General features: G+C 47.2%; 3 protein-coding genes and 1 pseudogene across 3 annotated transcripts in view; all 4 read right to left on the reverse strand.

The window, feature by feature from the left end:
* Positions 1–9,073: 9,073 nt before the first annotated feature.
* Positions 9,074–78,350, reverse strand: LOC147116968 (nuclease EXOG, mitochondrial-like). Its single transcript, XM_085987474.1, has 6 exons — positions 78,148–78,350; positions 51,063–51,212; positions 44,420–44,559; positions 37,529–37,605; positions 31,795–31,909; positions 9,074–9,897 (listed from the first exon to the last, which is right to left on the reverse strand). Exons 1-6 carry the CDS (start codon positions 78,329–78,331, stop codon positions 9,436–9,438), a joined length of 1,128 nt encoding a protein of 375 aa, XP_085843600.1. The 5' UTR covers positions 78,332–78,350; the 3' UTR covers positions 9,074–9,435.
* An 18,061-nt stretch (positions 78,351–96,411) lies between these two features.
* On the reverse strand, positions 96,412–107,859 carry LOC147116969 (activin receptor type-2B-like). Its single transcript, XM_085987111.1, has 3 exons — positions 107,724–107,859; positions 105,538–105,668; positions 96,412–97,116 (listed from the first exon to the last, which is right to left on the reverse strand). Exons 1-3 carry the CDS (start codon positions 107,842–107,844, stop codon positions 96,922–96,924), a joined length of 447 nt encoding a protein of 148 aa, XP_085843237.1. The 5' UTR covers positions 107,845–107,859; the 3' UTR covers positions 96,412–96,921.
* A 21,529-nt stretch (positions 107,860–129,388) lies between these two features.
* Positions 129,389–135,083, reverse strand: LOC147116970 (nuclease EXOG, mitochondrial pseudogene; annotated as a pseudogene).
* Positions 135,084–139,955: 4,872 nt separating this feature from the next.
* The window catches only part of LOC147116971 (nuclease EXOG, mitochondrial-like), a 58,397-nt gene continuing 54,173 nt past the window's right edge, over positions 139,956–144,179 (reverse strand). Inside the window, exon 6 of the mRNA XM_085987472.1 lies at positions 139,956–140,779. Within this exon, the coding sequence (XP_085843598.1) occupies positions 140,318–140,779 (462 nt within the window). The 3' untranslated portion in view covers positions 139,956–140,317. The remainder of the gene's footprint in view (positions 140,780–144,179) is intronic.

Raw genomic sequence — 144,179 nt, forward strand, 5'->3', positions numbered from 1 at the left:
GGTTCTGTTCCCATCACTGTCTTTGGTAGTGCATTCCACGCACTGACAACTGGCGGCTTGAACAAATTTCCCCTAACCTCTCCCCTCGTTCTTTTGGTGACGATCTTAAATTTATTGACCTCTCCAATATCTTAGTCACTTGGGGCATTCTTCATGAGTGAGCCGAGACAGTGGAAATTGGAGGCTATTTGACCTGCGAGGGCATCACCAGCAAGCCTGTTTCTGGCCCCCGAGGGAACTCTCGGCACATACGTTTTACGACAGGTACCACTGGATAACGATGAGAAGCAGAGTCCCTAGCTGATGTTTCTCCTCTAGCTCAGAGTGCTAATGCCAAATCCTCAGCTAAGATCAGCGAACTGAGCATGAACCAGGGATGGAGACTTTTTTAAAGAAAAAATCATTGTCGGGACATGGGCGTTGCTGGAAAGGCCGGTATTTATTGCCCATTCCTGGTTGCCCTGATACAACTGAGTGGCTCGCTAGGGGACATCACAGGGCAGTTAAAAGTCAACCACGTTGGTGTGGGTCTGGAGTCACATATAGGCCAGGTTGGGTAAGAACAGCAGGTTTCCTTCCCTAAAGGACATCAGTGAACCAGTTGTTTTTTTTTATGACAATCCGACAGCTTCATGCTCACTTTTTTTTTACTGATACCAACTTTATTAATTCCAGATATTTTTAAACTGAATTCAAATTCTCAAACTGCCGTTGTGGGATTTGAACTCATATTCTCTGGATTATTAGTCCAGTAACATAACCCACAACACTACTGTACTGGAACCTGGGATAGTCCTAGCCTTTATGGCTCAGTTCCGCACCAGGCAATGAGTAGGGCCCAAAGCTCGGTCTATTTATAACCATTGTCTGAACCCTGAGAGCAGATTAAAGCCTCGTAAAGTTCACAGAGGTGATTTGAGTCCATTTTTGGAACTGTATGGTGTTTGCAGATAGCAGCTGCCATGGAGGAAGCTGACAGCCAGTGTGCTCCACATTACTGATGCGCAGCGACAGGTTGTACGCACTCCAGGATCAACCTTCCTGCTGTATTTACCAAGTGATCAGCAACAGTTGATTACTAGTAAACAACATGCACCGTATTAACGGACATTACTCCGCACAAAGGAATGCACACAGGTCCTCTTCCGTCTACCATCTGTTGTGCGATGTGGACGTACTCTTGGTTTTAACGCAGGACAGCCCAAAGATACCAGATTTCTGGAGCCGGGGGATTAAAAATTAAGCCTGATTACTTGTATCCAGTGTCGTAAGGAATCCAACATTGGCAATTTTAGATCCTTCTTTCCTTGGAGGCCCAAGTCAGTGAAAAAAAAGAAATTCATAAGCCAGGGGCTTATCACAGCAAATGATGTATTTCTCAAAGAACATATCAACAAAAGGCCCATTCTTCTACTGGCTGAACAACTGGATTAAATGCTTAACCCTAGAAAGAGATCCTTTTGCATTGAAAGGCAGCTTTATACATAGATTGAGCGTACGCTTGATATAATTTTCACATTCCCAAAAGCCATGTAAAGATAGTTTTTTGTTTTCGATCTGTGAGCATTTAATGTGGAAACAATTTTATACCAGCTATACAGCAAGGGACTTCTGCATTGCAGAAGTAGGGGGCATAGTCTCAGGATAAGGGGTCGGCCATTTAAGACTGAGATGAGGAGGAATTTCTTCTCTGAGGGTTGTGAATCTTTGGAATTCTCTGCCCCAGAGGGCTGTGGATGCTGAGTCATTGAGTATATACAAGGCTGAGATCGATAGATTTTTGGACTCTAGGGGAATCAAAGGATCGGGCAGGAAAGTGGAGTTGAGGTGGATGATCAGCCATGATCTTATTGAAAGGCGGAGCAGGCTCGAGGGGCCATATGGCCGACTCCTGCTCCTAATTCTTTTGTACATATCTGCATGCACCTTATGTCAGTACATAACGGCACATACTATACATGATGTGCCTTCAATAACCACAAAACTATAAGTTATAGACTTTAACAAGTTGGCTTTTAATCACTAAGATCAGAGCTAACATCTCAACACACTGACTGGCTTGCAGGAATAAGTCATACAGATCCTGGGATCTTTATGTAAGAGAAGTCAGGGGCGGAGCCAAGAGCCAAGACCTGGAACATTCCAGGTTAGTCAGGAAAGAGGAAGTGAAACTATACACCGGGGAGGGTAATATACACGAGTGCAAAAAGAATACAGGCAAGCCAAGCACATTTCATTACATTCACCCCTTCTTTAGATTTAGTCCATTGGGGTGATGTTTCTTAAAAGTTGGTATAAGTGAGTCTGTCAGGAGGTTTTGCGGTTCTCAGTGATCGGCGCAAAGCCAGTTGGGGTGCCTCTAGGGGAGTGGATTCTGGTTCCTCCGCTGTCCGGGCCTCTGCAGTGTCTTCCAGGTTATCTGCAGTGTCCTCCAGGTTAAAGTTGGGTATTGATACCTCTGGGCGTCCTGTCTCTTTTTGGTGTAGGTCTTCCTCGGGTAGTCTCTCATTGCTCCCCGAGGGAGCGAGGTCTTTTATGGAAACAGTGTCCTCTCGCCCGTCAGAGTATTCGATATAGGCGTAGACAGTTTGCATGGAGGAGCTGTACCTTTTCCACAAGGGGGTCCGTTTTATGGCCTCTCACGTGCTTCCGCAATAGTACCGTCCCCGGAGACGTCAGCCACGCGGGTAGAGATATGCCCAAGGTAGATTTCCGGGGGAAAATGAACATCTTTTTGTGAGGGGTAGCGTTAGTGGCTGTACATAACAGAGACCTTATGGAGTGGAGCACGTCTTGGAGGACTTCCTGCCAGCGGGAGGGCGGTTCGGGAGGATTTAAACTAATTTGGCAGGGGGATGGGAACCTAGATAGTGGAAAAGAGGGAAGTCATATGAAGTCAGAAATAGATGGTAGAAAGGTGAGAAGCAATAAGCAAAGGAGAGAAACACAAAGGGCCAAACTAATTCATAATGAGAGTGTGAAAAAAGCAAGCCTGAAGGCTTTGTATCTTAATGCTAGAAGCATTAGGAACAAGGTGGATGAATTAGTTGTGGAAATAGAGGTAAACAAGTATGATTTGATTGGAATTACAGAAACGTGGCTGCAGGGTGGGCAAGGCTGGGAACTTAACATCCAGGGATATACAATATTTAGGAAGGATCGGCAAAAAGGTAGGGGAGGTGGGGTAGCATTGCTGGTAAAGGAGGGGATTAATGCAATGGAAAGGAAGGATATTAACTCGGATGAAACGGAATCTGTATGGGTAGAAATGAGAAATAGCAAGGGGAGGAAAACGTTAGTGGGTGTGATATATAGGCCTCCAAATAGTAATATGGAGGTGAGGGAAGGCATAAAAAGGGAAATTAGAGAAGCGTGCGATAAGAGCACAGCTGTCATCATGGGTGACTTTAATTTACATATTGATTGGACTACCCAAATTAGTAAAAATTCTGAGGAGGAGGAATTCCTGGAATGTTTTCGGGACGGTTATCTGGACCAATATGTCGAGGAGCCGACTCGAGATCAGGCCATTTTAGACTGGGTATTGTGCAATGAGAAGGGACTTATCAACAATCTTCTTGTACGAGGCCCCTTGGGTCAGAGCGATCATAATATGATCGAGCTCTCAGTCGAGATGGAGAGTGAGGAAATTGAATCAGAGACTAAAGTCCAGAACTTAAATAAAGGGAATTACGAGGGTATGAGACGGGAATTGGGTAAGATTGATTGGGTGGTGTTTCTGGGGGGATTGACAGTGGATAGACAATGGCAAGCATTCAAAGATAGAATGGAAGAATTCCAGAACATGTTTATACCGGTTTGGCATAAAAATAAACCTAAAAAGGTGGCTCAACCGTGGATAACGAGGGAAATTAGGGACAGCATAAAATCAAAAAAAAGGGCATATCAACTGGCAAAAAAAAGCACCAGACCGGATGATTGGGGGCAGTACAGGATACAGCAAAAGAGGACAAAGGGATTAATCAGGAAGGGGAAAATAGAATACGAAAGTAAACTTGCAGCAAACATAAAGACAGACTGCAAAAGCTTTTATCGGTATATCAGGAGGAAAAGACTGGTAAAATCCCAAGTCGGTCCCTTGCAGTCCGATTCGGGAGAATATATAATGGAGAATAAGGAAATGGCAGACCAATTAAACTCATACTTTGGTTCTGTATTCACAAAGGAGGACACAAATAACCTCCCAGGAATATCGGCAAACATAGGGACTAATGAGAGGGAGGAGCTGACAGAAATTAGTATCTCTAGGGATATGGTGTTGGGTAAGTTGAGGGGACTGAAGGCCGACAAATCCCCGGGGCCTGATAAACTACATCCTAGGGTACTTAAGGAGGTGGCCCTGGAGATAGCAGATGCTCTAAGGATCATCTTCCGGAACTCCATTGACTCGGGAACAGTACCCGTGGATTGGAGGGTAGCTAATGTTACCCCAATATTTAAAAAGGGGGGTAGAGAGAAAGCAGGGAATTATAGACCAGTAAGCCTTACATCGGTTGTGGGCAAAATGCTAGAGTCCATTATTAAGGATAAAATAGCGGAGCACTTGACAAATGGGGAAAGGATCGGACAGAGTCAACATGGATTTACAAAGGGTAAATCGTGTTTGACTAATCTGCTGGAATTTTTTGAGGAAGTAACTGGTAAAATAGATGGGGGAGAGCCAGTGGATGTGGTGTACCTTGACTTCCAGAAAGCCTTCGATAAGGTTCCACACAAAAGATTATCATGCAAAATTAAGGCTCATGGGATTGGGGGCAAAGTATTAACGTGGATAGAGAACTGGCTGGCGGATAGAAAACAGAGAGTTGGAATAAACGGCTCGTTTTCGGAGTGGCAGGCAGTGACCAGCGGGGTGCCGCAAGGATCTGTCCTGGGACCCCAGCTGTTCACAATATATATAAATGATCTGGATCAGGGAATTGGATGCAATATTTCCAAATTCGCTGACGACACTAAACTAGGAGGAGGGGTGGGCTCTGATGAGGATGTCAGGAGGCTACAGTGCGATTTGGACAGGTTGGGGGAATGGGCGGATACGTGGCAGATGCACTATAATGTGGATAAATGCGAGGTTATCCACTTTGGGGGTACAAACAGGAGGGTAGATTATTATCTAAATGGCAATAGATTGGGAGATGGGGAAGTGCAGAGGGACCTGGGTGTTCTTGTGCACCAGTCACTGAAGGAGAGCATGCAGGTGCAACAGGCGATTAAGAAGGCAAATGGTATGTTGGCCTTCATATCAAGGGGGTTCGAGTATAGGAATAGGGATACCTTACTACAGCTGTACAAGGTGCTGGTGAGACCGCATCTGGAGTATTGTGTACAGTTTTGGTCGCCCCATCTGCGGAAGGATGTTCTTGCCATGGAAAGAGTGCAGCGGCGATTCACCAGGCTGATACCTGGAATGGCGGGAAAGACCTACGAGGAGAGATTGAATAGTTTGGGCTTGTACTCACTGGAGTTTAGAAGATTGAGAGGGGATCTCATCGAAACATATAAAATTATGGCAGGCCTGGACAGGCTGAATTCAGAGAGAATGTTTCCAATGGCAGGGGAGCACAGAACCAGGGGCCACAGTCTAAAAATAGCGGGCAAATCATTTAAAACAGAGATGAGGAAGAATTTCTTCACTCAAAGAGTGGTGAGCCTGTGGAATTCCCTGCCACAGAGGGCTGTGAAGGCTAATTCAATAAATATTTTCAAGAGAGAATTGGATATATTTCTGAAGGCTAAGGGGATTAAGGGTTACGGAGAAAAGGCGGGGACGGGGTACTGAACTGGTAAGATCAGCTAAGATCTCAGACGAAGATCAGCCATGATCTCATTGAATGGCGGAGCAGGCTCGAAGGGCCGAATGGCCTACTCCTGTTCCTATCTCTATGTTTCTATGACTTTAAGGCTAACGTGACAGCCTTCCAAACAGTAGCATTCTCCCTTTCCACTTGCCCATTACCCCGGGGGTTGTAGCTAGTGGTTCTGCTAGTGGCTATCCCCTTTGAAAGCAAGAACTGGCGCAGTTCGTCACTCATAAATGACGTCCCCCTATCGCTGTGTATGTAGTTCGGCATGCCAAACATGCAGAATAGATTACCGAGACACTTGATGACCGTGGCACTGGTCATGTCTGGGCAGGGAATGGCGAAGGGGAAGCGGGAATATTCATCGATGATATTGAGGAAGTATACGTTACGGTCGGCAGAGGGAAGGGGTCCCTTGAAGTCCAGACTTAGGCGCTCGAATGGCCGTGTGGCTTTGATAAGGTGTGCACGGTCAGGCCTGTAGAAACGAGGCTTGCATTCCGCACAGATGCGGCAGGCTCTGGTCATTGCCCTGACCTCCTCGATGGAGTGGGGCAGATTGCGGGACTTTATAAAATGGTATAGTCGGGTGACCCCTGGGTGACAGAGTTCGTTGTGGAGACCCTGTAATTTGTCCGTATGAATGCTGGCACACATTCCCCGCGATAGGGCGTCTGGGGGTTCATTAAGGGCTCCCGGCCTGTACATAATATCATAGTCGAACGTGGATAGTTCGATCCTCCACCTGAGTATTTTGTCATTCTTGATTTTCCCCCTTTGTTTGTTATTAAACATGAAAGCCACCGACCGCTGGTCGGTGAGCAGGGTGAAACGTTTGCCGGCTAGGTAGTGTCTCCAGTGCCGCACTGCCTCCACTATAGCCTGTGCCTCCTTCTCGACAGAAGAGTGCCTGATTTCAGGTCCCTGAAGGGTTCGGGAGAAGAAGGCCACAGGTCTCCCAGCCTGATTGAGGGTCGCAGCTAAAGCAAAGTCTGACGCATCGCTTTCGACTTGAAAGGGAATGCTTTCGTCCACTGCACACAGTGCAGCCCTTTCAATGTCCTGTTTGATACTGGTGAAAGCCTCCCGAGCTTCAGCTGATAGTGGGAAGGACGTCGATTTAATGAGGGGTCGGGCCTTATCAGAGTAATTGGGCACCCATTGGGCATAATACGAAAAAAATCCCAGGCACCTTTTTAAAGCTTTGGGATTGTGTGGCAGGGGCAGTTCCTTTAGGGGGCGTAATCGGTCAGGGTCCGGTCCAATTACCCCATCTTCCACCACACAGCCGAGGATACAGAGACGGGTTGTGTTGAAGACACATTTGTCTTCGTTGTAGGTTAGATTCAGCTTTAGGGCATTTTTAAAAATCTCGCAAGATTTAGATCGTGGTCTTGCTGGTTGTGCCCGCAGATAGTGACATTGCCCAGATAGGGGTAGGTAGCTTGTAGTTTATTCTCGTCAACCATGCAGTCCATCTCACGTTGGAAGACCGAGACCCCATTTGTTACCCCGAAGGGCACTCTGAGAAAATGGTAGAGGCGTCCGTTCGCCTCAAAGGCGGTGTATGGGCGGTCCTCCGTTCTAATGGGGAGCTGGTGATACGCGGATTTGAGGTCGATAGTCGAGAAGACTCGGTATTGCGCGATCTGGTTGACCATTTCTGATATGCGGGGTAAAGGGTAGGCGTCCAGCTGGGTATAAATATTAACAGTCTGGCTGTAGTCAATTACCATCCGTTTCTTTTCGCTATTTTTAACTATGACTACTTGGGCACGCCACGGACTGGTACTGCATTCAATAATGCCTTCCCGCAGGAGTCTGTCCACTTCCGCCTTGATAAAGTGTCTGTCTTCCAGACTGTACCGTCTACTTTTGGTCGCTATGGGCCTACAGTTCGGAGCGAGATTAGCGAATAAAGAGGGCGGGCTGATTTTTAAGGTTGATAGGCCACAGACTGTGAGTGGCGGCTGGGACCCGCCCTATGCTAGCGTGACACTTTCGTGGTGGCACTGGAAGTCCAGGCCCAAGATTACATTAACACAGAGTTCTGGCATCACGAGGAGTTTAAAATCCTTGTAGTCCGTGCCTTTTACAGTCAGTGTTACCACACAGTAGCCCAAAATGTCCGAAGTGTGGGGCTTAGCAGCCATAGCAATTCTGCTCCGTGTAGGGGTTACCGTTAATGAGTGCCGCCGTACCAGGCTAGGGTGGATAAAACTCTCGGTACTCCCACAGTCAATTAAACATTTCGTTAAATTCCCGTTTACCTGTATGTCCATCATGGATTTTGTCAACGGGTGTGGCCTGGATTGATCCACCGTGATCGAAGCCACTGTTGGGCCCTGGGCGGCCGTTGAGTCGGGAAAAGATGGCGGATCCCAAGATGGCGGCCCGCACGAGGCGGTGACGCAGTTGGAAATCGGATTCCCCCTGCAGACTTTGCTAAAATGCCCCTTTTTCTTACATTTGAGGCATGTAGCGTCCTTCGCTGGGCATCGTTGTCTGGGGTGCTTGGCCTGGCCGCAGAAGTAGCATTTCGGGCCTCGAGGCATTGCCGCTGTAGTAGGACTCCTGGGTGAACTTGTGTGTGGGGACTCCGGCGGTGTAGAGCTGGTCTGAGACCTGGATGGGGAAGATGGCTGATTCCAAGATGGCGGCCCGCTCGGCGCGCACGAGGCGGTGAGGGCCGCATGGCCGGAAGAATAAGAGTCAGAGTTTTTCTGGGCCACGTCCAGGACCTCCTTCTCCAGCAGTCTCTGCCGGATATAATTCGATTTGAGGCCCGTGATGAAGGAATCGCGGACCAATTCGTCAGAGTACGCGTTGGCCATCACGGCCTTGCAGTTACAGTCCCGGACCAAGTCCTTTAGGCCCTGTAAGAAATCGTCCATTGATTCCTCAGGTCGCTGCCTGCGTGTAGCCAGCAGATGTCTGGCGTACACTTCGTTTACTGGCCTCTGGTATTGGGCCTTCAGGATAGTGATGGCCTCCGTGTAAGAGGTGGCGTCCCGGATGAACGAATAAATCCGATGATTAACGCGAGTAGTCAGTAGACTCAGTTTATCTACCTCGCTAGCGGATGAGGCCCTCGCGAAGAGTTCGAAGCATTCGAGCCAGTGTCCAAATTGATTTGATGCTTCAGCAGAATGTGGATCCAAGTCCAGACGCTTTGGTTTTAGGAGTCGATCCATCCTAGTATTCTTTAGTGATTAAAATTGATGTGCCTTCAATAACCACAAAACTAGAAGTTATAGACTTTAACAAGTTGGCTTTTAATCACTAAGATCAGAGCTAACATCTCAACACACTGACTGGCTCGCAGGAATAAGTCATACAGATCCTGGGATCTTTATGTAAGAGAAGTCAGGGGTGGAGCCAAGAGCCAAGACCTGGAACATTCCAGGTTAGTCAGGAAAGAGGAAGTGAAACTATACACCGTGTGGGGGAGGGTAATATACATGAGTGCAAAACGAATACAGGCAAGCCAAACACATTTCATTACATTAGTATGTAAGCGGATACAACATATCTCTGTATAACCACATATACTGTGTGTCAGTGCATAACCGCATACAGATGATGTCAGCATATAATAAGGATTTCTACATGTTTAACCACCCTTGGCTGCTCTGCTTTCCCTTGGTTCCTTCAATTCCACTTCCTGTTTTTTCTGCTGGTACAGGTTCTGCAGGTACTCATCTGGCTCAATCCCACTTTCCCGGAGCTCAGCCATGACCTTCTCCAACCTGTGCAAAGTTCCGGCCTGTCGCACTTTGCGCCCGGCGATGTACAGAGTAAACTCCGCAGAGTTCAGCAGCTTGCAGGTGTCCGTCTCGCAGAGATCGCGGCACCGTTTGGCTTTGTCCACGGCTGGGAAGAAAGTGAGGCCGGACATCTTCTCCAGCTCCTGTGGGGCCACTTGATACTCAGACAGCTGGTGGTCAAAGCCAATCGGTTCATTGGGCACGACAAAGGCTCCCAGAGACAACAGCTCGGATGATGCATTTCCCTTCTGTGCGAGAATGACTTTGTACAGATGTGTTGGTACGGCAATGTCATTCTTCCCTATCACCTGAATGTAGAAAGAGACAGAGATACAATGACAAGACTGAGCGAAGGACTGAAAATTGGACACAGCAGATAAAAGGATAACCAGAGGCCGGAAAACTGAAACGAAACAGAAAAGGGCTGGAAATCACAGCAGGCCGATCGGCAGCTGACAGGGAAAGACAGGTTAGGTAGAATCCTTCAAAAGCAAGTACGGCAGTTAAACCACTTCTTTCTCTTTCATCTGCTGAGCGAACTGCTCTATTTTTTTTATTACTTTGCACCAAGTAATTTGTTACTTTTATTTTTCCCCATTGTCACAGGGTCTTGGCCACACCTCGGAGCCAAAATGTGACCTGGGAAATCCTCAAGAGCTTTAAGTATAGCAAGTTGTGGCTTTTGCTTTGGTTGAGGTGCAGGGTGTCAGCTTTCGCTCCCTGTAACTCAAACTACAGCAATGTCCCATTTGGGAACCAACTAAATGGGGTCAACTGTGGCTCAGTTGGTAGCACTCTCACTTCTGTGTCAGAAGACTGTGGGTTCAAGTCCTGCTCCAGAGACTTGAGCACAATGAGCTAACACTCCCAGTGCAGTGCTGAGGGAGTGTTGCACTGCCAGAGGTGCTGTCTTTCGGATGAGACGTTAAACCGAGGCCCCGTCTGCTCTCACGTAAACGATCCCACGGCACTATTTCGAAGACGAGCAGAGGAGTTTTCCCTGGTGTCCTGGCCAATATTTATCCCTCAATCAACATAATTTAAACAGTTTATCTAGTAATTATTGCATTGAGTTTCATAGAATCATAGAATGGTTACAGCACGGAAGAAGGTCATTCGGCCCGTCGAACCCGTTCCAACTCTCAGCTAGTCCCACTCCCCCGCCCTTTCCTTGTAGCCCTGCAATTTTTTTACTTTCAGATACTTATCCAACTCCCTTTTGAAAGATAAGATTGGGTCTGCCTCCACCACCCTTTCAGCCACTGCATTCCAGATCATAACCACTCTGTGTAAAAAAAAAAAAAAAAAAAAAAAAGTTTTTTCTTATGTTCCCTTTGGTTCTTTTGCCAATCACCTTAAATCTGTGTCCTCTGGTTCTCGACCCTTCTGCCAATGGGAACAGTTTCTCTCTATCTACTCTGTCCAGATCCCTCATGATTTTGAACACCAGTCCTAGTGCGAGCAAGCACTGAGTGCGAGTCATCAAAGCGTGCTGTGAGTTTGGGGAAGTGTGAGTTAGGGTAAGTGGGGTGTTAGGTGCTCTTTTCAAACTTTAACTCTGTGGGTTGCAGTTAATAAGGCCTTTCTGGTGCAGAGTGACTGTTGGTAAACCATTTAACTGGTGTAACTAGAGGGATTGATTTAATTTAAATCCAATTAATTAAAGGGGATACTAGCATCTAAAATCGGGCAGAGGGTGTCCATAACTAACAATAAAAAATTTAATTAATTACATAGAATGGAGCAGGTGATGTGTTACTGTTGCGAGATGTGGGAGCCGGTGAACCCCATTGAGGCTCACGGTGATTACGTCTGTGACAAGTGTCTGCTGCTACAGGAACTCCAGCTCCATGTTGATGAGCTGGAGTCTGAGCTTCAGACACTGCGACACATCAGGGAGGGGGAGAAGTATCTGGACTCTGTGTATCAGGAGGTGGTCACACCTATGAAGTTAATTAATTCAGATGTAGCCCATGGTCAGGGACAGGACGGTGTGACTACGAGTGAGGCAGGTACGGGGATCCAGGAGGTAGAGCTGGAGGAGCCGCAGCCCTTGCTCTTGTCCAACAGGTTCGAGGTTCTTACGCCCTGTGGGGACAGGAGCAGGGACTGCAGGGAGGATGAGCAACCTGGCCACAGCACCGTGGAACGGGGGGCCATTCAAGAGGGGGGAGTAAATAGAAATGTTGTAGTGGTAGGGGATAGTATTATTAGGGGGATAGATAAGAGTTCTCTTCAGCCGAGAGCGAGAGTCCCGAAGGCTGTGTTGCCTACCCGGTGCCAGGGTTAAGGACATCTCCTCTGGGCTGGAAAGAAACTTGCAGTGGGAGGGGGTGGATCCAGTTGTCGTGGTCCATGTTGGTACAAATGACGTAGATAGGACTAGGAAGCCGGTTCTGTTAAAGGAGTGTGAGCAGCTAGGGATCAAATTAAAAAACAGAACCTCAAGGGTAATAATCTCTGGATTATTACCTGAGCCACGAGCGAATTTGGCTAGGACAAATAAAATTAGAGAGTTAAATGCGTGGCTCAAAGACTGGTGTGGGAGAAATGGGTTTTGCTTCCTGGGACACTGGCACCAGTACTGGGGCAGGAGGGAGCTGTTCCGTTGGGATGGGCTTCACTTGGCCAGTGCTGGGACTAGAGTCCTGGTGGATCATATAACTAGGGCTGTAGAGAGGGCTTTAAACTAACTAGTGGGGGGGAGGTTCCTAGGGAGCAAATAATAAAAATGACAACAGAGAAGGTCATAGACTTAGGTAGCAGTGGGGAAATTAAAAACCAGAGCGTGTCAGGAAGGGGCAGAAGGTATGGAGTAAAAGGTAAAGTAATAAAAAGGGCAAAAGCAGGAACTAAGTGTCACAAAACATCTTTGAAAGTTCTCTATCTGAATGCACGTAGCATTCGTAACAAAATAGACGAGTTAATGGCACAAATAACTACATATGGGTATGATCTTGTGGCCATTACAAAAACATGGCTGCAGGGTGACAATGCCTGGGAATTAAACATACCAGGTTATTTACCGATCAGGAAGGACAGGCAGGAAGGAAGGGGAGGTGGGGTGGCTATGTTAATAAAGGAAGGAATCACTGTAATACAGAGAAATGATATTGGGTCAAAAGATCAGGATAATGAAACAGTTTGGGTGGAAGTAAGGAATAATAAGGGGAAAAAAACACTAGTGGGCGTAGTCTATAGGCCTCCGAACAGTTGCAACTCTGTTGGACGGAGTATCAATCAGGAAATAGTTGAGGCTTGTAATAAGGGAACATCTATAATTATGGGGGATTTTAACTATCATATTAATTGGACAAATCAAATTGGGCAGGGCTGCCTTGAGGATGAGTTCATTGAGTGTATTAGGGATGGGTTTCTTGAGCAGTATGTAACTGAACCGACCAGGGGGCAAGCAACCTTAGATCTGGTCCTGTGTAACGAGACAGGATTAATTAAAAATGTCCTAGTAAAGGATCCCCTTGGAATGAGTGACCATAACATGGTTGAATTCCATATTCAATTAGAGGGTGAGAAGGTTGGATCTCAAACAAGCGTGCTAAGCTTGAATAAAGGAGACTATGAAGGTATGAGAGCGGAATTGAGCAGAGTGGATTGGGAAAATAGATTAAAGGGTAAGACGATACATGATCAGTGGTGTACATTTAAGGAGTTATTTTACAACTTCCAAAAAATATATATTCCACTGAGAAGAAAAGGGTGTAAAAGAAAAGACAGCCATCCGTGGTTAAGTAAAGAAATTAAGGATAGTATTCGACTAAAAACAAGGGCATATAAGGTAGCCAAATCTAGTGGGAGGATAGAGGATTAGGAAAACTTTAAAAGACAGCAAAAAATAACAAAGATTGATTAAGAAAGGGAAGGTAGATTATGAAAGTAAATTAGCAAAAAATATAAAAACAGATAGTAAGAGTTTTATAGTTATATAAAAAGAAAAAGGGTGGCTAAAGTTAATGTTGGTCCCTTAGAGGATGGGACTGGGAAATTAATGGTGGGAAATATGGAGATGGCAAAAACACTGAATGAATATTTTGTATCAGTCTTTACAGTAGAGGACACTAAGAATATCCCAACACTGGACAAACAGGGGGCTAAAGGGGGGGAGGAGCTAAACACGATCAAAATCACTAAGGAAGTGGTACTCGGTAAAATAATGGGACTCAAGGTGGATAAATCACCTGGACCTGATGGCTTACATCCTAGGGTCTTGAGGGAAGTGGCGGTAGGGATTGTGGATGCATTGGTAATAATTTTCCAAAACTCCCTGGACTCAGCAAAGGTCTCGGCAGACTGGAAAACTGTTAATGTAACACCCTTATTTAAAAAGGGCAGTAGACAGAAGGCTGGAAACTATAGACCGGTTAGCCTAACATCTGTGGTAGGTAAAATTTTGGAGTCCATTATTAAGGAGACAGTAACAGGACATTTGGATAATCATAATTTAATAGGACAAAGTCAGCATGGTTTTATGAAGGGGAAGTCATATTTGACAAATTTGCTGGAGTTCTTTGAGGAAGTGACATATAGGGTGGATAAAGGGGAACCAGTGGACGTAGTGTATTTAGACTTCCAAAAGGCATTTGACAAGGTGCCACACAAAAGATTATTGCTTAAGATAAAAAATCACGGGATTGGGGGTAATATTCTGGCATGGATAGAGGATTGGCTATCTAACAGAAGGCAGAGAGTTGGGATAAATGGTTCATTCTCAGACTGGCAATCAGTAACCAGTGGTGTTCCGCAGGGGTCAGTGCTGGGTCCCCAACTCTTTACAATCTATATTAACGATTTGGAGGAGGGGACCGAGTGTAACATATCAAAGTTTGCAGATGATACTAAGATGGGAGGGAAAGTAGTGAGTGAAGAGGACATAAAAAACCTGCAAGGGGACATAGACAGGCTAAGTAAGTGGGCAGAGATTTGGCAGATGGAATACAATACTGGAAAGTGTGAGGTTATGCACTTCGGCAGGAAAAATCGTAGAGCAAGTTATTATCTTAATGGCAAGAAACTGGAAAGTACTGAAGTACAAAGGGATCTGGGGGTCCTGGTGCACGAAACTCAAAAGGTTAGTATGCAGGTGCAGCAAGTGATTAAGAAGGCCAATGGAATGTTGGCTTTCATTGCTAGGGGGATAGAATATAAAAATAGGGAGGTATTGCTTCAGTTGTACAAGGTATTGGTGAGACCGCACCTGGAATACTGCATACAGTTTTGGTGTCCATACTTAAGAAAAGACATACTTGCTCTCGAGTCAGTACAAAGAAGGTTCACTCGGTTAATCCCGGGGATGAGGGGATGGACATATGAGGAGAGGTTGAGTAGATTGGGACTCTACTCATTGGAGTTCAGAAGAATGAGAGGCGATCTTATTGAAACATATAAGATTGTGAAGGGGTTGGATCGGGTGGATGCGGGGAGGATGTTCCCGATGATGGGTGAAACTAGAACTAGGGGGCATAGTCTTAGAATAAGGGGCTGCTCTTTCAAAACTGAGATGAGGAGGAACTACTTCACTCAGAGGGTGGTAGGTCCATGGAATATGCTGCCCCAAAAAGCTGTAGAAGCTACATCATTACATAAATTTAAAACAGAAATAGACAGTTTCCTAGAAGTAAAGGGAATTAAGGGTTACGGGGAGCGGGCAGGAATTTGGACATGAGTCCAGGTTCGGATCGGACATGGCCCTGTGGGTAGCGGAGTGGGCCCAGGGGCCGTGTAGCCTGATCCTGCTGCTATTTCGTGTGTCTAATTCTGTTAGATTCAGGAGATGGTTCTGTGATAGTAGATTGGCGGTTAGGATCAGATCAGCCATGATCTTATTGAATGGCGGAGCAGGCTCGAGGGGCCGATTGGCCTACTCCTGCTTCTTATGTTCTTATCTGGTTCTGGGAAATGAGGTGGGTCAAGTGGAGCAAGTGTCAGTAGGGAAAGAGTTAGGGAACAGTGATCACAGTATCATAAGGTTCATATTAGCTGTGGACAAGGACAGGGAGCAATCTAGAGTAAAAATACTTAATTGGAGGAAGGCCAATTTCAGTGGGTTGAGAACGGATCTGGCCCGGGTAAACTGGAATCAAAGATTGGCAGGCAAAACTGTAATGAAACAATGGGCTGCCTTTAAAGAGGTGATGGTTTGGGTACAGTTGAGGTACATTTCCACAAGGGGGAAAGGTAGGGCAACCAAAGTCAGAACTCTCTGGATGACAAACGAGATAGAGAGTAAGATGAAGCAGAAAAAGGGGGCGTATGACAGATGTCAGGTTGAGAATACAAGTGAGAGCCAAGCTGAATATAGAAAGTTCAGAGGGGAAGTGAAAAAGGAAATGAGGGGCAAAGAGAGAGTATGAGAATAGAAATAAAAACAGAAAATGCTGGCAATACTCAGCAGGTCAGGCAGCATCTGTAGAGAGAGAAACAGAGTTAACGTTTCAGGTCGATGACCCTTCGTCAGATTAGATTGGCAGCTAACATAAAAGGGAATTCAAAAGTCTTCTATAGGCATATCTATATATATAAATCGGTCGATCTGTCTGTCCGTCTGTCTGTCATCGCGTGTGCGTCTGTCGGGCTATGCGCTCGAAAGTTACAGGGCGTACCTACGCGCGCGTTACCTCCAAAGAAAGCTTACACTTCCGAGACGGTTTTAAGCGTATTTACGTTTCGGCCGGGCTAAAATCGCGCCCGCGGTATCTGAAAAACCTTAACATTCCGCTCATTAGCATCTCATTATCCGCTCATTAGCGACAGAGTGACCTCGAGCTCGACCAATCGTACGCCGGGTTGCTGGCGTGTGCCGCCGGGTCAATCGGTGTGTGTGTGGGCGGGCCTTATCGTTCTGAACCGAGGTGAGTAGCCGCCATCTTGCTTCCATTCTTTTTCCTGCTTTCTGCGTCTTTCTTTTCAAATATACATTTCCAGCAAAATAAAATTGAATTTATTAAATTGTTTTAAAATAAATCACTCATTTGTAAATATTTTATCTAACCTGAAGATTCTTTTTCCTACCTTTCCCTGTTTTTTTCTTAGGCCTGAAAGCCTGGGCCTTTCTTGCCCAGCCAGGCCCGAGCTAGGTAATTGGGCTGCTGCTAAGCTCCTCACGCCCGCCCGCCCGCCCCCCCCCCCGGTGTCACGTTACCCGGGGCAACGGCGTCAGCCACAAGCGTCAGGGTGCGCGCGCAGCAGGAGCAGGTGAGACTCTGTTCCGCGCTCGGCTCGGGCGGGGGGGGGCGGGGCTCTCGAGAGTGCGGATCTCGGCCTTGGTGAGCGGGAAGGGTTACCCCGGCAACGGGAGTGCGGGGCGGCTGGGGCTTGGAGAGCGGGGCTCTCGGGAGTGCGAGGCGGGCTCGGAGAGCGGGGCGGCTGGGGCTTCGAGAGCGGGGCTCTCGAGAGTGCGGGGCGGCGCGGTGCGGTTACCCCGGCAACCGGGCGTGGCCGTCTCTCAGCCTCAAGCCCTCCCTTCCTCCCTCCCCCCCTCCCTCTCCCCCCTCCCCTCCCCTCCCCCCCACCCCCTCTCCCCCCCGCTGCCCCCCTCCCCCTCCCTTCCCCCTCCCCCCGCCCCCCCCTCCCCGCCCTTCCCCCGCCCCCCCCTTCCCCCTCCCCCCTACACATGGAGGCAGAGGGCATGGCTCAGGTACTAAATGAGTACTTTTCATCTGTCTTCACCAAGGAAGGTGATGTTGCCAAAGTCATAGAGAAGGAGGACGTAGTTGAGATACTGGATGGGATAAAAATTGATAAAAGAGGTACTAGAAAGGCTGGCTGTACTTAAACATAGAAACATAGAAGATAGGAGCAGGAGTAGGCCATTCGGCCCCTCGAGCCTGCTCCGCCATTCAATAAGATCATGGCTGATCATCCAAATTCAGTACCCTGTCCCTGCCTTCTCCCCATATCCCTTGATCCCTTTAGCCTTAAGAAATATATCTAACTCCTTCTTGAATATATTTAATGAATTGGCCTCCACTGCCTTCTGTGGTAGAGAATTCCACAGGGTCACCACTCTCTGGGTGAAGTAATTCCTCCTCATCTCTGTCCTAAATGGCCTACCCCTTATCCTTACACTGTGACCCCTGGTTCTGGACTCCCCGACCATCGGGAACATCCTTCCTGCATCTAGTCTGTCTAGTCCTGTTAGAATTTTATAAGTTTCAATGAGATCCCTTCTCATTCTTCTAAACTCCAGCGAGTATAAGCCCAATCGACCCAATCTCTCCTCATACGTCATTCCTGCCATCCCAGGTATCAGTCTGGTGAATCTTCACTGCACTCCCTCCATGGCAAGAACATCTTTCCTCAGATGAGGCGACCAAAACTGCACACAATACTCAAGATGTGGTCTCACCAAGGCCCTGTACAACTGCAGCAAGACATCCTTGCTCCTGTACTCGAACCCTCTCGCTACGAAGGCCAACATACCATTTGCCTTCTTAACCGCCTGCTGCACCTGCATGCTTACCTTCAGCGACTGGTGCACAAGAACACCCAGGTCTCGTTGCACTTCCCCTTCTCCTAATCTATTGCCGTTCAGATAATAATCTGCCTTCCTGTTTTTGCCACCAAAGTGGATAACCTCGCATTTATCCACATTATACTGCATCTGCCATGCTTCTGCCCAATCACCCAACCTGTCCAAATCATACTGGAGTTTCTCGGCATCCTCCTCACAGCACACCGCCCACCCAGCTTTGTGTCTTCTGCAAACTTGGAAATATTACATCTAGTTCCCTCGTCTAGATCATTTATATATATTGTGAATAGCTGGGGTCCTAGGACCGATCCCTGCGGTACCCCACTAGTCACTGCCTGCCACTCGGAAAAAGACCCGTTTATTCCAACTCTTTGCTTCCTGTCTGCCAACCAGTTCTCTATCCAAGTCAGTACCTTGCCCCCAATCCCATGTGCCTTAACTTTACACACTAATCTCTTATGCGGGACCTTATCGAAAGCCTTCTGAAAGTCCAAATACACCACATCCACTGGTTCTCCCTTATCTATTTTACCAGTTACATCCTCAAAAAATTCCAGTAGATTGGTCAAGCACGATTTACCTTTTGTAAATCCACGTTGACTTTGTCCGATCCTGTCACTGTTTTCCAAGTGCTCTGCTATTACATCTTTGATAATGCACTCTAGCATTTTCCCCACTTCCGATGTCAGGCTTACCGGTCTATAATTCCCCGGTTTCTCTCTACCACCTTTTTTGAATAGTGGGGTAACATTAGCTACCCTCCAATAAAGTAGATACGTCACCAGGACCGGATGGGATGCATCCTAGGATGCTGAGGGAAGTAAAGGTGGAAATTGCGGAAGTACTGGCCATAATCTTCCAATCCTTCTTAAGATACTGGGGTGGTGCCAGAGGACTGAGAATTGCAAATGTTACACCCTTGATCAAAAAAGGGTGCAAGGATAAACAACAAATGTACATATACACACACACACACATATACATATTGTAAAGAGAAACCCAGCAACTACAGGCCAATCAGTTTGACCTCAGTAGTGGGGAAGCTTTTAGAAACAGTAATCAGGGACAAAATTAACAGTCACTTGGACAAGTGTGGCTTAATTAAGGAAAGCCAGCACGGATTTGTTAAAGGCAAATCGTGTTTAACTAAATTGATTGAGTTTTTTGGTGAGGTAACAGAGAGGGTTGATGAGGGCAATGCTGTTGATATGGTGTACATGGACTTCCAAAAAGCGTTTGATAAAGTTACATAATAGACTTGCCAGCACAGTTGAAGCCCATGGAATAAAAGGGACAGTGGCAGCATGGATATGAAATTGGCTAAGTAACAGGAAACAAAGAGTAGTGGTGAACGGTTGTTTATCGGACTGGAGGAAGGTATACAGTGGTGTTCCCCAGGGGTCAGTACGAGGACCACTGCTTTTCTTGATATATATTAAAGACTTGGGTGTACACGGCACAATTTCAAAATTTGCAGATGACACAAATCTTGTAAGTATAGTGAACAGTGAGGAGGATAGTGATGGACTTCAAGAGGACATAGACAGGCTGGCGGAATGGGGGGACATGTGGCAGATAAAATTTAACGCAGAAAACTGCAAAGTGATACATTTTGGTAGGAAGAACGAGGAGCGACAATATATAAACTGAAGGGTACAGTCCTAAAGGGGGTGCATGAACATACATCTTTGGGGAAGTCTGGTAATCAATTAGGATTCATTCATTTTTTTCCCCTTTCAATTGGTTGTTTTGAACACCATCGTTTAAACAGCACCAGCTGGTAACATCAACTTGGAAAACATACTGAGCCAGACAGTGTGAGGATTACAGTTGGCATGACACAGCCTGAGTGTATATGCCCTGTCAGCCTCTCCCACCAGCCTAGGCAGCCAGTTTCAGTGATGAGGTCATTAGCGCTCCCTGTTCAAACAATTGGAGAGAAACACAAGGATATTCATGGTATTCATCTGTAACTGGTACCTTTAGAAGGGGCCTTGACACTGACTTGGGAGCAGGAGTAGGCCATTTGGCCCCTCGAGCCTGTTTCACCGTTCAATTAGATCGTGGCTGATCTGGATGTTGACTCCATTTACCCGCCTTGGTTTCGTATCCCTTAATACCCTTACCTAATAAAAAAAACGATCAATTACAGTTTTGGAATTACCCGCCCTTCCCCCAGCCTCAACAGCTTTTTGTAGGAGAGAGTTCCAGATTTCCACTACCCTTTGTGTGAAGAAGTGCTTCCTGACATCACCCCCTGAACGGCCTGGCTCTAATGTTAAGGTTATGTCCTTAATGTTAATTTTTAATTAAAAATTTAATCTTAATGTTATGAATTGCTCTTTAAAGATGAACTGGATAGCTGTGGAGTGGCAGTGTGCTCAATGAAGAAATTCAACTGCACAATAGGAAAACAGAACTCAAGCTCCCAATTACTAAAATGGAACAGACTTTACAGATATCTCTTGAAGCATCCTGGGCACAGTATCAGTTACACTACTACAACGTAATTAATTTATAACCTCTTTAGTCATCACTAATATAATGTTGATTTTCAAATAATGGTCTATGACACACTGATGACTGTACTTTGTGTTTGTTATATATGAATGTAAAATATCATGGTTGTATATATGGCATTGTTTGCTTTACCAATGGTTTTATATCTATCTATGATGTTCCCATGAAACAAATATTGACCAGATATATCAGGTTGTAATTATACCTCATCAACCTCCTTCAGTGTCAACAGCAACTATCATATTAAATAGAAGCAGCGCAGGATTCACAAGTACAGCGTATTAATCACCTTCAACACCAGATATTTGTTCTAACACACATAAGCTACTGCATTTTCATTAGAACTTGCAAAAATTCAGTAAGTTTTCAAAACTGCAGAAGAGAACAGCACGGGAGGTGGCAGGGAGACTGACAGGCAGGCCTGGGACAGCAAACAACAGGCCCAATGGTGGACCAGTATGGTATGACGGCAGATGAGCAGGGATGAAGGCTGGCAGGCCAGGTTGGCATATAAGAGACAGCATGCCCTGGCAGAGCACGTTGCGACCAGGTACGGAAGCAGGAGTCCTGGCAAAAGGCAGTGATCGAAAGTATTTAAAAATTTTTTAAATATCTGCCGGCAAACTGTAAAAATTGAAGTAAAGACAGAAAATGCTGGAAACACTCAGCGGGTCAGGCAGCATCTGTGGAGAGAGAAACAGAGTCAACGTTTCAGTTCTGACGAAGGGTCGTCGACTTGAAACGTTACCTCGGTTTCCCTCTCCACAGATGCTGCCTGACCTGCTGAGTGTTTCCAGCATTTTCTGTTTTATTTCAGATTTCCAGCATCCAAAGTATTTTGCTTTTGTTAAAATTGAAGGCCAGGCAAGTTGTAAACATTTTTTAAATGGCAGGAGGAGCGGGGCGACTCTCCCGCCACAGCGCCATCAATGGTGGGAAGCCTGCAACAACAGTGTGATGGGAAGACAGGCTTTTCCCATTATGAAAATGTTGGTATAGATCTTCCATTATAAAATGTTAACATAGAAATATGACGCAAAATATATTCCAGTGAGAAGGAAAGACTTTGAGAAGGGAGAACCATCTGTGGCTAACTAAGGAAGTAAAGGATGGTATCAAATTGAAAACAAAGGCATACAATGTTGCCAAGATTAGTGGAAGGCCAGAGGATTGAGAAATTTTTAAAAACCAGCAAAGGACGACTAAAAAAATAATGAGAGGGAAAATGGATTATGAGCGTAATCTAGCAAGAAATATAAAAACAGATAGTAAGAGCTTCTACAGGTATATAAAAAGGAAGAGAGTAGCTAAAGTAAATGTTGGTCCCTTAGAGGATGAGACTGGGGACTTAATAATGGGGAACAGGGAAATGGCAGAGACTTTGAACAAATATTTTGTATCAGTCTTCATGGTAGAAGACACTAAAACCATCCCAATAATACATAATCAAGGGGCTATAGGGAGGGGGGAACTTAAAACAATCACTAAAGAAAAAGTACTCGGTAAAATAATGGGGCTAAAGGTGGACAAGTCCCCTGGACCTGATGGCCTGCATCCTAGGGTCTTAAAAGAAGTGGCTGCAGAGATAGTGGATGCATTGGTTGCAATCTATCAAAATTCCCTGGATTCTGGAGAGGTCCCAGAGGATTGGAAAACTGCAAATGTCACGCCCTTATTTAAGAAGGGAGGGAGACAAAAAGCAGGAAACTATAGACCAGTTAGCCTAAAATCTGTCATCGGGAAAATGCTGGAGTCCATTATTAAGGAAGCAGTAGCAGGACATTTAGAAAATCATAATACAGTCAAGCAGAGTCAGCATGGTTTTATCAAAGGGAAATCATGTTTGACAAATTTGCTGGCGTTCTTTGAGGATGTAACGAGCAGGGTGGATAAAGGTGAACCAGTGGATGTGGTGTATTTGGATTTCCAGAAGGCATTCGATAAGGTGCCACATAAAAGGTTACTGCACAAGATAAGAGCTCACGGGGTTGGGGGTAATGGCTCAGAAATTCGGGTCTCCACGGGTGAGTATGCACGGGGTACTTATGCGTAGGCCCAACAAAAGTGCCGGTTTCGTGCATGCACTGCGCATGCGCGGGAAACCGGCACTTCCGTTCCCCTGAAAGAAGGGGTCGACAGGTGGAACGTGTGCGCCGGAGAGGCAGCGCGTGCACATCGAACTTACGTTTTTTTTGCAGGTCTCTCCGGGAGGGTAAGTCTCAGCAGTTACACTTTTAAAAAGCAGGCGCAAGGCCTGCTTTTAACAAGGTAAGTGGTGAATTAATTAATATTAAAACATTTTTTCCACAGGTTTATTATTTTTAAATACTTTAAAGAAAGGTAAGTTTATTTTTAGCCCCGTTAGAAAATGGAATTAATTTTTTCAAAAATTTAAATTATTGTTTAAAATAGTTATTTCATGTAATTTATAGTTATTTTAAAAATGTGATTTAAAAAAAAAATTTCTTTGAAGTTTTAGTGATGTTTTGGGGCTTATAGTATTTATAGGTTTGACAGCTCTTCCTGTCAAACTTATGAATGAAGCATACCATTGCTACCATTGGCTCTCTATGAACCACGTGATCCCAGGGGACGCTTCGAACTAACTGCGCCCCTGGGATACGCAAGCACTGCGCGCCGGCAGTTGGAGGAGGCCCAGGATCAGAATCCCACGCGGGCTCACAGCTCAACAGCTGGCGCGCAAGGTAAGTGCAGGTCGGGAGCTTGCACCCGCGGGAAGCCCCCAACCCGAATTTCTGGGCCATTATATTAGCATGGATAGAGGATTGGCTAACTAACAGAAAACAGAGAGTCAGGATAAATGGGTCATTTTCCGGTTGGCAAACAGTAACTAGTGGGGTGCCACAGTGCTGGGGCCTCAACTATTTACAACTATATTAATGACTTGGATGAAGGGACCGAGTGTAATGTAGCCAAATTTGCTGATGATACAAAGATAGGTGGGAAAGCAAGTTGTGAAGAGGACACAAAGAATCTGCAAAGGGATACAGACAGGCTAAGTGAGTGGGCAAACATTTGGTAGATGGAGTATAATGCGGGAAAGTGTGAGGTTATCCACTTTGGTAAGAAAAATAAAAAAGCAAATTATTATTTAAAGAGAGAGAGATTACAAAATGCTGCAGTACAGAGGGACCTGGGGGTCCTTGTGCATGAAACACAAACAGTTAGCATGCAGGTACAGCAAGTAATCAGGAAGGCAAATGGAATGCTGGCCTTTATTGCAATGGGGTTGGAGTATAAAAGCAGGGAAGTCCTGCTACAACTGTACAGGGTATTGGTGAGACCACACCTTGTGTACTGCGTACAGTTTTGGTCTCCTTATTTAAGGAAGGATATACTTGCATTGGAGGCAGTTCAGAGAAGGTTCACGAAGTTGATTCCTGAGATGAAGGGGTTGACTTATGAGGAAAGGTTGAGCAGGTTGGACCTATAATCATTGGAGTTTAGAAGAATGAGAGGGGATCTTATTGAAACATATAAGATACTTATATCTTAATAGATAGACAAGGTAGCTGCAGTGAAGATGTTTCCCCTCATGGGGGAATCTAGAACTAGGGGGCATAGTTTCAGGATAAGGGTTTGCCTATTTAAAACTGAGATGGAGGAAGAATTTCTTCTCAGAGGGTCGTAAATCTGTGAAATTCTCTGCCCCAGAGAGCTGTGGAGGCTGGGTCGTTGAATACATTTAAGGTGGAGATGGACAGATTTTTGAAAGGTAAGGGAGTGATGGGTTATGGGGAGTGGGCAGGGAAATAGAGTTGAGGCCAAGATCAGATCAGCCATGATCTCATTAAATGGCGGAGCAGGCTCGTGGCAAAATTTGGATCCTTTAGTGGAGAAGTAAAATATTCATGGTTCACAACCTTAAAAAGAGACTCGTATTCTTAAAGTTCAAACAAATCAGCATTCTGGCAGTAAACAGAAAGAGCACGTCAATAAAATTCCACTGACAAAAACAACCCAACAATTACTTGTTCATCCAACCATCACATTGAGTAATGCAAAAATTAACAAGAATTGTTTGATTTACCGCAACGCTCGGCATTTCTGTTTTCTAACCACAGGAAATGGAAATTTTTAAAAAGCACGAGTTGTTCTTTAAACGCGTGTTGGGTTTCACAGAAAATGTTGAATTATTTAACATTTCCGTGTTGGCACGTGAAACCCTCAATTAGCAGCTAAGAGGTTCACAGCCGAGTTTAAGTTGGCAGGTGGCAGAGAGGCACAATGTGTAGACGCTGAAAAGTAAGCCTGGTGTGATGTGTTCTTGGCAGTCTGCGCTCTGCTGTGTTAATCTGGACTGTGATCACTCACTCAGCCTGCTGGACAATTCTTGTCAACTTTAGCTCACTCACCTCAGGCAGGCTAGAAGCCAGATTTTAAACACCACTAATGGGTCTGTTGGACAACACTCTTCAGAGAACTTCACAATAAGGGAGCTTTGAAGGGGTGGGGTTTTGTACCTTATGGGCAGGGTTTTCATTGGGCCGTGGAGGCGGGATTGGAGGCGTGGGGGGGGGGGGGGGGGGGGTTAAAATCCCAAAATCGGGGGTCCCGACACCATCCCGCCCCCCAACCCACCTTCATGCCAGTTTCAAAGGAGGCGGGTACCCGCCCCGCACTGGGACCCGCCCCCCCAAGGCGGGAAGGGGATCAGTGCCAGTTAACTGCCTGTTAACAGGTAGTTAACAGGCAGTTTTTAGCCTAATCCCTATTTTTAAGGTTGAAGTGTGGGATTCCCGACGGCTCCAAACCACGGCAAGTTAGAGGAGGCGGGCCGTCGGGTTGAAGGAACTGGAGGATTCAAGATGTCGGTGTTCAGGTGAGTGATGTGTGCATGAGTGCAAAAGTAAGTGTGTTTGGTGTGTCTAAAGAAGTTTAAATGACCTTTTCCTACCTTTACAGCCTTCCTTCCTTTAGGTCTCGGGAGTCCCTCATCTCACCGGCACAGAAAGCAGAATGGCTGCGAACTGTCAAAAGTGACAGCCTTCAGCTTTCTGTGCAGGAGAGATTTCTAACTGAGTCTGTGGAGAAGGACTCGTGTTAGAAATAAGACTATCAGTATTTGACAGCTTCAAAGAGCTTTCAAACACTGATATTTCATCTGTCAAAACCTCTTGACAGATGAAATTTCAGTCTGTGACGTCACCTGTTGCCGGGTGGCCCTTAATTGGCCTGCTGAGCCCGCTGGACGGGTTCAACAAGGTCAATCAAGTTAAAATCACGTGGATTGGCCACATCTCGATGGAGGCGGGACAACAACCCCGAAAGTTGTAGTCCCGCCTCCATCACGTCCCCTGAATGAAAATCCAGCCCTATACGTCCAACCACGTTTTCCTTCCATCTGTGCTTCTGCACCTTCCCTTCATCCTTGTCCAGCTGAGCAGCCTAATAAGGATGAGCAGCTCACCCCATCTACCTTTCCTCTTTGAATTCACTGGCTCTTGCTGGGCAATCCTCCATTACCTCACCAAAGTGACCATTCTTGGATCTAGATATTAAGTATCAGCAGGTCATTCACCTGTGGCGGGCATCACAGCCGAGCTCAATGCTTAGGGCCGCACTTTCTTAGTCCTTAGATGATGATTAGAAGCAAGAATCTCCTTGATGTTCTACCTAGTCCAAAGGAGCTGATGCAAATTGCAGTAAACATCTTCAGTTGCTTTATCAAATACTTACCCTCTGTCATATGGTCTGTATTCCTGACCCCTCAAAGGCTCCTCAACTTCTGCAAGGCTCTAGTCAGGAGTGCGATGGGATTCGCACCACTCACCTGGACAGGTGACGCCGCAACAACGCTCATGAAGCTTAGCATCATCCAGGACAGAACCATCCGTTTGATCAGAGCCTTGGCAATGGACTCAACATTCACCCACTCCAGCACAGTGTTCAGATCCATTCACAACTCTTCCGATAATGAAACAGCCCATACCAGCCGACAGCAGGACCTGGATAACATCCAGTTTTCGACTGACAAACAGCAGGTAACTTTGCGCCAAATAGGTACCAGGTAACGACCATCTTGAACAAGAGGAAACCCAGCCAACTCCCCTTGACCTTCAACGTCACCACCATCACCATCTTGGGGTCACCATTGATCAGAAGCTTAATTTATCAACACCGTGCTTACAAGAGCAGGTACTCTGAGAAGAATGGCTCACCTCCTGACCCCTCAAAGCCTCTCAACCCCCTACGAGGCTCAAGTCAGGAGTGTGACAGAATACGCACCCACTCACCTGGATGGCTGAAGTTGCAACAACACTCAAGAAGCTCAGCACCATCCAGGTTAGAATCATCCGTTTGATGGACTCAACATTCACCCGCTCCACCACCAGCGCGCTGTGGAAGCAGTGTGTACTATCTGCAGGATGCACTGCAGTAACTCACCAAGGTTACTTCGACAGCAGCTCCCTCCCTTGCAATCTCTACTACCAAGAAGGAGACCAGCAGCAATGTCGTGGAAACACCATCAGCTCCAGGTCCCATACTGTCATGGGCTTGGACATACAGCTTTGTTGTTTCATCATCGCTGGGTCAGTAGCCTGGGATTTCCTACCTAACACCTCTGTAGGAGCACCATTTCCATAAGGACTGCTGCAGTTCAAGGAGAAGGTCCACCGCCACCTTCTCGGGGCAGCTAGAGATGGGCAATAAATGCAACCCTGCCAGCAGCACCCACACCCTGAGAACAAATAAAGAAAAGTTGCTGCCCCAGCTACAATCAGCTGATTCAGTACAGACCAGGAACTAAACCTAGGTTCTTTTGCTCCACAACAACATTATAGAAACATAGAAAAATAGGAGCAGGAGTCGGCCATTCGGCCCTTCGAGCCTGCTCCGCCATTCAATATGATCATGGCTGATCCTCTATCTCAATACCATATTCCCACTCTCTCCCCATACCCCTTGATGCCTTTTGTGACTAGAAATCTACCTATCTCCTTCTTAAATATATTCAGCGCCACTAACATGGAAAAACATTTCTATCGATCTCTGTCTTGCCTGTACTCAACGACTGAGCATCCACGGCCCTCTGGGGTAGAGAATTCCAAAGATTCACACCCTCCGAGTGAGAAATTTCTCCTCATCTCAGTTCTAAATGGCCGACCCCTTATCCTGAGATTATGGCCCCTGGTTCTAGACTCTCCAGCCAGGGGAAACAGTCTCTCAGCATCTACCCTATCAAGCCTTCTAAAAAATGTAGATGCTTCAATGCGATCACCTCTCACTCTTCTAAACTCCAGGGAGTATCGGCCCATTCTACTCAACCTCTCCTCATAAGACAGCCCTCTCATCCCAGGAATCAATGTAGTGAACCTTCGTTGCAACCCCTCTAAGGCAAATATAGTCTTCCTTAGATAAGGAGACCAAAACTGTGCTCCAGGTGTGATCTCACAAAAGTCCTACTGTATATAATTGCAGCAAGACTTCCTTAATCTTGTACTCCAACCCCCTTTATTGAAAACATTTAAATGAGTAGGCAGCACGAAGTTTGTGTGCTGCCTGCATCGGAAGCAACGGACGCGGGTTAATCATGAATCGCGATCCCTGCGCCCATTTTCGGGGTTATTGAATTTAGCCCCTTGTACTCCAACCTCTTTGCAATAAAGGCTAGCATACCATCTGCCTTCCTAATTGCTTGCTGTACCTGCATGTTAACTTTCTGTGATTTGTGTACAAGGACACCCGAACCCCTCTGAATACCAACATTTCCCAATCTCTCACCTTTTAAAAAAATATTCTGCTTTTCTATTCTTCCTACCAAAGTGGATAATTTCACATTTTCCCACATTATATTCCATCTGCCACCTTCTTGCCCACTCACTTAACCTGTCTATATCCTTCTGCAGCCGCTTTGTGTCCTCCTCATAGCTTACTTTCCCACCTAGCTTTGTATCGTCAGCAAACTTGGACCTATTACACTCGGTCCCCTCATCGAAGTCATTGATATAGATTGTGAATAGCTGAGGCCTAAGCACTGATCCTTGAGGCACTCCGCTAGTTACAACCTGCCACCCCGAAAAGGACCCGTTTATTCCTACTCTCTGTTTTCTGTCCTTTAACCAAACCTCAATCCATGCTAATAGGGAGGGAATTCTACAGCTCAGAGCCTGGGCGGCTGGAAGCATGGCCGCCAATGGTGGGGCGAAGGGAGTGGGGGGATGCACAAAAGGCCAGAGTTAGAAGTACGCCGAGTTCTCAGAGGGTTGTAGGGTTGGAGAAGGTTAAAGAAATAGGGAGGGGCGATGAAGTGATGAGAATGTTTCAGTACCACACGGGTGGTGCATTAACCCACTAAGTTTTCAGGGTAGCATGCTGTTCCACTTCTGCTGTCAGGTGCCCGTTTGGGAGAATTATATTTAAGAAATTACAGGTAGACTATCCTTTATCCGCACTTCCGAAAACCGAAAACCTCTAAAAACCGAAAGTTTTTTCGTGGAGCGTAAGTCGTGCGCACGACATGACCCGAGTGCCGCCAAACATGGCAGGAGTGGTCCGGGAGCTCTGCCTTTCCCTGTGAGCAGGGCAGAGGGTCACAGAGTTCCCTCCTGGGTAGGAGATTGCAGGCCGAGCCGGGCAGTGTGAAGGAGGTACCGGGAGAGTGAACCCAACAATACAGCGGCCCGTCCGATAGCTGCAGCGGCCCGTCCGATAGTCTTTTCTTCCCCCCCCCCACCCCCCGACCTGATTTGCGGGCCAGCTTAGTGTAGGAGTCAGCCGATATCCGGCTTTCCCACAACTGGCGGTGGCAGTCGAGCCCCAGACCCCCGCTAAGCCAAGGAATTCAGATACGGAGCAGGGGGGGCCGGAAACCTCGATCTAACGGCAGAAATCAGCAGCCGTTTTGTTAGGTTTTTTTTCTTCCCCTAGGTTTTTTTTCTTCCCCTAGCATTTTTTTAAACAGTCAGGCTGTGGAAAGAGTCTCTGCAGCTTAGCAACAGCTTCAGAGACGCTTCCAAGGCAGGGCCTGAGTGTTTACAAGCTGTTGCTAAGCAACAGTGTTTGTTGTCAGATACGGAGATGAAAACCTTCTGAAATCCGAAAAATTCCAAAAACCGAAACACAGCTGGTCCCAAGGTTTTCGGATAAAGGATAGTCTACCTGTATTAAGCTTGTTGCATTAGTCGGAGCGTATTAGAGATCACCAAATGGTGAGAAAGTAACAAATGGGAAAATCTGCAGTAAGATTAATGTGATCAGCAGGAATAACAAAATTACTGTTCTGGGAGATTTTATCTATCCGCTGATCAACTGGGAGAGAGGTGGGGGGAGGGGAAGCAAAGGAGAACAGGGAATGGAATTCCTAAAATGTGTACAGGGCTCCTTCCTCAGGCTGTGTGTTGGTAGGCGTACAAGGGCAGAGGAGTTGCTAGATCTGCTTATGTGCAATGAAATCGATCAGATAGATGAACTAAATGTGGGTGAGCACCTTGGGAGCAGTGATCAAAATAGAAGGTTTACGATCCAACTAGAAAGGGGAAAAGTCCGTACTAAAACTAGGACAGCAGATTGGATTAGGGCAGATTGCAGGAAGGTGAGGAGCAAGTGAGCTGGGGTGAGGCGGGAGGTGAAATTGTCTCAGAACTGTCGAACAGCAGTGGGATGTTTCTTTAACAGATTGAAAACATACAGAATATTCCATTACAAAAGGGAACCACTGGCAGTTCAGGATGCCGTGGATAAATAGAGGTTAGAAAAGAAAGAAAGACAGACTTGAATTTCTATAGCGCCTTTCGTGACCTCAGGACGTCCCAAAGCGCTTTACAGCCAATGAAGTACTTTTGAAGCGTGGTCACTGTTGGAAGGTAGGAAACGCAGCAGCCAATTTGCGCACAGCAAGCTCCCACAAACAGCAATATGATAGTGACCAGGTAATCTGTATTAGTGATGTTGATCGAGAGATAAATATTGGCTAGGCCCCCGGGGATAATTCCCCTGCTCTTCTTTGAAATAGTGCCATAAGATCTTTTACGTCCACCTGCGAGGGCAGACGGGGCCTCGGTTTAACGTCTTATCCAAAAGATCTGATATGCAGCACTCCACTGGAGCATCAACCTAGATTTTGTGCACAAGTCTCTGGAGTGGGACTTGAACCCACAACCTTCTGACTCCGAGGCGAGAGTGCTACCCACTGAGCCACTGGCTGACATGGCCTGTGAGGATAATTAGGATAATGAAGAAAACTAAAGAATATGAGAAGATAATAAGTTAAGAGCAAGATAAAGAAGCGAAGTGGGAGTATGAGGGGAAAAAAAATCAAAAAACATCAAAAGGAACAGTAAAGTAATTTCTAAGTATAACAGTAAATAGAAAATTGCTAAAAGTGATGTGGGACACTCGAGTGGAAAGCACTGCCAATTTGTAGATAATGATTTTTTTTTAAATGACAGAGGTATTTAATAAGTACTTTGCGGTCTTTACCAAAAAGAAGGATATCAGAGGTGGTGGATCATGAAGTAGTTGAGAGTGAGGCGAGCAAAAATTATTAATGGTTAAAAAGGAAAATTATAGATAATTTAGTTAAGCTAACGAAGACAAAATGCCAGGGCCCAACGAGATACATTCTAGGATCCTGAGGGCAGAAATTGCTGAGGCCTTTGAAATAATATTTCAGGGCTCTATTGAGTGTGCACGTGTGTCAGATGACTGGAGAGTGGCCACTGCAGAACCCATTTGTCAAAAAAGACACAGCTAATCCGGATAATTACAGGCTAGTTAGCTTAACATCTGCAGCAGGGAAACTTTTAGAATATTCAATTAAGAATGAAATGACCACGCATCTGGATAAAGGGAAAACAGTTAAACGTAGCCGGCACAGATTTCAGAAGGGATTATCTTGCTTGGCAAGCTTCGTAGAATTCTTTGAGGTGGTAGCAGACCAGCAAAAGCAACAAAAAAAAATCATTTTCTAAATAGTCTGAGTTAATAGATATCTGGCAGTGATTTTAATGTAGTATTTTAATTCAATAGCTTTGACGATGTCAAGCTGATTATATCAGTGCTCAAGGCTCTGCTAGCCTCTTGTGCTTTGCATTTCTCTCTTCCTGTAACGGTGTCTCTCCAACTCTGATGCTTTGTCTCCCTCTCTCTCTGTTCTCCCATTTGCCAGTGGCAGTAAGGCAAATATTCATGAGCCTGCTATACACGGACATCCAATATCCGCATCTTATCTCACCTGGTAGGTAATGGTTTTCTTCCCATCAGTTCCTACTGCTGGTAGAGTCAAAGGTCCTGAAATGATCCAAACATGTTCATAACGCTGGGTCAGCTCACGGCAGTACATTTCCAACCTGCCAAAAACAATACAAATGCCTTGTTTGAGTTAATGGTTTTACTTATTTCCTTCGCTCCCCCATTGTCGGCCGTGGCATCAGCTGCCTAGGCCCTAAGCTCTGGAATTCCCGCGCTAAACCTCTCCGTCTCTCTCGCCAGCTTTAAATCACGCCTTAACATCTACCTCTTTGACAAAGCTTTTGGTCACCTGTCCTAATATTTCCTTATGTGGCTCGGTGCCAGATTTTTTTTGACAACACTCCTGCGAAGTGCCTTAGGACATTTTTATTACATTAAAGCTGCTATATAAATGCAAGTTGTTGTTTCTACTTCTGCAGATTATGTTTTTTTTTCCCCTCCAATTTTCTCTCCTGCTCCATTGAAGCCATCAGCCCTGACTGGTGGGAGCAGCCCTCTGCTACCTCAACTAAGTGCCCATCCTTCATGGGTGAGCCCATGTGACCTTACTGTGTGCAAAATGCCTAACTCATTTGCCTACCTAACAAGCAGGTGCCCTTCACAGTATCAGAAGCACTTTGGAACGTCATGCGAAACCCGATAAGATGCTTTCTGAAGTCCATTTTAAATAGACTATCATGGGCCTAGATAGAAATTCATATGAAAGGACATTTTATATGATGCAGAATGGAGCCCACATCTGCCACAGAAGCGACAACTGCATCACCTGGAGGCCACCTGAAATTGCGCACCCATATAGAGCCCTGATCTGGTGAGCACCGTGAATGGGCTGCAGAGGGGAAAATAGCTACTGCTAAAGCTCCACACCTCCAAACGGGGGAACTAATTTTCAACAGGCTATCGTGTGGGTCCTGGCTGTCGTCATGGGAATGTTGGCAATGCACTGAGACATTTTGTGGTGAGTTTTGATGAGTTGCGGTGAGCTGCTTCTGAGGAGCTCCTGGAACCTTCTGTCCAGCTAGCAAGGGCCCCAACTTACATTTATTAGTTTTTTGATAATTATTCATTCTCAGGTGTGGGTGTCGCCAGCATTTACTGCCCATTCCTAGTTGCCCTGAGAGTTTGATACAATTGAGTGACTTGCTGGGCCACGTCAGAGGGTGGTTAAGAGTCAACCATATTGGTGGGGAACTGGAGTCACGTACAGACCAGACCGGGTAAGGACGGCAGGTTTCCTTCCTTAAAGGACATTATTCAACCAGTTGGATTTTGATGACAATCCGACACCTTCATGTTTTTGTTTTTACTGATACCAGCTTTTTATTACAAGATTTAGAGAGAAGGACGACGCTACCTGTAGAGACGGATTTATGCTAGCCAAATGCGCTTAACGTCTCTCTGCTACGCTGGTGTTGAAGAGTGGTCCATGCTGACAAAAGCCTAACGCTCTTCTTTGCTAGTAAGACAACTGCCGGACCAGATTAAAGAAACAACGGAGACACCGCACGCTACGCAGTCCAGTAATCGAATTTGGTAACTGTGAATTACTGTCCCTTAATATTAGTCTGTGGCGGCTGTATTAACTTGTATTATATATACCAATAAAACATCTACCGCGTCAATATGGAGTCACGTCTGAATCATTAAGTTTGAGCTGTAAAGCCTCTTGCAACTGGAACAAAAGTCATCAGCACTATGGGTTTGATTCAGATTTGCAGAAGAAGGGCCAGATCTTAAGTTTCAGGACTACAGAAAAGCAAACACAACCGGGGTGTAGCAGCAAGCATACCCAATATTTCTGTCATAAGTGAATGTTGTCTTTTGCTTGCTGTAAACGCTGGACCACATTTAAACTCCGTCACCTGCTGAAGGAAATGTTCCCCTGCTGCACAAGTAGCAGTACAACAACAACAACAGCTTGCATTCCATGTAATAAAAGGTCCCAAGGTGCTTCACAGGAACGTAATCAGACTAAACTTGACACCTTGCTCTGTCTCGCTCCTGGTTGGCTGCAGATGTTCCTGCTGACAGTTCCCTCTCCTGCTCCTGGCTGTTCCTCTCACTTCCAATCCCTCTCCTGCTGCCTTTCCTGCACACGATTCCGTCACTGCCTTTCCTGCTCCTTCTGGCTCTCCTGGTGATTCTTTTGCCCCCTGTTTCCCATAACCTGGGAAACCCGAGCCTGCCTTGCACTTAGGCTGGTGCTGGCTGGCCTTCCTGATCGGTGTGGCTTAGCTATTCAATGGATAAACTTACTGTCCCGTGATGAAAGCCTTGAGTATGTTTTGATTGTATGGCATTTTTGCACAGCATGGAATAGCATATACGCCCTTAAATATTTACGCATATATATATATATGTAGACAGTCTACTCCACAATGCTGGAAAATGAACTAAATAAATTGTGAAGAATCAACGTTTTCTGGAGGGGTCAGGGGGGGAGCGCAGACCCCCATTTACTCCATAATGAATACATCTGCCTGATCTACAGTATATCTACTGCTAAAACTGCCACTACACCATTGTTCCAGTAACGTTTCCTGTGACTTTGCACCACACCCAAATGCCTACCTGTGCCGTATACAGATTCTGTTAAAGACTTTCCAGCATTCAGTGACCTGCACAAATACATCAGGGTTGACAGAAACGATACAGCACAGGAGGCCACTCGGCCCATCGTGCCTGTGCTGGCCCCATGGTAGAGCTGGCAAATTCATCCCACTCCCCTGCTCTTTCCCCACAGCCCTGCCATTTATTTCCCTTCCAAGTATATATCCAATTCCCTTTTGAATGTTACTATTCAATCTCCTGCCACCGCCTTTTCAGGCAGCGCATTCCAGATCGCAACAACTCGCTGTGTAAAAAATGGTTTCCTCATCTCACCTCTGGTTCTTTTGCCAATTACCTTAAATCTGTGTCCTCTGGTTACCGACCCTTCTGCCACTGCAAACCATTTCTTTTTATTTACTTTATCAAAACCCTTCATGATTTTGAACACTTCTATCAAATCTCCTCTTGATCTTCTCTGCTCTAAGGAGAACGATCCCAGCTTCTCCACATAACTGAAGTCCCTCATCCCTGGTACCATTCTAGTAAATCTCTGCTGCATCCTCTCCAGGGCCTCGACATCCTTCCTAAAGTGTGGTGCCCAGAATTGAACATAATACTCTAGCTGAGACCTAACCAGTGTTTTATAAAGGTTTAGCATAATTTCCCTGCTTTTGTACTCTATTCCTCTATTAACAAAGCCAAGGATCCCGTTAGCTTTTTTAACAACCTTCTCAACTTGTAATAGCAGCGCATTTGGAAAACAGTGACCGGATCGGACAAAGTCAACATGGATTTACAAAAGGTAAATCATGCTTGACTAATCTACTGGAATTTTTTGAGGATGTAACTGGTAGAATAGATAAGGGAGAACCAGTGGATGTGGTGTATTTGGACTTTCAGAAGGCTTTCGATAAGGTCCCGCATAAGAGATTAGCGTGTAAAGTTAAGGCACATGGGATTGGGGGTAAGGTACTGTCTTGGATAGAGAACTGGTTGGCAGACAGGAAGCAAAGAGTTGGAATAAACGGGTCTTTTTCCGAGTGGCAGGCAGTGACTAGTGGGGTACCGCAGGGATTGGTGCTAGGACTCCAGCTATTCACAATATATATAAATGATCTAGACACGGGAACTGGATGTAATATCGCCAAGTTTGCAGATGACACAAAGCTGGCTGGGCGTGTGTGCTGTGAGGAGGATGCAGAGAAACTCCAGTACGATTTGGACAGGTTGGGTGATTGGGCAGATGCATGGCAAATACAGTATAATTTGGATAAATGCGAGGTTATCCACTTTGGTGGCAAAAACAGGAAGGCAGATTATTATCTGAACAGCAATAGATTGGGAAAAGGGGAAGTGCAACGAGACCTGGGTGTCCTTGTGCACCAGTCGCTGAAGGTAAGCATGCAGATGCAGCAGGCGGTTAAGAAGGCAAACGGTATGTTGGCCTTCATAGCGAGAGGATTTGAGTACAGGAGCAAGGAAGTCTTGCTGCAGTTGTACAGGGCCTTGGTGAGACCACACCTTAAGTATTGTGTGCAGTTTTGGTCGCCTTATCTGAGGAAGGATGTTCTTGCCATGGAGAGAGTACAGCGAAGATTCACCAGACTGATACCTGGGATGGCAGGAATGACGTATGAGGAGAGATTGGGTCGATTAGGCTTATATTCGCTAGAGTTTAGAAGAATGAGAGGGGATCTCATTGAAACTTATAAAATTCTAACAGGACTAGACAGACTAGATGCAGGAAGGATGTTCCCAATGGCGGGGGAGTCCAGAACCAGGGGTCACAGTCTAAGGATAAGGGGTAAGCCATTTAGGACTGAGATGAGGAGGAATTTCTTCACCCAGAGAGTGGTGAACCTGTGGAATTCTCTGCCACACAAGGCAGTTGAGGCCAATTCATTAAATATATTGAAGAAGGAGTTGGATATATTTCTTAAGGCTAAAGGGATCAAGGGATATGGGGAGAAGGCAGGGACAGGGTACTGAATTTGGACGATCAGCCATGATCTCATTAAATGGCGGAACAGGCTCGAGGGGCCGAATGGCCTACTCCTGCTCCTATCTTCTATGTTTCTATGTTTGTCCTGCCACCTTCAAAGATTTGTGTACGTACACCCCCCATGCCAGCACCCCCTTTAAAATTGTACCATTTACTTCATATTGCTTCTCTGCATTCTTCCTACCAAAATGCATCACTTCACACTTCTCTGCGTTAAATTTATTTGCCATGTGTCAGCCCATTTCACCAGTCTGTCTATGCCCTTCTGAAGTCTGTTACTATCCTCCTCATTGTTTACTACATTTCTGAGTTTCGTATCATCTGCAAGCTTTGAAATTATGCCCTGTATATATTAAAGTCGAAGTCATTAATATATATATCAAAAAGAGCGTGGTCCTAATACCGACCCCTGGGGAACACCACTGTATACTTCCCTCCAGTCTAAAAAAACATTCACCACTGCTCCCTGCTACTTGTCCTTTGGCCAATTTTGTATCCATGCTGCCAACATCACTTTAATCCCATCGTCTTTTATTTTGCTAACAAGTCAATAACCATTCAACGGTTTACATGGGCCATTCATATTGATCATGGAAATTTGAGGCTATTAACTAGCACATTATACTGCCAATTAAAAGATTGGGGTTTTACACTCTGCCAACAACTGTGCTGGGAAAACAAAGCCCAATATGCCCTGAGCCAGACTGACCAGGAAGGTCCCAAGTTCGGTCACTGGTCTGTGCCAAGTTATTGACTACAACCTGCACTGAAGCTGGGATTCCACAACTGGCATTCGTGACCCAAGGCTAGACAGGGGATAATGGGCAGGGTTTCCGCTTCTGATTGACTACTCACTTGACTCCTGCGGAAGTGCCTGTATGTGGACCTTGGGGTGGGCAGAGCCAGGCTTGGCTGAGCTGCTCTCCCAGGTCAACGGGGCTGCTGACAGTCAAAGCCTCGGCCTAACTGAGCCAAGGCACTGAAACAGGGTGGGGGGGGGGGGGGGGGGTGGCCAACGCCTGCGAGGCCGCAGCCATCACGAGCTCGCACGTGTAGGACAGCGCAGAGAGGGGAAAAGCTGGCAGCTTAGAAACTAGCAGCCATTTGCTCCGGCATTTATTAGGCACCCGCATCGGGTTTAGATTCAGAGGATTTCAGCTCTCACCTGTTCCAGAAGCCAGCATTGTTTTCATAATTCTGAGGCACAATGTTGGATAGATAGAATGTTTCAGTCATGGCTTGCTGCAAAGGAAACAAAAGCACGGCATAGGATCACATAACAGAAATAAGTTAGGGAACGGTAGCATAGTGGTTATGTTACTGGACGAGTAATCCAGAGGCCTGGGCTAATGATCCGGAGACGTGAGTTCAAATCCCACCACGGTTAAATTCAGTTAATTAAATAAATCTGGAATAAAAAAGCTAGTATCCATGACCATGAAACTACCGGATTGTTGTAAAAACCCATCTGGTTCACTAATGTCCTTTAGGGAAGGAAATCTGCTGTCCTTACCTGGTCTGGCCTAGATGTGACTCCAGACCCACAGCAATGTGGTTGGCTCTTAACTGCCCCTCTGAAGTCGCCTAGCAAGTCACTCAGTTGTCTCACCACCACCACCTTCTCAAGGGCATTTCTGGATGACCAATAAATGCTGGCCTTGCCAGCGACACCCACATCCCATGAACGAATTAAAAAAAATAAACTTTGAATTTACATTTAAAGGGCAAAGCCTTTGCAAATGTGTTTGAGAGGTTAATCAGACTAATTTGACGCATAAGACTATGAATGATTATTCCTTAAAGAAAATACAGCGCCTTTCACGACCTCAGGACGTCCTAAAGCGCTTTACAGCCAATGAAGTACTTTTGAAGTGTAGTCACTGTTGTAATGTAGGAAATGTGGCAGCCAATTTGCGCACAGCAAGCTCCCACAAACAACACTGCGATGATGACCAGATAATCTGTTTTTATTTAGTGATGTTAATTGAGGGATAAAAATTGGCCAGGACACCGGGGAGAACTCCCCTGCTCTTCGAAATAGAGCCGTGGGATGCTTTACATCCACCTGAGAGAGCAGATGGGGCCTCGGTGTAACATCTCATCCGAAGGACGGCGTTAATGTGCATAGGTCCCTGAAGGTGGCGGGACATATTGAGAGAGTAGTTAGCAAAGCATGTGGGATCTTGGGCTTCATAAATAGAGGTATTGAGTACAAAAGTAGAGAAGTTATGTGGAACCTTTATAAAGCGCTGGTTAGGCCACAACTGGAGTATTGTGTCCAGTTCTGGTTACCACACTTTAGGAAGGAGATGAAGGCCCTTGAGAGGGTGCAGAGGAGATTTACCAGAATGGTTCTGGGGATGGGGGATCTTAGCTACAAGGACAGGTTGGAGAAGCTGGATTTGTTTTCATTAGAGCAAAGGAGGTTGAGGGGTGATTTGATAGAGGTGTACAAGATTATGATGGGTTTGGATAGGCTAGACGGGGAAAGGCTGTTCCCACTGGTTGATGGTACAAGGACTAGGGGACACAGATTTAAGGTTTTGGGCAAGAGATACAGGGGGGATGTGAGAAAAAACTTTTTTACACAGCGAGTGGTGAGGACCTGGAACTCGCTGCCAACGGAGGTGGTGGAAGCGGAGACACTCAACTCAATGCTGTCAAGGGGAGACTGGATAGGCACTTGAGGGAAATAAACTTGCAGGGCTACGGGGATAGAGCGGGGGAATGGGACTGACTGGATTGCTCTACAGAGAGCCAGCATGGACTCGATGGGCCGAATGGCCTCCTTCTGTGCCGTTATGACTCTATGACCTCCGACAGTGCAGCACTCCCTCAGTACTGCCCTAGTTTATATGCTCAAGTCTCTGGAGTGGGACTTGAACCCACAACCTTTAGGGAAGGAAATCTGCTGTCCTTACCTGGTCTGGCCTATATGTGACTCCAGACCCACAGCAATGTGCTCGACTCTTAACTGCCCTCTGAAATGGCCTAGCCAGCCACTCAGTTGTAACAAACTGCTATGAAATACAATAATAAGAATGAAACCGGGCGGACCACCCGGCATCGACCTCAGCACCGGCTACAGACATGGCAACGGCACACCCAGCCCAGTCGACCCTGCAAAATCCTCTTCACCAACATCTGGGGACGTGTGCCAAAATTGGGAGAGCTGTCCCACAGACTAGTCAAGCAACAGCCTGACAGTCATACTCACAGAATCATACCTTTCAGCCAATGTCCCAAACTCCTCCATCACCATCCCTGGGTATGTCCTGTCCCACCGGCAGGACACACCCACCACGGGTGGCGCCATAGTGGTATACAGTCGGGAAGGAGTGGCCCTGGGAGTCCTTAACATTGACTCCAAACCCCATGAAATCTCATAGCTTCAGGTCAAGCATGGGCAAGGAAACCTCCTGCTGATTACCACCTACCACCCTCCCTCAGCTGATGAATCAGTACTCCTCCATGTTGAACACCACTTGAAAGAAGCACTGAGAGTAGCAAGGGCACAGAATGTACTCTGGGTGGGGGACTTCAATGTCCATCACCAAGAGTGGCTCGGTAGCACCACTACTGCCGAGCTCGCAGAGTCCTGAAGGACATAGCTGCCAGTCTGGGCCTGCGACAGGTGGTGAGAGAACCAACACGAGGGAAAACGTACTTGACCTCATCCTCACCAATCTACCTGTCGCAGATGCATCTGTCCATGACAGTATTGGTAGCAGTGACCACCACACAGTCATTGTGGAGATGAAGTCCCGTCTTCACACTGAGGACACCCTCCATTGCGTTGTGTGGCACTACCACCGTGCTAAATGGGATAATTCAGAACAGATCTAGCAGCTCAAAACTGGGCATCCATGAGGTGCTGTGGGCCATCAGCAGCAGCAGAATTGTATTCCACCGCAATCTGTAATCTCATGGCCCGGCATATCCCTCACTCTACCATTACCACCAAGCCAGGGGACCAACCCTGGTTCAATAAGGAGTGTAGAAGAGCATGCCAGGAGCAGCACCAGGCATACCTAAAAATGAGGTGCCAACCTGGGGAAGCTGCAACACAGGACTACATGCATGCTAAAAAGTGGAAACAGCATAGACAGGGCTAAGCGATCCCACAATCAACAGATCAGATCAAAGCTCTGCAGTCCTGCCACATCCAGTCGTGAATGGTGATGGGCCATTAAACAACTAACGGGAGGAGGAGGCTCCATGAATATTCCCATCCTCAATGATGGTGGAGCCCAGCACGTGAGTGCAAAAGACAAGGCTGAAGCGTTTGCAACCATCTTCAGCCAGAAGTGCCGAGTGGATGATCCATATCGGCCTACTCCCGAGGTCCCCACCATCATAGAAGCCAGTCTTCAGCCAATTTGACTCACTCCACGTGATATCAAGAAACGGCTGAGCATACTGGATACAGCAAAGGCTATGGGCCTTGACAATATCCCGGCTATCGTGCTGAAGATTTGTGCTCCAGTACAAGCCGCGCCTCTAGCCAAGCTGTTCCAGGACAGCTACAACACTGGCATCTATCCAACAATGTGGAAAACTGCCCAGGTATGTCCTGTCCACAAAAAGCAAGACAAATCCAATCCGGCCAATTACCGACCCATCAGTCTACTCTCAATCATCAGCAAAGTGATGGAAAGTGTCATCGACAGTGCTATGAAGTGGCACTTACTCAGCAATAACCTGCTCACTGATGCCCAGTTTCGGTTCCGCCAAGACCACTCGGCTCCCGACCTCATTACAGCCTTGGTCCAAACATGGACAAAGGAGCTGAAGTCCAGAGGTGAGGTGAAAGTGGCTGCCCTCGACATCAAGGCAGCATTTGACCGAGTGTGGCATCAAGGAGCTCTAGTAAAACGGGAAATCGAGGGGGACAACGCTCCACTGGCTGGAGTCATACCTAGCACAAAGGATGATGTTTGTGGTGGTTGAAGGCCAATCATCACAGCCCCAGGATATCGCTACAGGAGTTCCTCAGGGCAGTGTCCTAGGCCCGACCATCTTCAGCTGCTTCAGCAATGACCTTCCCTCCAACATAAGGTCAGAAATGGGGATGTTCGCTGATGACTTCAGATAGTGAAGCAGTCCATGCCCGCATGCAACAAGACCTGGATGATGTTCAGGCTTGGACTGATAAGTGGCAGGTAACATTCGCGCCACACAAGTGCCAGGCAATGACTATCTCCAATAAGCGAGAGTCTAACCACCTCCCCTTGACATTCAACAGCATTACCATCGCCGAATCCCCCACCATCAACATCCTGGGGGTCACCATTGACCAGAAACTTAACTGAACCAGCCATATAATTACTGTGGCAACAAGAGCAGGTCAGAGGCTAGGTATTCTGCGGCGAGTGTCTCACCTCCTGACTCACCAAAGCCTTTCTACCATCTACAAGGCACAAGTCAGGAGTGTGAAAGACTGAAGGATGTTGGAGTTCTACAGTTTTGAGGTCCATGGAATCAAGGGATATGGGGATAGTGCAGGAAAGTGGAGTTGAGGTTGAAGATCAGCCATGATCTTACTGAATGGCAGAGCAGGCTCGAAGGGCCGAATGGCCTACTCCTGCTCCTAATTCTTATGTTCTGTGATGGAATACTCTCCACTTGCCTGGATGAATGCAGCTCCAACACTCAAGAAGCTCGACAGCATCCAGGACAAAGCAGCCTGTTTGATTGGTACCCCATCCACCACCTTAAACATTCACTCCCTCCACCACCGGCGTTCCGTGGCTGCAGTGTGTACCATCTACAAGATGCACTGCAGCAACTAGCCAAGGCTTCTTCGGCAGCACCTCCCAAACCCGCGACCTCTACCACCTAGAAGGACAAGGGCAGCAGGCACATGGGAACACCACCATCTCCAAGTTCCCCTCGAAGTCACACACCAACCTGACTTGGAAGTATATCGCCGTTCCTTCATCGTCGCTGGATCAAAATCCTGGAACTCCCTTCCTAACAGCACTGTGGGAGTACCTTCACCACACGGACTGCAGCGGTTCAAGGCGGCGGCTCACCACCACCTTCTCAAGGGCAACTAGGGATGGGCAATAAATGCTGGCCTTGCCAGCGACGCCCACATCCCACAAACGAATAAAACAAATTTTTTAAAACACCTTCTGACTCAGAGGCGAGAGCGCTGCCTACTGAGCCACGGCTGACACTTTAGTTGTAGTAATGTTAGCTTTTAGCCTTTGTTAATTAAGGAAGGATAATACCACTTTAAAGTAGTAAGCACTGAATGTCTTAACCGAGACTGACCCTACAGCACTGGCTAGTTTTAATATGAATTAATCACCTGCTTAATGAAGGAACTTAATTAAAGGCGTGCCATTGCATACTGGCTCCTACGTTTCAGGGAGCTGTGATCAGTTTCCCATCCCTGGCAACTTCTTGGTGAATCTATGCCATACGCTCTCTGCGCCTTTAATGTCCAGGTGTGAAATCTTGACAGATCTGTGGTTCCCTCTCCTTTTATACCTCTTCAGCAAGAGAAAATAAAGGAGGATAACATCCACAGAACAACTGAAAAGGCAACACTGAACCCATGGGCCCATGTCCCATCACTCTGTGGCGCAGTGCTTCACTGAGAGAAACCTGCGAGACATGCCTGGGGACTGTGGCCTTTGACAAAGTTAGTGCTAGTGTTCGAATCACAGTTACTCACTGTGCAACATCCCCATCTTCTGGCAGAGAATTGGAATGACAGCATCAACAACAACAACTTGTATTTATAAAGCACCTTTAACGTAGTAAAACGTCCCAAGGTGCTTCGCGGGAGCGTTATCAAACAAAATTTGACACCGAGCCACATAAGGAGATATTAGGGCAGGTGACCAAAAGCTTGGTCAAAGAGGTAGGTTTTAAGGAGCGTCTTAAAGGAGGAGAGGTAGCGAGGCGGGGAGGTTTAGGCAGGGAATTCCAGAGCTTAGGGCCTCGGCAGCTGAAGGCACGGCCACCAATGGTTGAGCGATTATAATCAGGGATGCTCAAGAGGCCAGAATTAGAGGAGCGCAGATATCTTACGGGTTCCGAGGCTGGAGATTACAGAGATAGGGAAGGGCAAGGCCATGGAGGGATTTGAAAACAAGGATGAGAATTTTAAAATCAAAGCGTTGCTTCATATAGTCCCCATTTCATTCTAAGTCAATAGCAAGGAAGGCTTGCACTTATATAGCACCTTTCACGACCTTGTGACGTCCTAAAGCGCTTCACAGCCAATGAAGTACTTTTTGAAGCTCAGTCACTATTGTAATGTAGAAAACACAGCAACCAATTTGCGCACAGCAAGGTCCCCCAAACACAGTGCAATAATAATCTAGTTTTTTTTTTTTTTTTTTTGTGATTTTGGTTGAAGGATAAATATTGGCCAGGACACCGAAAAGAACTCCCCTGCTCTTCTTCATAATACTGTAGTACCATGGGATCTTTTGCATTCACCCGAGATGGCAAACGGGGGCCTCAATTTAATGTCTGATCCAAAAGAGGGCACCTCTGGCAGTGCAGCACTCCCTCAGCACTGCACTGGAGTGTCAGCCTGGATTATGGGCTCAAGTCTCTGGAGTGGGATTTGAACCCACCATCTGCTGACTCAGAGGCGAGAGTGCTGCCCACCGAGCCACGGCTGACACTAAAATCAAAAGTTCTGTTTTTACCACCTTAGTCCTCATTTCCAGATTTTGTTTCAGCTTCCTTTAGGTAAATATCCCCCTTTTTCCCCGTGCCAGGCTGCCAGATAACCCCCCCCCCCCCCCCCATAGCTAGCTGCAAGGTGGCACCATGGACTGACCAGGTGTGAGTGCCCCCCACACTACCCCCAAAAGGCTGAGCATCCATTGCCAGCGTAAGTCCTACAGAGCAGAGAGTTTAGGGTTTGCTTGGCGCTGGTAAATAGGTACCTGGATTCAAACTGCTGACTACAACCACCTGTGGATTCGTGAGCTCTGCAGCTGAACCAGGCCTTTTCTTCACTTTCTCTGTTACCTTTCTCACACACACACACGAATCAAGACAGCGCCGTGGACACTGTGTTCTTTACCAGCGAGAACTTGTTGTCTCCTGCTGGAGCCATGTGCCCTCGGCTCCAGCCGCTGTGGAGGTAGTCTTCATTTGTAGCCGTGAACGGCGGCGGAACGCTGGGATCCGGCTTAAACTTGCAGTGCTTCCGATCGGCTGCTCCTGTTTAAAAACATATCGCAATGTGAACGCACTTTTACTGGCAGAACTTGGCCTTTCAGTTGCTGTCTGGCTTTCTCCTTCGACCTTTCATATTCAAAGAATTAAACACAAAAAAGGTTCGGCTGTTGAAGGTTCCGTCCATTTTGACTCCTGTAGTTCTACAAACACAAGGTGAAGATCGCTGCTGTGCTTTTGATAAGCAGAGGGCACAGATTTAAGGTGACTGGCAAAAGAACCAGAGGCGACATGAGGGGAAACATTTTTTACACAAGGAGTGGTTAGGATTTGGAACGCACTGCCCGATAGGGTGGTGGATACAGATTCAATAGTAGCCTTCAAAAGGGAATGAGATAAATACTTGAAGGAGAAAAAGTTGAAGGGATATGGGGAAAGAGCGGGGGAGTGGGACTAACTAGATTGCTCTACAAAAGAAATAACAACAGAAAACGCTGGAAAATCTCAGCAGGCCAGGGCAACACCCGTGGAGAGAGAAACAGGGTCAACGCTTCGGGTCGAAACCCTTCGTCAGAACTGAGAGAAAAGGGCAGGAAATGAAGCAGATTAAAAGGCAGTTTGGGGGCTGGGAAATGGGGGAGGGGATGAAAGAAGAGACATTAAGAGATATTCAAGGTGAGACGAGATAGTAATAGGACAGGTAACGAAACAAACAATGGCTCTGGATGAAGTGTGAAATGCGCTGGCAGAGTGAGAGACAGCTGCCATGTGGGAGAGAGAAAAAAAAGGAAAAGGCACAAACCAAAAGTGTGGATAAAAAATATAATATAATAGGGGCCGAGGTTATGATCTGAAATTGTTGCTCTACAAAAGAGCCGTGCAGACTCGATGGGCCCACTGGCCTCCTTCCGTGCTGTACTGATTTTATGATTCCAGGGGCGGCGGGGAGGATTTTGTGGTACGTGGAGTCAAGACTCTTTCCCCGCAAGGAAGGAGAGTTGGAGAGTTAACCTAGAGCATTTCTATGCACCCTTAGCACGATGGAGTAGAAGCCTAGAAGGAGCTGTCCTCTCCTTGCATGCAGGTGCAGCAGGCGGTTAAGAAGGCAAATGCTATGTTGGCCTTCGTAGCGAGAGGATTTGAGTACAGGAACGAGGATGTCTTGCTGTAGTTGTACAGGGCCTTGGTGAGACCACACCTTGAGTATTGTGTGCAGTTTTGGTCGCCTTATCTGAGGAAGGATGTTCTTGCCATGGAGGGAGTGCAGCGAAGATTCACCAGACTGATACCTGGGATGGCAGGAATGACGTATGAGGAGAGATTGGGTCGATTGGGCTTGTACTCGCTGGAGTTTAGAAGAATGAGAGGGGATCTCATCGAAACTTATAAAATTCTAACAGGACTAGACAGACTAGATGCAGGAAGGATGTTCCCGATGGTCAGGGAGTCCAGAACCAGGGGTCACAGTCTAAGGATAAGGGGTAAGCCATTTAGGACAGAGATGAAGAGGAATTTCTTCACCCAGAGAGTGGTGAATCTGTGGAATTCACTACCACAGAAAGCAGTAGAGGCCAATTCATTAAATATATTCAAGAAGGAGTTGGATACATTTCTTGGGGCTAAAGGGATCAAGGGCTATGGGGAGAAAGCAGGGACAGGGTACTGAATTTGGATGATCAGCCATGATCGCATTGAATGGCGGAGCAGGCTCGAGGGGCCAAATGGCCTACTCCTGCTCCTATCTTCTATGTTTCTGCTCTTTCGACCCTACCCGAATATGGTCTGTCCCCTTGGATTTTGTGCAAAGCTGCCCCCAGCTCAGGCCATGCATCAAGTGCTGGTGCACTGAAGTGATTTGATTTACAGATTAATAATTCAGCAGCAGATTTCCATTAATACCAATCAGGATATCAATCTCCAGTTTGTCAGCCAGGGTTCAATATGTTCGAGGTGGTTTAAATCTGGAGTAAATCACTCTTTACACTGCCGCATTTCCTGAGGTGTAAATTGTGAGTTTGCATCGCGTATATAAAGAGAGAGTATAAATAATGCAGCATCACTACCTTTCCCCAGTCTGTGAGCACTTGATGGGGTCTGCCAAGTGTCCATTCACTTTTCTCATTCTCTTCTATTGAATGTTTTAGTGTTTTTTTGACCTTTTAGGGAAAGCGATTCTGCAATTCCCGGGAGCTTGCAGCACATGTAAAGATGGATTACGTCCATCGGTTAGGAAATCAAAAACCAGACAATTACATAAAGAATAGAAAATGGGATTATAAAATCAGCCTGCGAGGGGCCTAATTCAGCCCAGCCAAGGGCCAAATGGCCTCCTCCTGTGTTAAAATGTCTGTGTACTTGGTTACGTCAGATGCAAAAAGGTTCCTCGGGTACTTAACTCCCTAGAGCTAGGTGCAAGGTGGCCTCATGGACTGCCCAGGTGTAACTCTGTCTGCAAATCCTCAACTGAAGATCCGATGAATATGGCTCAGTTTCATTCAATAGGCTTCCGTTGTGTTGTATTGACTTTAAGCTGGACAATATCGTATTAAAGGTGAACCTCGTATCGTATAAGGATATAGGGCGATGGCTTCTCCCTGCTCTATTCACTGGCACTGAAGTCGGCCCAGTTACATATAGCACCTCACCGCATCTCTCAGAATGTCCTAAAGTGCTTCACATCCAATGAGTTACTCTTGGGGGAAAAAAAATACTTCCGTTTATACGGCGCCTTTCACTGCCTCAGAATGTCCCAATGAAGTGCAGTCACTGTTGTGATGCAGGAAACACGGCAGCCAATTTGTGCACAGCAAGCTCCCACAAACAGCAATGTGATAATGGCCAGATAATCTGTTTTAGTGATGTTGGTTGAGGGATAAATATTAACCAGGACACCCGGGAGAACTCCCCTGCTCTTCTTCAAAATACAGGAAACTCTCGTTTAAATGGCACCTAATTATCCGGAATTCTCTAATAACCGGCAAAATTCAGGAGTAGGTTCAGGAACCCAAAGGTAAGTTTTACTGTATATTTGTAGCTGTGTAACCTGGGTTCTCGTACCTTTTGCCGTGTAACCATGGCTCCTGCACCTCTGGTTGTGTAACCGGGGCTCCAGTACCTGTGGCCGTGTAACCGGGGCTCCTGCACCTCTGGTTGTGTATCCGGGGCTCCAGTACCTGTGGCCGTGTAACCGGGGTTCCTGTACCTGTGGCAGTGTAACCGGGGCTTCTGCACCTGTGGCCGTGTAACCGGGACTCCTGTACCTGTGGCCGTGTAACCGGGGCTCCTGTACCTGTGGCCGTGTAACCGGGGCTCCTGCACCTGTGGCCGTGTAACCGGGGCTCCTGCACCTGTGGCCGTGTAACCGGGGCTCCTGCACCTGTGGCCGTGTAACCGGGGCTCCTGCACCTGTGGCCGTGTAACCGGGGCTCCTGCACCTGTGGCCGTGTAACCGGGGCTCCTGCACCTGTGGCCGTGTAACCGGGGCTCCTGTACCTGTGGCCATGTAACCGGGGTTCCTGTACCTGTGGCCGTGTAACCGGGGCTCCTGCACCTGTGGCCGTGTAACCGGGTCCCCTGTACCTGTGGCCGTGTAACCGGGACTCCTGTACCTGTGGCCATGTAACCGGGGCTCCTGTACCTGTGGCCGTGTAACCGGGGCTCCAGTACCTGTGGCCGTGTAACCGGGGCTCCAGTACCTGTGGCCGTGTAACCGGGGCTCCTGCACCTGTGGCCATGTAACCGGGACTCCTGTACCTGTGGCCGTGTAACCGGGGCTCCTGTACCTGTGGCCATGTAACCGGGGTTCCAGTACCTGTGGCTGTGTAACCGGGGCTCCTGTACCTGTGGCCGTGTAACCGGGACTCCTGTACCTGTGGCCGTGTAACTGGGGCTCCTGCACCTGTGGCCGTGTAACCGGGGCTCCTGCACCTGTGGCCGTGTAACCGGGGCTCCTGCACCTGTGGCCGTGTAACCGGGGCTCCTGTACCTGTGGCCGTGTAACCGGGGCTCCTGTACCTGTGGTCGTGTAACCGGGACTCCAGTACCTGTGGCCGTGTAACCGGGGCTCCTGTACCTGTGGCCGTGTAACCGGGGCTCCAGTACCTGTGGCCGTGTAACCGGGACTCCTGTACCTGTGGCCATGTAACCGGGGCTCCTGTACCTGTGGCCGTGTAACCGGGGCTCCAGTACCTGTGGCCGTGTAACCGGGGCTCCAGTACCTGTGGCCGTGTAACCGGGGCTCCAGTACCTGTGGCCGTGTAACCGGGGCTCCTGTACCTGTGGCCGTGTAACCGGGGCTCTAGTACCTGTGGCCGTGTAACCGGGGCTCCAGTACCTGTGGCCGTGTAACCGGGGCTCCAGTACCTGTGGCCGTGTAACCGGGGCTCCAGTACCTGTGGCCGTGTAACCGGGGCTCCTGTACCTGTGGCCGTGCAACCGGGGCTCCAGTACCTGTGGCCGTGTAACCGCGGCTCCTGTACCTGTGGCCGTGTAACTGGGACTCCTGGATCTGTGGCCGTGTAACCGGGGCTCCAGTACCTGTGGCCGTGTAACCGGGGCTCCTGTACCTGTGGCCGTGTAACCGGGGCTCCAGTACCTGTGGCCGTGTAACCGCGGCTCCTGTACCTGTGGCCGTGTAACCGGGACTCCTGGATCTGTGGCCGTGTAACCGGGGCTCCAGTACCTGTGGCCGTGTAACCGGGGCTCCAGTACCTGTGGCCGTGTAACCGCGGCTCCAGTACCTGTGGCCGTGTAACCGCGGCTCCTGTACCTGTGGCCGTGTAACTGGGACTCCTGGATCTGTGGCCGTGTAACCGGGGCTCTCGTACCTTGGTAGGTATACCTCTCTCTTATCTGGAATTTTTAATCAACCGGCACCATCCCGGTCCTGTAGGTGTCGGATACGAAAGATTTTCCTGTAGTGCCATGGGATCTTTGACATCCACCCGAGGGGGCCTCGGTTTAACATCTCATCCGAAAAACTGCACCTCCGACAGTGCAGCACTCCCTCAGCACCGCACTGGAGTGTCAGTCCAGTTTTTTTGTGCTCAAGTCTCTGGAGTGGGACTTGAACCCACAACCTTCTGACTCAGAGACAAGGGTGCTACCAACTGAGCCATCGCTGACACAGTCAGTCACTGAGGTGCAGTCATTGACCAATAGCAGTGTGTGCAGTGTAGTGTCACCACCATCACTGAATCTCCATCATCTCTAATGAAGGACCATTTTTAGATAATCAAAAGGGAGGGTAAATGTTTGTTCCAGTGAAGATGAGGGATGGAACACCCCCATTCTGTGCACCCACCTATCCGATCTCCCAGGTCAGGCACAGCATGGATTAGATACAAAGTAAAATTCTCTCTGCACCAAAGAGCCTTAACCCCAATCTCAGAGGAACCACTCGCCCTGGTCAGAGTGAATCGAAATGACATTTTGATTTCCCACACCAGCTGTCCCTGTGGCTACACTGAGTGACATTGCCTACTTAATGTTGATTTATGCATAGGTTGAAGCTGCAACCCCAGCCCATTACCTTCAAATCATGATCGCAGAAGTAAAGGAGAGTGTCAACTCGCGACCATCCAGACCCTGGCCACATGCACGCACACATGGAAGGCCATTTTCCTATAGAATGCAGTGAAACAAAACCACAAATCACTCCCCACCCCCATCGCTCCTGAAAGGAAGTACATTTTCGAAATTTGAGGATGACACCAAATTGGGGGCTGTAGTTGATAGAGGAGGATTGCGACAAAATACAGGAAGACATTAATAAACTTGCAGAATGGGCAAATGAACTTCAATATAGGTAAGTGTGAGGTAGCACATTTTGGTAGGAAGAATAAGGAGGCCACATACTGCTTGGAAAGTAAGTGGCTACATTACAACAGTGACTACACTTCAAAAAGTACTTCATTGGCTGTAACGTGCTTTGGGACATCCTTTTTAAAATTTGTTCCTGGGATGTGGGCGTCGCTGGCAAGGCCAGCATTTATTGCCCATCCCTACTTGCCCTCGAGAAGGTGGTGGTGAGCCTCCTTCTTGAACCGCTGCAGTCCGTGTGGTGAAGGTACTCCCACAGTGCTGCTAGGGAGGGAGCGCCAGGATTTTGATCCAGCGACAATGAAGGATCAGCAATGTATTTCCAAGTCACAATGGTGTGTGACTTGGAGGGGAACGTGGAGGTGGTGGTGTTCCCATGCGCCTGCTGATCTTGTCCTTCTAGGTGGAAGAGGCCGCGGGTTTGGAAGGTCGAGAAAGGCGCTGTATAAATACAAGTCTTTCTTTTCAACCACTCTCTGGGTAAAGAAGTTTCTCCTGAACTCCTTATTGGATTTCTTAGTAACTATCTTATATTGTAAGTTTTAAAACTGGAAGCAGCAAAGGGCTTGGAACATCTGTCCCATCTTTCAATTTGCCCACTTTGTCAAATGGTGTTTAGAACAATCTTTGAAAGGAACTTACAGTACAGGAGTAGGAGAACCATTACTTCCTGGTTTACAATGATACAAGGCAAAGAATGTCAAGAGGTCTGATTTTACAACATGTACCTTGCACTTTTTCTTTTGTAATATGCTCAAGAACCCATCTGGGAGTCCTCTTAGCCTGATCATACGATGAGACATGATTGGTGCAATAGCGAACCTTTGCGCCAATCACAGGCAAGCCGTACTTTTCCAGCTGGCTGTCCTTTACAGGTTCTACAGAGAAGAAGGAAAACAAAATCAGTCGTGAGCATCGGTCGCAGAAACAAGACAGGCAAAAAAATAACATATTTTAAACAATGGGTCAATCAGTGAGCCTTCGATAACTAGAGCAGCTTCAGCATTGCTCAGACACCAGTGGAATATAAACAAGGTAGTGGACTTCATAATAAGAGTAATGACACTAAACAGTTTGCACTGATAGCGCAGCCTCTTTAATTATGTATCAACACACACGTAGTGCAGTGTGATTTGAGTGCAAAGATGCCTGCATTTGTCAAGTGGTAGGAGACCGCCTCTAGGAAGCTGCCCCACATTGGCGGCAGTTAAGTTTCAGCCCGGTGCCAAACCGAGCCGGGGGCTGAGCTCTCCAAGGCCAGACAATGAAAAGGGGACAGGCTGCGGAAATCAGGTCTATCAATCCCACATCACCATCAACCATGGCAGATGGAATACAATACTGGAAAGTGTGAGGTTATGCACTTTGGCAGGAAAAATCGTAGAGCAAGTTATTATCTTAATGGCAAGAAACTGGAAAGTACTGACGTACAAAGGGATCTGGGGGTCCTGGTGCACGAAACTCAAAAGGTTAGTATGCAGGTGCAGTAAGTGATTAAGAAGGCCAATGGAATGTTGGCTTTCATTGCTAGGGGGATAGAATATAAAAATAGGGAGGTATTGCTTCAGTTGTACAAGGTATTGGTGAGACCGCACCTGGAATACTGCGTACAGTTTTGGTGTCCATACCTAAGAAAGGACATACTTGCTCTCGAGTCAGTACAAAGAAGGTTCACTCGGTTAATCCCGGGGATGAGGGGATGGACATATGAGGAGAGGTTGAGTAGATTGGGACTCTGCTCATTGGAGTTCAGAAGAATGAGAGGCGATCTTATTGAAACATATAAGATTGTGAAGGGGTTGGATCGGGTGGATGCGGGGAAGATGTTCCCGATGATGGGTGAAACTAGAACTAGGGGGCATAGTCTTAGAATAAGGGGCTGCTCTTTCAAAACTGAGATGAGGAGGAACTACTTCACTCAGAGGGTGGTAGGTGATATACCTATCAATTCGTCCAATAAAAAGCGACGAGTTAGGAACGTAACTAAAGGTTTTTATTGACTAAATAACAGAGCCCACCCTCGTGGGTGATCGGGTCCAACAAGGAGGGATACCAGCCAGTCGACTACCTTTATACCTGGGCAGGTAGGTGGAGCCATGGGCGGAGTCGGAGGTGGTCAGCCCAGGTATAACAGCGCGACAAGAGGCGACCTCGTATAGTGATACAACAGTGAGAACAGTGAGAACTATAGTGTAACGATAGTGAACGATAAAAGTGGTTTACCACATTCACCCCTTGTTTAGATTTGAGTCCGGCGGGGTGAAGTGTACTACCAGTTCTGGTATGTCAGTCTGTCCAGAGGCCTCGTAAGCCTCTCCGATCGTCGCAGCGGCGGTGCTGCATTATCCGGTGTTAATGCTGGTGTCTGCGTGGTCGGCGAAGGCTCGTGGGGTTCTGGCATGCCGTCTACCTGGGCTGGAATTGGGGGGGTGGGTAAAGGTGGTGTCTCCGGAGTGCCCGAGGGTGCGAGGTCTCGTAAGGAGACAGTGTCCTCCCGCCCGTCTGGGTAAGCCACACGATAAAAGTGGTTTACCACAGTAGGTCCATGGAATATGCTGCCCCAAAAAGCTGTAGAAGCTACATCATTACATAAATTTAAAACAGAAATAGACAGTTTCCTAGAAGGGAATTAAGGGTTACGGGGAGCGGGCAGGAATTTGGACATGAGTCTAGGTTCGGATCGGTCATGGCCCTGTGGGTAGCGGAGCGGGCCCAGGGGCCGTGTAGCCTGATCCTGCTCCTATTCCGTGTGTCTAACTCTGTTAGATTCAGGAGATGGTTCTGTGATAGTGGATTGGCGGTTAGGATCAGATCAGCCATGATCTTATTGAATGGCGGAGCAGGCTCGAGGGGCCGATTGGCCTACTCCTGCTCCTATTTCTTATGTTCTTATATTCTTAACGGATTTGGCTCTCAATCTGGTATCTGTGGTCACTGAGGCCCCATGACTTTGCTTTTTTTCTTCTTCGTTTATTCATTCGGAAGCTGAATTCACTGCTAATTGGATTTGTGGGCAGTTAAAGAATAAGAACAACTTCTATTTATATCGCACCTTTAGCATAGTAAAACGTCCCATGGCTCTTCACAGGAATATTATAAAACAACATTTGAGAACGGGCCACATGAGGAGAAATGAGGGCAGGTGACCAAAGGCTTGGTCAAAGAGGTAGGTTTTAAGCAGCGTCTTAAAGGAGGAAAGAGAGGTAGCGAGGTGGAGAGGGTAAGGCAGGGAATTCCAGAGCTTAGGGCCCAGGCAACTGAAGGCACGGCCACCAATGGTGGAGCGATGAAAATCGGGAATGTGCAAAAGGTCAGAATTAGAGGAGCGCAGAGATCTTGGGGGGATTGTGGGACTGGAACAGATTACAGGGATAGGGAGCGGTGAGGCCATGGAGGGGTTAGAAAACTAGAATTTCTATAGCGCCTTTCACTACCTCAGGATGTCCCAAAGCACTTTACAGCCAATAAAGTATTTTTGAAGTGTAGTCACTGTTGTAATGTAGAAAATGTGGCAGCCAATTTGCGCACAGCAAGCTTCCACAAACAGCAATGTGATAATAACCAGATAATCTATTTTTGTTATGTTGGTTGAGGGATAAATATTGGCCAGGACACCGGGGATAACTCTCCTGCTCTTCTTCAAAATAGTGCCTTGGGATGTTTTACGTCCACCTGAGAGAGCAGACGGGGCCTCGGTTTAACGCCTCATCCGAAATATGGCACCTCCGACAGGGCAGCGCTCCCTCAGCACCGCACTGGAGTGTCAGCTTCGATTTTGTGCTCAGGTTTCTGGAGTGGGGCTTGAATCCACGGCCGTTTGACTCCGAGATGAGAGTGCTACCCACTGAACCATGGCTGACACCTTACGGCAGGCCAATCAATTGTCACTCATTCAGATTGAAACTCGCTCAATTTGGGTCAAAAATACCACCTATTTTTACTTATCGCACTCTTGGAACTAAATGATGAAACAGGTTTGCATCAGTCATTTTGAACTCTACTGTCTCCTCACTGTTGATGACAGTCCTGATGTACAGTGATTTTCTACTGCCAGAATTTACTTCAGTGTCATTCCCTGATTAAATACTGTATTTAGAATCGGCAAACCAGGGTGGGGGGAGTCTCAACACCTCAGGGACCAGGGTGCACGTGCCATCTCAGTGGCATTTTTTAAGGGGTCCGAGGCGGGTGGTTTGAGGTGTCTGAGAGGGCCGGAACGAGATGGTTCAGCTATATAGAAACCTAGAAGGGGGGGGGCGCGGAGGGAGGGTTTGAAATATCCCAGGGGTCAGGGAGTGGGAGTGAGGCGCTATTTCAAGGCCCAGGGTGCTCATGGGTCATGGCAGCGGTGAGCAGTTCAACTGCCCAAGGGGCATAAGCCGGGTGAACTGTCTGGGGCCCAAGGGGATGGCGGAGGGTGAAAGTATCTCAAGGGCCCAATGGGAGAAGTTCAATTATCTTAAGAGGCTCAAGAGCGTTGAATTATCTCAAGGACCCAAGGGTGCGGGAGATTAAATTATCTCAGGGACCCAAGGGTGCGGGAGAGATTAAATTATCTCAAGGACCCAAGGGTGCGGGAGATTAAATTATCTCAAGGACCCAAGGGTGCGGGAGAGATTAAATTATCTCAAGGACCCAAGGGTGCGGGAGAGATTAAATTATCTCAAGGGCCCAAGGGTGCGGGAGAGATTAAATTATCTCAGGGACCCAAGGGTGCGGGAGAGATTAAATTATCTCAAGGGCCCAAGGGTGCGGGAGAGATTAAATTATCTCAAGGACCCAAGGGTGCGGGAGAGATTAAATTATCTCAAGGACCCAAGGGTGTGGGAGAGATTAAATTATCTCAGGGACCCAAGGGTGCGGGAGAGATTAAATTATCTCAAGGACCCAAGGGTGCGGGAGAGATTAAATTATCTCAGGGACCCAAGGGTGTGGGAGAGATTAAATTATCTCAAGGACCCAAGGGTGCGGGAGAGATTAAATTATCTCAAGGACCCAAGGGTGCGGGAGAGATTAAATTATCTCAGGGACCCAAGGGTGCGGGAGAGATTAAATTATCTCAAGGGCCCAAGGGTGCGGGAGAGATTAAATTATCTCAGGGACCCAAGGGTGCGGGAGAGATTAAATTATCTCAAGGGCCCAAGGGTGCGGGAGAGATTAAATTATCTCAGGGACCCAAGGGTGCGGGAGAGATTAAATTATCTCAAGGACCCAAGGGTGCGGGAGAGATTAAATTATCTCAAGGACCCAAGGGTGCGGGAGAGATTAAATTATCTCAGGGACCCAAGGGTGCGGGAGATTAAATTATCTCAAGGACCCAAGGGTGCGGGAGAGATTAAATTATCTCAGGGACCCAAGGGTGCGGGAGATTAAATTATCTCAGGGACCCAAGGGTGTGGGAGAGATTAAATTATCTCAGGGACCCAAGGGTGCGGGAGAGATTAAATTATCTCAGGGACCCAAGGGTGCGGGAGATTAAATTATCTCAAGGACCCAAGGGTGCGGGAGAGATTAAATTATCTCAGGGACCCAAGGGTGCGGGAGAGATTAAATTATCTCAAGGACCCAAGGGTGCGGGAGAGATTAAATTATCTCAGGGACCCAAGGGTGCGGGAGAGATTAAATTATCTCAGGGACCCAAGGGTGCGGGAGATTAAATTATCTCAAGGACCCAAGGGTGCGGGAGAGATTAAATTATCTCAGGGACCCAAGGGTGCGGGAGAGATTAAATTATCTCAAGGACCCAAGGGTGCGGGAGAGATTAAATTATCTCAGGGACCCAAGGGTGCGGGAGAGATTAAATTATCTCAGGGACCCAAGGGTGCGGGAGAGATTAAATTATCTCAAGGGACCCAAGGGTGTGGGAGAGATTAAATTATCTCAGGGACCCAAGGGTGCGGGAGAGATTAAATTATCTCAGGGACCCAAGGGTGGGGGAGAGATTAAATTATCTCAGGGACCCAAGGGTGCGGGAGAGATTAAATTATCTCAGGGACCCAAGGGTGCGGGAGAGATTAAATTATCTCAAGGGACCCAAGGGTGTGGGAGAGATTAAATTATCTCAGGGACCCAAGGGTGCGGGAGAGATTAAATTATCTCAGGGACCCAAGGGTGGGGGAGAGATTAAATTATCTCAGGGACCCAAGGGTGCGGGAGAGATTAAATTATCTCAAGGACCCAAGGGTGCGGGAGATTAAATTATCTCAGGGACCCAAGGGTGCAGGAGAGATTAAATTATCTCAAGGACCCAAGGGTGCAGGAGAGATTAAATTATCTCAGGGACCCAAGGGTGTGGGAGAGATTAAATTATCTCAGGGACCCAGGGGTGCAGGAGAGATTAAATTATCTCTGGGACCCAGGGGTGTGGGAGAGATTAAATTATCTCAGGGACCCAAGGGTGCGGGAGAGATTAAATTATCTCAGGGACCCAAGGGTGCGGGAGAGATTAAATTATCTCAAGGACCCAAGGGTGTGGGAGAGATTAAATTATCTCAGGGACCCAAGGGTGCGGGAGAGATTAAATTATCTCTGGGACCCAAGGGTGCGGGAGATTAAATTATCTCAAGGACCCAAGGGTGTGGGAGAGATTAAATTATCTCAGGGACCCAAGGGTGCGGGAGAGATTAAATTATCTCAAGGACCCAAGGGTGCGGGAGAGATTAAATTATCTCAGGGACCCAAGGGTGTGGGAGAGATTAAATTATCTCAAGGACCCAAGGGTGTGGGAGAGATTAAATTATCTCAAGGACCCAAGGGTGTGGGAGAGATTAAATTATCTCAAGGACCCAAGGGTGTGGGAGAGATTAAATTATCTCAAGGACCCAAGGGTGTGGGAGAGATTAAATTATCTCAAGGACCCAAGGGTGCGGGAGAGATTAAATTATCTCAAGGACCCAAGGGTGTGGGAGAGATTAAATTATCTCAGGGACCCAAGGGTGCGGGAGATTAAATTATCTCAAGGACCCAAGGGTGCGGGAGAGATTAAATTATCTCAGGGACCCAAGGGTGTGGGAGAGATTAAATTATCTCAAGGACCCAAGGGTGTGGGAGAGATTAAATTATCTCAAGGACCCAAGGGTGTGGGAGAGATTAAATTATCTCAAGGACCCAAGGGTGTGGGAGAGATTAAATTATCTCAAGGACCCAAGGGTGTGGGAGAGATTAAATTATCTCAAGGACCCAAGGGTGCGGGAGAGATTAAATTATCTCAAGGACCCAAGGGTGTGGGAGAGATTAAATTATCTCAGGGACCCAAGGGTGCGGGAGAGATTAAATTATCTCAAGGACCCAAGGGTGCGGGAGAGATTAAATTATCTCAGGGACCCAAGGGTGTGGGAGAGATTAAATTATCTCAAGGACCCAAGGGTGTGGGAGAGATTAAATTATCTCAGGGACCCAAGGGTGCGGGAGAGATTAAATTATCTCAAGGACCCAAGGGTGCGGGAGAGATTAAATTATCTCAAGGACCCAAGGGTGCAGGAGAGATTAAATTATCTCAAGGACCCAAGGGTGCGGGAGAGATTAAATTATCTCAAGGACCCAAGGGTGCGGGAGAGATTAAATTATCTCAAGGACCCAAGGGTGCGGGAGAGATTAAATTATCTCAAGGACCCAAGGGTGCGGGAGAGATTAAATTATCTCAAGGACCCAAGGGTGCGGGAGAGATTAAATTATCTCAAGGACCCAAGGGTGCGGGAGAGATTAAATTATCTCAAGGACCCAAGGGTGCGGGAGAGATTAAATTATCTCAGGGACCCAAGGGTGTGGGAGAGATTAAATTATCTCAAGGACCCAAGGGTGCGGGAGAGATTAAATTATCTCAGGGACCCAAGGGTGCGGGAGAGATTAAATTATCTCAAGGACCCAAGGGTGTGGGAGAGATTAAATTATCTCAGGGACCCAAGGGTGTGGGAGAGATTAAATTATCTCAAGGACCCAAGGGTGTGGGAGAGATTAAATTATCTCAGGGACCCAAGGGTGCGGGAGAGATTAAATTATCTCAGGGACCCAAGGGTGTGGGAGAGATTAAATTATCTCAGGGGCCCAAGGGTGCGGGAGAGATTAAATTATCTCAAGGACCCAAGGGTGCGGGAGAGATTAAATTATCTCAAGGGCCCAAGGGTGTGGGAGAGATTAAATTATCTCAGGGACCCAAGGGTGCGGGAGAGATTAAATTATCTCAGGGACCCAAGGGTGCAGGAGAGATTAAATTATCTCAGGGACCCAAGGGTGCGGGAGAGATTAAATTATCTCAGGGACCCAAGGGTGCGGGAGAGATTAAATTATCTCAGGGACCCAAGGGTGCGGGAGAGATTAAATTATCTCAAGGGCCCAAGGGTGTGGGAGAGATTAAATTATCTCAGGGACCCAAGGGTGCGGGAGAGATTAAATTATCTCAGGGACCCAAGGGTGCGGGAGAGATTAAATTATCTCAAGGGACCCAAGGGTGCGGGAGATTAAATTATCTCAAGGACCCAAGGGTGCGGGAGAGATTAAATTATCTCAGGGGCCCAAGGGTGCGGGAGAGATTAAATTATCTCAAGGGCCCAAGGGTGTGGGAGAGATTAAATTATCTCAGGGACCCAAGGGTGCGGGAGAGATTAAATTATCTCAGGGACCCAAGGGTGCGGGAGAGATTAAATTATCTCAAGGACCCAAGGGTGTGGGAGAGATTAAATTATCTCAGGGACCCAAGGGTGCGGGAGAGATTAAATTATCTCAAGGACCCAAGGGTGTGGGAGAGATTAAATTATCTCAGGGACCCAAGGGTGTGGGAGAGATTAAATTATCTCAGGGGCCCAAGGGTGCGGGAGAGATTAAATTATCTCAGGGACCCAAGGGTGCGGGAGAGATTAAATTATCTCAAGGACCCAAGGGTGTGGGAGAGATTAAATTATCTCAGGGACCCAAGGGTGCGGGAGAGATTAAATTATCTCAAGGACCCAAGGGTGCGGGAGAGATTAAATTATCTCAAGGACCCAAGGGTGTGGGAGAGATTAAATTATCTCAAGGACCCAAGGGTGCGGGAGAGATTAAATTATCTCAAGGACCCAAGGGTGTGGGAGAGATTAAATTATCTCAGGGACCCAAGGGTGCGGGAGAGATTAAATTATCTCAAGGGCCCAAGAGTGCGGGAGAGATTAAATTATCTCAAGGACCCAAGGGTGTGGGAGAGATTAAATTATCTCAAGGGCCCAAGGGTGCGGGAGAGATTAAATTATCTCAAGGACCCAAGGGTGTGGGAGAGATTAAATTATCTCAGGGACCCAAGGGTGTGGGAGAGATTAAATTATCTCAGGGACCCAAGGGTGTGGGAGAGATTAAATTATCTCAAGGGCCCAAGGGTGCGGGAGAGATTAAATTATCTCAAGGACCCAAGGGTGCGGGAGAGATTAAATTATCTCAGGGACCCAAGGGTGTGGGAGAGATTAAATTATCTCAAGGACCCAAGGGTGCGGGAGAGATTAAATTATCTCAGGGACCCAAGGGTGCGGGAGAGATTAAATTATCTCAGGGACCCAAGGGTGTGGGAGAGATTAAATTATCTCAAGGGCCCAAGGGTGCGGGAGAGATTAAATTATCTCAAGGACCCAAGGGTGCGGGAGAGATTAAATTATCTCAAGGACCCAAGGGTGTGGGAGAGATTAAATTATCTCAGGGACCCAAGGGTGTGGGAGAGATTAAATTATCTCAAGGACCCAAGGGTGTGGGAGAGATTAAATTATCTCAAGGACCCAAGGGTGTGGGAGAGATTAAATTATCTCAAGGACCCAAGGGTGGGGGAGAGATTAAATTATCTCAGGGGCCCAAGGGTGCGGGAGAGATTAAATTATCTCAGGGACCCAAGGGTGCGGGAGAGATTAAATTATCTCAGGGACCCAAGGGTGCGGGAGAGATTAAATTATCTCAGGGACCCAAGGGTGCGGGAGAGATTAAATTATCTCAAGGGCCCAAGGGTGCGGGAGAGATTAAATTATCTCAGGGACCCAAGGGTGCGGGAGAGATTAAATTATCTCAAGGACCCAAGGGTGCGGGAGAGATTAAATTATCTCAGGGACCCAAGGGTGCGGGAGATTAAATTATCTCAAGGACCCAAGGGTGTGGGAGAGATTAAATTATCTCAGGGGCCCAAGGGTGCGGGAGAGATTAAATTATCTCAAGGACCCAAGGGTGCGGGAGAGATTAAATTATCTCAGGGACCCAAGGGTGCGGGAGAGATTAAATTATCTCAAGGGCCCAAGGGTGCGGGAGAGATTAAATTATCTCAGGGACCCAAGGGTGCGGGAGAGATTAAATTATCTCAAGGACCCAAGGGTGTGGGAGAGATTAAATTATCTCAAGGACCCAAGGGTGCGGGAGAGATTAAATTATCTCAAGGGCCCAAGGGTGCGGGAGAGATTAAATTATCTCAGGGACCCAAGGGTGCGGGAGAGATTAAATTATCTCAGGGACCCAAGGGTGCGGGAGAGATTAAATTATCTCAAGGGCCCAAGGGTGCGGGAGAGATTAAATTATCTCAAGGACCCAAGGGTGTGGGAGAGATTAAATTATCTCAAGGACCCAAGGGTGTGGGAGAGATTAAATTATCTCAGGGACCCAAGGGTGTGGGAGAGATTAAATTATCTCAAGGACCCAAGGGTGTGGGAGAGATTAAATTATCTCAAGGACCCAAGGGTGTGGGAGAGATTAAATTATCTCAAGGACCCAAGGGTGCGGGAGAGATTAAATTATCTCAGCGACCCAAGGGTGTGGGAGAGATTAAATTATCTCAAGGACCCAAGGGTGTGGGAGAGATTAAATTATCTCAAGGACCCAAGGGTGTGGGAGAGATTAAATTATCTCAGGGACCCAAGGGTGTGGGAGAGATTAAATTATCTCAAGGACCCAAGGGTGCGGGAGAGATTAAATTATCTCAGGGACCCAAGGGTGCGGGAGAGATTAAATTATCTCAGGGACCCAAGGGTGTGGGAGAGATTAAATTATCTCAAGGACCCAAACGTGTGGGAGAGATTAAATTATCTCAGGGGCCCAAGGGTGTGGGAGAGATTAAATTATCTCAGGGACCCAAGGGTGTGGGAGAGATTAAATTATCTCAGGGACCCAAGGGTGTGGGAGAGATTAAATTATCTCAAGGACCCAAGGGTGCGGGAGAGATTAAATTATCTCAGGGACCCAAGGGTGCGGGAGAGATTAAATTATCTCTGGGACCCAAGGGTGCGGGAGATTAAATTATCTCAAGGACCCAAGGGTGTGGGAGAGATTAAATTATCTCAGGGACCCAAGGGTGCGGGAGATTAAATTATCTCAAGGACCCAAGGGTGCGGGAGAGATTAAATTATCTCAGGGACCCAAGGGTGCGGGAGATTAAATTATCTCAAGGACCCAAGGGTGCGGGAGAGATTAAATTATCTCAGGGACCCAAGGGTGCGGGAGATTAAATTATCTCAAGGACCCAAGGGTGCGGGAGAGATTAAATTATCTCAAGGACCCAAGGGTGTGGGAGAGATTAAATTATCTCAGGGACCCAAGGGTGCGGGAGATTAAATTATCTCAGGGACCCAAGGGTGTGGGAGAGATTAAATTATCTCAGGGACCCAAGGGTGCGGGAGATTAAATTATCTCAAGGACCCAAGGGTGCGGGAGAGATTAAATTATCTCAGGGACCCAAGGGTGCGGGAGAGATTAAATTATCTCAGGGACCCAAGGGGGCGGGAGAGATTAAATTATCTCAGGGACCCAAGGGTGTGGGAGAGATTAAATTATCTCAAGGACCCAAGGGTGCGGGAGAGATTAAATTATCTCAGGGACCCAAGGGTGCGGGAGAGATTAAATTATCTCTGGGACCCAAGGGTGCGGGAGAGATTAAATTATCTCAGGGACCCAAGGGTGCGGGAGAGATTAAATTATCTCAAGGGACCCAAGGGTGTGGGAGAGATTAAATTATCTCAAGGACCCAAGGGTGCGGGAGAGATTAAATTATCTCAGGGACACAAGGGTGCGGGAGAGATTAAATTATCTCAGGGACACAAGGGTGTGGGAGAGATTAAATTATCTCAGGGACACAAGGGTGTGGGAGAGATTAAATTATCTCAAGGACCCAAGGGTGCGGGAGATTAAATTATCTCAAGGACCCAAGGGTGCGGGAGAGATTAAATTATCTCAGGGACCCAAGGGTGCGGGAGATTAAATTATCTCAGCGACCCAAGGGTGCGGGAGAGATTAAATTATCTCAAGGACCCAAGGGTGCAGGAGAGATTAAATTATCTCAGGGACCCAAGGGTGTGGGAGAGATTAAATTATCTCAAGGACCCAAGGGTGTGGGAGAGATTAAATTATCTCAAGGACCCAAGGGTGCGGGAGATTAAATTATCTCAAGGACCCAAGGGTGCGGGAGAGATTAAATTATCTCAGGGACCCAAGGGTGCGGGAGATTAAATTATCTCAAGGACCCAAGGGTGTGGGAGAGATTAAATTATCTCAAGGACCCAAGGGTGCGGGAGAGATTAAATTATCTCAGGGACCCAAGGGTGTGGGAGAGATTAAATTATCTCAGGGACCCAAGGGTGTGGGAGAGATTAAATTATCTCAAGGACCCAAGGGTGTGGGAGAGATTAAATTATCTCAAGGACCCAAGGGTGCGGGAGAGATTAAATTATCTCAGGGACCCAAGGGTGTGGGAGAGATTAAATTATCTCAAGGACCCAAGGGTGCGGGAGAGATTAAATTATCTCAGGGACCCAAGGGTGTGGGAGAGATTAAATTATCTCTGGGACCCAAGGGTGTGGGAGAGATTAAATTATCTCAGGGACCCAAGGGTGTGGGAGAGATTAAATTATCTCAAGGACCCAAGGGTGCGGGAGAGATTAAATTATCTCAGGGACCCAAGGGTGTGGGAGAGATTAAATTATCTCAAGGACCCAAGGGTGCAGGAGAGATTAAATTATCTCAGGGACCCAAGGGTGCGGGAGAGATTAAATTATCTCAGGGACCCAAGGGTGCGGGAGAGATTAAATTATCTCAGGGACCCAAGGGTGCGGGAGAGATTAAATTATCTCAGGGACCCAAGGGTGCGGGAGAGATTAAATTATCTCAGGGACCCAAGGGTGTGGGAGAGATTAAATTATCTCAAGGACCCAAGGGTGTGGGAGAGATTAAATTATCTCAAGGACCCAAGGGTGTGGGAGAGATTAAATTATCTCAAGGACCCAAGGGTGCGGGAGATTAAATTATCTCAAGGACCCAAGGGTGTGGGAGAGATTAAATTATCTCAAGGACCCAAGGGTGCGGGAGAGATTAAATTATCTCAAGGACCCAAGGGTGTGGGAGAGATTAAATTATCTCAAGGACCCAAGGGTGTGGGAGAGATTAAATTATCTCAGGGACCCAAGGGTGCGGGAGAGATTAAATTATCTCAAGGACCCAAGGGTGTGGGAGAGATTAAATTATCTCAAGGACCTAAGGGTGCGGGAGATTAAATTATCTCAAGGACCCAAGGGTGTGGGAGAGATTAAATTATCTCAAGGACCCAAGGGTGTGGGAGAGATTAAATTATCTCAAGGACCCAAGGGTGTGGGAGAGATTAAATTATCTCAGGGACCCATGGGTGCGGGAGAGATTAAATTATCTCAAGGACCCAAGGGTGCGGGAGAGATTAAATTATCTCAGGGACCCAAGGGTGTGGGAGAGATTAAATTATCTCAGGGACCCAAGGGTGCGGGAGAGATTAAATTATCTCAGGGACCCAAGGGTGTGGGAGAGATTAAATTATCTCAGGGACCCAAGGGTGCGGGAGAGATTAAATTATCTCAGGGACCCAAGGGTGTGGGAGAGATTAAATTATCTCAAGGACCCAAGGGTGTGGGAGAGATTAAATTATCTCAGGGGCCCAAGGGTGTGGGAGAGATTAAATTATCTCAAGGACCCAAGGGTGTGGGAGAGATTAAATTATCTCAGGGACCCAAGGGTGTGGGAGAGATTAAATTATCTCAGGGACCCAAGGGTGCGGGAGAGATTAAATTATCTCAAGGGCCCAAGGGTGCGGGAGAGATTAAATTATCTCAGGGACCCAAGGGTGCGGGAGAGATTAAATTATCTCAGGGACCCAAGGGTGCGGGAGAGATTAAATTATCTCAAGGGCCCAAGGGTGCGGGAGAGATTAAATTATCTCAAGGACCCAAGGGTGCGGGAGAGATTAAATTATCTCAGGGACCCAAGGGTGCGGGAGAGATTAAATTATCTCAAGGACCCAAGGGTGCGGGAGAGATTAAATTATCTCAGGGACCCAAGGGTGTGGGAGAGATTAAATTATCTCAAGGACCCAAGGGTGCGGGAGATTAAATTATCTCAGGGACCCAAGGGTGCGGGAGAGATTAAATTATCTCAGGGACCCAAGGGTGCGGGAGAGATTAAATTATCTCAGGGACCCAAGGGTGCGGGAGAGATTAAATTATCTCAGGGACCCAAGGGTGCGGGAGATTAAATTATCTCAGGGACCCAAGGGTGCGGGAGAGATTAAATTATCTCAGGGACCCAAGGGTGCGGGAGAGATTAAATTATCTCAAGGACCCAAGGGTGCGGGAGATTAAATTATCTCAGGGACCCAAGGGTGCGGGAGAGATTAAATTATCTCAGGGACCCAAGGGTGCGGGAGAGATTAAATTATCTCAGGGACCCAAGGGTGCGGGAGATTAAATTATCTCAAGGACCCAAGGGTGCGGGAGATTAAATTATCTCAAGGACCCAAGGGTGTGGGAGAGATTAAATTATCTCAGGGACCCAAGGGTGCGGGAGATTAAATTATCTCAAGGACCCAAGGGTGCGGGAGAGATTAAATTATCTCAAGGACCCAAGGGTGCGGGAGATTAAATTATCTCAAGGACCCAAGGGTGCGGGAGAGATTAAATTATCTCAAGGACCCAAGGGTGCGGGAGATTAAATTATCTCAAGGACCCAAGGGTGCGGGAGATTAAATTATCTCAAGGACCCAAGGGTGCGGGAGATTAAATTATCTCAAGGACCCAAGGGTGCGGGAGAGATTAAATTATCTCAAGGACCCAAGGGTGCGGGAGATTAAATTATCTCAAGGACCCAAGGGTGCGGGAGAGATTAAATTATCTCAGGGACCCAAGGGTGCGGGAGATTAAATTATCTCAGGGACCCAAGGGTGCGGGAGAGATTAAATTATCTCAAGGACCCAAGGGTGCGGGAGAGATTAAATTATCTCAGGGACCCAAGGGTGCGGGAGATTAAATTATCTCAAGGACCCAAGGGTGCGGGAGAGATTAAATTATCTCAGGGACCCAAGGGTGTGGGAGAGATTAAATTATCTCAGGGACCCAAGGGTGTGGGAGATTAAATTATCTCAAGGACCCAAGGGTGTGGGAGAGATTAAATTATCTCAGGGACCCAAGGGTGCGGGAGAGATTAAATTATCTCAGGGACCCAAGGGTGTGGGAGATTAAATTATCTCAAGGACCCAAGGGTGCGGGAGAGATTAAATTATCTCAAGGACCCAAGGGTGCGGGAGATTAAATTATCTCAAGGACCCAAGGGTGCGGGAGAGATTAAATTATCTCAAGGACCCAAGGGTGCGGGAGAGATTAAATTATCTCAAGGACCCAAGGGTGCGGGAGAGATTAAATTATCTCAAGGACCCAAGGGTGTGGGAGAGATTAAATTATCTCAAGGACCCAAGGGTGCGGGAGATTAAATTATCTCAGGGACCCAAGGGTGTGGGAGAGATTAAATTATCTCAAGGACCCAAGGGTGCGGGAGAGATTAAATTATCTCAGGGACCCAAGGGTGTGGGAGAGATTAAATTATCTCAAGGACCCAAGGGTGCGGGAGAGATTAAATTATCTCAGGGACCCAAGGGTGTGGGAGAGATTAAATTATCTCAGGGACCCAAGGGTGCGGGAGAGATTAAATTATCTCAAGGACCCAAGGGTGCGGGAGAGATTAAATTATCTCAGGGACCCAAGGGTGTGGGAGAGATTAAATTATCTCAAGGACCCAAGGGTGCGGGAGAGATTAAATTATCTCAAGGACCCAAGGGTGTGGGAGAGATTAAATTATCTCAGGGACCCAAGGGTGCGGGAGAGATTAAATTATCTCAAGGGCCCAAGGGTGTGGGAGAGATTAAATTATCTCAGGGACCCAAGGGTGCGGGAGATTAAATTATCTCAGGGACCCAAGGGTGCGGGAGAGATTAAATTATCTCAAGGACCCAAGGGTGCGGGGAGATTAAATTATCTCAGGGACCCAAGGGTGCGGGAGAGATTAAATTATCTCAAGGACCCAAGGGTGCGGGAGAGATTAAATTATCTCAGGGACCCAAGGGTGTGGGAGAGATTAAATTATCTCAAGGACCCAAGGGTGTGGGAGAGATTAAATTATCTCAGGGACCCAAGGGTGCGGGAGAGATTAAATTATCTCAGGGACCCAAGGGTGCGGGAGAGATTAAATTATCTCAAGGACCCAAGGGTGCGGGAGAGATTAAATTATCTCAGGGACCCAAGGGTGTGGGAGAGATTAAATTATCTCAAGGACCCAAGGGTGCGGGAGAGATTAAATTATCTCAAGGACCCAAGGGTGTGGGAGAGATTAAATTATCTCAAGGACCCAAGGGTGCGGGAGAGATTAAATTATCTCAGGGACCCAAGGGTGTGGGAGAGATTAAATTATCTCAGGGACCCAAGGGTGTGGGAGAGATTAAATTATCTCAGGGACCCAAGGGTGTGGGAGAGATTAAATTATCTCAGGGACCCAAGGGTGTGGGAGAGATTAAATTATCTCAGGGACCCAAGGGTGTGGGAGAGATTAAATTATCTCAAGGACCCAAGGGTGCGGGAGAGATTAAATTATCTCAAGGACCCAAGGGTGTGGGAGAGATTAAATTATCTCAAGGACCCAAGGGTGCGGGAGAGATTAAATTATCTCAAGGACCCAAGGGTGCGGGAGATTAAATTATCTCAAGGACCCAAGGGTGCGGGAGAGATTAAATTATCTCAAGGACCCAAGGGTGTGGGAGAGATTAAATTATCTCAAGGACCCAAGGGTGCGGGAGAGATTAAATTATCTCAGGGACCCAAGGGTGTGGGAGAGATTAAATTATCTCAGGGACCCAAGGGTGTGGGAGAGATTAAATTATCTCAGGGACCCAAGGGTGTGGGAGAGATTAAATTATCTCAGGGACCCAAGGGTGTGGGAGAGATTAAATTATCTCAAGGACCCAAGGGTGCGGGAGAGATTAAATTATCTCAAGGACCCAAGGGTGTGGGAGAGATTAAATTATCTCAAGGACCCAAGGGTGCGGGAGAGATTAAATTATCTCAAGGACCCAAGGGTGCGGGAGATTAAATTATCTCAAGGACCCAAGGGTGCGGGAGAGATTAAATTATCTCAAGGACCCAAGGGTGTGGGAGAGATTAAATTATCTCAAGGACCCAAGGGTGTGGGAGAGATTAAATTATCTCAGCGACCCAAGGGTGTGGGAGAGATTAAATTATCTCAAGGACCCAAGGGTGTGGGAGAGATTAAATTATCTCAGCGACCCAAGGGTGTGGGAGAGATTAAATTATCTCAAGGACCCAAGGGTGCGGGAGAGATTAAATTATCTCAAGGACCCAAGGGTGCGGGAGAGATTAAATTATCTCAAGGACCCAAGGGTGCGGGAGAGATTAAATTATCTCAAGGACCCAAGGGTGTGGGAGAGATTAAATTATCTCAGGGACCCAAGGGTGTGGGAGAGATTAAATTATCTCAAGGACCCAAGGGTGTGGGAGAGATTAAATTATCTCAGGGACCCAAGGGTGCGGGAGAGATTAAATTATCTCTGGGACCCAAGGGTGCGGGAGAGATTAAATTATCTCTGGGACCCAAGGGTGTGGGAGAGATTAAATTATCTCAAGGACCCAAGGGTGTGGGAGAGATTAAATTATCTCAGGGACCCAAGGGTGCGGGAGAGATTAAATTATCTCAAGGACCCAAGGGTGTGGGAGAGATTAAATTATCTCAGGGACCCAAGGGTGTGGGAGAGATTAAATTATCTCAGGGACCCAAGGGTGCGGGAGAGATTAAATTATCTCAGGGACCCAAGGGTGTGGGAGAGATTAAATTATCTCAAGGACCCAAGGGTGTGGGAGAGATTAAATTATCTCAAGGACCCAAGGGTGTGGGAGAGATTAAATTATCTCAAGGACACAAGGGTGCGGGAGAGATTAAATTATCTCAAGGACCCAAGGGTGTGGGAGAGATTAAATTATCTCAGGGACCCAAGGGTGCGGGAGAGATTAAATTATCTCAAGGACCCAAGGGTGTGGGAGAGATTAAATTATCTCAGGGACCCAAGGGTGTGGGAGAGATTAAATTATCTCAGCGACCCAAGGGTGTGGGAGAGATTAAATTATCTCAAGGACCCAAGGGTGTGGGAGAGATTAAATTATCTCAGGGACCCAAGGGTGCGGGAGAGATTAAATTATCTCAGGGACCCAAGGGTGCGGGAGAGATTAAATTATCTCAGCGACCCAAGGGTGTGGGAGAGATTAAATTATCTCAAGGACCCAAGGGTGTGGGAGAGATTAAATTATCTCAAGGACCCAAGGGTGCGGGAGAGATTAAATTATCTCTGGGACCCAAGGGTGTGGGAGAGATTAAATTATCTCAAGGACCCAAGGGTGTGGGAGAGATTAAATTATCTCAGGGACCCAAGGGTGCGGGAGAGATTAAATTATCTCAAGGACCCAAGGGTGTGGGAGAGATTAAATTATCTCAGGGACCCAAGGGTGCGGGAGAGATTAAATTATCTCAGGGACCCAAGGGTGTGGGAGAGATTAAATTATCTCAAGGACCCAAGGGTGTGGGAGAGATTAAATTATCTCAGGGACCCAAGGGTGTGGGAGAGATTAAATTATCTCAGGGACCCAAGGGTGCGGGAGAGATTAAATTATCTCAAGGACCCAAGGGTGCGGGAGAGATTAAATTATCTCAGGGACCCAAGGGTGTGGGAGAGATTAAATTATCTCAAGGACCCAAGGGTGTGGGAGAGATTAAATTATCTCAGCGACCCAAGGGTGTGGGAGAGATTAAATTATCTCAAGGACCCAAGGGTGTGGGAGAGATTAAATTATCTCAGGGACCCAAGGGTGCGGGAGAGATTAAATTATCTCAAGGACCCAAGGGTGCGGGAGAGATTAAATTATCTCAAGGACCCAAGGGTGTGGGAGAGATTAAATTATCTCAGGGACCCAAGGGTGCGGGAGAGATTAAATTATCTCAGCGACCCAAGGGTGTGGGAGAGATTAAATTATCTCAGCGACCCAAGGGTGCGGGAGAGATTAAATTATCTCAAGGGCCCAAGGGTGCGGGAGAGATTAAATTATCTCAGGGGCCCAAGGGTGCGGGAGAGATTAAATTATCTCAAGGACCCAAGGGTGCGGGAGAGATTAAATTATCTCAGGGACCCAAGGGTGTGGGAGAGATTAAATTATCTCAAGGACCCAAGGGTGTGGGAGAGATTAAATTATCTCAAGGACCCAAGGGTGTGGGAGAGATTAAATTATCTCAAGGACCCAAGGGTGTGGGAGAGATTAAATTATCTCAGGGACCCAAGGGTGCGGGAGAGATTAAATTATCTCAAGGACCCAAGGGTGTGGGAGAGATTAAATTATCTCAAGGACCCAAGGGTGTGGGAGAGATTAAATTATCTCAAGGACCCAAGGGTGTGGGAGAGATTAAATTATCTCAGGGACCCAAGGGTGCGGGAGAGATTAAATTATCTCAGGGACCCAAGGGTGCGGGAGAGATTAAATTATCTCAGGGACCCAAGGGTGCGGGAGAGATTAAATTATCTCAAGGACCCAAGGGTGCGGGAGAGATTAAATTATCTCAGGGACCCAAGGGTGCGGGAGAGATTAAATTATCTCAGGGACCCAAGGGTGCGGGAGAGATTAAATTATCTCAAGGACCCAAGGGTGTGGGAGAGATTAAATTATCTCAAGGACCCAAGGGTGCGGGAGAGATTAAATTATCTCAGGGACCCAAGGGTGCGGGAGAGATTAAATTATCTCAAGGACCCAAGGGTGCGGGAGAGATTAAATTATCTCAGGGACCCAAGGGTGCGGGAGAGATTAAATTATCTCAAGGACCCAAGGGTGCGGGAGAGATTAAATTATCTCAGGGACCCAAGGGTGCGGGAGAGATTAAATTATCTCAGGGACCCAAGGGTGCGGGAGAGATTAAATTATCTCAGGGACCCAAGGGTGCGGGAGAGATTAAATTATCTCAAGGACCCAAGGGTGTGGGAGAGATTAAATTATCTCAAGGACCCAAGGGTGTGGGAGAGATTAAATTATCTCAGGGACCCAAGGGTGTGGGAGAGATTAAATTATCTCAGGGACCCAAGGGTGCGGGAGAGATTAAATTATCTCAGGGACCCAAGGGTGCGGGAGAGATTAAATTATCTCAAGGACCCAAGGGTGCGGGAGAGATTAAATTATCTCAAGGACCCAAGGGTGCGGGAGAGATTAAATTATCTCAGGGACCCAAGGGTGCGGGAGAGATTAAATTATCTCAGGGACCCAAGGGTGCGGGAGAGATTAAATTATCTCAGGGACCCAAGGGTGCGGGAGAGATTAAATTATCTCAAGGACCCAAGGGTGCGGGAGAGATTAAATTATCTCAGGGACCCAAGGGTGCGGGAGAGATTAAATTATCTCAGGGACCCAAGGGTGCGGGAGAGATTAAATTATCTCAGGGACCCAAGGGTGCGGGAGAGATTAAATTATCTCAGGGACCCAAGGGTGCGGGAGAGATTAAATTATCTCAGGGACCCAAGGGTGCGGGAGAGATTAAATTATCTCAAGGACCCAAGGGTGTGGGAGAGATTAAATTATCTCAGGGACCCAAGGGTGCGGGAGAGATTAAATTATCTCAGGGACCCAAGGGTGCGGGAGAGATTAAATTATCTCAGGGACCCAAGGGTGCGGGAGAGATTAAATTATCTCAGGGACCCAAGGGTGTGGGAGAGATTAAATTATCTCAGGGACCCAAGGGTGTGGGAGAGATTAAATTATCTCAGGGGCCCAAGGGTGCGGGAGAGATTAAATTATCTCAGGGACCCAAGGGTGTGGGAGAGATTAAATTATCTCAGGGGCCCAAGGGTGTGGGAGAGATTAAATTATCTCAAGGACCCAAGGGTGCGGGAGAGATTAAATTATCTCAGGGACCCAAGGGTGCGGGAGAGATTAAATTATCTCAGGGACCCAAGGGTGCGGGAGAGATTAAATTATCTCTGGGACCCAAGGGTGCGGGAGAGATTAAATTATCTCAAGGACCCAAGGGTGCGGGAGAGATTAAATTATCTCAAGGACCCAAGGGTGTGGGAGAGATTAAATTATCTCAGGGACCCAAGGGTGCGGGAGAGATTAAATTATCTCAGGGACCCAAGGGTGCGGGAGAGATTAAATTATCTCTGGGACCCAAGGGTGCGGGAGAGATTAAATTATCTCTGGGACCCAAGGGTGCGGGAGAGATTAAATTATCTCAAGGACCCAAGGGTGCGGGAGAGATTAAATTATCTCAGGGACCCAAGGGTGCGGGAGAGATTAAATTATCTCAAGGACCCAAGGGTGTGGGAGAGATTAAATTATCTCAAGGACCCAAGGGTGTGGGAGAGATTAAATTATCTCAAGGACCCAAGGGTGTGGGAGAGATTAAATTATCTCAGGGACCCAAGGGTGCGGGAGAGATTAAATTATCTCAGGGACCCAAGGGTGCGGGAGAGATTAAATTATCTCAGGGACCCAAGGGTGCGGGAGAGATTAAATTATCTCAGGGACCCAAGGGTGCGGGAGAGATTAAATTATCTCAGGGACCCAAGGGTGCGGGAGAGATTAAATTATCTCAGGGACCCAAGGGTGCGGGAGAGATTAAATTATCTCAAGGACCCAAGGGTGTGGGAGAGATTAAATTATCTCAGGGACCCAAGGGTGCGGGAGAGATTAAATTATCTCAGGGACCCAAGGGTGCGGGAGAGATTAAATTATCTCAGGGACCCAAGGGTGTGGGAGAGATTAAATTATCTCAGGGACCCAAGGGTGTGGGAGAGATTAAATTATCTCAGGGACCCAAGGGTGTGGGAGAGATTAAATTATCTCAGGGACCCAAGGGTGTGGGAGAGATTAAATTATCTCAAGGACCCAAGGGTGTGGGAGAGATTAAATTATCTCAAGGACCCAAGGGTGTGGGAGAGATTAAATTATCTCAGGGACCCAAGGGTGCGGGAGAGATTAAATTATCTCAGGGACCCAAGGGTGCGGGAGATTAAATTATCTCAAGGACCCAAGGGTGTGGGAGAGATTAAATTATCTCTGGGACCCAAGGGTGCGGGAGAGATTAAATTATCTCAGGGACCCAAGGGTGTGGGAGAGATTAAATTATCTCAGGGACCCAAGGGTGCGGGAGAGATTAAATTATCTCAAGGACCCAAGGGTGTGGGAGAGATTAAATTATCTCAGGGGCCCAAGGGTGTGGGAGAGATTAAATTATCTCAAGGACCCAAGGGTGTGGGAGAGATTAAATTATCTCAAGGACCCAAGGGTGTGGGAGAGATTAAATTATCTCTGGGACCCAAGGGTGCGGGAGAGATTAAATTATCTCAGGGACCCAAGGGTGTGGGAGAGATTAAATTATCTCAGGGACCCAAGGGTGTGGGAGAGATTAAATTATCTCAGGGACCCAAGGGTGTGGGAGAGATTAAATTATCTCAAGGACCCAAGGGTGTGGGAGAGATTAAATTATCTCAAGGACCCAGGGGTGCGGGAGAGATTAAATTATCTCAAGGACCCAAGGGTGCGGGAGAGATTAAATTATCTCAAGGACCCAAGGGTGTGGGAGAGATTAAATTATCTCAAGGACCCAAGGGTGCGGGAGAGATTAAATTATCTCTGGGACCCAAGGGTGTGGGAGATTAAATTATCTCAGGGACCCAAGGGTGCGGGAGAGATTAAATTATCTCAGGGACCCAAGGGTGCGGGAGAGATTAAATTATCTCAGGGACCCAAGGGTGCGGGAGAGATTAAATTATCTCAAGGACCCAAGGGTGCGGGAGAGATTAAATTATCTCAAGGACCCAAGGGTGTGGGAGAGATTAAATTATCTCAAGGACCCAAGGGTGTGGGAGAGATTAAATTATCTCAGGGACCCAAGGGTGCGGGAGAGATTAAATTATCTCAAGGACCCAAGGGTGTGGGAGAGATTAAATTATCTCAGGGACCCAAGGGTGTGGGAGAGATTAAATTATCTCAGGGACCCAAGGGTGCGGGAGAGATTAAATTATCTCAGGGACCCAAGGGTGTGGGAGAGATTAAATTATCTCAGGGACCCAAGGGTGCGGGAGAGATTAAATTATCTCAAGGGCCCAAGGGTGCGGGAGATTAAATTATCTCAGGGACCCAAGGGTGCGGGAGAGATTAAATTATCTCAGGGACCCAAGGGTGTGGGAGAGATTAAATTATCTCAAGGACCCAAGGGTGCGGGAGAGATTAAATTATCTCAGGGACCCAAGGGTGCGGGAGAGATTAAATTATCTCAGGGACCCAAGGGTGCGGGAGAGATTAAATTATCTCAAGGACCCAAGGGTGTGGGAGAGATTAAATTATCTCAAGGACCCAAGGGTGCGGGAGATTAAATTATCTCAAGGACCCAAGGGTGCGGGAGAGATTAAATTATCTCAGGGACCCAAGGGTGCGGGAGAGATTAAATTATCTCAAGGACCCAAGGGTGTGGGAGAGATTAAATTATCTCAGGGACCCAAGGGTGCGGGAGAGATTAAATTATCTCAGGGACCCAAGGGTGCGGGAGAGATTAAATTATCTCAAGGACCCAAGGGTGTGGGAGAGATTAAATTATCTCAAGGACCCAAGGGTGCGGGAGAGATTAAATTATCTCAGGGACCCAAGGGTGCGGGAGAGATTAAATTATCTCAAGGACCCAAGGGTGTGGGAGAGATTAAATTATCTCAAGGACCCAAGGGTGCGGGAGAGATTAAATTATCTCAGGGACCCAAGGGTGCGGGAGAGATTAAATTATCTCAAGGACCCAAGGGTGCGGGAGAGATTAAATTATCTCAAGGACCCAAGGGTGTGGGAGAGATTAAATTATCTCAAGGACCCAAGGGTGCGGGAGAGATTAAATTATCTCAAGGACCCAAGGGTGTGGGAGAGATTAAATTATCTCAAGGGCCCAAGGGTGTGGGAGAGATTAAATTATCTCAGGGACCCAAGGGTGCGGGAGAGATTAAATTATCTCAGGGACCCTATTAAAGGATATTATGGGGTAGATGGAAAGAAACGATTTTCTCTGGTGGGGAAGAACAGAACATAACCTTCAACTTAGAGCTAGGCCGTTCAAGGGTGATGTCAGGAAGCAATTCTTCACACAAGAAGTGTGGATGGTGGAGGACAATTGGAGCTTTCAAGATTGCAATCGATAAAAGATTTCTTTTAGGTAACGGTATCAAGGGTTGTGGAGCAAAGGCGGGAAAATGGACTTAAGCTACCTATCAGCCATGATCTAATTGAATGACGGAATAGGCTTGAGGTGCTGATTGGCCTCCTCCTGTTCCCATGGGTGCAAGGGCTGGGTTGAATTATGGGTATTCCAGTGTCTTCAGCCACCCTCCTTTCCACACGCCCCCATATGCTACAGTTCAGGTTACTGGTCCATTTTGTTAACGGAGTGATTACTGACAATGCAGTCAGCTTGCATCACAGATGGCGTCGCACTGACTATTGACACTGCAATTTAGTGCTAGTGCTCAGTGTTAGGAAATAATCTCCTCCAGCCCTTCAACCCTCCGTGATCCCTGCGCTCTTCCAATTCTGGCCTCTTGAACATCCCCGATTTTAATCGCTCCACCATTGGTGGCCGTGCCTTCAGCTGCCTGGGCCCTAAGCTCTGGAATTCTCTCCCTAAACCTCTCTGTTCTCTCTTTCCTCATTTCGGATGCTCTTTAAAACCGACCTCTTTGACCGAGCTGTTGGCCACTTGTCCCGATACCTCTTTATGTGGCTCAGTGTTGTATTTTTGTTTGAAAACGCTCCTGTGAAGCGCCTTGGGTCAGCGTATTTTTTTTACAAAATATTTACAGCACAGAAACAGGCCATTCAGCCCCACAGGTCCATGCCCCCTCTTAACCCTACTTCACCCACACCCCATCAACAAATCCTTCTACAAAAGCAAAAGTACATTGGGGAGACCAAAAGCAGATTGGGCGACCGCTTTGTGGAACACCTCCATTCAGTCCGTAAGGGGGACCCCGAGCTTCCGGTGGCCTGTCACTTTAATTCTCCGCTCCACTCCCACTCTGACCTCTCCGTCCTCAGACTCTCACACTGTTCCAATGAAGCTCAACATAAGCTCGAGGAACAGCACCTCATCTTTCAATTAGGCACTTTACAGCCTTCTGGACTCAACATTGAGTTCAACAATTTCAGACCATAACCTCGGCCCCTACCTTTCTTTTACATTTTTTCTCTCTCTCTCACATGGCAGCTGTCGATCTTTCAGCCATCGCCATTTACACTTCATCTAGAGTCATCTTTTGTTTCTTAACTTGTCCCATTACCATCTCCTTTTGCCTTGCACCATCATCCCTTTTGTCTCTTAATCTCTCCTGCCCTCCATCCTATCACAGACCTTCCCTTTTGTTCTTTCCTCCCCTCCCCCAATTTCCCTGCCCCTGCACTTGCTTAAAAACCTGTCCCATCTCCAACTTTCTCCAGTTCTGACGAAGGGTCATCGACCTGAAACGTTAACTCTGTTTCTCTCTCCACAGATGCTGCCTGACCTGCTGAGTATCTCCAGCATTTTCTGCTTTTACAACAAATCCTTCTATTCCTTTCTCCCTCATGTGCTTAACTAGCTTCCCCTTGAAGGCGCTATATAAATGCAAGTTGTTCATAGAATCATATGAATTTACGACGCAGGAGACCATTCGGCCCATCGTGTCCGTGCCGGCAGACAAAGAGCTCTCCAGCCTAATCCCACTTTCCAGCACTTGGTCCGTAGCCCTGTAGGTTGCGGCACTTCAAGTGCATATCCAAGTACTTTTTAAATGTGATGAGGGTTTCTGCCTCTACCACCCTTTCAGGCAGTGAGTTCCAGACCCCCACCACCCTCCTGGGTGAAAACATTTCTCCTCAAATCCCCTCTAAACCGCCGACCAATTACTTTAAATCTATGCCCCCTGGTTATTGTTGTTGTTAGGGTTTAATGTTAAGGGTTAAGAGTTAGGGTTAAGGTTACTTAGAAAATAATACAGTAATAAGATTGGGCAGAGTCAATACAGATTTATGAAAGGGAAATCGTGTTTGACGAATCTGTTAAAGAGTTTTTTGAGGTTGTAACTAGCAGAATAGATAAGGGGGAACCTGTGGATGTGGTGTATTTGGATTTTCAGAAGGCATTCAATAAGGTGCCACACAAGGTTATTAAACAAAATTAGGCCTCATAGAATTGGGGGTAATATACTAGCATGGATTGAGGATTGGTTAATGGACAGAAAACAGAGAGTAGGAATAAATGGGTCATTTTCAGGTTGGCAGGCTGTAACTAGTGGGGTACCACAAGGATCAGTGCTTGGGCCTCAGCTATTCACAACCTATATCAATGATTTGGATGAGGGGACCAAATGTAATATATCCAAGTTTGCTGATGATACAAAGCTGGGTGGGAATGTAAGTTGTGAGGAGGATGCAAGGAGGCTTCAAGGGGATATAGACAGGCTAAGTGAGTGGGCAAGAGCATGGCAAATGGAATATAATGTGGAGAAACGTGAAGTTATCCACTTCGGTAGGTAAAATAGAAAAGCAGTGTATTTTTTAAATGGTGATTGGGAAATGTTGGTGTTCAGAGGGACCTGGGTGTCCTTGTACACGAATCACTGAAAGTTAACATGCAGGTACAGCAAGCAATTAGGAAAGCAAATGGTACGTTGGCCTTTATTACAGGAGGATTTGAGTATAAGAGTAAAGACTTCTTACTGCAATTGTATAGGGCCCTGGTGAGACCACACCTGGCGTATTGTGGACAGTTTTGGTCTCCTTACCTAAGGATATACTTGCCATAGAGGGAGTGCAACGAAGGTTCACCAGACTGGTTCCTGGGATGGGGGGATTGTCCTATGAGGAGAGATTGAGTAGACTAGGCCTATATTCTCTAGAGTTTAGATGAATGAGAGGTGATGTCATTGAAACATACAAAATTCTTACAGGGCTTGACAGGGTAGATGCAGGGAGGATGTTTCCCCTGGCTGGGGAGTCTAGAACCAGGGATCACAGTCTTAGAATAAGGGGTCGGCCATTTAGGACTGAGATGAGAAATTTCTTCATTCAGAGGGTGGTGAATCTTTGGAATTCTCTACCCCAGAGGGCTGTGGAGGCTCAGTCATTGAGTATATTCAAGACAGAGATCGATAGATTTTTGAATATTAAGGGAATCAAGGGATATGAGGATAGTGCAGGAAAGTGGAGATGAGGTAGAAGATCAGCCATGATCTTATTGAATAGTGGAGCGGGCTCGAAGGGCCAAATGGCCTACTCCTGCTCCTATTCTTATGTTAAGGGTTAAGAGTTAGCAGTTAAGATTAAAGGTGTCAAGTTTTTTCGTCTTACAATACTCCTTTGAAGCACCTTAGGACGTTCTACGTTAAAGGCGCTATATAAATACAAGTTGTTGTTAAGGGTTAGGAGTTAAAGGTTAAGGTTAGGAGCCACAATTGGCAGCGCCTCGGCTCGCCCTGCGCCTGTCTCTCACCTCCGCCCCCCTGACCCTGCTCCCGCCGCCGGTACCAGTGCAGGCCCAGCGCGCAGCCGGTGGAGCCGAGGAGCGAGCCGGCCAGCAAACCCGAGCCGAAGCTGCGTCGAAACCGGCCAGAGCCCCAGTCCCATCCGGCCCGCCTCATCACTCGCAGCATCCACCGCCCGCTTCTCCCGGCCATTGCCGCCCGTCTCCAAGCACCCGAGCACACAGCGCCACCCAGCGCTCGGCGGACCGTCCCAACCCCGCTGCCTCCTCCCAGCACAGCGCCACCCAGCGCTCGGCGGACCGTCCCAACCCCGCTGCCTCCTCCCAGCACAGCGCCACCTAGGGCTCGGCGGACCGTCCCAACCCCGCTGCCGCCTCCCAGTACAGCGCCACCTACCGCTCGGCGGACCGCCCCAACCCCCGCTGCTTCCTCCCATCACAGCTCGGTGGACCGCGACCCACACCCGGGCCACCACCTCCCAGCACAGCGCCACCTAGCGCTCGGCGGACCGCTATACCCGCCCCCCACCTTGGCCGCCTCCACAGCGCCACCTAGCGCTCGGCGGACCGCTATACCCGCCCCCCACCTTGGCCGCCTCCTCCCAGTACAGAGCCACCTAGCGCTCGGCGGTAACAAAGGCATGGATGAGGGATTGAGCTGAGGCAGGGGCGAAGTCAGGTGATGTTATGGAGGTGGAAATAGGGGGTCTTGGTGATAGAGCAGAAGTTCGTAGGGTCAAATCCAACGGCAAGGTTACGAACAGTCTGGTTCTGCCTCAGACAATTACCAAGGAGAGGGATGGAGTAGGTGGCTAGGGAACAAACATTGTGGCAGGCACTCTGAAAGTTTATTAATGTCTTCCTGTATTTTGTCACAGTCCTCCTCTGTATTAACTACACCCCACAATTTACTGTCGTTTGCAAATTCCATCTACATCCAGTCGTTGGTTGAATGGGCGGTTTAAAAATGACCAATGATGAGACGTTAAACCACGGCCCCGCCTGCTCTCTCAAGTGGATGTAAAAGATCCCACGGCACTATTTTGAAGAGGAGGAGGGGTGTTCTCCCCAGTGTCCGGGCAAATATTTATCCCTCAATCAACATCACAAAAAAACAGAGTATCTGGTTCTATATAAAGCACTTTGGGACGTCCGGTGGTCATGAAAGGTGCTGCACAAATGCAAGCCTCTCTTCCTTCCAATGGTAATGGTGCATTAAATCCAACATCAAAATATGCAAAGAGGCCTTTATACCTGGTCAAATATTGTAATAAGTCATCATAAAAAATGACCAGCCCTCAGAACATCAGCTCCTTGTGATGCTGCATGGAACTATATTCTTAGAAACTTAGCATCTGAATCAATCATCTGCTGTCATTACCAGGCTTCTGCGTCATTATCTCTGTGCGTCATTGCCTTGCTAAAAAGGTGCCAGTCGCAGAACAACAAATCGAAGTCTTCAATCTGCACAGTGATTCGGGATGGTATCGGCTAGGAAGTCCCTAAAGGCAGAAGTGAATTTTGTGAGATTGCAGCCTGTGTGGATGAAAATGTGAGATTCCCCATTCCCTCTGTTGTCAGGTTGCATTTCAAGACAAGTGGTTTTATTTTTTTTTTAAACCTGCAGTGAATGAGCTTCACTTCCAATGCCTACATCGACAACGCTGATGAGAAGCGCGTAAACGTGCTTCGCTTTTAACCCAGACCGACTGCTTTAAATACCAAACCTCTGCCCACCAATGGCCGGGTGTAGGATGGATCCAATTGATTGAAGACCTGTTGCAGCATTTGGAATTTTTAAATAAAGACTTGCAGCACCTTTCACGACCTCAGGATGTCCCAAAGCGCTTTACAACCAATGAAGTACTTTTTGGAGTGTAGTCACTGTTGTAATGTAGGAGACGCGGCAGCCAATTTGCGCACAGCAAGCTCCCACAAACAGCAATGTGACAATGACCGGGTAATCTGTTGTAGTCGTGTTGATTGAGGGATAAATACTAGCCAGGACAAATGGCTTTAATACCAGTGCACCGGCTTAATAGTATGATGATCATTTATAGATGGTTTGAGAGTCTTTCCAGATTAGCTCAAGAATATAATTCAAAGGAAGATTTATCTCGAATGTGTGGCCGGCTCCAGTACTTCATCCAATTGACCATTCTTTATGCGCGAGCCTCGGGAGTGAATATCAACAGACTATTTGACCATGGAGGGCAACACAGCCGAGCCCGATCATGTCCTTGCCCGATCTGCGCAGCAGGAATCACTGAATAGTGGTCACAAGTGGGAGCACTGGTTGATCTTCCCCTCCCCAGCCTCGGGACGCTGGGGCCAATCGTAGCGTCACTCCTGGTTTGGGATCAGCTCAGTCAGCACAGACCCGGCATCTAAACTGGGACCTTTCCTGATTAACGTCACTCAATTCTCAGGATATTGTACAGCACAGAAGGTTGTCATTCGGCCCATCATGCCTGTGCCGGCTCGTGGAAAGAGCTGTCCCAATTCATCCCACTCTGCCCCCCCACCCCCCCTTTCCCCTGCAGCCCTATAATTTTTTTCTCCTTCAAGTATTTATCCAATTCCCTTTTGACTTATTATTGAATCTGCTTCCACCACCCTTTCAGGCAGCACGTTCCAGATTGTAACAACTCGCTGCGTATAAAAAAATTCTCATCTCCCCTCTTTTTTTTGCCAATTACCTTGAATCTGTGTCCTCTGGTTACCGAACCTTCTGCCAGTGGAAACAGTTTCTCCTTATTTACTCCATCAAAACCCCCCTCATAACTTTGAACACCTCTATTAAATCTCACCGTAACCTTCTCTGGTCTAAGAACAAGACGTCAGCCTTTATTGCCCCTCCTTGGGTGCTCTGGGAAGATGGTGGGTCTTCTACGCACGTCACAGACGATGGTTAGCGAGTGCCTTGTTCAGCCACTTCAGAAGGCATGGAGAGTCAACAGTGAAGAGTGAGACTGGAGTCACTTGCAGGGTCGATGTGGCGAGTTTCCTTCCCTGAAGGAAATTAGTGATCTAGTTGGGTTGCTAGGACAAGCCCTCAGCTTTGCACGGCCAATTGTTCTGGTACCAGACACAAATTACCAGATTGATTGAATTAAATTTCACAATTTACCATGGCGGGATTTGAATTCATGATCTCTGGATTGCTAATGCAGTACTGTAACCATTTACTTTACCAGATCCTTACGAAGCCAGTGGCTTAGGTCCGATTCGTCACATGATACCTTCACCCTAAACTTTACCTTGATAGGAACAACAAAGGTACAAAAACTGGGCTAAGTAATGTGCACGGTAAAGATAAGATTACATTTCTACAGGGTACGGTTTCACTTTGAAGCCATCTGTGCCACTTACAGTCTCAACCTACCCGTTAAATAAAATGTCAAGGGTTTACGAACCTCGGGTGGTCAAACTACTGCAAGGAAGGATAGGTTAAAAAGATGCACCGCCCATGCCAGTCTCATTAATATAATTGGAGCCCAGGATGAAAATGCCTATGGCCATGAACAAAGATTTTTAATTAACGCTACTCTGACAGTCTGGCTCAGAGGTGCTGGAGAGATAGGCAGGACAGGATATGAAAATGTCTCTTATAACACAGAGGTAGATCCTGACATGGTGCGAGAGTGTAAAACAGGGCGAGTGAGCCGGCAGCCCCGTTTTACATATCTCCCCATTTTTATTTCCATTGGCTCGCTATCACCTGTTTTACACTATCGCACCAAGTCAAGATCTACCCCTACACGTCGCTGTTGTACAATAAAAATCGCATTTCAGAAGAAACTGCCTTGCGTGCGCACACGCACACACACAATACAGGTAAACATACCTCACACATGTACATTTACTTAACAAACACAAACCGCCATTCAGTGACCAAGGACGTAAACCATTCACAACGATCAAAAAAAACCACTCTCAACACTCGGCTTTTTGACTGACCATTTTACCAACAACCGCTCAAGAGGTTAAAGTTCACATGCAGACGTCATGTGAATATGAATATGGAGATCATATGCCCAACAACAGTGTCTGTTACTCATTTTTTTTAATTAACTAATCGTAAATGTAATTAGCTTTAGCCACATCTGGATTCTCAGTTAGCCACATGTGGCTCTGTGGCAAATCTATTGGACAACACTGTGACCTGATCATAGCTAGCCTGAAGCTCCAGTATTAGGTGGGGGGGGGGGGGGGGTTTGAGTGTATTTCTACCTTTTTCTTTCTTGTTTCATAGTCTCCTCCTGCTCACTTCCTCACAACACGACTTTTCTCCTAGAACATAAGAAATAAGAGCAGGAGTTGGCCATACAGCCCCTCGAGCCTGCTCCGCCATTCAATAAGATCATGGCTGATCATCGACCTCAACTCCACTTTCCCGCCCAATCTCCATATCCCTTGATTCCCCATGAGTCCAAAAATCTATCTCAGCCTTGAATATACTCAAAGACTCAGCATCCACAGCCCTCTGGGGCAGAGAATTCCAAAGATTCACAACCCTCTGAGTGAAGAAATTCCTCCTCATCTCAGTCTTAAATGGCCTAATCCTTATCCTGAGACTATGCCCCCTAGTTCTAGACACTCCAGCCAGGGGAAACAACCTCTCCGCAGCTATCCTGTCAATCCCCCTCAGAATCTTCTATGTTTCAATGAGATCACCTCTCATTCTTCTAAACTCCAGAGAGTATAGGCCCATTCTACACAATCTCTCATCATAGGACAACCCTCTCATCCCAGGAATCAATCTAGTGAACCTTTGTTGCACCGTCTCCAAGGCAAGTCTATCCTTCCTTAAATAAGGAGACCAAAACTGTGCACAGTACTCCAGGTGTGGTCTCACCAAGGCCCTGTACAATCCTCTCAGCAATCCTAAACTCTAGATGCCTGTTTTGTAAGCAGGCAGAAAATGGGGTCACGCAGACCCCTGTACAATAGCAGATAGTTCAGTTTACCTGCCAGCACCTTTCCTACATTATAACAGTGACTACACTTCAAAAGTACTTCATTGGGTGTAAAGTGCTTTGGGACGTCCTGATGTTGTGAAAAGGCGCTATATAAATGCAAGTTCTTTCTTTTACCTGATTTTACAGGAAGCGCGTTAATCCCCAAGAATCCCTCTAGATAAAGGATTGCCGAGAAGTGCTTGTTTTTTTAAATTAAAAGAAAAAACAATTGCGTTTAAATAGCACCTTTCACTACCTCAGGACGTCTCAAAGCGCTTTACAGCCAATTAAGTACTTTTTTTTGAAGTGTAGTCACTGTTGTAATGTAGGCAACACGGCAGCCAATTTGCACACAGCAAGGCCCCACAAACGGCAATGTGCTAATCGCCAGATAATCTGTTATTAATGATGTTGATTGAGGGATAAATATTAACTAGGGCACCGGGAAGAACTCCCCTGCTCTTCTTCAAAATAGTGCCATGGGATCTTTAGACATCTACCCGAGGGGGGTCTCGGTTTAACGTCTCATCTGAAAAACTGCACCTCTGACAGGGCAGCACTCCCTCAGCACTGCACTGGAGTGTCAGCCCAGTTTTTTTGTGCTCGAGTCTCTGGAGTGGGACTTGAACCCACAACCTTCTGACTCAGAGGCAAGAGCGTGACCAACTGAGCCACAGCTGACACTGTTTAGCTGTAACTGTTTATTTACCCTTATTATAAAAATACTGGCTATTGAGCGTTACCGATTTGTCAAGTCCTCAAAGGATTTAACTTTACATCCCAGAAGAAGTTAAAAAAAAACGTTGTGCCTAGCAAATTCTAGCAAAGGTCAGTCCTGCGGATGAAATCGGGTCATGCAGTCAGTACGTTTGAAATTAAAACATACATTTCGATTTGGATGGTCTGTGGGGTTAATTTAGCCATAACCATTTATTTTCCTTTATTCTCTGCTATTCCTTGCAGTCTCCACCAACGGAGATAATAGCTGGCCCACCGTCTTCAATGGAAAAGAAAAGCGTGCACCGTGTAAAACGGGCTGCCAATTCGCTGTGGAAGACCAATCACAGCCCCAGTTTCTCCGCCTCCACCCTATCGACCCCTTCATAATTTTAAAGGCCTCCATCAGGTCTCCTCTCACTCTTGGAGTCCCAGCCTGCTCAATCTATCCTGATGGTTGAATTCTGGTAATAGACTTGTAAATCGTTTCTGTACTTTCTCCAGTGCTTCTGTATTCTTTTTGTAGTATGGAGACCAGAACTGCACACTGTACTCCAAGTGTGGTCTAACCAAGATTCTATAAAAATATTAATATAATAAGCAAGTCTCGGTGCAGAACAGGATCCAGGTGGAAAACTGTTGGGACAAATTGCAGATTGTGTCAGGTGGTTCAGATGACGGGCAAGGCGGGCTTTAAGGTACAAAAGCATAGATAAGAGATTCAGAGGTGAGGCAAGGATGGAGGTGGGCAGGATGTTGCAGAGTTGGAACCAAGTGATCTTAGTGATGGATAAGATACGGAATTTGAAGCCCAGCTCACGGCCAAACGAGAAGCCGAGGTTGCGCGCAATCTGGTTCAACCCGAGTGAAAATCCAAGGAGGGGGGAAGGAATTGAGAGGAAGCGCACCGAGTTTTTTTGGCAGGAGCAGAATAAGGTGGCCTGGCGTTCCCAATGTTCAGCTGGAGAAAGTTCCGTTTCTTACATTACCTGATGTCAAGACAGCCCAAATCTGGCAGCAAGCATACTTCAGGGCTGCATCAACCTTTCCTTGGGGAAAGGCAAGGTTCAGGACAAATAATACGCTGAAGCACCAACAATCATATCGCCCAAAGCCAATGCTGTGTGTGTCGGTATCGAGGGTAGGATCAAACTTGCCCGACTGTGGGATGTTCTCCACTCTCGATCTCTCCAGTCTAAATTTCAGGCCTTGAAGTCAGGCTTCACTTTAGTGCCCACTAAAATGTAGTTCGTCTAGACCATGTAATAATACTTTTTTTTTTTTTTAAATAGACAGCAGTTGGGTACAACCATTAGCCTTTATGCCCCTGGGTGAGGGGGCAGGGGGTGGAAATTCAACCAGGGTACCCCTCACATTCTCCAGCCACCAACTCTCAAGTACAAGTGGGGATGTCAGGAGAGGACATAGTTGAGCTGAGCTATGATGCCATCTGCAGTTGAACAGGCTATTGAAAGTCACAGGTGAAGGACGTCTACCTTGTGATGCTTGGGGCTGACCACTGCCCATGGAACCACTCCAGCAAGGAATCTTACCTCAACAAGAATAGCAGGGAGTGCAAACTGGTGAAGAGATATAAAAAAAAGTGAACAAGCAGGAACTCTTACCTGGCAATTTAGACAGTTCAAGACTGATCAGCACATCTTCAATTTGCCTCAATGTGTGACTGATCAATCCAACCATCAACGAAACCTTTATTTTTCCTTTGTTCCCGAAGGCACTGGTGTGTCGACCATCCTCCGCGGGTGTCAGCAAATTGTTTGACTATGAGAGCACAACAACTTACATTTATAAAGCGCCTTTAACGTATTAAAACATCCCAAGGCACTTCACAGGAGCGATTATCAAACAAAATTTGACACCGAGCCACATAAGGAGATATCAGGACAAATGACCAAAAGCTTGGTCAAAGAGGTAGGTTTTAAGGAGTATCTTAAATAAGGAGAGATGGAGAGGCGGAGAGAGGTTTAGGGAGGGAATTCCAGAGCTTAGGGCCCAGGCAGCTGAAGGCACGGCCGTCAATGGTGGAGCGATGAAAACCGAGGATGCGCGAGAGAGCAGAATTGGAGGAGCGCAGAGATCTCGGAGGGCTGGAGGAGGTTGCGGAGGTAGGGAGGGGCGAGGCCGTAGTGGGATCGGAAGACAAGGGTGAGAATGTTAACAATAGCCAAGCCTTCTTCTCACTGAGCAGCCAGAGACGGGGAGGGCTTCGCTGGATATTGGAACCCTGTCGGATTTTTCATCACGCCTGACCCAGGGAGATCGATGGGCTCAGCACAACAGACTGCGTATTGAACCAGTGGCCTCCCAATCTGTTTGTGTCAATCCACACCATGTACCCACTAAAGCCGTCTCGCGAAGCATCAGACAACCGCGCATAATTCTTTCCAGTAAAAAATAAATAACACTAGGAATCCATGGTTTATCAGTTTTTTTTTTAATTGTTTATTTTCATATACAAAAAGATAAAGTTGAAATAATCCTTTCTAGTTTCTCCTACTATTGTGGTGTTGCTGCTTCACATGGGGGGTAATACTACATTCATACTGGTTTATTCTGGCGCCCGGTCCAGAGACCCGGAACAGCAACACCCCAACATAGCATCTAGTCAAACGTTTGATACTCATCTCTAAAATTACCACAGTAAAAAGAACAAAGATCACTGCAAATTGTATGAAGTATGTTACAATGATTGTTAAGTGTTCTGCCTAAAGTGTAGTCCTTTCGGAACTGCAATACAATGGATGGATTGTTTCAGGGCGTTTTAATTTCCTTAAAAAAAAATCAACAGACTCATCTTTCCAATTCAAAGGGGTTACATCAAAGAGCCCAACTCTCCGTATATTTTTTTTTAAGTTTTTCTTTTTTTTTTAAGTATAATTTCTGTTAAATCAGTAGTACAAGCTATCACTGTCCTACAATTTCAACTACAATAGTGAATTATAACCTACACATTTACAACTCACATCCTGGTAAAAGGAACAGTACTTAAGTTTGGCCCAAAGATCAAGAAACCTTTCAAAATCTTTTCCAGCATCAATTTCCAGAGCATTGCAATAAATTCCTCCTTTAAACTGTTCAGATCGCATGACTATTTTTTTTTTATTCCTTCATCCTAAGTCATTTCCTTTCAATATACACTTCATTTCTTTAAAAAAAAATCCAAGATTATTCTGGCAAATTCATCATCATCATCTTACCATTGCTCTGGTAAATAAATACAATTACTAAAAACAGAATTAAATATCGTAAATCAAAAACAAATTCAAAATGCAAAAAAAAAAAGCTCCACTGTTTTTTTTCCTTGAGAATTTTGACAATGGCATTGTGTGGAATCATGGCATAGAATAAGGGGATTCACCGGCTATGTGAATAAGTGAGAAATACCAAAGAGGTTTATGTCACAGCAGTTCGAGTCTGCTTTACCAGGCAGCCCAAGGCCAAAAAAAAGGTAATTGGCACCAGTCCTGCCTCCCATTTGGAACAGCTAATACTATTTGTAACAGGAGAGTTCTTACTTCACAGAACCCCCACCCCCCCAAGACCAATGTAGGCTTGTCCCAGTACCATTGGCTGAACATTATTTTTAGTTTTTTTAAAAATTTTGACACTTACTTGAAATACTGAAAGGTTCTTCAGGTAGTGCGTTAAGAGGCAGTACTAATGAGTTCCTGGCAAACCACACAGCGTTTTAAATCGTTCAGTCGTGTTACGTTTTGAGCACATGACAAACCTAGTTTAGCTCCAGATTAAGCCCTTCCGACAGAGATGCTCGGCAGCAGCGAGGGTTGAGAATCACTCAGTGCTACAATAGATACGCTTCTTAAGTTTTTCTTTTGTGTTTAGTTTATATATATATATATAATGATGAGCAATCCTAACGTCCCAACAATTTTATGCCCAACCCTTTTTTTTTATTTTTATAAACTGTTCATTAAATTTTAGACTTTTTTTTTGACTTTGCACTGGCAGCGAGGTGAGGCAGCGTCTTTCGGGAAACAAGGAAGCCGTATTTCAAACCGATTGCGTGGCTAGAACTAAGGAAAAGAACCTCAGCTTTTACTAATAACCCCAGGGTCAGAAACCACTCGGTTACTATGGGCCCCCCCATCCAGACATTAGTTCCATTACAGTGACGTATGGCTCCAAGGGAGCCCAGAATGGGGATTAAAAGCAGCGGCTAGTTGAACTTGATATATGTCACTGAACAGATAAAAACCACAATTACACTAAAAGGACTGGACAACTTCGTTTTATGGCATTGCAGCCTTCAATAATTCAGCTTAAAGAACCAAATAATTTATCCACTGCATAAATCACTATCAAAATGCATTGGTCCACATTACCTCTATATACACACACACAATCAATTAAAAAAAACATGAGTTACCAAGGTCAGGAAAACATAAGGAACACTCAACACATTAAAGGAGCTGCACTGCTTGAAACAAAAAGAAAAAAAAAGAAAAAGAAAAATCTCTTAGGCAACTTTACAATTGAATTAATCGGTTACAGAGCAAGGAGTTCCTAAAGTACCTGGTCCCAGCAACACAGGAAGGTGTTCCTGGGTCATTAACAATGACGAGCGGTAGAGAGAGTTCATAAGGCATCACAGATATATTGCCACTACATCCATGAACATAGTTTGACTGATGGGCTGGACTCTACTTTACAGAACCCCAACAGAAAGAACGCTCAAATTCTACTTTAACAATTCAATTGCTAACAACTAGACATAGGGTGACATAGAAAAACCTTTCTGCCTTCAGTATTATTAGCTCACACAGACTTATGATATCTTCATCTATCCTCTTGCCTCGCACGCAGGTCCCTCTGCAGAGTTTACTCCGCAGGATAACAGTAACTTCAAATCGGTATTTACAAAACCCACGCAGACAGACTTACTTAACGTGCACCCCACTGACAATAAATGGGCTTGATACGACAAAACTGGGCTACGCATTTTGTGAGTGCAGATTCAGCGATCTGCCAGAAACAAAAATATTCACATTTATTTTCCCTCGAGATGTATGCAGGAGATCTCAAACTCCATCCCGGGTTCCTTTTCACATTATTGGAGACCGAATAGGGTTGGGGGAGAAAGAGAGCTCTCGAATCATTGCTCGACGAGCATTTCTCTGCAGGGTACTTAGGTTAGTACCAGACTGATGAAATTCTGCATTTTGTTTTGCCTGGGGGGGGGGGGGGGGGGGAGTGGGATGTGACCTCGAGCCTGTGCCCTGGTTATTGGCTTCTGGTGCTTTGTTGGTACTTGAGTGTCTCCTTTCTCTCTCGATGTGTCGTCTATTCTCTTGGCCCTCCACTAACATCGGACGCTTTAGCCTTCAGTTCTCAGCACTGCCAATTCTTCTCTGTCTGCGCCTGATCATTTATTCACATATTTGGGCAGTTTGCTGTTCTTTACTTGCAATTATTCTGCTTTTGTGTCATTGTTCTATTCCGTTTCATGTTACCATTTGTTTTTGCATTTAGGCTGTGGCACATGTTTACGTTTAAAGGTGCTGCACCAGAGTTAAGAATTTAGGCCCACTTGGGGCCTACTGCTGTGTGGTTCCCCAACGATCCCCCAGAAGCAGCGTCTAATACAAATTAACAGGGCTATGACAATCCAAAAGTGGAAATAACACATCCCAGGAAACACTTTGAGTCATCACTGCCCTCAAAAAAGAAACACTTTCAACACAATGCCATTTCAGAGCTTAAACAAAAGCTCTTTGGTTTTGTTTTTTGATGCTGGACCTATGAGAAAAGATTTTTCAATCCCTGGGGAGTGTTTTTTTTTTACAAGTGACAATCCAGAGAGGTTCTCGTTTTGTTTACATTTGTGGTATCAAGGAGTTCCAGCTAGCAACACTGTTTAATGAGGTTTGAGGTAATTGGTTCCTGAAATACCTGGATCACAAAACTGCATCCAGACAACAACAAAAAAAAATGGCTGGCCAATGAGAGGGGGAGGGGGGGGGGAAGCAATACAAAAGATCTTGATTTCAGTTAGACCAAAAAAAACACAAGCTAAGAGACACACAGCAGTTGCTTGTAACACAAAAGAAAAAGCAAAAGGAAGGAAAGGAAAGGAAAGGCACAATATCTGATTACTCTTCACCTTTCCATCGGTTCGAAGTGTTGGCATATGGAGAACACCGAGTTAAAATGACCCCCAGAGATGAGCGTTTCCTTTCGAGGCGACGGCCCGAGTGACGCATCGCTTCCGAACACTTTGCATATTGTACAGCAGTTCCGTGAAAGACTTTAGAAGAAGCCAAATCGGCATGGTCTGAACATGTTACACATACCGACGGGTGGAGCTGTGCAAAGACCCAGTTAGTAGTTGCGATCAATTAGCGGCGCCCAAACATTTCTCGGTTTTGGACTTGCTGGATCAGTTTGCAATACTGATACAACTCCTTGGTCTTATTTGCGCAGAGGATGGGTAAGATGAAGTTTCATATGAATGAGTCCTTGACTGAGATTGGCACACACACACACATATATTAATATGTATACAGTAAACTCTTTCTTATCCTGCACCTATGGGACCAGGGTGGTGTCGGTTGATGAAAAATTCTGGATAACCGAGAGGTGTACCTACCAAGGCAATTTTTAACACAAGCAAAAATAAAAAAATCAAGAAATGTACTGTATAATTGGGTACTCACCTACAGAATGTTCCGTTAAATGTATGGTAGAATTGGCAAGATTACCAGTTATTGAGGTGTTGTTTTGTATTGAGATATATCTATTTTGTCGGTTATTAAAATATTCCAGATGATTAAAGTGCTGTTTAAACAAGAGTTTACTGTATATACACACATATATATGCATGCTCTGCTTCAGCAACTGAAGGGTCTGTCCAAAAAATAATTGCACAAGACAAACCAGCCTCATTCCACTGATGCGCCACGACCAGTGTGGACGTGTAGCCTGAAAGATACTGAGCCACAGCAGGGGCAAGTCTGGAACCAGCGACAGGTGGTGGCTGTGTGCAGATCACCATGCTACAGAGTCCTGGTTACCGAGCCTATTTAAAAAATTAAAAAATACAAGCGCTCAGCTAACTGAGCCGTTGGACTGTCAAAGTCAACCGCCGCTCATTATTGAACGGTTCTTTTCCGAAGCAGATTCTGAGTCTGGCCATAGCTTATGCTGGAGGAAGTAAAATAATAAAAATAAAAAATCAAACTGGTTCCGATGGGTGTGAAACCTGCAGTCTTTGTTGAAATAATAAATCTCTCTGTGCCAATTGGAGATGAGGCCAAAGACGACTTTAATTTACACGGTGAATGCGGAAGGGGAAAGGTGCATATGATTAGAACAAACCTTCCAACTCACCCTCATTTCTGGAAAAAAAAAAATCACCCGCATCTTTTAATATACATTCACTTATTGTTCCATTTTACTGGTACGTCCTGTATCGAAGAGAATAATCGAAAAGGTTGTGCGACAACCCAAAGCTACTGGAGGCCTTTAACGCGGCCTCCCCTTGAAACCCCAGCGAATTTAGCTACCAGCTCGCACCTTCGGCACTTGGCTGAGCCTTCACTCAGGTAAACGTTTTCCCCATCGGGTTGGAAGGTCTGTTGGGGGGTGGGGGGGAGAGGAGAAGCACTGGAATGGATTTCTAGATCCAGGGACAGTTTTGAAGAACGCCTTCACTGCGTTACAGGCAGAGTTTCAGCGGGGCGTCCATTAGGCCGCCATTGCTGAGCGCGCGCACACTGTCGTTCCCGCCACCCCCTGCCCCGCCATTAACGATTGAGTTCAGTTCTTCTCGAACAATTAACTCTCGGTAAAACTTGGAATATGTGACTTGTGGTTTCACACCCAAACCCACCTGGTGCAGTTATTTCTAGCAGAGCCACAATTTAAAAAAAAAATCAAAATTCAAACCGATCTGGGGGATGCTAGTTAGGCTCCATCGGTTACGTTGCTTTTCACACACCCGCTTGGAAACACATTGGCTGAGTAGCTGCTAAGCACAGTCCACAATTTATCCTTGCAGTGACCCAACACTTAATCTGACTTTTCTCCACCCATGAATTGCAGCACATAAAAGACTAGAAAAAGGAACTCATTCCTTCTCATCAAATGAGATCGTCAGGAGCTGACGCAATGAACTGGTTAAAATATATAAACCCCTGCCCCATTGCTACCCCTGAACTGGGTGTCATCTCCAGATTTTTAATATTAATCGTTTCACGATCAGATTAGCGCAAAGTTGATTTGATTTGATTTTAAACGGTCAGCGATATAAATAAAACAACCTCCCCCAGTTACAAGTACTTTACGAGTTAATACTATTGGTGATGACTAGAGGTACTTAAAAGGAGCCTGCTCTCTCGCTGCCTGTAACAACCCGAGCATGGGCGAGAGTTAGAGATGTCAGAACTAATCTAGATTTCCTTTAATGGGAAAAAGGAACCCTTTTCTATGATGTCAACCTTATGACCCCAGACTTGGATGCATTCCCCACCGCCCCCCCCCACCGGCCACCCACCTAAGGTTAACCTATTCCACCAACGTTTCCAGTTCCTCAATTCGTACCGAACCGTGGAGCACGTGCTTCATCGCCATCACTAGCCTGGACTCCAATTTTGGGGTTTTGGCCTGCAAAAAAGGCCAAGCCCGCCGAAAAATGGCCATGTCCAGCGCTCCAAACCTTGTCACCTGTTGCTTTTGTTATTTCTACTTTTAAAATACAGCAAAAAACGAGACCGTGAATATTTACAGTACCATACAGTGACAGAAGAATAGGACGAGAGAGCACGAGACACTTCTGGAAAAAAATTAAAACACCAGACGGCCTGGTAAAACCAGCGGCTGGTTATTTTTTTTTTCTCTCTCTCCCCAAAAGACACGATTAGCAATTTTCACCAATTTCCCGACGTACACTCGTTGTATTAAACTTTTACTTTCGTGAAAAAATAAAAAATAGAGATCTTTTAAACAACTGAACAATCTAAAATGGAACCACAACCAGCAAAGTGCCACACAAGCTGTCGCATCACCTCATGGCGAAAAAAAGGTACGGTTTTAAATTAAAATTAATAAAACATCTGCATAGTCTTATGGTAGTGTGGACCATTGGTTACTAACAGGTTGGAATTCAAGCCAATCACATTCCAATGCACAGCACTGAGAATTTTTTTTAAAACATTAAAAAAATGATTCTTAATACGGCTGCTGTGACATCCCTAAAAAGGTGTCGTTGCAAGTTGTGACCCTTCGTATCGAGTGCCATTTCAATATTACACAAGCTTTGGACAATTTAGCACCTGCTTTATACAGAAGGAAGCACAGTCGGGACGCGACTCGGCAAAGCTACCGTACAAATAGGCTAAATGCTAGTCTGATCTTCCTACAAGAGGTTGCAGTTAATCGAGGTTTGAATGCAAAGGCTGAAGAATTTGGGCTGATTTTTGCCCCTTCTTTTGAGACACCTCCTTCCTCTCCTTTCTGCCGGGAAAATAAAGTGGAACAGAAGCTGGCTGGTGAAGGGAATACTGTACTGGCTGCTTGGCAGAACAACACTACTTAGTCTCCCACCTTGTGAACAGGGTTACTACTGCCACAATCCCCAGGCAGTGCTGCCAAATCCCACTCCCTTTCTGCTCCCCCCCCCCCCCCCCCCACACCACCCCCCCCCCCCCCCACACCACCCCCCCCAAACTCTCCATGCGACTTCAGACCCGGCCCCATTTCGCAAATCGCCAATGAAACACTCTCAGCCCTCGTGTGAGACTACAGCAACAGAGTAGAGAACAATAGAGCAAAGAGTTCCTGTCTGGGAAAAGCCCGGTCTTCTAGTGATCTCCGCCTTGCCCTTGTTCGTAATATTCAATCCAAGGATTCTGTACTTGTATACCCACATGGCCATGCAGAAGAGACACACACACACACACAAAGCCGGCACAATCCACTCAACAACTGGCCTATAAACACATCTGTTAACAGCTGGCTATATAAATCTGCATCGCCAAAAAAAAAAATTTTTTTTTTTTTTTTTTTTTTTAAATCGGCAAACAGAGCTCATTAGTCACAAAGGAAATAAAATGGAAAGAAAAACCATCAGAAATTTCTTTGTAAATCTCCCTGATGTACAAAGAAAGTCCGAGTCGAGGTTTAGTGCCAATGGTGCTCGATAATTCCACTAAAATTTACAATTTTGGGTGCAACAGCATCTTACTCGTGTGAGATTTTCTTTCATTTAAAATTATCCTACCATGTTCACAGAAACACATACAGCGCTTTGTGTTTTCTTGTCTACTTCAGGGTGCACGCCCTTTACATTTAAAATGAGTCTGCTTTCAGAGAACTGCGCCCGCATTAAATTAAAAAAAGAAAGAATCGCCCCTTAAATACACTCAAGTGAACGTCTTAACAGCTTGGCTGCAGGGCGCTGCACAAATATCGGAACATCACTTCTCCGATATGTGGCCCCGCGCTGCTGTAAAAAGGCAGGAGTGATGAGGATCATTAAGACGGAGGTCAGAACAAATGAAGGTTGTGATCAGGGCGAGAGGGGAGTACGAAGCACACTGGAGCCACGGACTATAAAGGCTCAGGAATCTAGGAGCTAATGGCATTGACAGGTCAATGACTTTTACTGATAAAGGAAAAGACACCAGAGGGCAAAGAGATCTCCCCAGACTCCCGATGTGGGAATCTGCAGCCAATTTTAGCAAACCGCACGGGGCTACTCAACCCTAAAAACATTTACCCGACTATATTATCAGACGAAAGCGAGAGAGAGAGCAGCACAGATTATATGCGTGAAAGAGGAACAAAGTTTTCACACGGAGCGAGGGAGACACCCCAGCGGCAATGTCCAAATTGCCAGGCACAAAAAAAAACTTAGACTTCACCGTTCGCGATCTCTAAACTACACAGCAGTTAAGACGAGTAGTACAATAACCAGCACATAACACTTACAATGAAGAATAAATCTGCCCTCTTCGTTCTGTCAAAAAACTCAATCAATGCGCTGCCTGAAAGGGTGGTGGAAGCAGATTCAATAATAACTTCCAGAAGGGACTTGGATAAACAGTTTAAAAAAAAAGGAAAAAAAACTGCAGAGTTATATGGGGGAAAAGAACAGGGGGAGTGGGATTAACTGGAGGGCTCTTTCAGAGAGCCGGCACAGGCACGATGGGCCGAATGGCCTCCTTCTGTGCTGTACAATGCTACATTTTGAAAGTGTTCTGCCTCTGTTGTAGATTTTAAAATCAGCAACCAAACCTGCTCATTTCTTTGCTCGAAAATTACACGACTGGGCTACACTGCATTCACCAATTTTAAAATTAATGAAACAAAAAAAGTGGTGTAAAAATTGACCTGAAAATAGATGCTTAGAATGGGAAATAAAGGCTGCAGTTTTCAAAATCTATTAGACAGTGCTCGCCCCTCAGTAGACAAACATTCGCTTTTTTTAAAAATTGCTTGCATTGGTATTTTTGTGAACATTTAGCACAAAGAGATCACGCTCAATAAAACCTCACTAACAAATTTTAAAAATAAATCTCACACCATCCTCACGTTGTGTCATTCTTCCTGTTAGTTAACGATATGGCACCTGGGGCAGGGAAGGGGGGGGGGGGGAAGAATAAAAATACACAAAAAGAGAGAGAGACTTGAAAAGCTTCTGAAAAAGAAAGATTTTCCAAACTTGTGTTCAGAAGGCAACTGCTGCACAGCCAAGATATAGCCGCGAGGGGAGAGCGAAAACCTTCGCAAGAGTGAAATATTCACAAGAGTTACAAAGGTAGAGGGATCAGAAGAAACAGGAGGAGAAGCTAGCACAACAAAAAAATGAGACAAATAATGCCCAAGTAGCTTGTAGGCAATATTCTACAACTGTATACAGTTATTTACAATGGTGCTTTACAAGGTAAATGGTAGCACTTCCTAAGAATTTGGAACTTCTTAAACTCCCTTGTCATAAAAGCCAACTTACATAAAAATAGCACTACAAAGACAACACAACTAACAAAATATATAATAAAATCATACAGGTAGAAAAAATCTGAGGTATTTCTGGTTTTTGAGGTGGTTTGTGGTCGTGAATTTTTTTTCTCGTTAAAACCTCGGAAGCCACATATTTATGCGTTTGTTTGTTTTTTTAAAGTTGTTGTGTGTGTTTTCTCGTCTTCAGAACGTTGCATGTTGCAAAATAAAACGTGCGTTGAAAAAAGAGCAGCATTAGGGACATTCACTGACTTAAACTGCTTATGGCGTACGTAAATGTGGCCATAAAATATGCACCTCTTTTTAAGACAAAATAAACTAAAAAAAATTTTTTTTGTGGTTGTGGATGATGACGCACCCCCACCTCAAAAAAAAAACGACCCCCTCCCCCAAATTTACCGGTTACCTGAGAAGTACTTTCGTAGCTACTTTATTTTTGTTTTCTCCAAATGCTGCAAAGATTAATAACTCCTCCCTCCCCCGCCCCCCCCAACCCAACTCGTTACTCTCTTCCCCTCAAAAAACCACCTACCGAAGAGCTCGTTACAACCTCTCCTTCCGTGCGTGTGCGCGCGTGCGTGTGTGTACAGTGACACCCGTTCAATCCGTAAAAGACATGTTTACCATTTAAGCACTCACTGTTAAAATACCTCCCTTGAGGAAGGTAAATCGCGTGTAACAGTCTGAAAGTTTCCTCCTATAATTGCAGCATTTTTTTTTGTGGGTTTTTTTTTGCAGGTGGTACAGCTTTCGTATCTTTTTTTTAAAAAAAAGGTCACAAACATGCTGTCGAGAAGACAGAAAAGCTACAAATGAGTAGAGAAAAAAAACTCACACGGCTGAAATGGACTCGAGTCTCTGAGGTACCTGCACCTTGGTTTTTTTTTTGCTGCATTCACTGGTCGGCACCTGAATGCTGTTTGCTGAGATGTCCATTAAATACAGTAGAGTAGTGTGCTGGTAAATTGTTCCGAATCCAAAAGAACAACAAAAAAAGTCAGGTTAAAATAGCAGCTGTGTTGTGTGGTTCGATTTCCACCGAGTCTGGGAAAAGACACAGATTATTATTATTTTTTTTCTTCCTTTCTCTTTTTCAAAATGAGACTCAGATGCTGGACTCTTTGGGGGGCAAGTCCACGTTCGTGACGGCTGTTACCATTGTCACCAGGCAGTCAGAGGTAGTGCCATTGATCAGTCTGCGGGTCTGCGAAATGCGCTCCACAACGCAGCCTGCCGAGAGACGGGCCTCCGCATCGTGGTCCCAGCATTCCTCTATCGTCTCGCAAAACAGCGCCAACCCCTGTAGGGAAAGGGGGAAAACAACACAATGTACATTTAGGAATCATCGATTGATACAGCACAGGGGGCCGCCATTCGGCCCATCCTGCCTGTGCCGGCTCTTTGAAAGAGCTAACCAGCGAGTCCCACTTCCCCCCTCCCTCCCCACAGCCCTGCAAATGTGTTCCCCTTCAAGCATATATCCAATTCCCTTTTGAAAGTTACTACAGGAAACTTTCGATTTACCGGCACCTAAATAACCGGAAATCTCGGTTAACCGGCAAAATTCAGGAGTAGGTTATACTTCATATTGTATTTCCCTTGCTCCATCTATTACTGTGCAAGGGTGTGGCTGCAGCTGTTGCTAAGCTACAGAGACACTTGGAACTTGTGGCCATTGTTCTACAGTTGTTGCTAAGCAACAGGGTTTGTTGCTTTATACGGAGCTGTCAGCTCTCCCTATCTTTTACTATAGCGTTCGGTTATCTGGAATTTTTGATGAACCGGCACCACATCGGTCCCGTCCGTGCCGGATAAAAAAAAGTTTCCTGTATTGAATCTGCTTCCACCACCCTTTCAGGCAGTGGATTCCAGATTGTAACAACTCGCTGCGTAAAAAGATTTCTCCTCATCTCGCCTCTAGTTCTTCTGCCAATCTGAAAGACGGCACCTCCGTCAGTACTACGGGAGTGATGAACTGTCGGAGGTCCAGTCTTTCAGCTGAGATGTTAAAGCAAGGTCCTGTGGTAAACCACTGTTTGTATTCCACTGTGTACATGCCTGGACATGCCTCGGCTGACTCCTCCCACAAGTCCTAGTATAAAGGTGACTGCTCCCCAGCCCTTTGTATTTCTGGACCGGTCGACCACTCGAGGCAGACCTTCATTCTTTTGTTAATAAAAGCCTTTAATTACTCTCTTAACTCTCAGTCTTTTATGAGTAATTGATAGCGCATCAATTTTATTAACAAAATTTTTATAATGGAGAATTATATAATGGGCCGAAATGGCCTCTATCTGCACTGTGGGGTTTCTGTGATGTTCTGTGAAGATCCTCACACCAGCATGCCTGGACTTAGATCATCGGGAGGCGGACTCATCCACCAAGTTTACTCACTGGCTTAAGTGTTTCGAAAAATTCCTGACCGCCTCCGCAGCAATCAAATCGGACGAGGACAAACTGGATGTCCTGACCTCCAAAGTGAACCACCGAGTGTACTCGGTCATCCAAGACGCGACCTCGTACGCGGACGCTATCAAGCTCCTCAAGGACCAGTACACGCGCCCAGTGAACGAAGTGTACGCCAGGCACCTTCTGGGGAGTCGTAAACAACAACCTGGGGAATCGACCGTGGAATACCTTCAGGCACTGTCTGTGCTTGGCCGGGCCTGTGGTTGTAAGGATGTAAAGGCCGCCGTGTACACAGAGGAACTTATCCGGGACGCTTTTGTAGCGGGCCACAGATCCAATTACACCCGACAGCGACTGTTGGAGCAGAGTGACCTCGACCTCAACAAGGCCTCTGAACTCGCACTATCATTGGATGCAGCCTACCGGGGCATGGATGCCTACTCCTCTGCACCGTGGACGCCGCGGGGAACGACAGCCTGGGACACGGTAGGACCGCCTCATAGCGCCGTGCCACCCCAGCCACACCCCAGCAACGGCCCAACTACCGCAGCAGTGTCCCAAGGCCAGACAGCAGTGCCCCAAGGTCAGAAATGCTACTTCTGTGGCCAGGCAAAACACCCCAGAGCGCGCTGCCCGGCGAAAAACGCGATCTGCTCGTGCTGCGGGAAGAAGGGACACTACGCTAGCGTCTGCAGGGCCAAAGCCACCCCGAACCCCAGCAGCGCCACGTGTGGGCTATGCGGGCCGCCATCTTGGGCCTCCCCAGCCATGTGCGAACCACCGGTACAGCAGCCATTTTGGACGCCTCCAGCCACATGGGGATCATGGACGCCGCCATCTTGGACGACAGCCGGAACGCAGCAGGCCCCCAACACCGCCTCATCTGATGCCCGCAGCGACACACCGACCCCTACGCTGGCATCCGTTACACTGGACCAAGCGAGACCGCACCAGCTGGCCAGTTCCACAATGGACATTAAGGTAAATGGTCACGATACAATCTGCCTTTTTGACTCTGGGAGCACGGAGAGCTTCATCCACCCCGACACGGTGCGGCGTTGCTCTCTCCCAGTCCTGCCTGCGCACCAGCGGATTTCTATGGCCTCCGAGTCCCAGTCGGCGGACATCAGCGGCTACTGCGTGGTGACACTCGTAGTGGACGGGACTGTGTACGATCATTTTAAACTTCTGGTCCTGCCCGACCTCTGCGCTGCCGTCCTGCTGGGGTTAGATTTTCAGTGCCACCTTAAAAGTGTTACGATGGCGTACGGTGGACCCCTACCCCCACTCACAGTCCGCAGCCAACAGCTTCCAAATTGCCCGCCGCGCACCAGGTGCAACCTCTCCACACTCAGAGTCACCCCCCCCCCCCCACTGTTTGCTAACCTCACCCCCGACTGTAAGCCCATCGCCACAAAGAGCAGGCGATACAGTGCCGGGGACAGGGTTTTCATTAAAACCGAAGTGGAGCGGCTCCTAAAGGAAGGGATTATTGAGGGCAGCACCAGCCCCTGGCGAGCCCAGGTTGTGGTCGTTAAGACCGGCGAGAAGCAGCGCCTGGTCATCGACTACAGCCAGACAATAAATCGCTACACCCTGCTGGACGCCTACCCACTCCCCCGCATAGCTGATATGGTCAACCAGATCGCGCAGTACCGCGTCTTCTCGACCATTGACCTGAAATCAGCGTACCACCAGCTCCCTATCCGCCCTGAGGACCGCCAGTATACTGCCTTTGAGGCAAACGCCCGCCTCTATCACTTCCTTAGGGTTCCCTTTGGCGTCACCAATGGGGTCTCCGTCTTCCAAAGGGAGATGGACTGGATGGTAGATCAAAATGCGTTGCAGGCCACTTTCCCATATCTGGACAATGTGACCATCTGCGGCCGTGACTTGCAGGACCATGACGCAAACCTCGAAAAATTCCTCCGCACCGCCCAACTCCTGAACCTGACATATAACAAGGAGAAGTACATATTCCGCACAAACCGCCTCGCCATCCTTGGCTGTGTTGTGGAACACGGAGTCATCGGCCCCGACCCCGACCGGATGCGTCCCCTTATGGAACTCCCACTGCCCCACTGCCTCAAGGCCCTGAAGAGGTGCCTAGGGTTTTTCTCCTATTACGCCCAGTGGGTCCCCTACTATGCGGACAAGGCCCATCCGCTGATCAAGTCCACCTCTTTTCCCTTGACGGCAGAGGCCCGCTTAGCCTTCCACCGTATCAAGGAGGACATTGCCAAAGCCACCATGCACGCAGTGGACGAATCCATCCCCTTCCAGGTGGAAAGCGACGCGTCCGACTTTGCCCTGGCCGCTACCCTCAATCAGGCGGGGAGACCCGTGGCCTTCTTTTCACGAACCCTCCAAGGCCCGGAGACCAGACACTCCGCTGTTGAGAAGGAGGCCCAGGCGATTGTGGAGGCTGTGCGTCATTGGAGGCACTACCTGGCCGGAAAACGATTTACCCTGCTCACTGACCAGCGTTCAGTTGCTTTTATGTTTAACAACAAGCAGAGGGGCAAAATCAAAAATGACAAGATCTTGAGGTGGAGAATCGAACTTTCCACCTACAATTACGAGATCTTGTACCGGCCCGGGAAGCTCAATGAACCCCCGGATGCGCTATCGCGTGGCACCTGCGCCAGCGCGCAGATCGATAGACTGCGGGCCCTCCACAATGACCTCTGCCACCCGGGGGTCACCAGGTTCTTCCACTTCATCAAGGCCCGCAACCTGCCTTACTCTATTGAGGAGGTCAGGACCATGACCAGGAACTGCCAAGTCTGTGCTGAGTGCAAACCGCACTTTTATAGACCAGACAGGGCCCACCTGATAAAAGCCACTCGCCCCTTCGAGCGCCTGAGCGTTGATTTTAAAGGGCCTCTCCCCTCCTCCGACCGCAATGTGTACTTCCTCAATATTATTGATGAGTACTCCCGTTTCCCGTTCGCCATCCCCTGCCCGGACATGACCAGTGCCACGGTCATTAAATGTCTGAACGACCTCTTCACCCTGTTCGGTTTCCCCAGCTATATCCATAGCGACCGGGGCTCATCGTTTATGAGCGACGAACTCCGTCAGTACCTGCTAACTAGGGGTATTGCCACAAGCAGGACCACCAGTTACAACCCCCGGGGGAACGGACAGGTGGAAAGAGAAAATGCGACAGTTTGGAAGGCCGCCCTGCTAGCCTTAAAGTCTAGGGGCCTTCCAACCTCCCGCTGGCAGGATGTGCTCCCCGATGCACTCCACTCTATTCGGTCACTGTTCTGCACTGCCACTAACGCCACCCCTCATGAGAAAATGTTTGTCTTCCCAAGGAAGTCCACATCGGGGACATCGCTACCGCCATGGCTGACATCCCCAGGGCCGGTCCTACTGAGAAGACACGTGAGGACCCATAAAACGGACCCCCTGGTCGAGAGGGTCGACCTCCTCCACGCCAACCCCCAGTATGCTTACATTGCATACCCGGACGGGCGGGAGGACACAGTCTCCATAAGAGACCTTGCACCCTCGGGGGCCGCAGTAACCCACTACTCACTACCACCCCCCCCCCCCACGATCCGATATCCAGCCCCAGCAGACGGCAGGCCTGGGCCCCGCGACCCGCTCGACATCTACGAGGACGACACGCCTGTGCCACAGCCTACGCAGGACTCGACGCCGGAAGCTCCACTACCCCTGCCGTCGCCACGCCGATCACAGCGGCAGACAAGACCTCCGGAGAGACTCCAATACATTAACTTATAATACACTTCACCCCGCCGGACTCAATTTTAAACAAGGGGTGAATGTGGTAAACCACTGTTTGTATTCCACTGTGTACATGCCTGGACATGCCTCGGCTGACTCCTCCCACAAGTCCTAGTATAAAGGTGACTGCTCCCCAGCCCTTTGTATTTCTGGACCGGTCGACCACTCGAGGCAGACCTTCATTCTTTTGTTAATAAAAGCCTTTAGTTACTCTCTTAACTCTCAGTCTTTTATGAGTAATTGATAGCGCATCAGGTCCTGTCTAACAGATCAGGTGGACATACAAGATCCCATGGCAGGGATTCCTTCTGGTGTCCTGGGACCTTTCTGTGTGCAAATTGGCTGCCGTGTTCACCTACAAAACAGCAGAACCTTACTGGTTGCTTTGGGACATCTTGCGGACACCAAAGGTACTATAAAAACACATGTTCTTTTTTCCTCTTCCTTTACTGGGACATGGAATGTCACTTGTTTTTAGCATTTGTTTTTTAAAATTGAGAAACCAAGATGAAGGATCAACGCCCATAGCCTCGACTGAAAAGAGGGATAAATCAGGAACCAGCGATGAGGTGATGCCCACCTTGGTTTTACAAGCCTGAAGACTTCAAAGAAACTAAAGACTGAGGGACGTAAGGAGTTACAGAGCTTTGATATCCTGCAAAAGAATGGATTTGAGTAAGAGACACTGTGAAGAGTCTTGATTTAGGAACATTAGGAACAGGAGTCGGCCATTCAGCCCCTCAAGCCTTTCAATTACATCACGGCTCCATCAACTCCATTTACCCGCTTTTGCTCCGTATCCCTCAATACCATTTGCTAACAAAAATCTATCAATCTCAGTCTTGAAAGCTCGCACAGCCTTTTGGGTGATCACTACTTTGTGTGTGGAAAAAATGCTTTCCGATTGCGCCCCTGAATGGGCTAGCATTCATTTTATGTCCCCTTTGAACTGAGTTTTTTTTTATTCGTTCATAAGATGTGGCCAGCATTGATTGCCCATCCCAAAATGTCCTTCAGAAGATGGTGGTGAGCCGCATTCTTGAGGCAGTTAAGAGTCAACCACATTGCTGTGGGTCTGAAGTCACATATAGGCCCAGACCGGGTAAAGACGACAGATTTCCTTCCGTAAAGGACATTAGTGAACCAGATGGGGTTTTTACAACAATCCGATAGTTTTATAGTCACCATTACTGATGCTAGCTTTTTATTCCAGATTTATTTATTAACTGAATTTAAATTCCCCAGTGATGGGATTTGAACTCATGTCTCTGGCTCATTCGTCCAGGCCTCTAGGATTATTAGCCCAGTAACATAACCACTATGCTACCGTACCCTAGTTGCAGTATAATGTGGATAAATGTGAGGTTATCCACTTCGGTGGCAAAAACAGGAAGACAGATTATTATCTGAACGGTAATAGATTGGGAAAAGGGGAAGTGCGAGACCTGGGTGTCCTTGTGCACCAGTCGCTGAAGGTAAGCATGCAGGTGCAGCAGGCGGTTAAGAAGGCAAATGGTATGTTGGCCTTCGTAGCGAGAGGATTCGAGTACAGGAGCAAGGATGTCTTGCTGCAGTTGTACAGGGCCTTGGTGAGACCACACCTTGAGTATTGTGTGCAGTTGTGGTCGCCTTATCTGAGGAAGGATGTTCTTGCCATGGAGGGAGTGCAGCGAAGATTCACCAGACTCATACCTGGGATGGCAAGAATGACGTATGAGGAGAGATTGGGTCGATTAGGCTTCTATTCGCTAGAGTTTAGAAGAATGAGAGGGGATCTCATTGAAACTTATAAAATTCTAACAGGACTAGACAGACTAGATGCAGGAAGGATGTTCCCAATGGCGGGGGAGTCCAGAACCAGGGGTCACAGTCTAAGGATAAAGGGTAAGCCATTTAGGACAGAGATGAGGAGGAATTTCTTCACCCAGAGAGTGGTGAACCTGTGGAATTCTCTGCCACAGAAGGCGGTGGAGGCCAATTCATGAAATATATTCAAGAAGGAGTTGGATATATTTCTTGAGGCTAAAGGGATGAAGGGATATGGGGAGAAAGCAGGGACCGGGTACTGAATTTGGATGATCAGCCACGATCTCATTAAATGGTGGAGCAGGCTCGAGGGGCCGAATGGCCTACTCCTGCTCCTATCTTCTATGTTTCTATGTTGAGATAGAGAGAGGAGGAATAGTCTGTTTGATGGTGTACTTAGAATTTGGAAGGAATCAGAGAGGGAAAGTGGACGGATGCTGCTCTTATATCGCTCTTTTGCTGCTTGCAGAAACTTCCCCCATTGACAGCAAGCCAGAAATTGTCAATGAAGAACTGGACTGCAGCCACCCAGCAGCTGGCAGTGCCACCATTACCACGGCAACGTGAGCACAAGATGGGGTTGCCATCATCGGCGGCCATGTTTGGCTGCCAACGGGCCGAATGGTTGTTCCTGCTCCGCACAGCCCAGTGAAGTGATGCTGCGATTGCCGTTCTGTATATGGATCTTCCCCAGCCCTGAAGGAAAAGTCCTGTGGGTAAACTGAAAATAGTCGGCAGTGGCCCAGCAAGCTGCTCGGTTGTATCCCGCCGCTACAGCAGCGGTTCAAGAAGGGGCAAGTAGGGATGGACAATAAATGCTTGCCAGCGACACCCACACCCGGCTAACGAATAGAATTTGCCCACTAAAGCCTCGAGCGATCTGACCGAAGACATTAAAAGAGCGCAAGGTAACTCGTATAAAATCGGCAGCCACTAGCACCTGTCCAGTCGTGGGTAGCACATTTCAAGTAAAATATAGAAAGGAATAATTCGGCATGGTTCAAGAGGTTTAGGATAACAAGAGTCGTGGCAGTCAGGTGGGAGAAGCATCCTCACAAAATGAAGCCTGAAGTTTAGGGTTAAACTCAGCATAACCGTATAAAAAAATATACGTTACAGGAAACTCTCTGGTATCCGGCACCGACGGGACCGGGATGGTGCCGGTTGATTAAAAATTCCAGCTGACGGAGAGGGTTATCTACCGAGGCTATTTTTAACAAACAAAGAGTCAGACTCCTGTTATTGAGCTGTTCGGACTTCCGACAGCGCCAAGAAGCCGAGTAGTGGCAGTTTGGAGAACTACCCCCACTGACTAACTCGGCCACCGCGGGAGACTCGGACTCGGCAACGTTTCCGGTTATTGAGGTGTTTTCGGAGTATGAATTTTGCCGGTTAATAGAGAATTCTGGATATTTAGGTGCCGTTTAAATGAGAGTTTCCTGTAAATGCCAGAGAATTCAATAGGGATCCATTAATATTGGCGGGAAATGCTTTTAAACTTCCTTTAGTTCTAACATGCGTGCACAGCTGCATCCAGACAGATGTTCAGCCCCCAGAATGAACAAACCGGAGCCTCGCAAGCCCCTGGTCAGAGGTCATTTTCTTCCAGTGGTATGTTTTGGTAAAAAAAATATATAAACACGGTTAGCCTTTTCCCACCGCAGCTCATCATCGGGTGTTGTAGCTCTGCACAAATCTTATCAGGTAGTCAAGTCAATCAAGCCACAAAAGGCTGCCCCACACGCACCGGATGCTTGTACCAGCATTCTCGCAGGACAGGCCTCAACTTCTTGTGAACGACCACGTCCTGCAGGTCCTCCAGCGTCGGGTGCTGACCAATCTCTTCTTCAAATGGCAAGATGTACTCATCAACGGGCCCTGTACAAACAGAGAGAGGCAGCAAAAGATGACTTAACTTTGACCAGTGTGGTTGCGTCGTGGGTTATATGCTACTGGACTGATAATAATCCAGAAAAGGTTAGGACTGCTCTCCTTGGGACAGAGAAGGTTAAGAGGTGACCTAATGGAGATGATGAGGGGTTTTGATAAAAGAAAAAACCATTCCCTCTGTGAGTGGGTCAATATCTAAAAGTCATAGATTTAAAATCATTAGCCAAAGATGTAGAGGGGAGCGGAGGAGAATCTTTTTCACTCAGAGAGTAGTCGGGATCTGGAACGCTCGACCTGAAAAGGTGGTGGCAGCTGATCCCATCAATAATATTGAAAAGGGAGTTGGACGGGTACTGGAGGATAAGGAACTTACAGGGTTACGGACACAAAGCAGGGGGTGGGACTGAGCACAACTGCTCTTTCATAGAGCCAGCACAGGCACGACGGGCCGAATGGCCTCCTTCTGTGCTGTAAATTTCTATGATTCTAGAACGCGAGTTCAAATCCCACCACTGCGGCAGTTTGAGAATTTAAATTCAGTTCAAAATAAAAAGTCAGGAATAATATTAAAAAAGTGACTATGGAGCTGTTGGATTGTCGTAAACTGGTACGTTAATGTCCCTCTAGAGAAGGAAACCTGCCGTCCTTACTTGGACTGACCTTGTATGTGTGGCTCCAGTCCCTCACTAACATGGTTGACTCTTAATGGCCTCCTAAAGTGGCCGAGCAAGCCACTCGGTTGTATCAAGCCGCTACCACCTTCTCCGGTCAACTAGGGATGGGCAATAAACGCCAGCCTTGCCAGCGAACCCCCACATCCCGAGAATTAATTTTTTTTAAAATACAAACTCCAGGACAATGTCTTTTTAGGACACGTGCGGTCCGAGCAAAGCTGCCCTCTGGATCCCAGCATCAGACGAGAATCTGCCCGTCGGGCGACAGATCATTTCCTGCTCTTAAGAACCAAAATGGACCGTTTGACCGGTAGATTGTACTGGAACCTGTGCCCTATGAACTCGCAGTTGAGGCCCAATTCCTGAACCAGCGAGGTGATTGCTTCCAATTTCAACCCTAGACTTGTACAGTAATTGGTCAGCATGAAAAATAGTCAGGGTGTGATTTAAAAAAAAGAGACAGACATCTTTGGACCTTGAGAACATCTTTTTAAATACAAATAAGAGTACAAGGATGCTTTTCAAAAGCTGCCTTGGCCCCGCACCGACTGGTAGATCACCCAGTCCCTCTGCTCGCAGCAGACGAGCAGGTGGGCTTTTGCCCACGGCAAATGATGGCCAGCCTCCCTTCAAACCAGAGACTGGAATCCAAAACAGTGGCTCAGGTTGTGAAGCCGGCGGCTAATGCTGAAGATGTTTCAGCCGGAAATATTAACTCTCGGATTAGATCACGATAGAACCTTATCCTGGAGAATTCTTGTTAAAAGACAGCCAGAATTAACAAACCAAAACAAAAAAAAAAAGTGTGTGTATATATATATATAACACCTTTCACGATCTCAGGATGTCCCAAAGCGCTTCACAGGCAATGAAGTACTTTTTGGAGTGTAGTCACTGTTGTAATGCTGAGAAACGCGGCAGCCAATTTGTGCACAGCAAGCTCCCACAAACCGCAATGTGATAATGACCAGATAATCTGTTTTAGCGATGTTGGTTGAGGGATAAATATTGGCCCCAGGACACCGGGGAGAACTCCCCATCTCTTCTTCGAAATAGTGCCGTGGGATCTTTTACGTCCGCCAGAGAGGGCAGACGGGGCCTCGGTTTAGTGTCTCATCCGAAAGACAGCACCTCTGACAGTGCAGCACCCCCTCAGCACTGCACTGCGAGTGTCAGCCTAGATTATGTGCTCGAGTGTCTGGCGTGGGACTTGAACCCCCGACCTTCTGACTCATGAGAGTGCTGCCCACTGGGCCCGTGGCGTAAAAAGGAGCAGAGATCTAATCAATGAGGCATCGGATTGCATCACGTGAATAGTAAAATTGGACGTGGGCTGTCTTTTAATGAAGTAGTGGAGACAAACACTTGCCATCGGCTGCGGTACATCGCATAATCAGCTCCCAGAGCACCAGCCCCACAGCATACATGTCTATCCTGAGGAAGGCATCTCGCTGGAAGTTAATTGCCCCCTCCAGGACTTCAGGGGCCATGTATCTTCGTGTCCCGACCTGTGGAGAGAGAAAGTTTCTCCATTAACAAATTGCAGGCTTTGTGAAGGCCACACTTTGACTCGCAACTCCCTTTCTGTTAAGTAAGTGGTGGTTGATGCAACTACTAGGCACTTGGTCTAAGTATTACCAAGGCTTTAATCAACTGTTTTTCATCATGGAGATCTAGTTGTGTCCTTCACTAGTTCCTGTTTAAGAATGTCCTGAGCAAGCTGGGCCCATGCCCGAGTATTTACACTCTCCCTGGACAGCGCCACCACCTCCGGAGCCCCGCCCCCCCCGAATGAACCGCCAGGAGCTTGCAGTGAGCCCAGCCAGCCTTTACCAAGATGGCTGGCCGCTGGATCGGAATCGGGCCCAGCGGGGGGGGTGGGAGGAGCTTACCACAAAACAATTGCCTAGGGTCCAGCATGGCTGGCAACAGATGCCCAGGCTTCGAGGCCTACCTGGAAAAACGGGGAAAGGTAGGAAAATTAATTAGATTAGATAAAAGATTTAGAAAGTAATTAACTTTTTAAAAAAAGAATATGTGTTATAAAAGCAACGTTTTTTTTAAAAGACGCAGAAAGCGGGAAAAAGAAAGGAAAAGTTTGGAATCAAGATGGCGGCGACTCACCTCGGTTCAGAACGATAAGGCCCGTCCACACACGTACCAATTGGTCGACCGTCAGGTCACCGAAGCGTAGGATTGGTCAATCGTCCCGTCACTCGACCGTAGGAGGGCCCGGCCGCACGCGCCAGGAACCCGGCGTACGATTGGTCGACCTCGAGGTCACTCTATCGCTAATGAGCGGATAATGAGATGCTAATGAGCGGAATGTTGAACGTTTTTTGGATACCGCGATTTTTGTCCGGCCGAAACGTAAATACGTTTACGACCGTTTCGGAACAGTAAGCTTTCTTTCGACGTAATGCACGCGTAGGTACGCTCTATAACTTTCGAGCGCATAGCCGGACAGACGCACACGTGAGGACAGACAGACAGACAGACAAATCGATCCGTTTATATATATAGATAATTGATAATTTTATGCCGTAACAATATTTAATGAACTCATCACTTTCTAATGTAAGAATTTGTTACTTTAAACTGCAATAATTCACCCTAACCCTTCTAACTTTATCACCGCAGGCTCTCAGGAGCAAGAGCCACCTCGCCCCCTCCACCCCCCGGAGGAGAGCGAGGAAGGCAGCACTGCGTCAATCGCTACCACTGTCGCAGGTACCAGCTCAGAGACCGGCACCACGCATAAACTAGAGGCTAGCGTAGAACACAAATCTTCACAGTGGGATGCACCGGGCACTAGTGGGCAGCAGCCACTCTGGGTGGAAGGGACACCACAGGTACCACCTTGGCGGGTGGGGGGGGGAGGCACAAGGTCGCATACTAGTTCTGCTGTAGAGGAGTCAGATGAGGATCTCGTAGGGCCAAGCTACAGAAGAAGGCCAATGGGTTTAACATACCAAATGCTTGGTGCAATGGACAGCCTACCTGAGAGCTTACGGGTCATGGCTAGATGGATGGAGGTGTCCGCCTCCACCTTGGCCCATGGCTTGACGCAGATCCTGGAACCCATCCTCTCCAGCGTGGAGAGGCTGGTCAATTCCAGCCAGCGACCTGCGGAGCTCAACATCATGCAGCACCTGTTGACTGAGGTCGCAACTTCCACTGCAGTCATAGCAGCTTCCGTAGAATGACAAAGTGCTGCAGTGGAAGCTCAGGCATCTGCCATGGTGGCTCTGGTCTCCTTGGTTGAAAGGGGCTTGCAGAGTGTCTCAGCTGCCCATAGATCTGTTCTCCAGCAGATCAGTGGGCTGGCTGAACAGATGCCCTGAGGTAGTGGTGTGGGAATCATGGAGCAGGAAACAACTGGCCTCTCTTCGGATAGCAGCATTCCTGCTCCTCCCCCCCCCAACCACTTCACCATTGCCCTTGCAGTTGCCTGTCAGCCAGGTGGCCCAGACTGCTCAAGCCCATGCTGAGATGGTGCAGTCTAAGGTGGGGCCATCGCGGCCCACAGCCTCAGGAGGGCATCCCAGGAGGACATCTGAACTGCCCTCTTCAGAATCTCAGAAACCATCCACCTCGCGTGCTGCTGCACTTCGTAGAAGCACCAGAGTAGACGAGAGCACTTATAGGATAACCATTAAGGGTAAGCACCAGGGTGAATAGTTTAATATTTGTAAGTGCTGTTGCTCGTAATGTTTTCATTGTTTCTGTTTGCTCCAGATAAAGAGTGAATATGGTAATTGAGTAGTGCTGCAATTGTTGGTCTTTTTTATTGTGTTCTTCATGGGGAAGGGTTTGAAAGGATTGAGTGCAGATGGTGGACCTCTTGATGGACCCTCAGCTCTGGAAGGTAAGGCATGTGGCAACAGCGCTCCGATGTCTGACGGTGGAGGACGTCTCTCAAAAGCGCTGTTCAATTAGATGGCGACGAGCGTCCCTCCCAGGTGCAGCTGTCTACCTGGAACCCTCTGGTGCTCCCTGAAATAAAGAATAGATTTGCCTTCCAAAGCTAGGCTTTATTAACTTTAAAATTGGCAGCATATCTTTCTACATCCAGTCCCAACTAAAGCTAGAAAAGGACTGAATTTAAGGTAGCCACAACACATCATGTGATCATCAACTACCAATGAGATTACAACACATATCCCAAGGCAGTTAACAAACAACGAATCACAATACTTTTACTAATCAAGGAATAATCACCACACTCCCCCAGGAGCTTCTCCTCCTCTTCCTCTTGTGGCTCCTCAGCCTGACCCTCTGGCACAATTGCTGGTCTCTCATGATCACCACATTGTGGAGCATGCAGCATGTCGCCACGATTCTGGAGTCCTCCTCACCCTCCCTCCTACAGCAGCTGGTTCTGCTTTCCCTGGCCTCATTTCCTCCTCCAGACCAAGGGGGACCCCTAGCAAGATCCTCATGACCAAACACTCCCTTTCCTGATGACTTCTCTAAGGTCTTCAATAAGGCACAGCATTCACTCTTTAGGTGAAGTTCTCAGAGAATTTGCAAAATAAATGTGTTGGTGAAGTCTTGACAAAGTGCCCCAGATAGTCTCCCGATGTGTATCAAACGTCCTCTTCAAATGCAGTATAGTCAGTCAATCTCCAACAGCAAGTGAACAGTGAAAGCTGAGCATGGCTGTAAATAGCGCTCGCAATCCTCACCAACGACTTCTTTACTCCTGTTCAGCTAATCGTTGTTAGGAGAGGTCATTACTTGCAGTGCTAGCCAGTAAAATGGCGTGCAGCCTCTTTAATGAGCGTTAGGATCCACATTAATTGGTCATCAGCGCCTTAATGATTCTCGAGGCGCCTGTTCCTATCGCATGTTTCACTCCTTTACCAAGATGGCGTCTTGCGTTAAAGGCGGACTAACGAGGCATTGCAGCTCAAGACCCCACCTTGGCCACCTCGGAGACTCTTTAGCGCCTAATGTATCTGAGGAAAATAGCCCCCTAAGAATTTGTTGCTTTAAACTGTAAGAAATTATCACATTAAACTGTAATAATTCATTACTTTAAAATGTAAGAATTTATCACTATAAACTGTAAGAATTCATTACTTGAAACTGCAAGAAATAATCACTTTAAACTGTAAGAATTCATTACTTTAAAATGTAAGAATGTCATTTTAAACTGTAAGAATTCAATGCTTTAAACTGTTCAAAAAAAAAGTCATCACTTTATCCTATAAAGAATTCATCACTTTAAACTGTAAGAATTTGTTACTTAAAAATTGAGAATTTGTTACTCTCCACTTGGGTTTCCACCCCTGCTATGGCATGAAACAACCCTAATCAAAGTCACAAAAGTGGTGTACTATTCTTCCTCATCGTTTTTGTCCTGCCTGCAGCCTTTGAAACAGCTGACCACACCATCCTCCTCCAACGGCACTTCTCCATTGTCCAGCTGAGTGGGACTGCACTCGCCTGGGTCCACTCTTTCCTATCCAGTTGTAGCCAGAGAATGTCCTGCAATGGCTTTACTTTGCGACCCTGCACCGATACCTCTGGAGTCCCCCAAGGATCCAACCTTGGCCCCCCTCCTATTTCTCATCTACATGCTGCCCCTCAGCGACATCATCTGAAAGCATGTCAGGTCTTACATGTACGCTGACAATACCGAGCTCTGCCTCACCATCACATCTCTTGATCCCTCCACTGCCTCTGATCTGTCATGCTGCTTGTCTGACATTCAATATTAGATGAGCTGAAATTTCCTCCAATTAAACATTGGGAAGACCAATGCCATTGTCTCAGATCACCACCACAAACTCAGTTCCCTAGCCACTGGTTCCATCTCCTTGCCTGGCCACTGTCTCAGGCTGAACCAGACTGTTCACAACCTCAGTGTCCTATTTGAACCTGAGCTGAACGTTCCACCCCATATCCTCTCCATCACAAAGACTGCCTACTTCCACCTTCGTAATGTCGCACATCTCTGCCCCGCCTCTGATGCTGAAATCTTCATGCACGCCTCCAGACTTGGCTATTCCAATGCTCTCCCGGCCGGCCTCCCATCTTTCACCCTACATTAACTTGAGCTCATCCAAAACTCGGCTGCCGTATCCTAACTCTCACCAAGTCCCGTTCACCCATCACTCCTGTGCTCGCTGACCTACATTGGCTCCCGGCCCGGCAACATCTCAATTTAAAATTTCTGTCAGCTGTGGCTCAGTGGGTAGCACAATCGCCTCTGAGTCAGAAGGTTGTGGGTTCAAGTCCCACTCCAGGGACTTGAGCACATAAAGCTAGGCTGACACTGCAGTGCAGTGCTGAGGGAATGCTGCACTGTCAGAGGTGCCGTCTTTCAGATGAGACATTAAACCAAGGCCCCGTCTGCTCTCTCAGGTGGATGTAAAAGATCCCATGGCACTATTTCGAAGAAGAGCAGGGGAGTTATCCCCGGTGTCCTGGCCAATATTTATCCCTCAACCAACATAACAAAAACAGGTTATCTGGTCATTATCACATTGCTGTTTGTAAGAGTTTGCTGTGCACAAATTGTCTGCCGCATTTCACATTACAACAGTGACTACACTCCAAAAGTACTTCATTGGCTGTGAAGTGCTTTGAGATGTCCGGTGGTCGTGAAAGGCGCTATATAAATGCAAGTCTTTCTTTTTCTCATCCTTGTTTTCAAATCCCTCCATGGCGTCACCCCTCTCTATCTCTGTAACCTCCTCCAGCTCTACAACCCTCTAAGAACTCTGCGTTCCTCCACTTTCTTTTCTCCACCATTGGCGGCCGAGCCTTCAGTCGTATAGGTCTTAAGCTCTGGAATTCACTTCCCAAACATCTTTGACTCCAAGAGGTTGTTTAAAACTTACCTCTTTGATCAAGCATTTGGTCACCTGTCCTAATGTCTCTTTCTTTGTCTCGGTGTCTGATTACGCTCCTGTGAAGCGCCTTGAGATGTTTTACTATGTTAAAGGCACTATATAAATGCAAGTTATTGTTGGGAACATAGGAACAGGAGTAGACTATTCAGCCCCTCGAGCCTGCTCCGCCATTCAACAAGATCATGGCTGGTCTGTATCCTAACTCCATTCACCCGCTTTGGCTCCATATCATTCAATACCCTTGGCTAGTACATTTCGATCAATCTCAGATTTAAAATGATGAATTGAGCTCGCATCGACTGCTGTTTGTAGGGAAGAATTCCACACTTCTACCACCCTTTGCGTGAAGAAGTGTTTCCTAACTTCCCTCCTGAATTTAAGGTTATGTCCCCTTGTCCTTGACTCCCCCACCATTGGGAAACATTTCTATCTACCCTATCAATTCCTTTCAAAATCCTAAAAGCCTCAATCAAACCTTCTATATTCCAAGCAATACAAGCCTAGTTTATGTCATCATAATCTAACCCTTGGAGCCATGGTAACATTCTGGTGAATCTGTGCTGCACTCAAGATCAATATAACCTTACTAAGGTGCGGTGCCCAGAATTGTAAACAGTATTCCAGATGTGGTCTAACCAGGGCTTTGTACAGCTGCAGCAAAACGTCCTCCCCATTATATGCTAGCCCTCTAGTTATAAAGGCTAACATTCCACTAGCCTTTGATTAGTTTTTGTACCTGACTACTACATTTTAGTGATCGGTGTACTTCACAGAATCACAGAAACCCCACAGTGCAGATAGAGGCCATTTCGGCCCATTGAGCCTGCACCGACACATATCCCACCCGATCCCCGTAACCCCTACATCAACACATATCCCACCCCTATCCCCGTGTATTTAATCCCCCTAACACTAAGGGTCAATTTATCATAGCCAATCAACCTAGCCTGCACATCTTTGGACTGTGGGAGGAAACCGGAGCACCCGGAGGAAACCCACGCAAACACGGGGAGAATGTGCAAACTCCACACAGTCACCCGAGGCCGGATTCGAACCCGGGTCTCTGGCGCTGTGAGGTAACAGTGCTAACCACTATGCCACAGTACTTGGACCACTAAATCTCTTTGGATCTCCACTGTTCCTAGCTTTTCACCATTTAATTAATACTTGGATCCATCCTTTTTTGGTCCAAAAATGGATGACCTCACACTTACCAGCATTGAAATCCATCTGCCAGTTTTGCCCACTCACTGAATCTATTGATGTCACTTTGTAATTGTATGCTCTTATCTACATTACTTACTATGCCATTAATCTTTGTGACATCGGCAAACTTGGATATATCTTGGATATGCTATTGTTGTTATACCATAACAATCCAACCCCTTTTACTGTAAGAATTCATTCCTGCAAGTTAATCGGTTTTAAATTCAATTATTTTAGTGAAAGGGCTCCTTCAGTTTTCTGATTGGAATAATTGAACTTGACCATTTACAGTCACCTTACACTTACCAGCCACAAAATATTAAATTAAGTTTCAGTCACTAGTTGATGCTCCATTGATATGTTCATGCTTACCAAACTCGAATGGTCATCATTTTATGAAAAGCATCTCTCTCCTCATGCCAGAGTTACAGGCACGGTCAAAAGGATATGCAATGCAATGCGAAGAATTGGTTAGAAATCCAATAAGTTTTCCTTGTAAATATGAGCATCTCTATAGAATCTTACAGCACAGAAGGAGGCCATTCGGCGCATCGTGCCTATACTGGCTCTTTGAAAGAGCGATCCAATTAGTTCCACTCCCCTGCTCTTTCCCCATAGCCCTGCAAATTTCTCTTTTTCAAGTATATATCCAATTCCCTTTTGAAAGTTACTGTTGAACCCGACATTTCAGGCAGTGCATTCCAGATCATAACAACGCGTTGCGTAATAAAAATTTCTCAACTCCCCTCTAGTTCTTTTGCAAATTATTTTAAATCTGCCCCCTTTGGTTACCGACCGGTTCTCCTTATTCAGCTATTCACAATCTATATCAATGATTTGAATGAGGGGACCAAATGTAACGAATCACTGAAAGTTAACATGTAGGTACAGCAAGCAATTAGGAAAGCAAATGGTATGTTGGCCTTTATTACAAGAGGATTTGAGTATAAGAGTAGACGTCTTACTGCAATTATATAGGGCCCTGGCGAGACCACACCTGGAGTATTGTGTACAGTTTTGGTCTCCTTACCTAAGGAAGGATATACTTGCCATAGAGGGAGTGCAGCGAAGGTTCACCAGACCGATTCCTGGGATGGGGGGATTGTCCTATGAGGAGAGATTGAGTAGACTAGGCCTATATTCCCTAGAGTTTAGAAGAATGAGAGGTGATCTCATTGAAACATACAAAATTCTTATAGGGCTTGACAGGGTAGATGCAGGGAGGATGTTCCCCCTGGCTGGGGAGTCTAGAACCAGGAGTCACAGTCTCAGAATAAGAGGTCGGCCATTTAGGACTGAGATGAGGAGAAATTTCTTCACTCAGAGGGTGGTGAATCTTTGGAATTCTCTACCCCAGAGGGCTGTGGAGGCTCAGTCGTTGAGTATATTCAAGACAGAGATCGATAGATTTTTGGATATTAAGGGAATCAAGGGATATGGGGATATTGCAGGAAAGTGGAGTTGAGGTTGATCAGCCATGATCTTATTGAATGGCGGAGCTGGCTCGAGGTACTCTATCAAAACCCCTCATAATTTTGAGCACCTCTATTAAATCTCCCCTTAACCTTCTCTGATCTCTCCACATAACTGAAGTCCCATATCCCTTGTATCTTTCTAGTAAATCTCCTCTGTGCCTTGACATTCTTCCTAAAGTGTGGTGCCCAGAAATGGACACAATACTCTGGCTGTGGTCCAACCAGGGATTTATAAAGGCTTAGCATAACTTCCTTGCTTTTGTACTTCTATGCCTCTATTTATAAAGCCATCATTCCCAAGTTCCCTTTTTTTTTTAAACAGGCTCATCAACTTGTTCTGCTACCTTCAAAGATTTGTGTGCGAGAACCCCCAGGTCTCTGTGTTCCTGCGCCCCCTCTAAAATTGTACCAGTGATGAATTAGACATGTCAGCCGGCAAGACAGTTACACTTTGGACCCAGGAAAGATAGATCAGAATATTTTCTAAATGGTGAGAAGCTAGGAACTGTGCAGGAGCAGAGAGATCTAGGGATCCATGTATAGGAATCAGTAAAAAGCTAGTGAACAGGTACAAGAAAATCATCAAAAAGGCGAGTGGAATGTTAACCTTTATCTCAAGGGAGCTGGAATACACAAGGGTGGAAGTTAGGTTACAGTTGTATAAAACTCTGGTTAGACTGTATCTGGAGTAACTGCACTCCGTTCTGGGCACTGCACCTCAGGAAGGTTATACTGGCCTTGGAGGGGATACAGCGCAGATTCACCAGAATAATACCGGGGGTAAAAGGGTTCAATTATGAGGACAGGTTGCATAGACTAGGCTTGTATTCCTTTGAGTATAGAAGATCAAGGGGTGATCTAATTGAGGTGTTTAAGATATTTAAAGGATATGATAGGGTAGATAGAAACTATTTACTCTGGTGGGGGACTCCACAACAAGGGGGCATAACCTTAAACATAAAGCTAGGCCGTTCAGGGGTGATGTCAGGAAGTACTTCTTTATACAAAGGGCAGTGGAAATCTGGGACTCTCTTAAAAAGCTGTTGAGGCTAGATTAATTGAAAATTTCAAATCTGAGATTGATAGATTTTTGCTAGGCAAGGGTATTAAGGGTTACAGAACCAAGGTGGGTAGATAGAGTCAGGATACCGATCAGCCATGATCTAACTGAGTGGCAGAACAGGCTCGAGGGACTGAATGGCCTACTCCAGTTCCTATGTTTCTATGGCCTAGGTCCTTGTACTGCTTTACTAATATATGAAGGCCAGCTGCTGAGCCAACGTGAATCTTGTCTGGAGCCTGCAACTCAATAGTGTCTGGAGGTCAAGCAGAAATGGCTACTTTCAAACATCATTAACAACACCCTGAATTAACAATGATCCAATGTTGAGCTCTGTTCTAATGCAACTCTATATTTTAAATGCATCAACAACATGTTTTCACCCCATCTCTGCCTCAAATTTTTATTTCTTTGTTTTATTTTCGAAATGGTCTCTCTTATATAAGGAACAACAACTTGTATTTATATAGCACCTTTAACGTAGTAAAACATCCAAAGGCGCTTCACAGGAGCGTTATCAAACAAAATTTGACACTGAGCCACAGGCGACTGTCTGTGTGGAGTTTGCACATTCTCCCCGTGTTTGCGTGGGTTTTCTCCAGGTGCTCCGGTTTCCTCCCACATTCCAAAGATGTGCGGGTTAGGTTGATTGGCTATGATAAATTGACCCTTAGTGTTAGGGGGATTAAATACGTGGGGTTACAGGGATAGGGTGGGATATGTGTTGGTGTAGGGGTTACGGGGAATCGGGTGGGATATGTGTCGGTGCAGGCTCGATGGGCCGAAATGGCCTCTATCTGCACTGTGGGGTTTCTGTGATTCTGTGATAAGAAGATACTAGGACTGGTGGCCAAAAGCTTGGTCAAAGAGGTCGGTTTTCAGAACTGTCTTAAAGGAGGAGGAGAGAGGTAGAGAGGCGGAGAGGTTTATGGAGGGAATTCCAGAGCTTGGGGCTTAGGGCAGCTGAAGGCCCAGCCGCCAATGGTGGAGCAATAAAAATCGGGGATGTGCAAGAGGCCAGAATTGGAAAAGTGCAGAGATCTCGGAGGGTTGTAGGGCTGGAAGAGGTTACAGAGATAGGGAGGGGCGAGGCCATGAAGGGATTTGAAAACAAGGATAAGACCCCCAGGATGTTGGTGGTTGGAGATTCAACGATGGTAATGTCATTAAATGTCAAGGGGAGGTGGCTAGACTCTCTTGTTGGAGATAGTCATTGTCTGGTAGTTGTGTGGCGTGAATGTCACTTGCCATTTATCAGCTCAAGCCTGGATGTTGTCCAGGTCTTGCTGCATGCGGGCACAGACTGCTTCATTATCTGGGGAATTGCGAATGGAAATGAACACTGTGCAATCATCAGTGAACATCCCCACATCTGACATTATGATAGAGGGAAGGTCATTGATGAAGCAGTTGAAGATGGTTGGGCCTAGGACACAACCTGTGGAACTCCTGCAGCGATGTCCTAGGGTTGAGATGATTGGCCTCTAACAACCACAATCATTTTCCTTTGTGCTAGGTATGACTCTACCAGTGGCGAGTTTTCCCTCTGACTCCCAATGACTTCAATTTTACTAGGACTCCTTGGTGCCACACTCAGCCAAATGCCGGCTTGATGTCAAGAGTAGTCACTCTCATCTCGCCTCTGGAATTCAGCTCTTTTGTCCATGTTTGGACCAAGGCTGTAATGAGGAGCCGAGTGGTCCTGGGAGAACCAAAACTGAGCATCGGTGAGAAGGTTATTGCTGAGTAAGTGCCGTAGGCTGATGGGGCGATAATTCACTGGATTGGATTTGCCCTGCTTTTTGTGGATAGGATATGCCTGGGCAATTTTACACTTTGTCAGGTAGATGCCAGTGTTGTAGCTGTACTAGAACAGCTTGGGAGAGGTGCGGCTAGTTCTGGAGCACAAGACTTCAGCATGAATGCTGGGATGTTGTCGGGGCCCACAGCCTTTGCTGTATCCAGTGCTCTCAGCCGTTTCTTGGTATCACGTGGATTGTATCGAATTGGCTGAAGACTGGCATCTGTGGTGGTGATGGTGGTGGGGACCTCAGGAGGAGGCCGAGATGGATCATCCACTCGGCACTGCTGGCTGAAGATGGTTACGAACACTTCTGCCTTGTCTTTTGCGCTCGCGTGCTGGGCTCCGCAGGTTGTGGGTTCAAGCTCCACTCCAAAACTTTGAGCACATATTCTAGGCTGACGCTCCAGTGCAGTGCTGAGGGAGTGCTGCACTGTTGGAGGTGCCGTCTTTCGATTGAGACGTTACACCTGAGAGAACAGACGGGGCCTCAGTTTATGTCAAAGATCACACCACACTATTTCAAAGAAGAGCAGGGAAGTTCTCCCCGGTGTCCTGGCCAATATTTATCCCTCAATCAGCATCACTAAAAAACAGATTATCTGGTCATTATTACATTGCTATTTGTGGGAGCTTGCTGTGCGCAAATTGGTTGCCGCGTTTCCTACATTATAACAGTGACGACACTTCAAAAGTACTTCATTGGCTGTAAAGCTCGTCTTGAGGTTGTAAATGGCGCTATGTAAATGCAACTTCTTTCTTTTCATTTCAAGCAGGACGCAGTGAGTTGAGGCCTGAAAAAGGATTGCTGAGAACCAGCCAATTGAAATCGTGATCCAAGTGCAGAAGAGGTTTCGGTTACTGAGCAGCTACGGGGTTGTCAGGATTCATCTGTTGTGTGGATGAAAAATGAATGCCTGCAGCAGGGGGCGGGGGGGGGATTGCTTCTAACCTCTAAAAGCACCTGCTTTAACAACAGCCCAAGGGAAAGCCCCACACTTGTCCTCTACAATGCCTACTATGCTGGGGTCAGACATCTCAAGGCCTGGCCAGGGCCATGGGTAGCAGCAGAATGTGGTGCAGGCATCCCCGAACGTGAATGTTTAAAGTGACACACGCAAGCTTTCAGCTCGCTGGGAATGGTCACGGGGCTCGTAACATATCGGGATGGTTGAGGAAACTTCAAGAGGACAAGAATGTCACACTAGCACCGAGGAACGCAGCTACTACCTTAAGCTCACGGGCAGTTATTTGCTGTTCTTTATATAGTTTGAGAAGAATGTTAATTTATTGCTGTTTTCTGCCACTAGTCGGGTTCATGGAACTGAGTGTTACATTGGTAAGTGCGATTGTGACATTCGCTGGTGAAAATACGTACGATGCCATGTACCTTCAGCTCCTAAATCATATAGGCTTTTACAGCACAGGAGGCCATTCGGCCCTGCAGCTGTGCTGGCTCTCTGAAAAAGCTATACGCCTCGTCACATCCCCTTTGCCCGTATCCTTTTCGTTTTAATTTTTCAAATGTTTATCCACTTTCCTTGTAAAAGCTATCATGGGTTCTGTTCCCATCACTGTCTTTGGTAGTGCATTCCACGCACTGACAACTGGCGGCTTGAACAAATTTCCCCTAACCTCTCCCCTCGTTCTTTTGGTGACGATCTTAAATTTATTGACCTCTCCAATATCTTAGTCACTTGGGGCATTCTTCATGAGTGAGCCGAGACAGTGGAAATTGGAGGCTATTTGACCTGCGAGGGCATCACCAGCAAGCCTGTTTCTGGCCCCCGAGGGAACTCTCGGCACATACGTTTTACGACAGGTACCACTGGATAACGATGAGAAGCAGAGTCCCTAGCTGATGTTTCTCCTCTAGCTCAGAATGCTAATGCCAAATCCTCAGCTAAGATCAGCGAACTGAGCATGAACCAGGGATGGAGACTTTTTTAAAGAAAAAATCATTGTCGGGACATGGGCGTTGCTGGAAAGGCCGGTATTTATTGCCCATTCCTGGTTGCCCTGATACAACTGAGTGGCTCGCTAGGGGACATCACAGGGCAGTTAAAAGTCAACCACGTTGGTGTGGGTCTGGAGTCACATATAGGCCAGATTGGGTAAGAACAGCAGGTTTCCTTCCCTAAAGGACATCAGTGAACCAGTTGTTTTTTTTTATGACAATCCGACAGCTTCATGCTCACTTTTTTTTTACTGATACCAACTTTATTAATTCCAGATATTTTTAAACTGAATTCAAATTCTCAAACTGCCGTTGTGGGATTTGAACTCATATTCTCTGGATTATTAGTCCAGTAACATAACCCACAACACTACTGTACTGGAACCTGGGATAGTCCTAGCCTTTATGGCTCAGTTCCGCACCAGGCAATGAGTAGGGCCCAAAGCTCGGTCTATTTATAACCATTGTCTGAACCCTGAGAGCAGATTAAAGCCTCGTAAAGTTCACAGAGGTGATTTGAGTCCATTTTTGGAACTGTATGGTGTTTGCAGATAGCAGCTGCCATGGAGGAAGCTGACAGCCAGTGTGCTCCACATTACTGATGCGCAGCGACAGGTTGTACGCACTCCAGGATCAACCTTCCTGCTGTATTTACCAAGTGATCAGCAACAGTTGATTACTAGTAAACAACATGCACCGTATTAACGGACATTACTCCGCACAAAGGAATGCACACAGGTCCTCTTCCGTCTACCATCTGTTGTGCGATGTGGACGTACTCTTGGTTTTAACGCAGGACAGCCCAAAGATACCAGATTTCTGGAGCCGGGGGATTAAAAATTAAGCCTGATTACTTGTATCCAGTGTCGTAAGGAATCCAACATTGGCAATTTTAGATCCTTCTTTCCTTGGAGGCCCAAGTCAGTGAAAAAAAAGAAATTCATAAGCCAGGGGCTTATCACAGCAAATGATGTATTTCTCAAAGAACATATCAACAAAAGGCCCATTCTTCTACTGGCTGAACAACTGGATTAAATGCTTAACCCTAGAAAGAGATCCTTTTGCATTGAAAGGCAGCTTTATACATAGATTGAGCGTACGCTTGATATAATTTTCACATTCCCAAAAGCCATGTAAAGATAGTTTTTTGTTTTCGATCTGTGAGCATTTAATGTGGAAACAATTTTATACCAGCTATACAGCAAGGGACTTCTGCATTGCAGAAGTAGGGGGCATAGTCTCAGGATAAGGGGTCGGCCATTTAAGACTGAGATGAGGAGGAATTTCTTCTCTGAGGGTTGTGAATCTTTGGAATTCTCTGCCCCAGAGGGCTGTGGATGCTGAGTCATTGAGTATATACAAGGCTGAGATCGATAGATTTTTGGACTCTAGGGGAATCAAAGGATCGGGCAGGAAAGTGGAGTTGAGGTGGATGATCAGCCATGATCTTATTGAAAGGCGGAGCAGGCTCGAGGGGCCATATGGCCGACTCCTGCTCCTAATTCTTTTGTACATATCTGCATGCACCTTATGTCAGTACATAACGGCACATACTATACATGATGTGCCTTCAATAACCACAAAACTATAAGTTATAGACTTTAACAAGTTGGCTTTTAATCACTAAGATCAGAGCTAACATCTCAACACACTGACTGGCTTGCAGGAATAAGTCATACAGATCCTGGGATCTTTATGTAAGAGAAGTCAGGGGCGGAGCCAAGAGCCAAGACCTGGAACATTCCAGGTTAGTCAGGAAAGAGGAAGTGAAACTATACACCGGGGAGGGTAATATACACGAGTGCAAAAAGAATACAGGCAAGCCAAACACATTTCATTACATTCACCCCTTCTTTAGATTTAGTCCATCGGGGTGATGTTTCTTAAAAGTTGGTATAAGTGAGTCTGTCAGGAGGTTTTGCGGTTCTCAGTGATCGGCGCAAAGCCAGTTGGGGTGCCTCTAGGGGAGTGGATTCTGGTTCCTCCGCTGTCCGGGCCTCCGCAGTGTCTTCCAGGTTATCTGCAGTGTCCTCCAGGTTAAAGTTGGGTATTGATACCTCTGGGCGTCCTGTCTCTTTTTGGTGTAGGTCTTCCTCGGGTAGTCTCTCATTGCTCCCCGAGGGAGCGAGGTCTTTTATGGAAACAGTGTCCTCTCGCCCGTCAGAGTATTCGATATAGGCGTAGACGGTTTGCATGGAGGAGCTGTACCTTTTCCACAAGGGGGTCCGTTTTATGGCCTCTCACGTGCTTCCGCAATAGTACCGTCCCCGGAGACGTCAGCCACGCGGGTAGAGATATGCCCAAGGTAGATTTCCGGGGGAAAATGAACATCTTTTTGTGAGGGGTAGCGTTAGTGGCTGTACATAACAGAGACCTTATGGAGTGGAGCACGTCTTGGAGGACTTCCTGCCAGCGGGAGGGCGGTTCGGGAGGATTTAAACTAATTTGGCAGGGGGATGGGAACCTAGATAGTGGAAAAGAGGGAAGTCATATGAAGTCAGAAATAGATGGTAGAAAGGTGAGAAGCAATAAGCAAAGGAGAGAAACACAAAGGGCCAAACTAATTCATAATGAGAGTGTGAAAAAAGCAAGCCTGAAGGCTTTGTATCTTAATGCTAGAAGCATTAGGAACAAGGTGGATGAATTAGTTGTGGAAATAGAGGTAAACAAGTATGATTTGATTGGAATTACAGAAACGTGGCTGCAGGGTGGGCAAGGCTGGGAACTTAACATCCAGGGATATACAATATTTAGGAAGGATCGGCAAAAAGGTAGGGGAGGTGGGGTAGCATTGCTGGTAAAGGAGGGGATTAATGCAATGGAAAGGAAGGATATTAACTCGGATGAAACGGAATCTGTATGGGTAGAAATGAGAAATAGCAAGGGGAGGAAAACGTTAGTGGGTGTGATATATAGGCCTCCAAATAGTAATATGGAGGTGAGGGAAGGCATAAAAAGGGAAATTAGAGAAGCGTGCGATAAGAGCACAGCTGTCATCATGGGTGACTTTAATTTACATATTGATTGGACTACCCAAATTAGTAAAAATTCTGAGGAGGAGGAATTCCTGGAATGTTTTCGGGACGGTTATCTGGACCAATATGTCGAGGAGCCGACTCGAGATCAGGCCATTTTAGACTGGGTATTGTGCAATGAGAAGGGACTTATCAACAATCTTCTTGTACGAGGCCCCTTGGGTCAGAGCGATCATAATATGATCGAGCTCTCAGTCGAGATGGAGAGTGAGGAAATTGAATCAGAGACTAAAGTCCAGAACTTAAATAAAGGGAATTACGAGGGTATGAGACGGGAATTGGGTAAGATTGATTGGGTGGTGTTTCTGGGGGGATTGACAGTGGATAGACAATGGCAAGCATTCAAAGATAGAATGGAAGAATTCCAGAACATGTTTATACCGGTTTGGCATAAAAATAAACCTAAAAAGGTGGCTCAACCGTGGATAACGAGGGAAATTAGGGACAGCATAAAATCAAAAAAAAGGGCATATCAACTGGCAAAAAAAAGCACCAGACCGGATGATTGGGGGCAGTACAGGATACAGCAAAAGAGGACAAAGGGATTAATCAGGAAGGGGAAAATAGAATACGAAAGTAAACTTGCAGCAAACATAAAGACAGACTGCAAAAGCTTTTATCGGTATATCAGGAGGAAAAGACTGGTAAAATCCCAAGTCGGTCCCTTGCAGTCCGATTCGGGAGAATATATAATGGAGAATAAGGAAATGGCAGACCAATTAAACTCATACTTTGGTTCTGTATTCACAAAGGAGGACACAAATAACCTCCCAGGAATATCGGCAAACATAGGGACTAATGAGAGGGAGGAGCTGACAGAAATTAGTATCTCTAGGGATATGGTGTTGGGTAAGTTGAGGGGACTGAAGGCCGACAAATCCCCGGGGCCTGATAAACTACATCCTAGGGTACTTAAGGAGGTGGCCCTGGAGATAGCAGATGCTCTAAGGATCATCTTCCGGAACTCCATTGACTCGGGAACAGTACCCGTGGATTGGAGGGTAGCTAATGTTACCCCAATATTTAAAAAGGGGGGTAGAGAGAAAGCAGGGAATTATAGACCAGTAAGCCTTACATCGGTTGTGGGCAAAATGCTAGAGTCCATTATTAAGGATAAAATAGCGGAGCACTTGACAAATGGGGAAAGGATCGGACAGAGTCAACATGGATTTACAAAGGGTAAATTGTGTTTGACTAATCTGCTGGAATTTTTTGAGGAAGTAACTGGTAAAATAGATGGGGGAGAGCCAGTGGATGTGGTGTACCTTGACTTCCAGAAAGCCTTCGATAAGGTTCCACACAAAAGATTATCATGCAAAATTAAGGCTCATGGGATTGGGGGCAAAGTATTAACGTGGATAGAGAACTGGCTGGCGGATAGAAAACAGAGAGTTGGAATAAACGGCTCGTTTTCGGAGTGGCAGGCAGTGACCAGCGGGGTGCCGCAAGGATCTGTCCTGGGACCCCAGCTGTTCACAATATATATAAATGATCTGGATCAGGGAATTGGATGCAATATTTCCAAATTCGCTGACGACACTAAACTAGGAGGAGGGGTGGGCTCTGATGAGGATGTCAGGAGGCTACAGTGCGATTTGGACAGGTTGGGGGAATGGGCGGATACGTGGCAGATGCACTATAATGTGGATAAATGCGAGGTTATCCACTTTGGGGGTACAAACAGGAGGGTAGATTATTATCTAAATGGCAATAGATTGGGAGATGGGGAAGTGCAGAGGGACCTGGGTGTTCTTGTGCACCAGTCACTGAAGGAGAGCATGCAGGTGCAACAGGCGATTAAGAAGGCAAATGGTATGTTGGCCTTCATATCAAGGGGGTTCGAGTATAGGAATAGGGATACCTTACTACAGCTGTACAAGGTGCTGGTGAGACCGCATCTGGAGTATTGTGTACAGTTTTGGTCGCCCCATCTGCGGAAGGATGTTCTTGCCATGGAAAGAGTGCAGCGGCGATTCACCAGGCTGATACCTGGAATGGCGGGAAAGACCTACGAGGAGAGATTGAATAGTTTGGGCTTGTACTCACTGGAGTTTAGAAGATTGAGAGGGGATCTCATCGAAACATATAAAATTATGGCAGGCCTGGACAGGCTGAATTCAGAGAGAATGTTTCCAATGGCAGGGGAGCACAGAACCAGGGGCCACAGTCTAAAAATAGCGGGCAAATCATTTAAAACAGAGATGAGGAAGAATTTCTTCACTCAAAGAGTGGTGAGCCTGTGGAATTCCCTGCCACAGAGGGCTGTGAAGGCTAATTCAATAAATATTTTCAAGAGAGAATTGGATATATTTCTGAAGGCTAAGGGGATTAAGGGTTACGGAGAAAAGGCGGGGACGGGGTACTGAACTGGTAAGATCAGCTAAGATCTCAGACGAAGATCAGCCATGATCTCATTGAATGGCGGAGCAGGCTCGAAGGGCCGAATGGCCTACTCCTGTTCCTATCTCTATGTTTCTATGACTTTAAGGCTAACGTGACAGCCTTCCAAACAGTAGCATTCTCCCTTTCCACTTGCCCATTACCCCGGGGGTTGTAGCTAGTGGTTCTGCTAGTGGCTATCCCCTTTGAAAGCAAGAACTGGCGCAGTTCGTCACTCATAAATGACGTCCCCCTATCGCTGTGTATGTAGTTCGGCATGCCAAACATGCAGAATAGATTACCGAGACACTTGATGACCGTGGCACTGGTCATGTCTGGGCAGGGAATGGCGAAGGGGAAGCGGGAATATTCATCGATGATATTGAGGAAGTATACGTTACGGTCGGCAGAGGGAAGGGGTCCCTTGAAGTCCAGACTTAGGCGCTCGAATGGCCGTGTGGCTTTGATAAGGTGTGCACGGTCAGGCCTGTAGAAACGAGGCTTGCATTCCGCACAGATGCGGCAGGCTCTGGTCATTGCCCTGACCTCCTCGATGGAGTGGGGCAGATTGCGGGACTTTATAAAATGGTATAGTCGGGTGACCCCTGGGTGACAGAGTTCGTTGTGGAGACCCTGTAATTTGTCCGTATGAATGCTGGCACACATTCCCCGCGATAGGGCGTCTGGGGGTTCATTAAGGGCTCCCGGCCTGTACATAATATCATAGTCGAACGTGGATAGTTCGATCCTCCACCTGAGTATTTTGTCATTCTTGATTTTCCCCCTTTGTTTGTTATTAAACATGAAAGCCACCGACCGCTGGTCGGTGAGCAGGGTGAAACGTTTGCCGGCTAGGTAGTGTCTCCAGTGCCGCACTGCCTCCACTATAGCCTGTGCCTCCTTCTCGACAGAAGAGTGCCTGATTTCAGGTCCCTGAAGGGTTCGGGAGAAGAAGGCCACAGGTCTCCCAGCCTGATTGAGGGTCGCAGCTAAAGCAAAGTCTGACGCATCGCTTTCGACTTGAAAGGGAATGCTTTCGTCCACTGCACACAGTGCAGCCCTTTCAATGTCCTGTTTGATACTGGTGAAAGCCTCCCGAGCTTCAGCTGATAGTGGGAAGGACGTCGATTTAATGAGGGGTCGGGCCTTATCAGAGTAATTGGGCACCCATTGGGCATAATACGAAAAAAATCCCAGGCACCTTTTTAAAGCTTTGGGATTGTGTGGCAGGGGCAGTTCCTTTAGGGGGCGTAATCGGTCAGGGTCCGGTCCAATTACCCCATCTTCCACCACAGCCGAGGATACAGAGACGGGTTGTGTTGAAGACACATTTGTCTTCGTTGTAGGTTAGATTCAGCTTTAGGGCATTTTTAAAAATCTCGCAAGATTTAGATCGTGGTCTTGCTGGTTGTGCCCGCAGATAGTGACATTGCCCAGATAGGGGTAGGTAGCTTGTAGTTTATTCTCGTCAACCATGCAGTCCATCTCACGTTGGAAGACCGAGACCCCATTTGTTACCCCGAAGGGCACTCTGAGAAAATGGTAGAGGCGTCCGTTCGCCTCAAAGGCGGTGTATGGGCGGTCCTCCGTTCTAATGGGGAGCTGGTGATACGCGGATTTGAGGTCGATAGTCGAGAAGACTCGGTATTGCGCGATCTGGTTGACCATTTCTGATATGCGGGGTAAAGGGTAGGCGTCCAGCTGGGTATAAATATTAACAGTCTGGCTGTAGTCAATTACCATCCGTTTCTTTTCGCTATTTTTAACTATGACTACTTGGGCACGCCACGGACTGGTACTGCATTCAATAATGCCTTCCCGCAGGAGTCTGTCCACTTCCGCCTTGATAAAGTGTCTGTCTTCCAGACTGTACCGTCTACTTTTGGTCGCTATGGGCCTACAGTTCGGAGCGAGATTAGCGAATAAAGAGGGCGGGCTGATTTTTAAGGTTGATAGGCCACAGACTGTGAGTGGCGGCTGGGACCCGCCCTATGCTAGCGTGACACTTTCGTGGTGGCACTGGAAGTCCAGGCCCAAGATTACATTAACACAGAGTTCTGGCATCACGAGGAGTTTAAAATCCTTGTAGTCCGTGCCTTTTACAGTCAGTGTTACCACACAGTAGCCCAAAATGTCCGAAGTGTGGGGCTTAGCAGCCATAGCAATTCTGCTCCGTGTAGGGGTTACCGTTAATGAGTGCCGCCGTACCAGGCTAGGGTGGATAAAACTCTCGGTACTCCCACAGTCAATTAAACATTTCGTTAAATTCCCGTTTACCTGTATGTCCATCATGGATTTTGTCAACGGGTGTGGCCTGGATTGATCCACCGTGATCGAAGCCACTGTTGGGCCCTGGGCGGCCGTTGAGTCGGGAAAAGATGGCGGATCCCAAGATGGCGGCCCGCACGAGGCGGTGACGGAGTTGGAAATCGGATTCCCCCTGCAGACTTTGCTAAAATGCCCCTTTTTCTTACATTTGAGGCATGTAGCGTCCTTCGCTGGGCATCGTTGTCTGGGGTGCTTGGCCTGGCCGCAGAAGTAGCATTTCGGGCCTCGAGGCATTGCCGCTGTAGTAGGACTCCTGGGTGAACTTGTGTGTGGGGACTCCGGCGGTGTAGAGCTGGTCTGAGACCTGGATGGGGAAGATGGCTGATTCCAAGATGGCGGCCCGCTCGGCGCGCACGAGGCGGTGAGGGCCGCATGGCCGGAAGAATAAGAGTCAGAGTTTTTCTGGGCCACGTCCAGGACCTCCTTCTCCAGCAGTCTCTGCCGGATATAATTCGATTTGAGGCCCGTGATGAAGGAATCGCGGACCAATTCGTCAGAGTACGCGTTGGCCATCACGGCCTTGCAGTTACAGTCCCGGACCAAGTCCTTTAGGCCCTGTAAGAAATCGTCCATTGATTCCTCAGGTCGCTGCCTGCGTGTAGCCAGCAGATGTCTGGCGTACACTTCGTTTACTGGCCTCTGGTATTGGGCCTTCAGGATAGTGATGGCCTCCGTGTAAGAGGTGGCGTCCCGGATGAACGAATAAATCCGATGATTAACGCGAGTAGTCAGTAGACTCAGTTTATCTACCTCGCTAGCGGATGAGGCCCTCGCGAAGAGTTCGAAGCATTCGAGCCAGTGTCCAAATTGATTTGATGCTTCAGCAGAATGTGGATCCAAGTCCAGACGCTTTGGTTTTAGGAGTCGATCCATCCTAGTATTCTTTAGTGATTAAAATTGATGTGCCTTCAATAACCACAAAACTAGAAGTTATAGACTTTAACAAGTTGGCTTTTAATCACTAAGATCAGAGCTAACATCTCAACACACTGACTGGCTCGCAGGAATAAGTCATACAGATCCTGGGATCTTTATGTAAGAGAAGTCAGGGGTGGAGCCAAGAGCCAAGACCTGGAACATTCCAGGTTAGTCAGGAAAGAGGAAGTGAAACTATACACCGTGTGGGGGAGGGTAATATACATGAGTGCAAAACGAATACAGGCAAGCCAAACACATTTCATTACATTAGTATGTAAGCGGATACAACATATCTCTGTATAACCACATATACTGTGTGTCAGTGCATAACCGCATACAGATGATGTCAGCATATAATAAGGATTTCTACATGTTTAACCACCCTTGGCTGCTCTGCTTTCCCTTGGTTCCTTCAATTCCACTTCCTGTTTTTTCTGCTGGTACAGGTTCTGCAGGTACTCATCTGGCTCAATCCCACTTTCCCGGAGCTCAGCCATGACCTTCTCCAACCTGTGCAAAGTTCCGGCCTGTCGCACTTTGCGCCCGGCGATGTACAGAGTAAACTCCGCAGAGTTCAGCAGCTTGCAGGTGTCCGTCTCGCAGAGATCGCGGCACCGTTTGGCTTTGTCCACGGCTGGGAAGAAAGTGAGGCCGGACATCTTCTCCAGCTCCTGTGGGGCCACTTGATACTCAGACAGCTGGTGGTCAAAGCCAATCGGTTCATTGGGCACGACAAAGGCTCCCAGAGACAACAGCTCGGATGATGCATTTCCCTTCTGTGCGAGAATGACTTTGTACAGATGTGTTGGTACGGCAATGTCATTCTTCCCTATCACCTGAATGTAGAAAGAGACAGAGATACAATGACAAGACTGAGCGAAGGACTGAAAATTGGACACCGCAGATAAAAGGATAACCAGAGGCCGGAAAACTGAAACGAAACAGAAAAGGGCTGGAAATCACAGCAGGCCGATCGGCAGCTGACAGGGAAAGACAGGTTAGGTAGAATCCTTCAAAAGCAAGTACGGCAGTTAAACCACTTCTTTCTCTTTCATCTGCTGAGCGAACTGCTCTATTTTTTTTATTACTTTGTGATATGCCTATCAATTAGTCCAATAAAAGGCGACGAGTTAAGAACGTAACTGAAGGTTTTTATTGGCTAAATAACAGAGCCCACCCTCGTGGGTGATCCGATCCAACAGGGAGGAATACTAGCCAGTCAGCTACCTTTATACCTGGGCAGGTAATGGGCGGAGTCGGAGGTGGTCAGCCCAGGTATAACAGTGCGACAAGAGGCGACCTCGTGTAGTGATGTGACAGTGAGAACAGTGAGAACAATATACAGTGATAACTATAACAGTGGTTTACCACATTCACCCCTTGTTTAGATTAGAGTCCGGCGGGGTGAAGTGTATTACCAGCTCTGGTATGTCAGTCTGTCCGGAGGCTTCGTTAGCCTCTCCGATCGTCGCAGCGGCGGTGTTACGTTATCCGGTGTTAAAGCTGGTGTCTGCGTAGTCGGCAAAGGCTCGTGGGGTTCCGGCATGCCGTCTACCTCGGCTGGACTCGGGGGGTTGGGAGGGGGGGGTGAGGGTGCGAGGTCTCGTAAGGAGACAGTGTCCTCCCGTCCGTCTGGGTAAGCCACATAGGCGTACTGGGGGTTGGCGTGCAGGAGGTTCACCTTCTCGACCAGGGGGTCCGTTTTATGGGCCCTCACGTGCTTTCGCAGCAAGACGGGTCCCGGAGAGGTCAGCCAGGTTGGTAGGGTGGTTCCCGTAGTCGACTTCCTGGGGAAGACAAACATTCGGGCATGGGGGGTGGTGTTAATGGCAGTGCAAAGTAGTGACCGGATGGAGTGCAGCGCAATCGGGAGGACCTCTTGCCAGCGGGAGGTTGGGAGGCCCTTAGACTTTAAGGCTAAGAGGGTGGCCTTCCATACCGTCGCGTTCTCTCTTTCCACCTGGCCGTTCCCTCGGGGGTTGTAGCTGGTGGTCCTGCTTGCTGCAATACCCCTCTCCAATAGGAACTGACGGAGTTCCTCGCTCATGAAGGAGGCGCCCCGGTCACTATGTATATAGTTCGGGAACCCGAACAAGGCGAAGAGTTTGTTCAGGCATTTAATGACCGTGTTACTGGTCATGTCTGGGCAGGGGAAGGCAAAGGGGAAACGGGAGTACTCATCAACGATGTTGAGGAAGTACACATTACGGTCGGATGACGGTAGGGGCCCCTTGAAGTCGATGCTCAGACGCTCGAAGGGGCGGGTGGCCTTGATCAGGCTTGCTCTGTCCGGCTTATAGAAGTGCGGTTTGCACTCAGCACAGATCTGGCAGTTCCTGGTCATGGTCCTGACCTCCTCGATGGAGTATGGCAGGTTGCGGGCCTTAATGAAATGGTAGAGTCTGGTGACTCCGGGGTGGCAGAGGTCATTGTGGAGGGTCTGAAGTCTATCACTTTGCGCGCTGGCGCATGTAATGCGTGAAAGAGCATCAGGGGGGTCGTTCAGTTTACCGGGCCGGTACAAGATCTCATAATCATAGGTGGAAAGCTCGATTCTCCACCTCAAGATTTTGTCGTTCTTGATCTTGCCCCTCAGCTTGTTATTAAACATGAAGGCAACCGAGCGTTGGTCGGTGAGGAGGGTAAATCGTTTGCCTGCCAAGTAGTGCCTCCAGCGCCGTACTGCCTCCACAATTGCCTGGGCTTCCTTCTCGACCGACGAGTGTCGGGTCTCGGGGCCCTGTAGGGTCCTTGAGAAGAAGGCTACCGGCCTACCCTCCTGGTTAAGGGTAGCGGCTAGGGCGAAGTCGGATGCATCGCTCTCCACTTGGAAGGGGATTGACTCATCCACTGCGTGCATTGTGGCCTTGGCTATGTCTCCCTTAATGAGGGAGAAGGCCGCGCACGCCTCTTCCGTGAGGGGGAAGGATGTGGTTTTCAGGAGGGGTCTGGCTTTGTCCGCATAATTGGGTACCCATTGGGCATAGTAGGCGAAAAGCCCCAGGGTTCTCCTAAGTGCTTTTGGACAGTGGGGGAGGGGTAGCTCCATGAGGGGGCGCATTCTTTCGGGGTCGGGGCCGATGACTCCGTTCTCTACTACACAGCCAAGGATGGCAAGGCGCGCTGTGTTAAACACGCATTTCTCCTTATTGTAGGTGAGGTTCAGCCGTTGGGCCGTACGGAGGAATTTCTCCAGATTCACGTCGTGGTCCTGCCGGTCGCGGCCGCAGATGGTGACGTTATCTAGGTAGGGGAATGTGGCCTGCAGTCCGTTCTGGTCAACCATCCGGTCCATCTCCCTTTGGAAGACCGAGACCCCGTTGGTGACACCGAAGGGGACCCTAAGGAAGTGGTATAGGCGCCCATTCGCCTCGAAGGCGGTGTACTGGCGGTCCTCGGGGTGGATAGGGAGTTGGTGGTAGGCCGACTTAAGGTCGATGGTCGAGAATACGCGGTATTGTGCAATCTGATTGACCATGTCAGATATGCGGGGAAGGGGGTATGCGTCCAGCTGGGTGTATCTGTTTATGGTCTGGCTGTAGTCGATGACCAGGCGATTTTTATCGCCGGTCTTAACGACCACGACCTGGGCACGCCAGGGGCTGTTGCTCCCCTCGATGATGCCCTCCTTCAGGAGACGCTGCACCTCAGAGCTAATGAAAGCTCTGTCCCCAGCGCTGTACCGCCTGCTCTTGGTAGCGACGGGTTTGCAGTCGGGGGTGAGGTTAGCGAACAGGGAAGGTGGCGGCACCTTGAGGGTGGATAGGCTGCAGGTGTTACGCGGTGGGCGGTTTAACCTTCGCTGGTTGTCGACTGTGAGTGGGGGGAGGGGTCCACCGTATGCTAGGGTTACACTTTGGAGGTGGGATTGGAAGTCCAGCCCTAGTAGGACGGCAGCGCAGAGCTGGGGGAGGACGAGGAGTTTAAAGTTTTTATACTCTGTACCCTTAACCGACAAGGTCACAGCACAGTAGCCGCTAATGTCCGTGGCGTGGGACCTCGATGCCATCGAGATTCGGTTGCGCGTTGGCAGGACAGGGAGGGAGTAGTGGCTCACCGTGTCTGGGTGGATGAAGCTCTCCGTGCTTCCGCTGTCGAACAGGCAGGTCGTGGCGTGGCCGTTTACTTTGATGTCCATCATCGACTTGGACAGGTGGTGTGGGCGGGCTTGATCCAGAGTGACGGAGGCTAGCGTGTAGGTAAGCGAGTCGTTGTCGTCTGCGGGCGAGGCGGTCGTCGGGTCCGGGGGCCCGGTGGCAGTCGGGCGTGGTGTGTAAAATGGCGTCTCCCACGAGGTAGGACAAAATGGCGGAGAAGATGGCTGCCCCCATAACTCACATGAGGCACTATTGGGGTCGGTTGCCTTGATCAAAGATGGCCGCCCCCATGACTCACGTGTGGGGATACTGGCCTCAGTTGCCGTGAAAGAAGATGGCCGCCCCCACAGTTCGCATGAGGCACTGCTGGCCTCTGAAGATCCGCTCCTGCAGGCCTTAGAGAAGTGGCCTTTCTTCCTGCAGGTTGTGCAGGTAGAGTTCCTGGCTGGGCAGCGCGACCTCGGGTGCTTCTCCTGGCCGCAAAAGAAGCAGCCGGCGGCCCGATCGCGGGTGCCCGATGTCGGAGCCGGTACCGGGGGTGGCGGGCCCGGTCGGGTCCGGGACGCCGACGCTGAGGTAGGTCCCGGGGGCGGCGCTGCGAAGGGTATTGCGGTAGGGGTCGGGCCCGAGTCCCAGGGTCGCGAGCAGTACCTGGAAAACGCCTCCTGGTCCTGATGGGCCACCTCCAGGGAGAGAGCGAGGGCTTCAGCTTTGTCCAGGTCGAGGTCTTTAGCTTCAAGCAGTCTTTGCCGTGAGTAGTCGGACCGTAGGCCTTTCACAAAGGCATCGCGGATATTATCTTCCGTATTTTCAACAGCCGTCACCGCTTTAAAGTCACAGTTCCTGCCGAGTGCTCTTAGCGCCCGTAAAAATTCAGCTACAGACTCTCCTGGCTGTTGCGGGCGGGATCTTAGGAGGTGCCTGGTGTACATGTAATTTACCGGGCTGCGGTACTGCTGTTTCAGTAGGTTGATAGCGGCCTCGTACGTAGTCGTGTCCTGTATGAGTGCGTATACTCTCGGGCTCGCTTGGGCGTTCAGAAGTCTTAGTTTGGATCTCTGCGGGGCGCCGGATTCTTCCAGGTAGGATTCGAAGCAGTCCAGCCAGTGTTTGAAGTTGAGGGCTGCGTTTGGTGCCTGTGGGTTTAGATCCAGGTATGGTGGTTTCAAGGCTTGCAGCCAAGCCGGCTGGTGTGGCCCGTTGTCTGGAGGCTGCTGTTGCTGTGCTGCTGGGTGAGCTCCTTGCTGTTGCTGTTCATTATCAGACATCTTTAAAATTTAGCCAATAAAATTGATATGCCTATCAATTAGTCCAATAAAAGGCGACGAGTTAAGAACGTAACTGAAGGTTTTTATTGGCTAAATAACAGAGCCCACCCTCGTGGGTGATCCGATCCAACAGGGAGGAATACTAGCCAGTCAGCTACCTTTATACCTGGGCAGGTAATGGGCGGAGTCGGAGGTGGTCAGCCCAGGTATAACAGTGCGACAAGAGGCGACCTCGTGTAGTGATGTGACAGTGAGAACAGTGAGAACAATATACAGTGATAACTATAACAGTGGTTTACCACACTTTGCACCAAGTAATTTGTTACTTTTATTTTTCCCCATTGTCACAGGGTCTTGGCCACACCTCGGAGCCAAAATGTGACCTGGGAAATCCTCAAGAGCTTTAAGTATAGCAAGTTGTGGCTTTTGCTTTGGTTGAGGTGCAGGGTGTCAGCTTTCGCTCCCTGTAACTCAAACTACAGCAATGTCCCATTTGGGAACCAACTAAATGGGGTCAACTGTGGCTCAGTTGGTAGCACTCTCACTTCTGTGTCAGAAGACTGTGGGTTCAAGTCCTGCTCCAGAGACTTGAGCACAATGAGCTAACACTCCCAGTGCAGTGCTGAGGGAGTGTTGCACTGCCAGAGGTGCTGTCTTTCGGATGAGACGTTAAACCGAGGCCCCGTCTGCTCTCACGTAAACGATCCCACGGCACTATTTCGAAGACGAGCAGAGGAGTTTTCCCTGGTGTCCTGGCCAATATTTATCCCTCAATCAACATAATTTAAACAGTTTATCTAGTAATTATTGCATTGAGTTTCATAGAATCATAGAATGGTTACAGCACGGAAGAAGGTCATTCGGCCCGTCGAACCCGTTCCAACTCTCAGCTAGTCCCACTCCCCCGCCCTTTCCTTGTAGCCCTGCAATTTTTTTTACTTTCAGATACTTATCCAACTCCCTTTTGAAAGATAAGATTGGGTCTGCCTCCACCACCCTTTCAGCCACTGCATTCCAGATCATAACCACTCTGTGTAAAAAAAAAAAAAAAAAAAAAAAGTTTTTTCTTATGTTGCCTTTGGTTCTTTTGCCAATCACCTTAAATCTGTGTCCTCTGGTTCTCGACCCTTCTGCCAATGGGAACAGTTTCTCTCTATCTACTCTGTCCAGATCCCTCATGATTTTGAACACCTCTATCAAATCTCCTCTGCTCCAAGGAGAACAACCCCAGCTTCTCCAGTCTATCAACGTAATTGAAGTCCCTCATTCCTGGAATGGAACCTTGCTGTATCAAAACCATACAAATTTTGAAAGAAATATATTGGGAGACCCACGGTTGGAATGTACAGGACGAGGAATGATCAGTGCTACAATTCTGGCCAGTGCCAAGGTTCAAAAAATACCACACTCTGTCCCTCATAGCTCTCAATTGAATCTTTCACCAATAGCTATCTTGAATGTACCAAGATTATCTGCCTCGGCAGCCTGTTTGCATATTGAAGTAGTTACAGCTGAACTCGAATCTTTTCTACTGTCCAATGCAAGAGCCGAACATCCTTTGGACAGATGTACATGTGACTATACCTGAAAGTACACGACACCACAGCATCAGGGTGACGGACCATCAACACACTGCTCAGCTTCAACAACCAGCAGGCTTGGCCCTTTCACTTGAAGCAAGTGTGAGAGACTGACATTTCTGTTGCCACTATTTCGGTTAGGACTACACTAGTTTTAAACGCACCAGAAACAAATACAAAAGGAAGCTCCTTTTCCCTCGCAGAGAACTCCCACATTTCTTTAATTCCAGTGACTATTTCCTCGCCATAATTCGATGTGCATCAACTATTAAAAACTTACATATGGCCCCGATTTTAACACCAGCTGGATTCCCCGCTCAGACCTGAGTTAAAATTACAGTCGGGTCTCAAAGATGTCATCGGGCCGCAACATGCATGTGTAAAGAAGGACCCTGTTGGCTCCAGGCGGGTGTCCTTGCTGCCTGCTCGGGAGAGCAGGTTAAAACTGCAGATGTTGCGATCATGGCGGCTTTCGGACAGGTAGGAGCCAGGGCGATTTTAATTGCCCACCCGCCAGGTTTCTGCTGAGCGAATAAAATCGCCCCGTATGTGTGGGTTGTCCAAACCATGGCCGGCAAGCCCTTGCTGTCTGGCCCATGAAGCCTCCGTAAAACAGTTTCCATTTGCGTTTCTAAGGGTACCTTTTATGATTTAGCTCTCCCAGTGAAGAGCTTGGCACCACAGAAGCACAAGCTCTCTGAGGTGCTCAATTTCTCATCAGTCAGCACCATATTTGGGGCAGTTTTATGCCCATTAGGAACTTGGTTGAGACTGCCCAAACTCAATTTGCATACAACACTTGGAGCAGGACAAGACTTTTCACTCTACCAGCCTGGCTGGATGGCCAGCGCTAAAGTTCAAAAAATACTACACTATACTCTGTCCCTCATGCTCCTCAATCACTCCTTAATTGTTCAGAAGGAAGCTTCTATTTCTCATATCAAGTGGAAAGTACGGTGAGTTAGACAGCTACAAGACACTCTCTGTTTTCTGAAGCTATTACTTGCAATTTGAGCTGATCCGAAAAACAGCTAGATAGGTTTGATAATTAGATCACTGCATAGAATGGTTACAGTACAGATAGAGGCCTTTCGGCCCCGTGCCAGCTCTCTGTAAAAGCACTTCAGCTAGTCCCACTCCCCTGCCCTTTCCCCGTAGCCGTGCAAATTTTTTTCCTTCAGGTACTTATCCAACTCCCTTTTGAAAGCCACGATTGAATCTGCCCCCACCACCCTTTCAGGCAGGGCATTCCAAATCGAAACCACTCGCTGTGTAAAAAGGTTTTTCCTCATGTCGCCTTTGGTTCTTCTGCCAATCACCTTAAATCTGTGTCCTCTGGTTCTCGACCCTTCCGCCAATGGGAACAGTTTCCCTCTATCTAGACCCATCATGATTTTGAACACCTCTATCAAATCTCCTCTCAACCTTCTCTGCTCTAAAAAGAACAGCCCCAGCTTCTCCAGTCTATCAACATAACTGAAGTCCCTCATCCCTGGAACCATTCACAGAATCACAGAATCCCCACAGTGCAGATAGAGGCCATTTCGGCCCATCGAGCCTGCACCGACACATATCCCACCCTATCCCCGTAACCCCACGTATTTAATCCCCTAACACTAAGGGTCAATTTATCACAGCCAAATCAACCTAACCCGCACATCTTTGGACAGAAAAGATTCTTGTAAATCTTTTCTGCAACCTAAGGCCGTCACATTCTTCCTAAAGTGCGGTACCCAGAATTGGACACAATATTCCAGTTGAGGCTGAACCAGTGTTTTATAAACGTTCATCATAACTTCCTTGCTTTTGTACTCTATGCCTCTATTTATGAAGCCCAGGATCCCGTATGCTTTTTTAACCGCTTTCTCAACCTGACCTGCCACCTTCAACGATTTGTGCACATGCACCCCCAGGTCTCTCTGTTTAAGCACCCCCTTTAGGATTGTACCCTTTAATTTATATTGCCTCTCCTCGTTCTTCCTACCAAAATGTATCACTTTGCACTTTTTTGTGTTAAATTTAATCTGCCACATGTCCACCCATTCCACCAACCTGTCTATGTCTCCTTGAAGTCTATCACTAGCCTCTCAATGTTCACTATACTTACAAGTTTTGTGTCATCTGCAAATTTTGAAATTGTGCCCTGTACACCCAAGTCTAAGTCATTTGTATATGTGTCAGCCAGTGGCTCAGTTGGTAGCACACTCGCCTCTGAGTCAGAAGGTTGTGGGTTCAAGTCCCACTCCAGGGACTTGAGCACATAGCTAGGCTGACACTCCAGTGCAGTGCTGAGGGAGTGCTGCACTGTCGGAGGTGCCGTCTTTCGAATGAGACGTTAAACCGAGGCCCCGTCTGCTCTCTCAGGTGGACGTAAAAGATCCCACGGCACTATTTCGAAGAAGAGGTGAGTTATCCCCGGTGGCCTGGCCAATATTTATCGCTCAACATAACAAAAACAGATTATCTGGTCATTATCACATTGCTGTTTGTGGGAGCTTGCTGTGCGTAAATTGGCTGCCGCGTTTCCCACATTACAACAGTGACTACACTTTTAAAAGTACTTCATTGGCTGTAAAGCGCTTTGAGACGTCCGGTGGTCGTGAAAGTTGCTATATAAATGCAAGTCTTTCTTTTATATATCAAGAAAAGCAGTGGTCCTAGTACCTACCCCTGGGGTACATTCTACAATATAAGTAAGGCCACTGCTTTGCAGTGACTGAATAAATCAAATTTCACCTTTATTACAGCTCTGACAAAGGGTCATCGACCTGAAACGTTAACTCTGTTTCTCTCTCCACAGATGCTTCCTGACCTGCTGAGCATTTTCTGTTTTTATTAATAATTAGGCCCATTGGTTTATGGTAACTGAATGTAACATTCTGAGGTTAGTTTTATTTCAAAAGGTAAGTTGATAAACTTATTTATGCCAATCTGGTGGGATGACACTTTTATTTTGGCTGTGTCACTTGGGACCATGGGTTTTTACTGGTGTTTGGAGGATGGCATTCCATGATTACGTTCATCTTTCCTAGCAAACCACAATTTGGTGGCTTTCACCATCAGTTTTCAAACTGGATCAGAAATGGTCCACCAGGTTATCAAATTTCTGCTCGTTTGAAGCTGAATATACGTTTGAAGAATACTTATCTCTCAACCAGCATCACTAAAGGCAGAATTTCTGGTCATTAGCGCATTGCTGTTTTTGGGAGCTTGCTGTGCGCAAATTGGCTGCAGCATTTCCTACATTACAACAGTGACTACACTTCAAAAGTGCTTCATTGGCAGTAAAGCGCTTTGGGACGCCCTGAGGTCGTGAAAGGCGCTATAGAAATGCAAGTTTTTTATTTATTTATACAGTACTGCACCCTCTGAGCTTAGTGTCTCGAGAATTGTGTAATCTATGTTTTTTTGTACTTGTTTACTTACTGGTGCATTATTTCTGTTGCTGTATATTAATATAAATGTTTTTCTCCAGTGATAACGGCGTTTCCTTTGTTCCAAAGTTAGGATAGGTGGGGAGGGGGTCACCGGGAATGTGCTGAATCTGCGGGGGACTCCCCCATACAGAAAAGTATGGGGGAGTATTCTTTAGTGATTAAAATTGATGTGCCTTCAATAACCACAAAACTAGAAGTTATAGACTTTAACAAGTTGGCTTTTAATCACTAAGATCAGAGCTAACATCTCAACACACTGACTGGCTCGCAGGAATAAGTCATACAGATCCTGGGATCTTTATGTAAGAGAAGTCAGGGGTGGAGCCAAGAGCCAAGACCTGGAACATTCCAGGTTAGTCAGGAAAGAGGAAGTGAAACTATACACCGTGTGGGGGAGGGTAATATACATGAGTGCAAAACGAATACAGGCAAGCCAAACACATTTCATTACATTAGTATGTAAGCGGATACAACATATCTCTGTATAACCACATATACTGTGTGTCAGTGCATAACCGCATACAGATGATGTCAGCATATAATAAGGATTTCTACATGTTTAACCACCCTTGGCTGCTCTGCTTTCCCTTGGTTCCTTCAATTCCACTTCCTGTTTTTTCTGCTGGTACAGGTTCTGCAGGTACTCATCTGGCTCAATCCCACTTTCCCGGAGCTCAGCCATGACCTTCTCCAACCTGTGCAAAGTTCCGGCCTGTCGCACTTTGCGCCCGGCGATGTACAGAGTAAACTCCGCAGAGTTCAGCAGCTTGCAGGTGTCCGTCTCGCAGAGATCGTGGCACCGTTTGGCTTTGTCCACGGCTGGGAAGAAAGTGAGGCCGGACATCTTCTCCAGCTCCTGTGGGGCCACTTGATACTCAGACAGCTGGTGGTCAAAGCCAATCGGTTCATTGGGCACGACAAAGGCTCCCAGAGACAACAGCTCGGATGATGCATTTCCCTTCTGTGCGAGAATGACTTTGTACAGATGTGTTGGTACGGCAATGTCATTCTTCCCTATCACCTGAATGTAGAAAGAGACAGAGATACAATGACAAGACTGAGCGAAGGACTGAAAATTGGACACAGCAGATAAAAGGATAACCAGAGGCCGGAAAACTGAAACGAAACAGAAAAGGGCTGGAAATCACAGCAGGCCGATCGGCAGCTGACAGGGAAAGACAGGTTAGGTAGAATCCTTCAAAAGCAAGTACGGCAGTTAAACCACTTCTTTCTCTTTCATCTGCTGAGCGAACTGCTCTATTTTTTTTATTACTTTGCACCAAGTAATTTGTTACTTTTATTTTTCCCCATTGTCACAGGGTCTTGGCCACACCTCGGAGCCACCTTGGGAAATCCTCAAGAGCTTTAAGTATAGCAAGTTGTGGCTTTTGCTTTGGTTGAGGTGCAGGGTGTCAGCTTTCGCTCCCTGTAACTCAAACTACAGCAATGTCCCATTTGGGAACCAACTAAATGGGGTCAACTGTGGCTCAGTTGGTAGCACTCTCACTTCTGTGTCAGAAGACTGTGGGTTCAAGTCCTGCTCCAGAGACTTGAGCACAATGAGCTAACACTCCCAGTGCAGTGCTGAGGGAGTGTTGCACTGCCAGAGGTGCTGTCTTTCGGATGAGACGTTAAACCGAGGCCCCGTCTGCTCTCACGTAAACGATCCCACGGCACTATTTCGAAGACGAGCAGAGGAGTTTTCCCTGGTGTCCTGGCCAATATTTATCCCTCAATCAACATAATTTAAACAGTTTATCTAGTAATTATTGCATTGAGTTTCATAGAATCATAGAATGGTTACAGCACGGAAGAAGGTCATTCGGCCCGTCGAACCCGTTCCAACTCTCAGCTAGTCCCACTCCCCCGCCCTTTCCTTGTAGCCCTGCAATTTTTTTACTTTCAGATACTTATCCAACTCCCTTTTGAAAGATAAGATTGGGTCTGCCTCCACCACCCTTTCAGCCACTGCATTCCAGATCATAACCACTCTGTGTAAAAAAAAAAAAAAAAAAAAAAGTTTTTTCTTATGTTCCCTTTGGTTCTTTTGCCAATCACCTTAAATCTGTGTCCTCTGGTTCTCGACCCTTCTGCCAATGGGAACAGTTTCTCTCTATCTACTCTGTCCAGATCCCTCATGATTTTGAACACCAGTCCTAGTGCGAGCAAGCACTGAGTGCGAGTCATCAAAGCGTGCTGTGAGTTTGGGGAAGTGTGAGTTAGGGTAAGTGGGGTGTTAGGTGCTCTTTTCAAACTTTAACTCTGTGGGTTGCAGTTAATAAGGCCTTTCTGGTGCAGAGTGACTGTTGGTAAACCATTTAACTGGTGTAACTAGAGGGATTGATTTAATTTAAATCCAATTAATTAAAGGGGATACTAGCATCTAAAATCGGGCAGAGGGTGTCCATAACTAACAATAAAAAATTTAATTAATTACATAGAATGGAGCAGGTGATGTGTTACTGTTGCGAGATGTGGGAGCCGGTGAACCCCATTGAGGCTCACGGTGATTACGTCTGTGACAAGTGTCTGCTGCTACAGGAACTCCAGCTCCATGTTGATGAGCTGGAGTCTGAGCTTCAGACACTGCGACACATCAGGGAGGGGGAGAAGTATCTGGACTCTGTGTATCAGGAGGTGGTCACACCTATGAAGTTAATTAATTCAGATGTAGCCCATGGTCAGGGACAGGACGGTGTGACTACGAGTGAGGCAGGTACGGGGATCCAGGAGGTAGAGCTGGAGGAGCCGCAGCCCTTGCTCTTGTCCAACAGGTTCGAGGTTCTTACGCCCTGTGGGGACAGGAGCAGGGACTGCAGGGAGGATGAGCAACCTGGCCACAGCACCGTGGAACGGGGGGCCATTCAAGAGGGGGGAGTAAATAGAAATGTTGTAGTGGTAGGGGATAGTATTATTAGGGGGATAGATAAGAGTTCTCTTCAGCCGAGAGCGAGAGTCCCGAAGGCTGTGTTGCCTACCCGGTGCCAGGGTTAAGGACATCTCCTCTGGGCTGGAAAGAAACTTGCAGTGGGAGGGGGTGGATCCAGTTGTCGTGGTCCATGTTGGTACAAATGACGTAGATAGGACTAGGAAGCCGGTTCTGTTAAAGGAGTGTGAGCAGCTAGGGATCAAATTAAAAAACAGAACCTCAAGGGTAATAATCTCTGGATTATTACCTGAGCCACGAGCGAATTTGGCTAGGACAAATAAAATTAGAGAGTTAAATGCGTGGCTCAAAGACTGGTGTGGGAGAAATGGGTTTTGCTTCCTGGGACACTGGCACCAGTACTGGGGCAGGAGGGAGCTGTTCCGTTGGGATGGGCTTCACTTGGCCAGTGCTGGGACTAGAGTCCTGGTGGATCATATAACTAGGGCTGTAGAGAGGGCTTTAAACTAACTAGTGGGGGGGAGGTTCCTAGGGAGCAAATAATAAAAATGACAACAGAGAAGGTCATAGACTTAGGTAGCAGTGGGGAAATTAAAAACCAGAGCGTGTCAGGAAGGGGCAGAAGGTATGGAGTAAAAGGTAAAGTAATAAAAAGGGCAAAAGCAGGAACTAAGTGTCACAAAACATCTTTGAAAGTTCTCTATCTGAATGCACGTAGCATTCGTAACAAAATAGACGAGTTAATGGCACAAATAACTACATATGGGTATGATCTTGTGGCCATTACAAAAACATGGCTGCAGGGTGACAATGCCTGGGAATTAAACATACCAGGTTATTTACCGATCAGGAAGGAAGGGGAGGTGGGGTGGCTATGTTAATAAAGGAAGGAATCACTGTAATACAGAGAAATGATATTGGGTCAAAAGATCAGGATAATGAAACAGTTTGGGTGGAAGTAAGGAATAATAAGGGGAAAAAAACACTAGTGGGCGTAGTCTATAGGCCTCCGAACAGTTGCAACTCTGTTGGACGGAGTATCAATCAGGAAATAGTTGAGGCTTGTAATAAGGGAACATCTATAATTATGGGGGATTTTAACTATCATATTAATTGGACAAATCAAATTGGGCAGGGCTGCCTTGAGGATGAGTTCATTGAGTGTATTAGGGATGGGTTTCTTGAGCAGTATGTAACTGAACCGACCAGGGGGCAAGCAACCTTAGATCTGGTCCTGTGTAACGAGACAGGATTAATTAAAAATGTCCTAGTAAAGGATCCCCTTGGAATGAGTGACCATAACATGGTTGAATTCCATATTCAATTAGAGGGTGAGAAGGTTGGATCTCAAACAAGCGTGCTAAGCTTGAATAAAGGAGACTATGAAGGTATGAGAGCGGAATTGAGCAGAGTGGATTGGGAAAATAGATTAAAGGGTAAGACGATACATGATCAGTGGTGTACATTTAAGGAGTTATTTTACAACTTCCAAAAAATATATATTCCACTGAGAAGAAAAGGGTGTAAAAGAAAA

Source organism: Somniosus microcephalus, chromosome 5, assembly GCF_052327205.1.
Source record: "Somniosus microcephalus isolate GS21.2 chromosome 5, FLI_Smic_1.0, whole genome shotgun sequence".
NCBI lineage: Eukaryota > Metazoa > Chordata > Chondrichthyes > Squaliformes > Somniosidae > Somniosus > Somniosus microcephalus.

Coding starts and splice junctions, on each gene's coding strand:
- LOC147116969 (XM_085987111.1), bottom strand. CDS start 107,844: ATGGCCCCTGAAGTCCTGGAGGGGGCAATTAACTTCCAGCGAGATGCC. Junction 105,669..107,723: donor GCGATGTACCGCAGCCGATG/GCAAGTGTTTGT, acceptor CTGTTTGTACAG/GGCCCGTTGATGAGTACATC. Junction 97,117..105,537: donor AATGCTGGTACAAGCATCCG/GTGCGTGTGGGG, acceptor CTTTCCCTACAG/GGGTTGGCGCTGTTTTGCGA.
- LOC147116968 (XM_085987474.1), bottom strand. CDS start 78,331: ATGGCCGGGAGAAGCGGGCGGTGGATGCTGCGAGTGATGAGGCGGGCC. Junction 51,213..78,147: donor GCAGGGTCAGGGGGGCGGAG/GTGAGAGACAGG, acceptor TCTTCTCTGTAG/AACCTGTAAAGGACAGCCAG. Junction 37,606..44,419: donor GAGACAACAAGTTCTCGCTG/GTAAAGAACACA, acceptor TTTCCTTTGCAG/CAAGCCATGACTGAAACATT.